This window comes from Corylus avellana, chromosome 10 (assembly GCF_965113065.1).
Source record: "Corylus avellana chromosome 10, dhCorAvel1.hap1.2, whole genome shotgun sequence".
Taxonomy (NCBI): domain Eukaryota; kingdom Viridiplantae; phylum Streptophyta; class Magnoliopsida; order Fagales; family Betulaceae; genus Corylus; species Corylus avellana.
The window spans coordinates 17,168,053-17,304,918 of NC_142499.1; the positions used below are offsets into that span (position 1 = coordinate 17,168,053).

Genomic DNA, 136,866 nt, shown 5'->3' on the forward strand with positions numbered 1-136,866 from the left:
TTCTTTTTTGTTGTACTCTTTTTAGGCGACAATGTTTCAATAATGTCAAACATGGAACCAAATACATGAAACACAGATTCATGGATCCCATCACTGGGTTTGCTTTTGAACTGGTAAATGTGCACAACTAACACGTTTATCCATGGTAATTACATAATTACCTCCTTTGGGAGCTTCACGTACACCGCTGTCTGTGGGAGAAGAAGGGGATTACTGATGTGAATTTTAAATGGGAGACAAATTGTTCCAATCAATGAATATATGGATCGCCAGATCTGATTCAACTAATTAATAACCTTCTCTCTCTCTCTCTCTCTCTCTCTCTCTCTCTCATATATATATATATATATATATATACCTCAATGGCCCCAGTTACAGCCATGAAATCTAGAAACCCAGCTATAGCAAAGATGTGGAATTTGTTTAAGTAGCTCCGAATGATACAAAATGAAACCCATTTAATTTGGTTTGAATCTAGCAAGCTAGTTTTAGTTGAAATTGGACCCGAAATACGTATTTTGTGTCCTATTATAAGATACACGTCAAAATCCCAATAAATTGAAACTGAACCCAAGTCAAACCCAAACAAAACACGTTACCTTAATTAGCCTTGTTATGCTAGTTAAACACATTAACCTTAAATCCATCAGGGATTCCTTGAATCCCCAAGGAAAACTCTGAAAAATAGACTTTGGTTTTACTGCATATATATATATATATATATATATATATATATATAGCACTCCAAAAGGCAATCTAAAAGTTTTAATAGACAATTTTTTAAAGGGTGTGTTTTACCTTTTGGTTGTAACGTGATATAAAGGTAAAAATAATTTTGAGCATTTTGCATGTTGAGTTGTTTTATTAATATTTTTGAGTTTTATCAAACGAGCCCAAAAAACATTTTATTGACTATTTTTTGTTTTTTTTTTGTTTATAATTAACGATATAATAAAGGTGAAAATAATTTAGAGTATTTTGAATTGTGTGTTATAGCTAGAGAGTGTTTTTCATTTTAGTTGTGATGTGACATAATATAATAATATTTTTTTTGTTTTTTTGCACACATGCAGGCTTGCAGCAGGGGCAAAGCTAAGAGAATAATGCAAATGTTGAATTTTTTTGGCCTTTCTTTTTTGTGGATGCATATATAATTAGGGGGTAGGGGACATTTACAGCATCGATTACTTACTACAAAGGTACAACAAAAGGCAAAGGCAGTAGTACCTTCAAAAGAAAAGAACACACTTTGCTTTTTCCATCTCTCTAAAAACCCAAATAAATACAATTTTGAAACATTTGCTTCCAACTCTGGCCAAACACAAAGAACATCTATTCCCAATTGCACCCACTTGACCTCATCCTCACGTGTGGTGTCTCTTTTTCCCTCTTTCTCCCATGTTAAACCGTACCCTAAGATTCTTCAGGAATTATTTATTTATTTATTTCCAAAAAGTAAAAAAGGTTGTTGATCTTGTCAAAAAAAAAAAATGTCTAGAGATTTGAGATTACTGTCAAACTTTTTATTTTTTATTTTTTTAATCTTTAAATTAAAAAAAAAAATGGTGGTAATTATAAAATAAAGATGGCCATGCATGGGTAACTTGGCTTGGAGCTGTCGGTGTACAGAAGAGTCCTGTTTGTGAATATAATTCTATGAAGACGACGAGGCATTTCTCGCATGTTGTGTTTTTAATAAAATTCTTTTTCGATTCTCTGTTCGGGTTTTCTTGTTTTTTTCTTGTTTTTTTGTGGAAAAGTATATGCTTTGATGATGTTTATTATTCATATAACACACTAAATTAAGGTTCACCAAATTTTGAAATATTATGTGTACGTGTCATGCATATATAATTCATAGCAAACACACAAAAGAACAGCAATAGAGAACAAGAAAAAAACATTAAAGAATCAAAAGTGTTGAAAATAAGATTATATATTGAATCACGCGTAATATTGTATAACAAATGTGGGACCATAATAGTGTACACATATAACCTAACAACCCTACTCAAACTCAAGGCGGTGTTCGGATATATAAGTAAGTGAGATGTTTGGACACAACTAGGGTTTTTAACCCTATATACCGCCTTTCATGTTTGGACATTTATATATTGGAAAACGAAAGAAAAACCACAATTTATATATAATTTTTCTTCTTTGTCATTTTTTTTGAATTTTTGAATTATGTTGTATTAAACAGTACTCTTATGCACTTAAAAGAAAGAAATATAAAGATATTTTGAAAAGAATAAATAATTTCTACTTAATTAGAAGTAAATTAACCAAACATGGGAATCCTATGAGATTTTTAATCATTCACAAAAGTGAGAATAGTTGCATGCATTCTTAAAAATTCAGATTTTTAGGATGATGCGGTTTTTAAAATTAGTATTGAGCTTGTGATTGATGGATTGAGATCCCCTAAAATTCCCTTTAAATTTGAGATTCTCAAATTCATAAATTTCAGTCATTTATTTCATCTAATTAAGCGTTTAAAATAAGTCATGTTTCAGCATTAAATGCTGAAACAAACATGCCTTATTTTAGACGCTTAGATGAAATGAATCTCAAATTTAAAGAAAATTTCAAGGGATCTTAATCCGTGATTGATCACTATTGAATTTTGATCAAATGGTGATTTTAAAAACCATCTCATTTAAAAAAAAAAAAAAAAAAAAAAAAAAAAACTTATAAAATTACTCAATTTTCGAACATCGCATTCTTAAAAATAAAAAAATGTTCAAATAGATATTAGATTTCGCAAATCAAACGCCAATATTTATTTATTTATTTTTGGTAGTATTGATGGGTTTGCAAAAAACCAAAAAAGATGAGTCCTCGGATTTGAAGTCGCTCCCTGTAGAAGACGAAGCAGGAACCTCGGTTTGAACAAAACTCATCTAATTTATAACTAGAATGTTTTTCTTTTTCTTGGAAATTAAAGAGGGTTGCATTAGTATATATATACAGTTCCACTTTGGTATGAGCGGCTTGTACTCTTCGATAACGTCTACCAACTCATTTTAATTCAAAATATAAATATATAAATATATGGATATTATTATTATTATTATTATTATTATTATGTCATTTTTTCAGCACCATGCATGGTATGAGTAAAGTATACAAAACCAAGGTACCAGCTGCGAGCGTTAATTTGAAAAGTAAAGAGATGTATGGGTGGAGAGTGGTCTCTAAAGACAAAGCATGATGACAAACAAGACATTCCAAGGAGTAAAAAACATGCAATGGAATCCTGGGTGATCAACTTGGCCTTATTATGTCCCCCCTCGCTTTCTTTCATGCATCATGCATGTTCTATTTCTTGGAGTTTTGCACCATATATATATACCAAATTTTATTTTGTGCAATATCGATCTTTGTTAGAACTGGTGGTTCATATTAATACCAGTAGAAGTCCAAGTAGACAGGAGCAGAGTGAATGTCACGATGATTTGAGGATTTCCTAATAAGTCCATACTAGTAGGGTTTAGGGTTTTTCTATATATATATATATATATATATATATATATATAATGTAACTCTGAATCATTAAAAGTAAAAATACAGCCGCTTCTCTGTGGACGTAGGCAAATTATCAAACTATGTTAAATCTGTGTTTTGACTCTCTTTCTTTTCGATTCTATATTGTTTATGTGCACGGTAACAACAATCTTTCATATATGATGTAATTAATTATTAATCCCTGGCTGCATCCTACATCTATAGTGGGCTATGCCTTGCGATTGATGTTAGTATTTGAAATTAATTCGAAGATGAATAGAAAATGAGTGTGACTTGATAGGGATCAGGAATTTTGGGAGTTATTTAGAAAATCTAGAGGATATTAATCTGATTTGATATGTTAAGCCCTTCAATTATAGCCATGCTCCTTAAGTAAAACTTTGAAACATGTTATACATTTTTTTTTTTTTTTTTTTTGCAGTTCTTCTCTCATTCTCCTAATTTTTAAAATTACTATTGGATCTATGGGGTTTATGTAGGTCCCACACATGAGCCCACAAATTCAAGTGTAATTTTGAAAATGGGAAGGATGAGAGAAGGATTAGAGGAAGAAAGCAATCCTTTTCCTAAAATTTTTGATAATATTGGAGGCTCGTGTTGGCTAGCTAGATCTTATCTTCGGTACAATCTTTAAAATGAAGAGTAACGCTACAAGTACATACTAGTTTTACGCATTAATCATGTGGCAATGCGACGTAGTATTTGCCTCATCAACCAATAAAATTTTTATTTACTTTTTTGCACGATTCCTCTCCCTCTATTAATGATCAGTGCCACCCTCAACCAACACTCAGGTGTGGTCATAAGTACCAAATCTAATATAGACCGAATTTAGTTTGGTCTATTCTATGTATACCAAATCAGAGATCGAAGTGGTCGTCGCAACCACCAGATCTCGCTCGTGGAAGATGGTCTTAACCGCCATGAATCCGAGAGTTTTCGCGACCACCCCCTTTACTCTAGAGCCGGGGGTAGTCAACAAACTAGAGCTGTAGTTAGCCACCCCTCAATAAAAATAAGAGGCCGAAAATCATGCCTTCAATTAATCCGTATGTCATTGTGACTTCAAAATGTCGTTCACTTTAGAGAAGAGCCAAAAAGAGTCCTGTGTAATGTGTATGCTTCTTCAAATGTTATGACTTACGAGCCTCTATGATCGAATGAACTTCCTGATCGACACAAATGGACATGACAGCATGATTAGTGCGAGCATCATATAATTTATGTACTCCCGAATGATATTTAGGGGGACAACCATTCAATTATGTGGCATATAATTAGAGAGCTTGTTTTGGATTAAAAGGTTATCCAATTGGATAAGTTCCCTCATATAATTGCAACAATATCGATGGCCAACCAATTTGAAAGACGTCCCAACCATTAAAGTAGCTAACTAATTTGATATCCTTTCGATAGGCTTAAGAGCGTGCTTAGGATTGTATTTAAGAAATATAGTTTTTAAGTTAAAAAGTGTTTTTTGACAAAATTTTTATTTTTAAGCTTTTGCTAAAAATGCGTTTTTTCTATTTTTATGCTTTTTGGACCCTTAAAAGCACTTTCAATTTTTTTTACTAAACGAGTTCTTTTTTTTTTCTTTTTTTTTTCAAACCGACTTTTTGAATGTTAAATGTACTTTTAACCTTTTAGGCCTCTCAAACGCACATCCAAACAAAAACAGGCTATAAACTACCATTTATCCTAAAAGCTTAAACTTTTTTTATAAGTGGTGGTTTCTGATCCTATCAGAACATAGGTCCTGAGGTTGAATTATATCTCCGTCATTTACTTCTCATTTCAATTAAATATTTTACGTGTTGTGCATTGCCTATTAAAAGAAAGTTTGAACTTGCGTGTGCTTCTTGTCAGTTTAAGTTTTTAGGATAAGTGGTGATTTAACACGTAAATGTCTATGAAATCCACCAAATTCAATGGCTAAAACTCTCTGATTACTAATTAATAACGTGATGGTCCAAGGATGCATATGCACCAAATCAGCTAACTTCTTGTTGAACTTTCTTAATCGGCACTATTAAAGAGAATATGAAGTCAAATGCACCATTTATAATCCCTAACTAAACTGGCAAAAAAAAAAAAAAACTAAACTGGCATTTGTAGCTTGTCTAATTAGCTTGTCCTTGAAGCAATGTATGGCTCCAAAAAGAATACGAAAGTGGAACAAAAGGGTTGCTTTCCCTTTTCTCTTTTATATATAATTTGTCCCTTTCTATATGAGACTATACATATATGCCATCTATATAAACTATGTACAGTACATGCTCCTAACTTGCAACCATTTTGATCGATAATACCAGAAACTTCATTGATTCCCTTAGGTTTCTCCATCTCCTTCATGGCGGAAAAACCTGAAAATTCAGACATTCAACTTCCTCCTGGATTTAGATTCAACCCATCTGATGAGGAGCTCATCGAACACTACTTGAGAAACAAAGTGATTTCAAAGCCGCTCCCTGCTTCTATCATCGCAGAAATAAACCTCTACAAGTTTAACCCATGGGAGCTTCCAAGTAATTAACAATTCTTTTATCGTTTTTTTCTTTTCTTTGATTGATTAATATAATTTATAAGCTAATCTTTTCTTTTTAACAGAGAAGGCTTTGTTTGGAGAGGATGAATGGTATTTCTTTACGCCAAGGGAAAGGAAGTATCCGAACGGGGTGAGGCCAAACAGAGCAGCAGGCTCAGGTTATTGGAAGGCCACAGGGACAGATAAACCTATTCTTACTCGGTGTGGGACGAGGAGTGTTGGAGTCGAGAAAGCCCTTGTCTTCTACAAAGGTCGCCCTCCCAAAGAAGTCAAGACGGACTGGATCATGCACGAGTATAGATTGCATGATACCATGATTTGGACTACAAAGCGAAAAGGGTCTATGCGAGTAAGTTGATTAAAAGACGTGTCAATATTGACTTTATATACACGGTTTGATGAATATGGTTAAACATTTTGTTTTTGTTGCAGTTGGACGATTGGGTGCTATGTCGGGTTCGAGAGAAAAGCAGGGTTCTGATCAGGAACACTAGGGAAGATCGAAATGGTCCTTGTTATGAGCCAGGTGTGCATGAGCCATGTTCTGTGAATATGAACCCTAATCTCTTTACGGCCGTCAGAAATTATTTATACAACGATTGTCCGATGCTGCCATACATCTTTGCCTCTCACGAAACTCCTTGCATCGATGCAAGTTCAAGCATAAGCTTCCAAAGTAGCTATAGTGAAAAATCATTATGTCCTCTGGTCTTTGAAGACAACACAATATTGAAAAGAAAACTGGTTGAAGGAAATCAACGGGAGATTTTTGTTCCACCAAGCAAGAAGGTGAGCAGCAGGGATAACGAAAATGAGAAAGTCCTAATATCTCTGAGTGATAGCACAGGAATGAAATTGTGTGGAAAAAACCAGCCTCTAGATAACAATTACTTCGATGCTGATCAATGGAATTCCCTTGTCCAATACCAAGAGTTTGATCACTTGGTATTTACAGAAAGTGACTAAGAGTTCAAGGGTTCTTTCGTTTATTGTGTAAGAAAAATATTACAGTTCCTTCTGGTGTTCTTCTAGTATTTTCCTGGTCCGACCTAGATATTATTTTTAAAAAAAACATAATAATAATAATAATATCTACATTGAACCAGAAAGACATCATAAAGAACCATAGCATTTCTCAGTGTAAAGATATGGTAGCCGTCAAATAAATTAGAAAGGTATTTGTGAGGTGTGTGATACATTTTACTTGGTATTTGTGATACATATTTATATACATATGTAAATATTCCAAGTCAAAAGATATCTATGGCTGTACAGCGGTTATATCTATGCTAATTTGTCTACACTTAGGATTGGGAGTGCAAATCCTATCAGTTTTAAACGCCAGCAATATTAATATATTTTCATGTGTTATGAGCAGCTGTTCCCTCTATTGGTTTTCGTGTTTTTTTTCTTTTTTTGGGGAGATTCATATATATAACCGACTTAAAAATGGCTATGCCACGCTACTGAGATATCAAAAACAATGGATATTTTTTTGGTTTGCTAATGAATTGTTATTCCTTTGTATACAAGCAAGGAGTTCGTGCTTCATTACCATACAACCGTCAATACAATTTCCTACGCGTCAGACTTTCTTCAGCTATTACAACATAACAGTAATAAACCTGAACCGGCCCAACCCAGCCACCCGCAAGGGTTCAAGCCCAATTTCCTCTAGAACTGTCAGGGCCACGATGATTTTGATGATAACCAGAAGAGAAATGCTGGTCTCTATTGCAAGGAAAATATAAGGTGGGAAACCAAAGATTGGCCGTAGAAAATAATCCAGATTCAGTGTGGAAAAATCATCTTGTATAAGGATATGATTCCATCTTCGGCCAAAAACAAAAGGCATAAAATGACTGCAACCGAGCTAAATATTATTAAAAGAGACACGATCAATGTACTCATAGTTGTTTACAAAGACACATATATACTCCAAGTGTGAGCATAGGTTCCCAAATCACAAGAGACCGCAAGGATTGATAATGCATGAGAGAAAGCAAAGATTCGTAACAATCAATCAAAATAATAATCAAGCACAAGATCAACTCCCTTCATATGCAAGAGAATACAAGAAAAACCACAAAGTGGATAGGTCAAATGGCCCTCGAGTTCATCTCACTTCTTCAGGACACTGCAAATGAAACACACTCCATCAAAATGACTTCATAATGGTAAAAAGCAAGAAATAAGAGGAAACACCAGCTGGCCCATCACAAAAGTTACAATCCATGCTTTGCTAGTTCAAAAGGGGAAAAAATCATTAAGAGGTGAAACTTCAGAGCAACAGTGAGGAAATATATAAATATGCTAATAATTGAAGTAGGTTAGTGGTGGACTCCAATATCTAATCTCATCTATGACCGCTCATACCATTAATGCATAATAATAGTGGCCTAGATGATAAAGGCCCAAGGATACGAACATCTGGATATGTGGACAGAATAATAATCAAGATAAAAATTAATGCATTTAAAAATTCGATTCAAATATAGGTAAAACCAACGTTTCGTAATTTATATACTCGTACAATTTGATCACATAGAAAATAATGTCTTAAGCATTGTGGTGATAACAAATTCTCTCTTCAACCATGGTCTACCTAGTACAATTTATTTCACAGTATATGGTGCTAAGACTAACTTCTCAGCAATTCATTCATCGTAAAATACTATTTCTTCTCGTTATGGCAAATTATATAGCTCTAGTCTCAACGTATACATACATTCCTTTCAATGGAAATGTTCTATGGCCATCATGATTGCAATAATGAATCCCCCCCCACCCACCAATAGCCATGTTAATGAGATTTGCACTTCAATGTCATAAGGCTCAAATTCAATCAGACAACACTTTGCATGAACCTCCACAATCTCTTATCCTTATGAATGACTGAAACTAAGTTGATTTCCATATAGAAGATTAGGGTACTATAATGGTAATTCCAATAGGTAACATATGGCCTCCACTATGCATGATAATTCAGATAGAAAGCAAAGAAAATTACTCAAATGTGCGTAACTGAGAAACTAAAGCAAAACCAAATCAGAAAGCTTCAATAACAAATCTGATTATTCCACAAACTATAAAAAATTGCCTAGTCATCTCAATCCTTGCTTTTTCATTCAGCCTCGGTTACCCTATTAAGGGCACACTTTCCAATTTATATACGTATTTCATGTCCCTTTTTCCTATCCCTACGAGTGTTGCAAACTGTATTGAGAAGCTCCAACATGATTTCTTATGGGGTGGGCTAGGCGACGAGTTCAAACATCACCTAGTTAGTTGATCCAAAGTTTGTTCACCGCTCTCTGAAGGAGGGTTGGGAATTCGGAACTTGTGGATACATGCTCTCTTAGGTAAATGGCTTTGACGCTATGTGCATTAACGAGAGGCTTGGTGGAGAATGGCGGTGGAAGCTAAATTTGATAGTTCGTGGGCTGGGTAGTGTTCTATTGAGCCTTCTGGTGCGTTTGAGGTGGGATTATGGAAGTATCTTAGGAGGAGTTGGAGAAATTTTGTGTGCCACGCCAAATTTGAGATCGGAGATGGCTCCAAGATTAGATTCTAACATGATTAGTGGTGTGGGGTTGTGGCCCTTAAGGAAGCCTTTCCAACTCTATTTGGTATTGTCTGTGCAAAGGATGCCTCAGTCGTAGCTCACTTGGAGTTTTAAGTGGCTTCGATCAGTGGAACGTGAGTTTGCTAGAGTGGCTCATGATTGAGAGGTAGATGACTTTGCCTCATTCTTTAGGGTGTTGTATTCAGGCAGAGTGAGTCGAGGAAGTGAAGATAAGCTGTGGTGGGTCCCCTCCAAAAGAGGGTTGTTTAAGATTAGATCCTTCTATTGTTCCTTGGTTTGTAATGAAGGATGTCGCTTCCCTTCAAATAGTGTTTGGTGGCAATGCCTCCTTGAGGTCGGCCTTTTTCACTTGGTCGACGGCTCTAGGTAAGATCCTTACCATGGATAACCTTAGGAAGTGGAATGTTACTGTGGTGGACAGATGTTGCATGTGTAAGAAGAATTGAGAGTTTGTGGACCATCTTCTTCTTCATTGTGACGTGGCTTACACCATTTGGATTGTCTTTTTCAGTCATTCTGGTTTGTCTTAGGTTATGCCTAGAAGTGTAGCTAACTTTTATGATTGTTGGTGGAGTACCGGTAGTACATGGAGTGTGGTTGTAGGGAAGATGATGCCTACATGCCTTTTATAGTGTTTATGGAGGTAAAGGAATAACATAAGTTTTGAGAACCATGAAAAAACTTTGGATGCGATCAAGTGCTTTTTCTTCAAAGATTTGTATTTTTAGTCAGCAACTTATATTTCTCCTTTGTCGCTTATTTATAGTGACTTCCTTGTCCTTTTTGCTCCTTCTAGCTAGATACATCCTTTTGTATACTTCCTATATACTTAAGGGCACCTTTACGCTTTTAATGATAATAATCGATTACTTATAAAAAAAATTAACTTGAATGTTTTTTTCATCATCTTTTATCATATGAATTTGGGTTCACCCAATTTCCTGGAATTCTTGACAGCTGGAATCAGAAGATTTTGAAGAGCTCACCCAAGTAGAATGAGACAACAACAAATATAAATATAATCAAGATAAATGAACAATGAGGGGTGTTGCATGTTTTAAACCACTAACAGAAAAGATAGGAGCTTACTTGTATAGATAGGCAGCAATTCCAAGAATTATACACAACAAAATAATATCAATACAGAAATTTCGACTGGACCTCAGCTGGAAGAAAATAAAACTAGTATTAGTTGCAGCCAAAAATCTAGAACCGGGTAAAGTAAACAGACACAAATCCAAACTCGAAGGAGTTGCTGCTCAATTACCTGATTCACTGTGTGTTTAAGTCTAACATTAGTATTCTTAAGGTCAGCTGCTGCCTTGTCGACCTATAAAAAAGTGAATGGTACAACTAAGTGATATATAACTTAAATTCCATCTGTGTAGCTTTGAAGTTACAAACAGAGATTGATGTTTCTCACCTTAGTGTCAATCTCATCCATCAAAGGAACTTGCCTATCTAATTCCTGCACTCATTAGATGATACAATAAATTTAACGTGTCAATATTGCAAAAGAGCACATACAAATATAAAAGACAGCAAACCTCATTCATATCATGAGCCATGCTTTTCAGTGTATCCAAACCTTCTGATATCATATCCAAACCTTGATCCTGTAGGAATGTGAAAACAGATAAGCTGCAGATACCATAACTGAAGAAACATATATGCCAAAATATTAAGTACAGATAAAAAATTTACAAGTCCCAAAAAAGTGACTTGCCTGCTTCACTTTGCGCATTTCAAACTCCTGCCTGAATTGACTCGACTCCTCGGTTTGTTGAAAGAATTCATCATTAACCTGCCCATCTACAATCAAAATGAAACACACAAGCAAACCTCAACAGTCAATTTAAAGTCTCCTTCACATAAATTAAAGTTAAATGGCAAACCAGAAATGGATCCATAAAGCTTTACATCTGAATAAAGTAAACAAACCACCTGAACCAAATTTGATCTGGGTACGAGAAGCCGAGGCAGTCCAACCTCCAGTTTGTTTGGGTGCAGGTGCAGTCCCATCAGGTACAGCTTGAATCCTATCTGGCAATGCAAGCACCAAATCATTCCGGGCAGCAAGCTCTTCCCCCGAAAGTCCTTTCACCTGTAGATGGATTTGTATCAATTGCGCAACAACCACGCTAAAGAAGCAGTCGTAATTTTAGTTCTACACGGTATAACAAAGACAGGAAGATGAAAATTCAACTACAGTGGCGTCACTAAGATAATTTCAACACCAATACATTACTTGAAACCACAATCCATAAAAAAAAAATATATAATAAATAAAACCCGATATTGAGATCGGCTAAAACAAGGCGACAGTCAAAAGGAATTACTTAATAACTTAGTAGAATTGATACGAGTGCTATGGATAGTCCGATACTGAATAAACAAGCATCTCCTCTAGATGAAAAAAAAAAAAATCTCTTTGAAAAGTACATTCCTTAGGATTTAGATTTAATTCAATTAAGAACTTTCGAAACCGAGCAATGACTAACAAAGACCGACTTTGGATCCCAAAATAGAAACAAGATCGAGTGAGAATGTAACACAGTAAGCTTTACGTGCATGAATTGAAGAAGCCTTCAACAATTGGTTCCAACTTAAAACGGTGAAAATCAGACTTCTCTAAAAAGAAATAATTAATGAAAGTACAAAGAAATGAAAATGGAAACCTTTTTTACAGCCAGTCTCTCCAACTTGGGGACCTCCTCTAGCAATCTAGCCTTGGTTCGACGAATCTCCGCATTCAACGCAACCGCCGATGCCTTATTCTTCTCCTTCGAAGCAGACTCCGCTTTCTGCAGACAAGATTACTCTCAATTTGATTCGAAAACTGAATAATAAAACCCTAATTCTTCCTATGGCACCAAAAATCTCTACTCAGCTAAGACTTAGTCAACTAGTTAGCTAAATTGATGCGAGTCTTCTACCGAACTACACTCTTGTCCTCAGTTTCCAAGCAACCAAACGGTCGTGAAAAGAAGAAGATCTAAGAGATGAAAGGCACCTGAAGAACAGCCTCGAGGTCGGTCTCAACGACGGCGTAGAGGCGAGCGAAGGCATCGTCGCCGAAGACATTGAGATCCTTCTGCCTTTCGACGTCGTATTTGTCGAACTTCTTGCAGATCGAATCTACTCTTGTTAAAATGTCGATCACGCTCATCTTCTGCTCTCTCTCTCTCTCTGATTTTCACCTTCAAATTTCGATCAGAGAATATGAAGAGCACTTAGAAAGAGGAACGGATGAAACCTAATTGCAGGCGGAGAATGATGATTTCTTGGTGACGATGTCAGATCTGAGAGGAACCAACACAGTAAGTGGTTTCAAAAGGAAACAGATAAAAATGAAAACCTTCTAACTACAACCTGTTTTGCATTTTCTTTTTCCTTTTTATTTTTAAGATTTATATGAGAGCTCACTTGACACGCATACATTTTTCGAAGATGACTTTTATTTTTCTACGCAAGAATGAAGACGACTTAACTGAGCTGTTTAGACTGGCCAAAAAAAAAAAAAAAAAAAAACTGAGCTGTTTATGAACTGTTCGAGTTCGGATCGTCTAAGACCGAGCTCACAAGCAAGTCAAGTTTCAATGATTGTTTTGTTGCTCGAATATTAAATTTTTTTGGTTTTTTACACCAGTGAGATATTTATAATATTTTTGCAATTACTTTATTAAAGAAAATAGCAGGCTTACCTCCTAGAAATAGAATAATTCTAATAGGAAATTGACAGAAATTTCTTTTAAATCGGTCTCGAGAAAATATCTTTCAATTCATGTAAAATAGTGTCAAGTATCTGTAAATATTTAAAAGACACATTAAATTAGTCTAAATTAATAAACTGCTATTAGTGTAGTTAAAAATTTAATGTATATTTTAAATGTTTATAGACATTTTACATGGATTTGATTATATTTGCTTCAGACCAGTTTTGAAGAAATTTTTGTCCATAGGAAATTTCTTGTAGTTTAAATAAAGAGTTCTGCTAAATAAATGTCTTTTCTATGTCCTTTTTTTATGGGACATGTTACGGCTTTTCTTTTCTTTTTTTAGTTTTTATAATCATAGGTGGATATTATTTTATAAAAACTCAAAAAAGAAACTGGCCCCACTGGTTTCTTATTTCTCTCATCCTTTTTAACAAAATAATATCTACCTATAACTAGGAAAACAAGGAAGTATTAGGTGCTCTCCTTGTGTTTTTCTAGTTCTACGTAGATATTATTTTTTGGAAAAGTGCTATGGAGCCAAACAAATGAACTTAGAAAAATTTTCAAACTTACGTGACAGACCGTGAGTGGCAGACAAGGGAGAAATAATTGCATTTTTTTAATTTAAAAACCATTGCCACGTCAGTTTGAAAATGTTTCTGGGTTCATTTGTTTGGCTCTCTAGCACTTATCTATTTTCTAAAAACTGAGTAAGAGAAATAAGGATCACTTTATTTTTTGTTTTTTTAGAAAATAATATCCAGAGCACCTAGCATTTGTGACTTTTTAAAATCATTATTTAATCAAAATTTAATAGTGATCTATCACAACCAATGATAATTTTAAAGTCATATCAATTTTAAAGGAACACAAGAGAGACATAAAAAAAACTTTTGGCGTACTCTTAACTAAATTGTCAGTCTCTTGCCCCAAATCTAGATTCCTTTCCCATTAATGCATGTTCACAATAGTGGTTAGAAATAGTATATTTGGACATCAATCTAGTCTAAAAGACTAAGCTAATGGGTCCTGGCCCACTACTTATGATATCCATATATTTGCTACCAATTGTCAGTGAGATAATTGCCTAGGAAATCCACCAATAGTACATTAATATACATATATAGATACTATTTTAACCCAAAAGTTTAAATTAATGTGCTTCAGTGCACTTTAATACATTAACTGTTATTTTCTTTATACTTTATCAATGTGAAACACAACATTTATACGTACACTCACAACAATAGTTTGCCTTTCTTCTCCATTTTCCCTCTCTTAAGCTGCTTTGGCTCTCTCTCATATAGACAATGGATAGAAAAAAAAAAACACACACACACAATTGGAGGAGTGAAGGCTGTTGAAGTATCTCATATTTTCATTTCTTTGTCCAACAATGTCCCTTTCTCTCTTTCTTCTTTTCTTGATTTTCTTAGTGTTTGTGATTGTTTGTGGTAATTAAGGCCGAGGATTTTTTTTTTTTTTTTTTTTTTTTTTTGTCTTTGTCTTTGTCTTAAGTTATTTGTTTCAAACACAAAGAATTGCTTTTAGTTTTAGTTATCCCTTTTTTTTTTGTTTTTTGCTTCTGCTTTGGAATGAAAATGTGGGTTTGTGATTTTGCTAGACGTCTTGAATGTTGAAAGCCTGTGTGTTTAAACGACTTTTGAAGAAGAGCTAAAGTTTGATTCTTTTTGTTTTTGTTTTCTTTTTTCTTGATTTTCTTAGTGTTTGTGATTGATTGTGGTAATGAAGGCCGAAGATCTTTTTTTTTTTTTTTTTTTTTTTTGTCTGAAGTTATTTGTTTAAGCACAAATAATTGCTTTTAGTTTTAGTTATCCTTTTATATATATTTTTTTCAATTTTTATTTTTGTTTTTGCTTCTGCTTTGGAATGAAAATGTGGATTTGTGGCTGATCACATCTTTTGCTTGCTAAGATGAAAACGGTAATTTTAGAACAAGTTTTTATCTAAAACTCTTTACATTTAATTTATTTGACAATATCTTCAGATAATGCCATAGAACCTTGTACAATGTTTGAAGAGTGAACTCCAGATTTTGAAGAAGGTACTTACAAGATCATATAAGGGCATTAATTATGCAAAATGTAAAGAGTAAAAATCATTGATGGCTAGAAATTACTACAAAGAAATTCAATCAATTTCTCTAATCACAAAAATAATTCATGTTCTCGGAATCTCGCCAAAGTATACACTTTTTAGTTTGACTACTAGGCTCTTTCAACACAAATCCAAACAAAAGAAACACTTTCTTTTTAACCAAAAGAACAACCCTAGAGACTAAAATGGCACTTGCATGACTAAGGCTGGCTTTGCAGACTGAGGACGACTATGGCATTCTTCTGTTGACGGCATGATGCGTGGAGGTGTCTATGTGATTAGGTGAAAGGTTTGCTCTATGACCAGTACTCATGGTTGACAACCCCAACTCGTACGCTCTCCAGTGTCAACGTTTTGACGAGTGTGGAGGAAGGGATGAGGGGTTAGTGGACTGAGGCAAACGCTAGTTGAAAAAAAGAGGAGGGTGGTCAATTACAGTGGACTCTAGAACAATTGAGGTACTGCTTTCCTTCAGCCGTCAAAGGAAGGGGCAGCATCAATCATGGGTGAGTGAGGTATTTATTGCCGCCAATAGCGCTTTTCTAGGGCCACGTGATTTAAACGACTCATTTTCTAACAAAGAAAAAGATTTTTGCAAGATGTTTGATTTTACTTGCTAACATGGTGCCTTTCATTGTTTTGACACTTGTCTTTCTTCTTAGCACTTATTGTTTTACTTCTTCTTTAGTTTGTGATTTCCACGCCTTAGTCACACTTACAAAATATTTGAATTCTCCGACTCCATTATAAATACTTGGAATTCTTCGAGTCTTAGCTCAGTTTGTTGTGGGGTTGGAATTCAATGCTCTAAGGGATATGTTGTTTTAGTGGACTCAATAAGGTTGAATCTCAACGGCTGAGTATCACCTAAAATTTCAAAACTTGTCCAGCTTACTAACATTTCTCTTGCAAGTAATCAATTCATAGGTACCATTGAGATTGTAAATTTGAGAAGTCTTCGATGGCTAAACATCTCATCCAACCTCTTCAATGACAACTTGGATTGGAACTACTCGAGCATTGCCAACTTAAGAGTGTTTAGTGCCTATGGCAACAACTTCACTACCTTTCTTCTAGTTGGGATTACGATCTTAAAGAAGCTCAAGTTCTTGGATCTTGGTTACAATCATTTTTTTGGTAGAATCCCAAAAATCTGTGCAAATCTAGTTGGCTTGGAGTATCTTTCACTTATGTTAAATGATTTGCACGGAAAAATCCACTGCGAGTTGGACAATCTCACTAACTTGAGAGACATTCACTTGGATTTTAACAATTTTGCAAGTGGGATCCCAAAGGAATTTGGAAACTTGGTGAATCAAGTTCGAATGAGTTTGTACTTCTGTGGATTAGATGGCCTACTTTCAAAGCAATTAGGCAACTTGACAAACCTGATGTACCTTGACCTTTCCGTAAATGCATTTACTGGTGAAATTCCATTTGAGTTCGGCAATCTCAAGCACCTCAAGCAGCTAGTATTGTCCTTGAACAGTCTGCACAAGTCTATTCCAGACTACCTTATAGACTTTCTAAATTTGAAAACTCTTCACCTACCTAAAACAACTTCACTAGCATGATTCCTGAGAATATAGGACAGAACATAAAGCTTCAGTTGCTTGATTTGTCCACAAATAAGCGCATTGGTACAATCCCTCAGAACTTGTATTTGTCAAATCAACTCATAGAGCTGACTCTTTAAAAACTTCCTCTCTGGGCCGATTCCTGAAGGACTACAAACATGAGAATTGGATGAATCTAGTTCGAATGAGTTTGTACTTCTGTAGATTTGATGGCCTAATTCCAAAGCAATTAGGCAACTTGACAAACCTGATGTACCTTGACCTTTCCGTAAATGCACTTACCGGTGAAATTCCATTTGAGTTCATCAATCTCAAGCACCTCAAGCAGCTGATATTGTCCTTGAACAGTCTGCACAAGTCCATTCCAGACTACCTTGTAGACTATCCAAATTTGAAAACTCTTTACCTACCCCAGAACAACTTCACTGGCATGATTCCTGAGAATATGAGACAGAACATAAAGCTTCAGTTGCTTGATTTTTCCACAAATAAGCGCATTGGCACAATCCCTCAGAGCTTGTGTTTGTCAAATCAACTTATAGAATTGACTCTTTAAAAACTTTCTCTTTTGGCCAATTCTTGAAGGATTAGAGACATGAGAATTGGTTTCCACCAAGTAAAAGGAATTCGATAGAAGAGAAATTTGAGAATGAATGAGGTAAAGGACCAGACGCACGATTGTTTGATAAGGCAAGCTATGTTAACTTTACTGGCTCCGGTGAACTATTGGCATTCTCTGGCAAGGTTCCTAATAGGTAATTGTTTTGCAACTCTAGTCAATTTAGTTGAAGCAAGTATAGGAATTCATTTGGGATGCTACCATTCAACCTCATTGTGGTGAGACTTGAACATATCCCTAGTCCTTTAAGAATCGGCCCCAGATAGGAAGTTTTTAAAGAGAATCAGTTCTATGAGTTGATTTGATAAACACAAGTTCTGAGGGATTGTACGAGTGAGCTTATTTGTGGACAAATCGAGTAAGTGAAACTTTCTGTTCTGTCCCATATTCCCAAGTATCATGCCAGTGAAGTTGTTCTGAGGTAGCTGAAGAGTTTTCAAATTTGGAAAGTCTGCGAGGCAGTATGGATTAGACATGTGTAGACTGTTCAAAGACAATACCAATTGCTTGAAGTGCTTAAGATTGCCGAACTCAAATGGAATTTCACTAGTAAGTGCATTTAAGGAATGCTCAAGGTACATCAAGTTTGTCAAGTTGCCTAATTGCTTTGGAATTAGGCCACCCATCCACAGAATTACAAACTCATTCAAACTAGATTCACTAAGTTCCCAAATTCCTTTGGGATCCCACCTTCAAAATTTTAAAAATCCAAATGAATGTCTCTCAAGTTAGTGAGATTGCCCAACTTGCAGTGGATTTTTTCATGCAAATCATTTAACATAAGCGAAAGGTACTCCAAGCCAACCAGATTTGCATAGATTCATGGGATTCTACAAAAGAAATGATTGTAAACAAGATCTAAGAGCTTGAGCTTCTTCAAGATCGTAATCCAAAGCGGAAGAAAGGCAGTGAAGTTGTTGCCATAGGCATTACACACTTTCAAGTTGGCAATGCTCGAGTAGTTCCAATCCAAGCTGCCATTGAAAAGGTTGGATGAGATGTTTAGCCATCAAAGACTACTAAAATTCGCAATCTAAAGGTACTTGTGAACCGATTACTTTCAAGAGAAAGGTTAGTAAGCCGATCAAATTATGAAATTTGAGGTGACACACAGCCGCTCATATTCAACCCTGCTGAAACAACGCATCCCCTAGAGCATTGAATTCCAACCCCGGAACAAACTAAGCTAGGACTCGAAGAATTCCAAGTATTTAGAATGGAGTCAGAGAATTCAAAACTTTTTTTAAGTGTGACTAAGGCATGGAAATCACCAACTAAAGAAGAAGTAAAACAAGAAGTACTAAGAAAAAAGACAAGTGTAAAAACAATGAAAGGCACTATGTTAGCAAGTGGAATCAAACATCTTGCGAAAATCTTTTTTTTTTATTTGAAAGGGAGTCGTTTAAATCACGTGGTCCTCACAAAGCGCTATTGGCGGCAATAAATACATTACTCACCCATGATTGATGTAGCCTCTTCATTTGATGGCTGAAGGAAAGGAGTGCCCTCAATTCTTTTGGAGTCCACCATAATTGACCACTCTCATCTTTTTTTTTTTCAACCAGCATTTGCCTCAGTCTATCAACCCTGCATCCCTTCCTTCACACTCGCTAGAACGTGGACATTGGAGAGCGTACGAGTTATGGGTTGTCAGCCATGAGTACTGGTTATATAGAAGAGCTTGCACCTAATCACCAAGACACCTCCATGCACCGTGCTATCAACAGAAGAGTGCCACAGCCGCCCTCAATCTATGACGTTAGCCTCAATCACGCAAGTGCCATTTCAGTCTCTAGGGTTGTTCTTGTGATTAAAAATAAAGCATTTCTTTTGTTTGGATTTGTGGTGAAAAAGCGTAGTAGTCAAACTAAAAAGTTTATACTCTGATGAGATTCCGAGAACATGAATTATTTTTGTGATCAGAGGGATTGATTGAATTTCTTGGTAGTAATTGATTTACAAGAGATACTTGTGTTCTCAATGTCTATTTGTAACATTCTTTTGAAGTTTTAGTAAATCTAGCCATCAATTATGTTTATTCTTTAAATATACTTAGAATCCATAAAATAGATCGAGTAACTAAGCAATATGTGGAGGTAATAGCCCGAGGCCGGGATAATAGCAGCAATATAAGCCTAGAATTCTATCACACATCATAATGATAGGTACGTTTGAAAATTCTAGCATGCACTTTTCCTTACAGTTCATAATATCACAAACAGTTTGAAGATCAAAGCAGCTTCTAGTTTTTCGTCTGATACAATTCCTATTATTCAGGAAAGAAAATATAAACTGTTGGAATATTTTCACTCAACCGGCCCATCAGATTTTGGGTTTTAAGGCCTATGTCAAGCCCACGAAGGAAGCACCATTGGAGTAGGAGTCTCAATCTAGGTCCAATTAAAATTCCTTGAAGAATCTAACACAATAGTCCTACTCCAAGACTAAGTAAAGTAGGACACTAGATCAAATTCAAACTCTTAGTACTCCCACATCAAGTTGAAGAAGGAGACATAGTCAAAGTCTAACTCCACTCCTTAGCCTATAAATAGGACTGCTGCACCAAGGTATAAAACGATCTCTCTCATCTATTCAATTAGGCTGAATAATTGAGCTTTGCTCATCAAATTGCTTTTCTCTAAGGAATTGACTTAGGCATCGAAATTTTCTAGGCATAGACGCCGGCGGATCCTTTGACGCTCTTACTATTTTGCAGTCATCATGGAGCATTACAAGCGTATTCCAAATCTCGCACGCGCATGCCTCGAAGAACATGTAGCTCACACCATACTGGAAGTCGTTAGACAAAAAACTGTTCTAATAGTTTGGCGCCGTCTGTGGGAACAATTATTTCGTTTTTCATAACAATAATTTAAAAAAATTGTCATGGTCGTGAACACATGTTCGTGCGATTGTCAACTTGCCAAGAGAGAGAAGATCTAAACTCGAAAATCAGTCAAATTCGAAATGAAAAAAAAAAAAAAAAAAGAAGATAGGGGTCGGGAGAATGGCCCTTGGGAAAGCATGAAAAGAGGAGATGATTGAAGACAGGAGAAGGATAGGAGTCAACAGCCCAAAGAAGTAAGGAACCAGGATGTGATAGCTGAAATACGGAGAAGGTAGCTACCGAGGACCCTGCAAGAGGGGGCAAGGCACTTATCACACTCGTGCAACATATAAAATACAAAACTGTGACTAGTGGTATCTTTGTGTATTTTCTTATTTTCTCTTAGGTTTATGTTTTATCAACTATGCTATTGCTTTCAGACTTTTTCATAAAGGCATGGTATGCCCTCGATTTTGGAGGCATAGATATTTTTAATAAAAGAATAAGGCTGACTTAAGCATCTAAAGATCGGCGGACCGACTGATGCCTCTTATTTTACAGGAAGTAGGATATAGGGAGCAAAACCTAAAGAAAAACAAGGAGGCATGAAGCCACCCCCGGAGGCAAAGAGAAAATCCTGAGGAAAAACAAGGAGGCATGAATCCACCTCTAGTGGCAAGGAGAAAACCTCGAGGAAAAACAAGGCTATAGGGAGAAAACCCTAAGGAAAAACCATGGAAAAAACCTTGAGGAAAAACAAGGCTATATGGAGAAACCCTAAGGAAAAACAAGGCTACAAACCCACAACTTTTACGCTCTCCAATGTCCATGTTCTGGCGAGTGTGGAGTAAGGGATGCGGGGTTGGTGGACTAAGGCAAATTCTGGCTAAAAAAAAGATAAGGGTGGTCAATTATGGTGGACTCCAGAACAATCGAGGGCACTCCTTTCCTTCAGCCTTCAAAGGAAGTGGATACATCAATCATGGGGGATTGAGGTATTTATTGCCACCAATAGCGCTTTGCCATGACCACATGATTTAAACGAATTCCTTTCAAACAAAGAAAAAGAGTTTTGCAAGATGTTTGATTCCACTTGCTAAAATGGTGTCTTTTATAGTTTTGACACTTGTCGCTCTTCTTAGTACTTCTTGTTTTACTTTTTCTGTAGTTGGTGACTTACATGCCTTAGTCACACATAAAAAAAGATTTGAATTCTCTGAATCCATTCTAAATACTTGGAATTCTTCGAGTCCTAGCTCAGTTTGTTCTAGGGGACGTGTTGTTTCAGTGGACTCAACAGGGTTGAATATGAATGGCTATGTGTCACCTCAAATTTCATGATCGGCTTACTAACCTTTCACTTGCAAGTAATCATTTCACATGTACCCTTTAGATTGCGAATTTGAGCGGTCTTTGATGGCTAAACATTTTATCCAACCTCTTCAATGGCAGCTTGGATTGGAACTACTCGAGCATTGCCAACATAAAAGTGTTTAGTGCCTATGGCAACAACTTCATTGCCTTTCTTCCTCCTGGAATTACGATCATGAAGAAGCTCAAGTTCTTGGATCTTGGTTACAATCATTTCTTTGGTAGAATCCCATAAATCTATGCAAATCTAGTTGGCTTGGAGTATCTTTCGCTTATGTTAAATGATCTGCAAAGAAAAAATCCACTACGAGTTAGGCAATGTCACTAACTTGAGAGACATTCACTTGGATTTTAACAATTTTGAACGTGGGATCCCAAATAAATTTGGGAACTTGGTGAATCTAGTTCGAATGAGTTTGTTCTTATGTGGATTGGGTGGCCTAATTCCAAAGCAATTAAGCAACCTGACAAACTTGATGTTCCTTGACCTTCCCTTAAATGCACTTACTGGTGGAATTCCATTTGAGTTTGGCAATCTCAAGCATCTCAAGTAGCTGGTATTGTCCTTGAATAGCCTGCCGGGGTCTATTCCAGACTGCCTCGCTGACTTTCCAAATTTGAAAACTCTTCACTGGCATGATTTTGAGAATATGGGACAAAACATAAAGCTTCAGTTGCTTGATTTGTCCACAAATAAGCGCACTGGTGCAATCCCTCAAAACTTTTGTTTGTCAAATCAACTCATACAATTGATTATTTAAAAACTTCCTCTCTGGGCTGATTCCTAAAGGACTAGAGCCATGAGAATTGGTTTCCACCAAGTGAAAGGAAATCGATAGAAGAGAAATTTGAAAATGGATGAAGTAAAGGATTGGACGCACGATTGTTTGATAAGGCAAGCTGGGCTAACTTTACTGGCTCCGATGAACTATTGGCATTCTCCGGCAAGGTTCCTAATATGTAGTTGATAAGTGCTAAAATATACATATTTTAGCACCTTAATTTACATATGTTAACCTATTAGTATTGTTATTTTGTTATGTTTTACTTCATTTTTGTGTTTTTTGTCCTTTTATAGGTTTTTGAAGAAAATGAAGCATTTATGGAAAATTACAAGCTAAAAGGGCAATTTGGGAAAAGCTAGAGCTGTAGGATCGATCGCAGGCCAACTTAAGCTCGAGTGCACACAGGCAAGGATCGAGCGTAGGCTTGTGCTCGAGTGCACCAAACCTGGGATCGAGCGCAGTCGTGCACTGGAGCATCAGAAAATGCGGCCAAAACTCATTTTCCAACCTAAACTAGGTTTTAAAAGTCCCACTTGTACTAGGACTTAAACCTACGTGTTTACTAGGGTTTCTAGGACTTCTATGTCTTTCTTAAGCTTAGAAATAGACCTTTTAGCCTCTAGAAAAACGTCTGGAGAAGTAGACACAAGCTTAGAACCGGATTGAAGGCTAGATATAGAAGAGTTTGGGTTTTTCTTCTTTCACCCTTTTATTTTTGTTATTTAGTTTATACTTTACGTAGGGCTAGATTAAGGCCATAATCATGTCTTTTTAGGATTTCAATTACGCCTTTGTTTCAAACATATTTTGGTATTTTAATTGATTAATTTCTGGTTTATTGAATCCTCATATGCATATAGTACGGATTTGTTAATTAAGTCCAATTTAGATGACCGAGTCTTGGGCTTAATAAAGTGACAAAAGAACCTCATCGTGGGTTTTTGGCTTAATCAACATGGAGAACTAGGAATAGATACGATGCCCTAGGACTCATGTGTTTGTCGATCTTCATATAATTATGTTTTCCTAAAGAACAACTTAGTAGATACCATGCTAAATCCTTTAGGGAAGAAAAGAATTATAGTAGATACCATGTCTAATTCGTTGCTTAGAGAGATCAATAGCTTAAGAAGTAGATACCATGACATTAAGTTGACAAGCATTAAATATACCGTATGATTGGAATATTGGTGTATTGTTATCTAAATTAGTTTGGTTAGCGATGGATTTCAAAACCCTAATCCTTTTTAGTTTTATTATTTATTTTATTTGTTTAGTTTAATTCAATCTCTGACAATTGATTTAAACTCGTTAATTAAATAAGAAATTACTTTTAAGCATAATTTACCAATCTTCGTGAGAACGATCTCGTATTTGTCTGCTATACTATCGTTTGATCTTGTGCACTTGTGAGTTAAAACGTGCTAAGTATTTGCCTATTAATTTAGGAAAGTATTTGGTACAACAGTAGTTGTTCTGTAACTCTAGTAAATTTAGTTGAAGCAAGTTTAGGAATCTATTTGGGATGCTACCATTCAACCTCACTGTGGTGAGACTTGAACATGATCCTAGTTCTTCAAGAATCAATCCAAACAGGAAGTTTTTAAAGAGAATCAGTTCTATAAGTTGATTCGATAAACACAAGTTCTATGGGATTGTATCAATGAGCTTATTTGTGGACAAATCAAGCAAGTGAAGCTTTCTGTTATGTTCCATATTCTCGGGAATCATGCCAATAAAGTTATTCTAAGGTAGCTAAAGAGTTTTCAAATTTAGAAGGTCCGCGAGGCCGTCTGGAATAGACCCGTGCAGACTGTTTAAGGATAATACCTGCTACTTGAGGTGCTTAAGATTGCCGAATTCAAATGAAATTTCACCAGTAAGTGCATTTAAGGAAAGCTCAAGGTACATCAGGTTTGTCAAGTTGCCTAATTGCTTTTGAATTAGGCCACCCAATCCACAAAAGTACAAACTCATTCGAACTAGATTCACTAAGTTCCCAAATTCTTTTGAGATCCCACCTTCAAAATTGTTAAAAATCCAAGTGAATGTCTCTCAAGTTAGTAAGATTGCCCAACTCGCAGTGGATTTTTCCATGCAAATCATTTAACATAAGCGAAAGATACTCCAAGCCAACTAGATTTGCATAGATATATGGAATTCTACCAAAGAAATGATTGTAACCAAGATCCAAGAACTTAAGTTTCTTCAAGATCGTAATCCCAAGTGGAAGAAAGGGAGTGAAGTTGTATTATAGGCACTAAACACTTTCAAGTTGGCAATACTCGAGTAGTTCCAATCCAAGTAGCCATTGAAAAGGTTAGATGAAATGTTTAGCCATCGAAGACTGCTCAAATTCACAATCTCAAGGGCATATGTGAACTGCTTACTTGCAAGACAAAGGTTAGTAAGCCGGTCAAGTTTTGAAATTTGAGGTGACACACAACTGTTCAGATTCAACCCTGTTGAGTCCACCGAAACAACACATCCACTAAAGCATTAAATTCCAGTCCTCGAACAAACTGAGTTAGGACTTGAAGAATTCCAAGTATTTAAAATGGAGTCAGAGAATTCAAATCATTTTTTAAGTGTGACTAATGCATGAAAATCACCAACTAAAGAAGAAGTAAAACAAGAAGTATTAAGAAGAGAGACAAGTGTCAAAACAATGAAAGGCACCATATTAGCAAGTGAAATCAAACATCTTGCAAATATCTTTTTCTTTATTTGAAACGAAGTTGTTTAAATCACGTGGCCCTGGCAAAGTGCTATTGGCGGCAAGAAATACCTCATTCACCCATGATTAATGCAGCCCTTCCTTTGAAGGCTAAAGGAAAGTAGTGCCCTCAATTGTTCTAGATTCCACCGTAATTGACCACCCTCCTCTTTCTTTCTTTTTTTTTTTTCAGTCAATGTTTGCCTCAGTCCACCAACCCCGCATCCCTTCCTCCACACTGGCCAAAACGTGGACATTGGAGAGCGTACGAGTTGTGGGTTGTCAGCTATGAGTACTGGTTGTATAGCAGACCTTTCACCTAATCACCTAGACACCTCCACGCACCATGCCGTTAACAGAAGAGCGCCACAGCCGCCCTTTGTCTGCACCACCAGCCTCAGTCACGCAAGTGTCGATTCAGTCTCTAGGTTTGTCTTGTGGTTAGAAAGAAAATGTTTCTTTTGTTTAGTTTTGTGGTGAAAGAGCGTAGTAGTCAAACTAAAAAGTTTATACTCTAACGAGATTCCGAGAATATGAATTATTTTTTTGATCAGACGGATTGATTGAATTTCTTGGTAGTAATTGATTTACAGGAGATACTTGTGTTCTCAATGTCTATTTGTAACATTCTTTTGAAGTTTTAGTAAATCTAGCCATCAATTATGTTTATTTGTTAAATCTACTTGGAATCCATAAAACAATCGAGTAGCTAAGCAATATGTAGAGGTAATAGCCCAAGGCAGAAAGAATAGCAACAACAAAAGCCTGGAAATCTATCACACATCATAATGATAGGTACGTCTAAAAATTCTAGCATGTACTTTTCCTTCCAGTTCATAATATCACAAACAGTTTGAAGATCAAAGCAGCCTTCTAGTTTTCCGCCTGGTACTCTTCCTGATACGATTCTTGTTATTCAGGAAAAAAAATATAAACTATTGGGAATATTTTCACCCAAATTAGATTGTGGGCTTCAAGGCCTATGTCATGCCCACAAAAGAAGCACCATTGGAGTAGGAGTCTCAATCTAGGTCTAATTAGAACTCCTTGAAGAATTTAACACAACAATTATACTCCAAGACTAAGTGAAGTAGGACCCTAGATCCAATTAAAACTCTCAGTACTCCCACATCAAGTTGAAGAAGGAGACATAGCCCAAGTCTAACTCCACTCTTATGCCTATAAATAGGCCCCACCAAGGTATAAAACGATATCTCTCATCTTTTCCAAGTAACTGACTTAAGCATCAGAGTTTTCCTGGCATAGACGCTGGCAAATCATTTGATGCTCTTACTATTTAACAGCCGCCAGGGAGCATACCAGAGGGGTCACCCAAAGGGCTCTGTAAAACCATCGCATTGCAACGTTTTGAAGTTTGAAGAAACAATGCAAATAAGGTGATAGGTCATAGACTAAGTATAGTTTTTCCTAGACTATAAACTTAATTTTTAGTGTTAATCCTTCAATTGGGAAAAAAGATGCTTTTTCTTTTTTTCTTTTTCTTTTTTTCTTTTTTAAATCCAGTAATGCACAGAGCAACATTAGCGAAGTTTGGCCTAGAAAACATTAAATATTAATTTTACAACAATGATCTTTAAAAAATGTTAATTATCCGTGATCATTATAGAAAAATGAATATTGTTTAGATATAATCCACGTCCACCCATTATATACTTGAGTGCTAATGGGTGAGAGCCCCACCATCTTCCTTTCCCTTTCCATCATGAAACACCAAATAAACTAAGACATCATCAAAGAAAAAGTCTAGATTCCTGTAAATCTAATTGACAGCTGAAATCTGAAAAGGTGGAGAAAGACGAAAAATAAGGCAATTTGATTAGCCAAATATTGTCCAAAATCTCACTATTAATTTGTTTTTAGCTATATAGTATACAGTAAAGAAGCCTATAATCTTGTCCAAATGCATGGTACCTAACCCTAGCTTCTCCACTCACAACAAACTTGACCCATTACATTCTCTGCAACCCTCAACTTTTGCAGCCGTTCTTGCCAAAAAAAAAACAAAAAGAAAAAAAAAATATATATATATATATATTTCCTAATTAATAAAAGCAAGTGGAGAAGATCACTTATAACTATTCTATATGGACATGACCATAGTAGTATTTGTCCGCTGAAAACTGCATAGGAGGGGCATAGACGGTAAGAACCGCAAGCATTTCTTCAAGTCCGACCACATGATCCATAGCCTACCCCAATCATATCAAGATATGGTAGCTCAATCGGCTGGAACCACGCTTTATAAAGTGGAGGTCATTAGTTCAAATCTCTCTCTCCCCTCTTATGCAAACATGTCAAAAATATATATATATATATATATATATATATATATATATATAATTAATAAAAGCAAGTGGAGAAGATCACTTATAACTATTCTATATGGACATGACCATAGTAGTATTTGTCCGCTGAAAACCGCATCGGAGGGGCATAGACGGTAAAAACCGCAAGCATTTCTTCAAGTCCGACCGCATGATCCATAGCCTATCCCAATCATATCAAGATATCAGTAAGGTCTCCAAGAGGTAGCTCAATCGGCTTGGACCACGCTTTATAAAGTGGAGGTCATTAGTTCGAATCTCTCTCCCCCCTCTTATGCAAACATGTCACAAAAAAAAATAAAATAAGAGACATCAGTAAGAATCAAGGCAACTAATACTAATATGTACTTTTTTGATTTGTTAAAGAAGTGACATGAACTCTTTTATCAATTTATTTTGGAGTGATTACATAAACAAACACAAAAGTTTGGGCTTAGTTTTAAAATTGTTCAATTTGGATTTTGGACCCTTAATAAGTTTTTATTAATTAAAAATAATGGAAATTACATAAACTATACGTAAAACATATCTCACCATAAAATATATCTTCGTGAGAATTGCAAATACTATTTGAACACAAAAATAAAATAAAAAAGGCTCACAAAACTATTTCTGATACATGAAACCCCTACAAATAAACATAATTTAATAAAAAGGGAAAATTACACTTTACCCCTAAAATTTGGGGCGTTTTTCAATTCGACTTCCAAAATTTTAATTTTGGCAATGCACCCCCCCAAAATTCCAAATTTTTGCAATTCGACCAATGTTAATCCAAAATTCTCATATTGCCCCTAATTTTTATTTTTTATAAAAGAAAATTTTGGAGTGCAAAAATGGCCAAATGACCGATTTTTTTTAAAAAAAATTTATAAAAAAAAAAAATTAGAAGCAATATGGAAAGTTTGAGATACAATTGATCAAATTACAAAAATTTGGAAGTTTGGAGGGTACATTACCAAAATTGAAATATTAGAGGTCAAATTGAAAATCGTCCCAAACTTTGAGTGGGTAAAATATACTTTTTCCTAATAAAAATGCAATCATTTTACAACTTTCTTCACATTCGAATATCACTTGGTGTTCATGGAATCATGCAAACAGTTGCACGTACGTACAGATAAATGCCACACACACAAAAAAATAAAAAAAAATAAAAAAAATAAAAAAATAACATAAGTCAATCAAAAAATTACAAGTCCACGAATTCAAGTAATTAATTTTTAAATTAATATGAGCACAAAATTCAAGCAAATGCACACAAAAATCAAATAAATAATCATATTTCCCTTTTGTTCTCTCAAGTTTCTTAGGAACCAATCAAAGAGGAGATAAAACTTAAGGAGATTTGAGTATTTGGATAGATGATTTGAGGAATGGTGGGGGATTGGTTTGCTTTTCCGATGATTGAGACGACTTCGTAGGAATCACTCAATCGCAATTACTGGATGCCTCGATTGAAAAAAAAAAAAAAAAATTAACATTCCCCCGTCATCACATCACCTCGTTGAAAAAAGCGACAGAGAAAGCGATTATTTTAGAGACTGACGAGGGGATCTATACTCCTCCTTTACCTCTTTTCCATTAAGCTGTTTTTTTGCAAAAAAGACTTCAGATTTTAGTATTAACTTTAAGATATACCGACTTTATTGGTAAATATATCTCTTAGCCTTTGTAGGAAAGAAACTCGTAATAAAATGTAAATTGTGTAAGAAAAGAAAAAATAACACAATGGATTTATGGATGATTTGCTGTTAGACACCTATATTTATATGTAAGAAAGAGACCATAAAGGCTTCATAGCCTTTTTTTTTTTTTTTTTTTACACAAAAGGCTTATATTTATAGAAAAATTGGGATAAATAAAGATAATACAAATATGAAAGGTGGAGATAATATTAACTCAAATTTAAATATAATCAAATACGATTACCTAAAATGTATGGAATTACGATAAATATTTATGGCACTCTCAAACTTTCATTATGGGCAGCTACAGTAGAACTGTTGGATTTGTCTTTGTTCTAATTTTTGTTAATTTTAGTTAGTATTAACTCACTAAAAATATAAATTGCCACAATTTCAAACATATAAAATAAGTACTAATAAAATAAAAATGGGAAAATACATTTTACCTTCCAAAGTTGGACACCATCTTTGATTCTACCTTCTATGTTTAAAAATTGACAATATACTCTCATGAAGTTTTTTTTTTTCTTTTTTTGGAATGTAGTCATTCCATTTGTAAATTCCGTCTTTTTGACGGTTTGGAGGTCACGTGCGTGTCACGTGGCTTTGAAGCACCAAAATTGCCAAAATTGCCCCTATGATATTTCAAAATTTTCCAAAATGTCCTCTTTTTTTTTCTTTCTTTTTTTTTTTTTTCATTTAAAAAAAAAAAAATCTAATGGGGTGGCCAGCAACCACCCCCATTAGGCCATGGGAGTGGCGAGCCACCCCCAAACCAATTTGACGTGGTTATGACTTTTTATTTTTATTTTTCAAAAAATCACGTGAAATGCATGTGTATGACAAGCCTCCAATATGACAAAAATTTTTAACTGAATGGCAACATTGCAAAAAAAAAAAAAGGATTGGAGGTACATTACCAATTTTTAAACATGAGGGGTAGAATCAACAGAGATGTACAACTTTCGGGGGGTAAAGTGTATTTTCCCAAATAAAAAAACTCAGTATTTAGTGTCAACTTTCAAACCACCCTATACTTGAGGATCCATGTAATTTGTGCATTTTTTCTTTTTCTTTTTTTTAGTTAAGAGACAACAATAATGTTGGAAATAATTTTGGATGGTACGTAAAATTCTTATTGAAAAAAAATAATAATAATAAGCAATAATAAATTAATGGTTGAAAAGTTATTGTTTGTAATACTTATTACAACAATCTCCCACATTTTACAAACAATAGAATGAGAGGAGATTTAAAGCATGCATCGATGTGGTACTCGAAGATATACAGTCTTAATAGATAAAAAGAGTATTGGAGGTAGCCACGTGTGTGATGGTTAAAACTTTTACCTATTCATGGGTAAAAAGAGTGCAGGAGCCACATCGGGTTTAACTGAACCTTTTTCAATCGTAAAAGAGTAACAAGACTGTAACTATAATAAGACTCTTTGCACCCACCTGTATGCGATTCTCGTAAGAAAACTATGTTCAAAAGCTTATATACACAAAATATGTAAAATATTTAGAATCGTAACATACCACCATACTTTCAAATTCGACATCCACGACGGCCCACATTATTTTATAGGTTGTCCCTTTTGTGACTCAAATCAATAATATAGAGCTTGGCTCTGATAGTTGATGCTGAAAAAAAAAAAAAAAAAAAAAAAAAAAAAGTACCCAAAAATTTATATAAGAGCATCTATAGCAGCATTAGGTATTTTACATAATGAAAAAGTACAACTTTTTTACTTTAACTATTGTTTTTTCATTACACACTCCAACAGATTATCTATTTCATTCTTTACTTGCTTTAAAATATTATTTCTCATACTTTTTTTATTATATTATTGCCAGCACTTAATTAAAGGGAAAAATAAACACATATATAGAAATCATTCATAAAAACAAAAATAAACACATATGAGGAACATTCATCTCACATGCAAGTATTAATTATTAAAATTAATAACATAAATAAATTTTTTTCATCAAACTACAATTGATTTGTTTCCATTTGTGTGTTTATATGAAATAAATTTTTTTCTGCTTTCAATTTTTTATCCAACTATGTGAATAAATTTTGTGAGTGAGAGATAAATTTTGTGTGAATAAATTGTGTTTGAGAGAGGGACGTAGCATATGTGAAGAAGTGTTCAGAAAAAATAAAAGATGTTGGATGAAAAGATGTGAAATAAAAAAATAATAAGCAAAAGAAAAATAAATAATATTTTAATCATCTAGTGTGCTATAGTGAATAGCTTCAAATTGTTATTCACTGTAGTAATATAGTTATTCTAACTAATGGTAAATTATTTTGTTGGAGTTAAAAAAAGAGTAATAGTTAAATATAACTAATATTAATCTTTTAATTAAGCTGTTGAAAATGCTCTAAGACATGTGATACTTTTATACAAATACTGTCTAAATTATTTGATGATCCTTATCCGTGTTCCCTCTCCCCAACGAGGAATCTTCAAAAATGTTTTTGATTGCAATTTGCCAATCTACATGGCTTTGCGTGTCGAATGGAAAAGAGCGTGAAGGCGATTAACTACACGTGGCGATCATCGGTTACGTTCTGGCTGAAACACGCACTGGCAATAACTTCTCAAATCTAAACTGAATCCTCTTAATTTTAGTTATTGATTAATCAAAGCATTGATTAATGATAATCACTTGCTTGATGTTTTTTTTTTTTTTCTTACTTTACAGGAATATTAGTATAACCAATAAGCAACAATAATAATAGTAATACGGACTGTATCGGTACCCGGTAACGGTGGGCAGTCCAACCCAATTTCTCTCCTCTTATTCCTACAAACGCACCCAACCGCTTTATTTCTGTCTCCTTCCCAGACCAAGAAGCCCCATCCCCTCTCTCTCTCTCTCTGGTTTTCATCTCCAACAGTTCTTGTACCGGCACCGACCTGTCGGGGGTTGATCAAGGTATGCTTTTCCGACGAAAGTTTCGCCCGTGTTAATTTTCTGTGTGTTGTTCTGGTTGATCGTTGTTTTAATAATTTTACTTCTATATGTATGTGTTTCTGTGTACGCACGCTTGTTTGGGTCCGATCGTACAAAGGAGTTGCCTAATTCTTTGTACTTTTTGGTGCGATTGTTGTTTACTTTGATCGGTTGTGTTTTTACTTGTTGATCTTCCGGTCGATGGTTTCTGATGCGCTCTTTCCAGCTTTTGATCGTCCAGTTTTGCTTGTTTGGTGATTAAGAAATTATTTGTGTATTGCTTGCTGGCTGCTTGAGAATTGCTGGTCTTGCTTTTATTTTGTAAGGGAAATACTGAATTTAATCGACCGAAATTTTAGTTTTGTTTATATCTCTGTTAATCTGCACTCTTTTTTGTTTTTTATAATATTAAATGTTATCTTGTGTGTATTGAATTCGGTCGCGTGGTCATTGTCATATTAATGTTGATGATCAGCATCGGAGACCTTTCGCGATGAAGAAATTATTGGCTTCACTTAAGGTTGGGGTTGTTTTGAATTGCATACTCCCTTACCACTAGCGGTCTTCTCACTAATATCATCCTAGTAACATACTCAAGTATCTATCAATTTGGTCTAGAGATCTATTTTGAGGAAATATCAACGCCCTCCTCGTCTTCTTTTTCTGACCTGGTCCTTTGTTATTGTGTCTTTGAGTTCTGTGTAGCACAAAAAAGGACTGGTAAATTGTTGACAATAAATGTCTTCTGTTTCTCAAACTTTTATTGTAAACTGAACCTGTTATGTCTCCATCTAATATTTAACTGAATTCAATCAATGTAGTTCCTCTGCAGACTCCCATGTTTCCATGCATGCCTCTTCTCTAATTACTTGAATATGTATAATTTTGCAGTTATTTGATAATGAATTTTCCCGTGAAGCACATGGATTCTGGTGGGTTAACTACCTGACTAGCATTTCTTATTTTTTTGTTCAGTAAACTCACCAAACTCACCAGAATTTGCATAGACTTCATGTTCAGTAACCAAGTTTTAATTGGTGAAAAGACACAGTCTAGATAATTGTCATTAAACTGTGGGGGTTGTTTATAAAATATTTATTGATTTTTAATCTGAAGCTGAATCATTTGTTATGGTTCCTTTTATGTCCAAGAGCTCTTCGTTGGAAAAGGGGACTTAGTAGATAGCCTTGGTCCTAGTTTTCCCATGGATTACCGTAGCATCAACTAGGTTTAGATGGTTTTTATTATGCAGGTTTGGGGCGTGGTGTATTGTTCTTGCTCACATCTATTAAGAATGAATTCGAGAAAGAATTTTAGTTAGTGTGGAAGTTTTGGACAGATGGCACATCGGCATTTCAGGTGAGAAGTTTTGATACTACAAGATCTCTCTCTCTCTCTCTCTCTCTCTCTCTCTCTCTGTGCCATTCCCCTATTCCAACCTTTCTTTTAGAAAGTTTTACAAGTATACGCTCGGTTCTTAGGTTGATTGGGTCATTTTCTCTTCAGAACATCCTTTACCTTCTTTTTTCTAGTTATATCTTATACTATCTTTGGTTATATTTCAAATGTTTATTTCTTGGATTTTACCAAATTCTAAGATCCAAGGTGCTTTTGATATAGTTAACCCTAAGATTTGCCATATATCAGATGTAGAAGTTGTTGGGTAGCTTAGTTTTTTTGGTTTCAGTTTTCATTCTCAACTGCGATTGGTTTGCAGGCACTTTGTTCAATTGGGCAACTGAAGAATGGATTTGAGCTGAGATCCTGTTTTCTCCTAAGAGTTTATTAGGATGATCTGCTCTGCTGTATTGGGGTGTTGTAAGCCAGCATTCATATAGGGAGAGCAAAGTATATGGTACTAAAGATTCCATCTTTAGCTTGGAAAACTGGTTAGACCTTGTTCAATTGTTATTTATTTTTAGAACAGGGTCATTCCACTTCAGGATTGAGGCTGTGTTCAAAGAAATGACCTAGTGATTTACATGGAGGGTTTCTCTTGTTACTTAGATCGATTATGTTAGAAAAAAAGAGCTGATGCAAGATGTTTGACACTGAGGTGTTGTGGGCTTTCTAGTCAGGGCCATAATTATGAAGGAATCAGGCCTAGTTTGGCTTTCTAGTTTTTGTTTGTGTTCTGCTGTATTGAGATTAAGGGATGGAATTGGGTCAACCTTATGGATTTTTGTTTACCTAATAATTATGGTGTATCTCAATGACTTTTTAAAGTTGTGACAGTCAATTCATGTTTTCTCCTTCTCCCAGTAACTGGAGCTTGATGACTTATCAAAAAAGTAACTGAAGCTTGATGAACAATTGCTGTTGTGCAGCGGTATTATGAATTGGGTGTAATGATGGAACTACTGGTATCTATTTGCTTAGGGGATGTCACTGCATGGGAGTGTACTGACTGGCTTTTGGCCCCTTATCACATGCCAGTTCTTGCTGGTGGTGCTGAGTGGATAATATATGGCTTCTTTTCTTGATCAAACTTAGTTTTTTGATCCTGGTAGTCAGCCTCTAGTTGGAATCACATACATTACCTGGATGATGTGGGTCAATGGCGGATGGATTTACTGACACTTGAGCTGTTTGGAAAGCATTAGGTGGTTATATCTTACTAACCGTACTAGATGCCTTTGAGTGAAGTACAATTGTTATTAACAGCATTGGGGTGCTTACTATATTATTGAATGCAAGGCTTTGTGCCTTCAGATTGATGTAGTTTTTCAGGATGGAGGGAAGAAAAGTGCTATCTTGAGACTGAGTGTGTTATAGTCTTCATTGCATAGAGGGAGGAAAGTTGATTCTCTTGACTGGAAGGCTTATTGCTCAATTCATGAAAAACGCTACTTGGTTGATGACAAGTTCTCTTTGCGGCTTGATTATGAATGACAACTGCCAGATTTGGGATTACCGAGACTCCCATTTTCCTCTTGGCATGTTTTCCCTTAAAATGAGCATCCCTCTCTCCAAGGGAGAGTTTGATCAGTATTTGTGTGAATTTGGAGGTCTCCATTTGTATCTTTAGGATTCTTGGTATGCCTATTGATGTGTATTATCATAGTTCTGATCTTGGCTGGTTTCAAGAATGTGTTTGATAAGAATCCAACATTTTTTGTGACTTGGTGTAGTCTAAAAAGGGTTGCACCAGGAATTAATGTAGATAATTTTTGTTTATGCTTACGTAATCCACTTTTGTTAATACTGAAGATTTCAAAATAAACCAAATATTCCATGGATGGTTTGGATGTTACAGCATGCTGCGTATGGTGGTGATCGTGTTGCTTAAGTTGTGAGGCTACAGTTTAGAGATAATATTTTGAATTTTTTGTAATTCTTAATTTTCTTCAAAATAGGTTTAATATATCACGATATAATTTAGAAAAATGCAAGAAGAATTTTTTTTTAGTGATATCCACTGAGATGACATAAAATCACACAAATGAAGAGTACACCAAGTTGGGAATTATTGATGGGCAAAAGATTGGGAGATTTTCTATATTTTTAAAGATATTCTCTAAATTTGCTTCATATTCTATTTTCCCAATTATAAAGTCAGAAAGGAAACCTAAGATGATTTTTGCAGCTCACAATTAAGTATAAGCCAATTACAGTGCCAGAGTGTAGTTATTTTGAAGAGAGTTGTTTACCTGCAGTAAGCTCCATGCCATGCCCATCCTGCTCCTTCAGCTAGGAGAAGTTTAGGTGTGGGTGTTAGAGCTTTTACTGTGTGGAAATGAATCCTAAGGTTAGGATATGGTTAATATGATATGTGATAAGAAGGTTTTGGTGTCACACATGCCCTTGTTTGCTGCCGCAAGTGTTCTGCCCATTTCTTCCCTGACGGTGGCATATATGAAAAATGAGGGCCTCTGTTCTAGATGGGTTCTTCATCTACTTGCTGCTCTCTCTCTCTCTCTAATAAATTTGATTTTATTCTTGAAAAAGAGGATTTTGAAAGAAGAATATCAAGACTATTTTTTTTACAGTTGGCTTACATGGGTGTTAGTTAGCATTAATTCCTCTTGTGGGGATTCCACTTGAAAATAGTTTTTATATTTACTGAGTTTTCCCTCCTGCACTTTTTCTCTTCTCTTTCTCCCATCTTCTCTTTGTTTGTTCTCTGTGTATTCATACATATATCAACCGCCAATTGGTTCGAACCTCTACCATTTTGATTTTTTTGACCTTGGCTTGCAGTCATCCTTTGCATGATTGTTATGCCTTGTTGACAACTTCATAGTAAATCAAAGTAGTTAACTGTAATGCCTCTGATGCCTCTGATTCCTCCTAGTTTGACCTCCCTCATTCGTGATCTTATCTTTTTGGGCTAAATATGAATTTGAAGTTGCTGGTGATTAATTTACTATGTTTGGGAAGGTTATCATCTAATTTTCCATTGCATTCTCACTGCTTGTTCCATTTTTTCATCCTAATCATCTTATGTTATATTTTCCTTGAAATTTTAGTTTACAAAAATTACGAAGCAGCTGTCTTTTTGAATTTGGTAGCTACTAGGAGGACGATGGATAGTGCTTTACTTTCTAGATTTACAGCTAATTTTGGGTTTCAGGGGAAGCTCCTCAGTCTTTATGGCACCTGTCATTGAGCTATTGAGTGGTCGATGAGGTTCTTCTCTCTTAGTTATGACGTCTGTCACTTGAACTTGTGTTTACAGTTGCTACTAATACACCTCTACTATATGTCCCTGTTAAGGTATATATCCATGTGCCTGATTGATGTTTGTTTCTTTGACCAATGTCAGATCTTCTTGTTTTGACGACTATCTAGGCCGGGTGTAGGTTGGTTACAAATCTTATTCGCCAATGCAATTGAAACTTCGGGGTTTAATTCTAAATAAAGGACAATTCTAGAGTTAATTATGTAATTACTCCTACTTATTGTTTTATTTTTATTTGCTGATTTGTTGACTGCTCTTCAGAAGGTGGATATGAGTGTAGAGGTGTGTTAGTCTTCCACTGATGTGCCTTTACCAACTTCTATACTCCCACATGGTTGATTAATTTCAGGTTCGGGAAAAAAGAAAGATTGTGCCAATTAATTCTAGGATAAAGAAAGTTCATACATGATGACTGTTACTCTCTTACACCTGCTAGGTGAATTTTCTCTGATCTATACCCAGGTAATGTCCTTCCTATGAGTGGTTGTGCTCCTAATCCTTCCTCTGCTTCCTACCATCAATTGTTCTGATAATTTCTATTCATGAGAGGGTAGAGTGAGTAATCAGCATCAATTTCATATCCATATTTAATTAATTAATCTTGTTTTCTTCTCATGCCTTCACTTTTATTGCCTCCTCTTTGTCTCTTTGCCTCAGAATGGGAAGCATGCCTCTCAGTTTTAGTGGGGAGAATAATCTTTTAGGAGATGAATGCAAGTGAGTGAATTAATGGGTGTTGTTGACTTACCGAGGTGAACGAGAATTTGGGTGCAAGTATATGTTAATTGTTGTCTATACCAGTTTTTATAGAAGGTTAAATGTCCAAAGCACCTTAGTCTTTGACTGATTTCCTGCAGCTTTAACCTTTATTTTTTCTTTGCTGGATTGACTTAAAGTGGAGATCTGATTGTCACCATGTGAGACTTATTATTAGCCTGGGCTGCAAATAGTTCCTGTCTGGGACAAGTTACAATCAGTAATTCTTCTTTTTCTCTTTTTGAAAAAAAAAAAAAAAATTAAGCACCAGATACCTGATCTACTTTATTGCATCTTGGGATTTTTCAGCTACTCATTGAAGCATAAAGCAGAATCTGGGCAGAAAACTCTGTTTCCATCAATGCATCTTCTTACCACTTTTTTGGTTATTTAAGCTACTATTTGACTTAGTTGCTTGCTTGTATTTTATGGAAGTGTGCCAGTGAAGACTGTATATTGAGCCTTGTCTTGTTTGGCATGGTTTTCTACTCAACTAATACCTCTCTCTCTCTCTCTCTCTCTCACGTGCGCGTGCACACATTATTTGTGACTATCTTCAATACCCACAGTTGTTTTCTTCTCAAAATCTTTGGTCTTATCGGTAGCCACCCAAAAAAAAAAAAGAAAAAAAAAAGCTTTATTCAAATATTTCTTCTGGCCTGGGTATTTAATTTTCATATGAGAGCTTACCTCCTATGTCCAAGATCTACAGGAGTGGGTGGAAAGGGTGACAGCTAACAATTCAATGCATGAAAAACCTTTGGAGTTTCCTAGGTGACAATGACATTGAGATATTAGTGTGGGTTGCATGTGCTTAAAGGACGAGGAAAGTTGAAACAGACTGTTATTAGCTATCTATTTTTCACTCTGGAAAGATATGTTACAGGTGAAACGTGTTGAGCAGGCTGCACTGCCAAATTGAAATTATTGATATAAGGTTCTGTGGATATGTAATGATAAAATATGGATCTTTTGAAAGTTTAGAAGTTCCATGTCAAATAGTTGCCATTCCTCGTTATCCAGGCAAGGCTTATTTAACTAAATACATCTGACCTGGTCTCTGTAGGTATTTTAATGTTATCTTATTATGCACATTTCTGGGTAAATGATTCTCTCAATAATGTTTTTTTTTTTTTTTTTGTTTACATGTCTCTTCCCATTTGTGAATATGTGGTTGGTGTCAGTTTTATGTTTAGAAGGCCGAAGGGCATGATTTATAGGACCAGTGAATATGTTAGTCTTAATTTTTTATGCCCCCCAATGATTAACTTATTGTATTATTTAATTCTAATCATAGATTTTTCATTGTTGTTTTACATGGCTTTGTATGCATGATCTAGCAGTTATCTGACCCTCATCCACAGAGAAAAATGGAAGAAGAGGTAAAATGGTTGAAAAATGAATATGTAGTTTCTCGGAAAACTATTTTTGCAAGCCTGTGGACTCAAAACTAAACTAACAATAAACAATTAAATAAATCTTCTAGTGTATGATGCTTTTCCTTTTCCTTTTCCCCCTCTGGAAAAGCTGAAGCATAACAAATGATCTGTTTCTAGAGTACTTGAGAAAAGAAGTTACTGAAAAAAAAAAGTGTTCGGGCAAAGATAATTACACCTATATATTGGCTTGGCATAGGTACATGCTTCAAATATAGTTTCAGTTTTATCAGCTGCATACACACTGGGGCCAGAGCACTGGTTCTTGTTTGAAGTTTCTTGCTGAGCTAAACATCTAAGCAATTGAATTAGTCTCATATCACCTTCTAAGGAACTATTTTCAGATTGAAGAGTAGCTAGAGTATCTGCAACTGAGTTGCACTGTCTTGTTATGATTAGGGCATGGATGCATACATTTTCTTTTCCCCTTATATCTCAAGTAGTTTTGCAGTTTGCTACTAATATCTGAGATACTTTTTCTTCTTGTGCAGGTTGTGGTTTTCTAGCAGATTCCAGCTCCAGGACATAATTTATCCTTATCAGGTGGCAGCTAATGGGGCACAGACATTTATTCAGCACATCCCAAATGTTTGAGAATGAGCATGATCAGAACTGGAATCATATGCATGCAACAGAGCAACATTTTATGCATCTTGGTATTATGACTTTGAATGCCTTTAACTATTATTTTTAGGGCTATGATCAGAACTCATGGTAATTAAATATGCAATAGGGTTGTTAAGACGTTTCCTTGGTTGCTTGGACACCACATTGTTGAAGATGGAAACTTTTTTATTCTTCCTGATTTTATTCTCTTATTTTATTTTATTGTAATCTCCTAGTATTTTTCTTTTGAATTTAAACCCATGTAAACATGTGGAATTCTATGATCGAATAAAGAATTTCTTCCTTTTTTTTTTTTTTTTTTGCGTTTTCTTTTCTATATTTCTGTTCTTCTTTTCTTTTTTTGATAAGTACTAATCTGTTTTATTAAAAGCGTAAAGGTGCCCTAAAGTACACTGGGAGTATACAACAAGATCACCTATCTAGAAGGGGAAAAGCGAACAAGAAAAGCATCAAAACTAATTGACACCGGAAAGACATGTGCAACGGTCCAGAGATACAAAGTATGAAAGCAAGAGGCTAAGATGTCTTCCAATGTCCCCTCCAAGTCCTCAAAACACCTATTATTTCTTTCCCTCCATAAACACAAAAAAAAAACAAGTAGGCACCATCTTCCAAACCGCGGCACTCCCCCGCTTCCCCACAGACCACCAACAGGCGAGTAAATCCGAGACCCTTCTCGGCATCACCCAAGACAACCCAAACCGACCAAAAAAGGCACTCCACAAAGCATAAGCAACCTCGCAATGAAAGAGAAGATGATCCACCGTCTCCTCACTCCTCTTGCACATACAACATCTGTTCGTCACAACCACCTGTTGCTTCTTGAGGTTATCTAGGGTTAGAATTTTGCCTAAAGCTGCCGACCATACAAAAAAACTCGCCCTCATAGGAGCTTGTGTGCGCCACACACTCTTCCAAGGGAATCCCCTCCATTCAGTACATGCCAAGGAAGCGTAGAAGAGCTTGACCTTGAAACGGCCTCTTTTGGAAGAGCTCCACTTCATCCTATCTTCACACCCTCGATTCACTCGAGCAGAATGTTATACCTGAAAAAAAGAGGCCAAAACATCCGCCTCCCAATCATGAGCCTCTCTAGAAAAATTAACATTCCACTAATTAGAGCCACCCAGTACCTCCAAATGAGCCACAACTGAGGCATCCTTTGCACAAGCAATATTGAATAAGCCTGGAAAAGCTATCTTGAGAGCCGTATCACCATACCACAAATCATGCCAGAAGCGAACCCTAGTCCCATACCCTACCTCAATCCGTGTAAAGCCTTTGAAAGTGTCCCACCCTTTCCTAATGTTCTTCCATAACCCCACCCCAAAGTTCCACCCGGCTCCAAAGAGCACCACCCTCCCCAAAAACTTCCAAACTTCGCATCCACCACAGCCCTCCACCAAGTATCTCGTTCTGATCCATAGCGCTACAACCATTTCCCTAACAGGGCGCGATTGAACACCATTAAGTTTTTGATACCCAAACCGCCCTCCTTAATCGGAGTGCACACCTTCGACCACTTCACCAGGTGGTACTTAAACTCTTTGCCTAGACCACCCCATAAAAAATCCTGTTGCAACTTCTCAATCTGCTTAGCAACACTAACAGGAATAGGGAAAAGAGAAATAGTAAGTAGGCAAATTGGCGAGAGTGCTCTTGATAAGCGTGACTCTTCCACCCTTCGACAAATACAACCTTTTCCAACCGGCCAACCGATGTTCTATCTTCTCGATAACTCCATCCCAAATATGCTTAGCCTTGTAAGAGGCTCCCAACAGCAGACCAAGGTACTTTACTGGCAAAGAATCAACCCCACACCTTAGAATACCGGCTAACCTGCCCACTTGCTCCACATTCCCCACTGTAATTAACACCGACTTGGCCAAGTTAACCTTCAAACCGGAAGTAGCTTCAAACAGTAAAAATAAACTCCGCAAATAACGTAGCGGGGCGGGCATAGCATTGCAAAAAATCAATGTATCATCTGCAAACAAAAGATGAGTGTAATATTATTGACCTGGAAACCTTCTATAGCCCCCCCATTAACCACCACCGAAATCATCCTACTGAAAGCTTCCATCACAAAAACAAACAGCAGAGGAGATTGGGAGTCCCCTTGTCTCAAACCCCTGGAACTGCTAAAAAAGCTATTAGGAGAACCATTGATCAGAATTGAGAACCGCACCGAAGAAATGCAATTTTCTATCCAAGAGCACCAAATCCCACCAAAACCACACCTCTTTAGCAAATATAACAAGAAATCCTAATTCACATGATCATAAGCTTTTTCCAGATCCATTTAGTAAATAACCCTTGGCTCCCCAGATCTCAACCGACTATCAAAGCATTCATTAGAAATCAAGATAGGACCTACTTTTCTACTTGGTATTAGAGTGGTTTCTTCTTCTGGGTTCTTTATTTTTTTCTTTGAATCGTGCGATTCCATCTGGGCTGGGTTCACATTCTCGCACCCATGTCTTTTTGGCTATGTGACTGGTGAGCCCTATGTAAATGTCGTGGTAGAGGGTTGCTCAGTGGAATCTAGGTCGCACCACTGGTGACCAATGAAGATTTGGTCGAATGATCGATCTTCAATCATTGGGTGGAGTATTTTTTTTGGATGAATCAATCATGAAGGGTTGTCAACTCTGGATTCTTGACAGTTTTTGGGGTGTTTTTTTTTTATTTTTATTTTTTTTTCTAGAGTTTCTGAGGCCTATTGGTGTATTTTGGTGGCGGGGCCTTGACCTCCAATGGCGGCAAAGGCGATTCTGTTCATGCAACACAAACGACAAGTCGTTTTTGGCTATTGAAAACTGACATGTCGTTCAGTCTTTTCCAGCAGATCTGTCGTTTAGCCCTTGGTAAAACAACTAGTCGTTCAACAGTTTGCTAGACGATAGATAAGTCCTAACTACAGGTTGTTTAGCAAAGAGAAAAAAAAAAACAATGCTGATTGCTAATTGATCAGTAATTTTTATGGTTGTATTTTAGCATCTCTTTTACTGTTTTTGTAATTTCACTTGAGCCCATGGGTTGTATGTTGGAGCTATTTGGTTGGATGTCTGAACAGACTGAACTCAAGATGGAGTCGAGTGAAACTCCAGACACTCACAAAAAGGGGATAGAAAGTCATGTGACCTCCCATAGTGAGAATCCAACTTTCCAAATCACAACCGTGAAGTTGGATGGGCTGAATTATCTTTCTTGGACTCAATCGGCCATGTTATATATTAAGAGTGGAGGAAAGATGGGATTCTTGAATGGGAAAGTGTCTGAACGTAAGGCAGGTGATCCATCTTATGATAAGTGAGAGGCCGAGGTGTCCATGATTATGTCCTGGTTATTACACTCTATGCTACCGGAGATTAGTCAGGGATATTTATTTCTCCACACGGCAAAAGAAATTTGGGATGCAGCTGCTTAGAAATATTCAAAAAATGAAGAATGCAGCACAAATTTTTGAATTGAAGTGACTGATACATGAAACAACCCAAGGGGACTGGTTAGAACTTACTTATTTTTACAACCTTCGTGGTTTGTGGCAGGAGTTGGATTATCAAAATTTGCAGACTGTGTGCAGTAGATGCTACCAAGATTAACAAGATCTTAGAGGGACATATTTATAAGTTCTTAGCTGGTTTGAACTCAAGAGTAGGATCCTGTGCGAGTTTAGATTTTGGGAAAGGAACCTTTTTCGTCACTGCGGGAGGTATTTTCATATGCCCAAAGTGAGTAGTCGTCATAGCACAATGCTTCATCACTGTTCACAAAATGAATCTGCTCTATTAAGTACATCTCAACGCAATTCGAAATGTGGTTTTAGAAGTTGAGATGGTGGCAGAGTAGCAAATGCGACCTCAGATGGCATACTCTGGAAACTTGTTGGCGACTTAATAGTCGTCCTACCCAAGGTTGCGGGGGTCACACAGGTGGAGGAACCAGGCCTCTGACCAATCATACTTCCATGGTAGAGACGATTGTTTCCACGCCAAATGCTAATCCTCCTCCTGCTAATATAGGGGCCTTAGCAAAGAAGAGTTAGAAAGACTTTGTCAAATTATGTTTCGACTAGACATGCCTACTACTGCATCCTCATCCTTTGCTCATTGAAGTAATTAAGCCACCGCTCTAAATGCATCCGCTACTCACTTGAATGATTCTTGGGTCATTGACTCTGGTGCCTCTGATCATATGAACTGGTATGTCTCATTCATTTTTCTTTATATAATCCTCGTTCTAGAAGAAAAAAAAGTTAGAATAGCTTATAGTCATTTGTCGCTAGTGTCAGGTAAAGGATCTATTTATGTCACACCCCCTATGATCTCGTCTTCTGTCCTTCATGTCCCTGATTTTGTCGCTAATTTATTATCCATTGCACGTATTACCCTTTAGTTGAATTGTCGAGTCATTTTTTACTCATTATTGTTTCTTTCAGGACCTAGTCATTAGTCATTGGGAGGATGATGGGCAAAGGTAGCTTGAGGGATGGATTGTACTACCTGGATTCTCAGCCCAGGACACAAGGTTGGCTCACATAGGCTTATCATATTGTGCGGGAGGATGACTTTGTAGCAAAAATCTGGCTTTGACATCAGCGATTAGGGCATCGCTCTTTATTGTTGAAACTAGTGAACTTTCCAAACACCATAGTGTTTTTCTCCTCGTATCAATAAAAGTGCTAAGCCTTTTGTTCTTATTCATACTGATGTGTGGGGGCCCTTCACGAGTGGTTTCTTTATTTGGTTATCGGTGGTTCGTTTCTTGTATTGACAGTTTTTCTTGGACCACGTGGGTGTACTTGTTAATGGATAAAAGTGATGTGCTCTTTGTGTTTCAGATGTTCCACAAGATGATTCAGATCCAATTTAATACCAATTTAATACCAATTTTGATATTGTTTGTTATGACAATGGAGGTGAGTATATCTAAAGTGATCTCAGGATGTACTTTTGCGAACATGGCATTATACATCAAACCATCTGTGTTGATACTCTTCGGCAGAATAGGATTGTTGTCGCCTGGTTGTCTGGGAATTATCATAGCAGCTCCTTATTTTGCAGAAAAATTGACATCTTTTAGAGGTACCTCGATCCTTAATGCTTGGTATGCATGTTCCCAAATCTTATTGGAGGGACACCTTACCGTTGCATATCTCATAAATAGGATGCCTTCTTGAGTCTTAAATTTTAAAACACCATTTGAAGTATTGTCCCCAACTTTCTCTACTTCAAAAGGTGTCTTTCCAGAGGTGTTTAAATGTGTTTGTTTTGTCCTTGTTCATAGTCCTATTCGGGTTAAATTAGATTCTCGGGCCCTCAAACTTGTCTTTGTAGACATTGCACTATGGCCGGCCTTTTGCTTTTAGTTAAGCATGTGAATAATCAATCTTGAGATACGAGTCTTTTAGTATACTTGCAAGGAGGAGACCCCAAAAGGGGTATAAAATGTTATCATCCCCCATCAAGAAAACAATTTGTCTTAATGGATGTTACTTTCTTTGAAACACAATCCTATTTCTCCTCTTCTAGGGGAGAGTTTGAGTGAAGAGGAGTCTTTTAATCTGTTACATGTTCCCACCCTTATACCTAAGCATGAGAAACATCAATTTACTATTGAGTCTCCTATTGAACCTACTGATAAGTCACATGCGCCGCTTGGGGAAGAGGTGAAAGTTTACTTCAAACGCCATAAAAGTAAGACTATCCCTGATGCTACATGCCAAACATTTGATCTTGACTCAGGTAATACTACTTTTATCTCTGATGCGAATCATGTAATACGTGTGGTTGATAATATGAATCTCCCTCTTGCATAATGCAAAGGAGTAGGTCATGTATTCGCTATCCCATGTATGATTTTTTCCTATGAGCACCTTTCACCATCATATCGTTCCTTTGTGTCCAAATTGTCATTTGTGTCTATTCCTAGAAATCTACAAGAGGCATTTAGTGATCCAAAGAGATGAAAGCCCTTCACAAAAAATAGACTTGGGATCTTGTTAAATTGCCTAATGGGAAGAAGGTTGTTGGATGCACGTGGGTGTTCACTATCAAGTATAAAGCTGATGGTTTTGTTGATCGATACAAGGCCAGACTAGTTTCGAAAGGTTTTACTCAAACTTATGGGATTGACTATGAGGAAACATTTGCTTCAATAGCAAAGATGAACTCAATTAGAGTTCTACTTTTTATTGCAGCAAACTTGGAATTGGCCTCCCCACCAACTTGATGTGAAAAATGAATATCTTCATGGAGATCTAGAAGAAGTATGTATGGAAGTTCCTCCTAGACTTGAAGATTTGTCCTCTATGGGAAAAGTGTGCAAACTAAAGAAGGCTTTGTATGGCCTAACACAATATCCAAGAGCATGGTTCGAGTGGTTTTCTCGTGCTATGCAGAGATTCAGTTACAAGCAAAGTTAAGCTAATCATACATTTTTTTATCAAGCATTCCACTCAAGGAAAGATAACAGCTTTGATTGTATATGTTGATGATATTATAGTAACGGGAAATGATGATGAAGAGATGAAACTTGAAACAATCTCTTGTCAACAAGTTTGAAATAAAAGACTTGGGCAGTTTGAAGTATTTTCTTGGCATTGAGGTAGCAAGGTCTAAGCATGGTATATTTATCTCCCAATGAAAATATATCCTTGATCTCCTCAAGGAAACAGGGTTGCTAAAGTGTAAAGCCATTGATAATCCAGTGGAGGTGAATGTTAAACTAGAGAAACTGGTGACAGTCCTTTCGTGGATAAAGGTAGATATCAGCGTTTGGTTGGCCGGTTGGTTTATTTATCTCACATCTGCCTAGTCATTGCATATGTTGTGAGTGTGGTGAGTCAATTTATGCATTCTCCACGAGAGCTTCATATGGAAGCAATTTACCGAATTATTTGCTACTTAAAACCCTCACCAGGTAAGGGACTGTTATTTAGAAATAGAAGCCTATATAGATACAGACTAGGCTAACTCAATTATGGATCGACGGTCAACGTCAGGATATTGTACATTTGTGGGAGGTAATTTGGTTACATGGTGCAGGAAGAAACAATAAGTGGTTGTTAGATCCAGTGCAGAAGCTGAATATGGAGTGTGAAATATTATAGTTGAAGATACTCTTGAAAGAGCTTGGGTTTGATTCCAAGGATTCTATGAGAATGTATTGTGACAATAAAGCAGCAACAACCTAGTCCAACATGATCAAACTAAGCATGTTTAAATTGATCGACACTTTATTAAAGAGCAACTTTGAGCAGGTATCATATGCACATCATATGTGAAGACAGGAGAACAACTTGCGGATATCTTGACAACGAGAGTATCTAGTAGTGTTCTTCACTCGGTCTTATACAAGCTGACCATGCGAAACATCTATATGCCTTAGCTTGAGGGGGAGTGCTGAAGATGGAAACTATTTTATTTTCCCTAATTTTATTCTCTAATTTTATCTTATTGTAATCTCCTAGAATTTTGCTTTCCATAGCTTGAGGGGGAGTTTTGAAGATGGAAACTATTTTATTCTCCCTGATTTTATTCTCTAATTTTATTTTATTGTAATCTCCTCGTATTTTGCTTTCCATAGTAAGTCCGTATTCTCTCCTATTTAAACCCATGTAATCGAATAAAGAATTTATCTTCCTCTCTTCTTCTATATTTTTGCTCTTCTTTTCTACTCACATGTCCCTGACCTGTACTTGCATATTTATTGTGTTATTTTGTCTCTGGCTTACCCAGGGTGTAGTCCCTTATCAATTTTGGCAGGATATGAATTACACCTGCCTCATCATGGCAGTTGAAACACAAAAAAGTTTTATTAAACAGCAGTTGAAGAAAAAATAAATGCTACCAGAAAATGAAAGTTATTTTTATTCTTTTATGTGGTGCTGACTGACAAACTTGGCAGACATTTAATGGTCCATGCATGGGTGGAGCCAGATGTTTTTCTATGCGTGTGTATAATATAGATCATCTGGTCTGTGGAATAACCCTTGATCTTGTGCCTTTACTGATTTTAAACCTCCATTGCAGCTAGGGCTGGCACTTCAGAAAATGGTTCTTTCTTTTATCCTGTGGAAAATATGTCTGTAGATGGAGCGCATTACACTTCTCACTGGAGCCCTGCACCAAGGTCAATCGGGTATCCTTCCTCGAGTCACAATGTGGAAGTACCACCTTATCAACCCGATCCTCCTGGCCCATCGCATGAGCCTTTTGCTCATCTGTCACCTGCTGGAACATTCTCTACTGCTCCAGATACTTATGCACAACACGCATCTTCTTCTAATTATGACAGGCAGCCATTCCATTGTGGTGAGGGCAGTTTTATTGATCTTACAGTGGGCAGCGGAAGGGGGCCTCACAAGCGAAAAGGTCCTGGAAACCCTTCAGTCTGTGAGAGAGGCAGTACAAGCAGATACTACAATGCCGGAAGTTCCTCTGATCTTCCAATATCTTCTGAAATGCGGCTGGAGAAACCTAATATAGATGCTCAGCATCTGCCTTGGGACCACTTTAACGTGAATCCTGTTTATAGAGGCAATGGCCTTTCAATTAGGGTTGAGGATTCTTTGAGGAATGTGAGAAGCCGATCTGCACTGGATTTGGAATCAAACCTTGCTAGGACCCATTTGTCAAGCAATCCTCCGCACCCTTCTTATTCTGCTAGCCACCCCATTGAACATTCTAGCACTGTGGATCCTCTGGTTCAGGGTTCTAATTCTATGACACGGGATTGGAGTCATATTAGCGTGTCTCCTGCTCCTGGAAGAGTTCTAGTTTCAGGCAAGTTTTATATACGTGTATCTCTCTGTGTATATCATATCCAATTATTTCTAATCAATACCTAGCTGTTATTGCAGATACAAGCAGCTTCAATCATGAGACAAATCAGCTCCTTATAGGAAGCGGTGCCAGCAACTCTTCTGCTGAGATTGGGGGATACCATCATGATTTTGTTGCAAGCAGAAATCCAGTTGCTCCTCAAAGTTTTCATGCTAACTCAACCCAATCTGTGAGAGGAGTTCGTAGTAGCTTTACTCAAAGATCTGGCCCAACTTTCAGGGCTTCTTCAAGCAGCTTACGCCTGGGACACGTGGCACCTTCAGATGAAGGACTACAGTTGGTAGCTGAAAGTCACTCCTCTAGACATCCACGGCCATTATCTACCATAGGGTGGCGTAATGGTGATAGGAATGGGAGGTCAAGGATATCTACTGAAAGATATCGATCCTTACCTGACGAGGCAGGTCTCCATGATCGATTTTCTTCTGAGGTATCTACTCTTATCTGATAGTGTTACACTACTTTGGAAGAAGGGTACAGCTACTCTGCAAATATTGGAACAGTTATACAATTTCATTGTAAATAGGCTGTTGTGTCATTTTAGCAGATAATGAGGTATTTAAGGCGATAAAGCCTTTCGGTAAAATGAGACTGACCGCCTCTGTTTGTATTGTAGGCATAATAGTTTTTTTTCCCCCCATTTTGAACTGTCAGTACTTGCTGAATGCTATAAATCATGATCGCTTTGCAGGGTTTTATGATTGTGGATCGCTCAGCCATGTATGGGTCCAGAAATATGTTTGATCAGCATAGAGACATGAGGCTAGACATAGACAACATGGGCTATGAGGTTATTAATATAGTTCCTGCTGCTTCTTTTTTCTTCCTGTTATTGTCAGGTCTTAAAGTTCTTTGAAATTTATCATTGCACAGGAACTTCTTGCACTAGGGGAAAGAATAGGGAATGTGAACACAGGTGTGTCTGAAGATTTAATATCAAAGTGTTTGAGAGAGACAATTTATTGTTCCTCGGATCAAACCCAAGAGGAACCAACTTGTGTGATTTGCCTGGTAAGAATTTTTACCTTATTTGAAACAGGAAAATATGAATTGGGGTTCCAAGTGCAGTTTTGGGGGTTGTGGTTATCAACTTGGGATTGTAGAGATTATTAGATCAGTGGATGCCAAATACGACACCTTTTATTGGTTTAGGTCATTTTCAAGAGACATTTTAGTTATGAGTAATGCTACTTTTCACACCTATTTCATGCTTGTTATTGCGATGTGTTTTAACTAGCTTTTCTTTTGTGAAATGGGTGTGAAAAGTAGCATTACTTTTAGTTATTGCACCCAAATAAGTCTATGGATATGTTTTTGGCCCTTCTATTTAATCTTATGACTCTGCAAGCTTTATCAAATTAGAAAGTGACCAACTTGAATCCTCAACTATTTGCAATTGACAGGAAGAGTACAAGGATATGGTTGGTGTTGGGACTCTGAAAACTTGTGGCCATGACTACCATGTTAGCTGCATCAAGAAATGGTTGTCTATGAAGAACCTGTGTCCAGTCTGCAAAGCTCCTGCTCTGGCTGATAATACCAAGGACAAATAACTTATCAATGTTGTATGTTGTTCACTATAATTCTCATTCTTGTATATAAATATATATATTTGGAGATGATCCTCGAATAGAGGGAACAAATTTCTTTTGCTAGCATATGCCAATCCATTGTTTCTGGCTTCCATCTTAATTATGTGAAGCCTCTAATGTCCATGTTGTTTTTTAACTGTTTTTATTCATTCAAAAATTATGATCACTCTCCTGATGTTCTCCCTAGACTAGGTCTTGATATGTTTTTAGAGTAAATGATAAAACGAATCTTGGTATTTAGTGTCAGCTTATTGGAAAATTCTATGCTATCTTGTAGCAGTTGGTTGGACACTTGAATTAAATTTCTAATGAAGTTTGCATTTTATTTATTTATTTTTAAATAAAATTTTAAAAAAATAATAATAAATCGAAGGTAGTAAGCATATATTTGTCTATAGTTTTCGGTATTCTAGGAAGAGTCAAATTGTACTTTTATCTAAAATGGCTAATCAGATTTGTAAAAAACTTTCCACATTGGATTAGCCAAAAATAATGCAAAATGGATATTTTATTAGATTAGCACAAAAAAAGAAGCTACATGTAGCGGTACTTTTTCAGGAACTATTTTATTTTTTTATTGTCTCTCACCTATTTTTTCTTTTTCCAAAATTTTCTCTTGCTATTTCTCTCTGTGCATCTCTCTTTTTTTTTTTTTTTTCTTCTTCTCAAAAGTTGAAAAATAGGATATTTAGGAAAAATGCAATTCTTATTAATAATAATAATAATAATAATAATAATAATAATATTTAAAAGATATAAATAAATATATAATTAATCAAATGTAGGAGGTATTTAAAAATTTATTATCTAAACTAGATAAAGTGAGTTTTGAAGAGTTAAAAATAAAAGGGAATGAAAGGAATCGTCATTTTAATGCTTTTGTGTCTCACTAGTAATTGGTGGAAAAGAATAACATGACATGAGTTCAATACTTTCCTTCATTATTTGAGTAATTGAAAACTCGAAGGTAGGTAATGTATGGAGTATTATATTTTTTAGTACAAAATTGTTTACAATTGACGTGTTAGTCAGTAATTTAGTGAAACAATTAAGGGAAATTGATATGTTAGATTTTTTAAAAAAAATTATTTTATCAATTATAAACTATCATGTAAGTTTATAAATGATTTTGTAATAAAAATAATAGTACGCTTAGCACCACTCTAAAACTAAAAAGTGAGATTTACGTCACTAATGTAAATAGAATTTAGATATTCAGTTCAGGATTCGTATCTCATACAATTTATGAATAATAACAATTAGATTGAGATTTTTTTTTTTTTTTAATAATTTAGACAAATAATGTGAAAAACTTTATATAAAATTTACTCCTAAATAGGTGATTGAACAATTTAAAATTTGTTTAAACAATTACATTATTCGCTCGAATTACTAATAATTTGAATAAATAATTAGCAAGAATCGTTATCCATAATCAATGAGAGGCTAGTACCGATCCGACCACCACGCGTTGGTGCGTAGATCTCATTCACCGGCAGGCCAGTGATTGCCCACTCCGTTTCCTGGCCGTTGCTACTGTTTTCTGATTTTTTTGTTGCTTTCTTGTTGTATTTTCACAGTTTTATTTGTATTTTTTGTGTTTTTGTGTTTTGTGGGTTATTGTCTCATGATGTATATTGGTTTTGAACATTTAGTGGAGACTTTTGTATCTGATTTGGTATTGGTGCCTCTCTCTTCCACAGTCCTGAATTCGGACTTGAACAGTGTTTCTATCGCTTTAGCCTCTTCCAACCACTGTTTTCAAGTGGAGGTTCAGATAGGCTTGCCTTAATCTGTTTCCCTTTTGCTTCTGTAACCGCTTTGCGCGGCCTCTTGAGAGGACCGAATCACTTGTTTGACCCATTCTCTACCATTTGTAATTATTTTCGCACTGTTTTAATTTATTTTGGGTCTATTGTTGGGAGTCCACCCTTTTTTCATTTTTAGAATCACCAACTTATCCTTCTTTTCGGATCACGATAATATTTCTTGTAACCCTTTTTTTTATTCAATTAAAAAAAATAAAAATAATGAGGGGCCAGTGCCAAGTATAGCATTGGGATACTTGGCCACGTCGCTACCAAGAAACTTCTGGAACGCCCTCGAGAGGACGTGGATTCGCTTTCTCCACCGGTCTTTTCCTCGTAATTTCTGAATTTATCCCAAACGCACGCATACGATAACATCATTGAGTCGGATAAGGTCTTCTATATAAGGACGTCCTCTCACGCTTCTCTTCCTTCATCAGTCTCTGGTTGAAAGTAGCTCTAGATTCCAATTGATTTCAGCTTTTCTCTCCAAAATCTCTTTTTCTCTCTTTAGTTTTGGAAGATGCAGATCTTCGTGAAAACCCTAACCGGCAAGACCATCACCCTAGAGGTGGAGAGCTCCGACACCATCGATAATGTAAAGGCCAAGATCCAAGACAAGGAAGGGATCCCTCCGGATCAGCAGCGACTCATCTTCGCCGGAAAGCAGTTGGAGGACGGCCGTACCCTTGCCGACTACAACATCCAGAAGGAGTCGACTCTCCACCTGGTGCTCCGTCTCCGCGGTGGGATGCAGATCTTTGTCAAAACCCTAACTGGGAAGACCATCACCCTAGAGGTGGAGAGCTCCGACACCATCGATAATGTAAAGGCCAAGATCCAAGACAAGGAAGGGATCCCTCCGGATCAGCAGCGACTCATCTTCGCCGGAAAGCAGTTGGAGGACGGCCGTACCCTCGCCGACTACAACATCCAGAAGGAGTCGACTCTCCACCTGGTGCTCCGTCTCCGCGGTGGGATGCAGATCTTTGTCAAAACCCTAACTGGAAAGACCATCACCCTCGAGGTCGAGAGCTCCGACACCATCGATAATGTAAAGGCCAAGATCCAAGACAAGGAAGGGATCCCTCCGGATCAGCAGCGACTCATCTTCGCCGGAAAGCAGTTGGAGGACGGTCGCACCCTCGCCGACTACAACATCCAGAAGGAGTCGACTCTCCACCTTGTGCTCCGTCTCCGCGGCGGTATGCAGATCTTCGTCAAAACCCTAACCGGGAAGACCATCACCCTTGAGGTCGAGAGCTCCGACACCATCGACAACGTGAAGGCCAAGATCCAAGACAAGGAAGGGATCCCTCCGGATCAGCAGCGATTGATCTTCGCCGGCAAGCAATTGGAGGACGGCCGCACCCTCGCCGATTATAACATTCAGAAGGAGTCGACCTTGCATCTGGTGTTGAGATTGAGGGGAGGGATGCAGATCTTTGTGAAGACTCTGACAGGGAAGACCATCACGCTGGAGGTTGAGAGCTCGGACACAATAGACAACGTGAAGGCCAAGATTCAGGATAAGGAAGGGATTCCTCCGGACCAGCAGAGGCTCATCTTTGCCGGAAAGCAATTGGAGGATGGGCGTACTCTCGCTGATTACAACATTCAGAAGGAGTCCACCCTCCACCTTGTCCTCCGCCTTCGCGGTGGTAACCTGTAATTGCTTTTCCTTTCTTGTGTCTGGGTTTGTGGCGGTTCAGTTGTTGATCATTGGCCGCCTTGGTTTTAGCATAATCCTCCTTGAATAAATTGAATAGTTAATCTTGTTTTTCGTCAAATGTGATTACTACTACTATTTCTTAATCAAATTGTGCTACTTAGTTCAAATTTCTGTGTTTTTCTTGATTCGTGATCCATTAATTTTGGGTGAATTATATCTCAACCAGGAGCCTTCAAATTTTTGAGATTTGATTTGATTACATCACAAAGTATAATAAATTACTTGAACAAGGAAAATAAACCAAAATTAATATGAAAAAGCCATAACAGAGATGGGCCATATCTCAGCTCCTCCTGTGGAGGTTTTGTGGTTGGTGACAATCATCTGGTTCTAAATCACTAATCTTTCAGTCTCATCTCTTCGCCTTTTAGCTCGTTTACTCATCAGCAGTCTTTCAGTTTATCCATCTTTTCTCGAATGAGAAATCTGTTGAGTGAATGTCAATTTCCCGAGCACGTGTGGGGCGTAACTCATGAGCATCCCTCTCTTCTTGTCCCTGCTTTCCATGATCATGGTTCCGAGAGGGAGAATGAGAACGACCCATCTCGCAATCTTCAATGTTCAAACCGGACATCCTCGGCGACGTAGGAAAGCTGTCAAGATCACCTTTGTAGTGGCGCAGGAGATAGACAGGAGACGCCGAATGCAGCGGAGTGCCCGGCGTACTTGCCGATTGCCGGCTCTGTTTTATGTGCTTCTTTGCTGTTTGGTGCCATTTTCGTATTGCATTTACCACCCTCTCGTTGAAGATTGTGGGCTTCATGGTAGAACCCATCTGTTCCATTGATCATTTTTTTTTTTCGTTTCTTTAAACCCATGAATTATAAGAAAAAGACACGTTTTCTCTGGGAAAATTTCGTGTTTACCTGGGTTACCAAGGCATATAAAGGAAGAGTGACATAGCTGCATAAAAACTGTATGAGGACCCTGCATGAGATTAATTGAATAATTAGTTTCATTAATCAGTAATATTATTTACATAGCTGTAGTGTAGGAAGAAACTCACCCCATGGATATTCTGATGATTACATCTTCCAACTTCTCATGGAAGCAAGACTTTAAGCCAAATTCATACTGATACATGTACAGCAGGGAAGATTAACAAAATTAAAAATCAGTTTGTTGGGATTTTGTGAGGAGAGCTAGTAAAATTAATCTTTAAAAATTGCTGAGATTGCTGAATGTTTTACCCAAGTCCACGCATAGAAGGCCAGCTGAAAGGCATTCTACAAGAGCCAAAAAAAAAAAGAAATTTAAAAAATGATATCAGATGATGATAGTAGTTATGGCAACTCGCTTAATTCATGAGTAACAACATAAGCCGTATAAATTAAATTGGATTTTTTTTTTTTTTTTTTTTTTTTAAAAAAAAATTCTTAAAAAGGCTAAAATTCATAGTCATATAAATTAAAATTAATTTTTTTTTAATTTTTTTGGACAATTTCACATTGATCGTGCTTGAGTCAACCCAACTTGATGTGTTTATTAAATGGGTTATGCTGATTAGGTCGTATCAACCTAGCACAACTTATTTATTAAATGAGTTAGCGGTCGTATTGTATCATCTATTAATTTGAATAAGTTATTAAATGAGTTAACGGTCGTATTGTATCATCTATTAATTTGAATGTGTCATATTAGAGTTGAAAATTTTGATGTAATTAATTAAACAGATGAAATTCAAGTTGACCCGTAGTCAGCACGACATAAATTAGGGACAAGTTGATACGAATTGCTAATATTAATTTAGTGGGTACCTGAAAGAGAACAAAATGAATAAGATAAAGAAGGAGGTGAGGGCGATTGAACCAGAAAAGGTCATCTCTGGGCTGGACCAGCGGGGTTCCTTTGACCACCTCGCCTCTCTCTTGAAACCTAAGGCCCATCTTAGTTATAATGACCTGTAGCTTTGTCCCCACCAATAAGATTATCTGCAACCCATGTCCATCACCATTTTAGATGGATGCATTAATTAATTTGCTGCACCTCCATCAAATTAATTAATCGAACAAATCAAATGGACCAAGATGATGCTTACAATCAGTGGGATGAAGGGCAGCCATAGATAGGAATACAACCCTACATGCACAAAGAGAACAACACCATAGGGGTAATGCTTTTCCATCCAAACGAGCTCTGCCACTTTCCAATGAGAAAGTTGCACTTGAAAAAGAGAAAAAAAAAATAACAAAAGGAAAAAACTTACCATGAGTATTAGAGAGTAGAAACAATACGGCCAAAAACCAGATCGTTGGGCTGCAAGTGTGGAAAGGAAACTCTCAAGTAGTCTATATTTTACTCGAGTTATGAAAAGTTTTGCATGAAAAATTAAATTTAGTCCTTAGGTTTCATGCAATTTTAATTAACTCCGGGTTTTCAATTTCGATAATTTTTTTATTTTAAATAGGTCATTTTGTTAACATACAATGCAATTAATCAGTGCCATATCATACCAATTAATTAATGTCTTGTGACTTTTGTTTGACGCATTATGTACTAATTATACGTTTCACGTGACACAATTGGCATCCCAGTGCTAATGTTCCTTTTTATTTTATTTTTTAATTTAAAATTTATTTATAACTTAAAGTAGTTGTGTTATTCAGCATATATAGTTGATATAGGACGTATTAAACGAGAGTCATGTAACATTAATTGATTCTTACACGACACACTATTAATTAAATAAGTGTAAGTTGATGAAGTGATCTAATTGAAACTAAATAAAAGTCTAACGCCTAATTGCCGAAATTGAAAATTTAAGAACTAGATTAAAATCATATGAAAACCTAAAGAGTACTAGGGACTAAATTTATTATTATTATTTTTTTTCAAAAATTAGTTTCTGCATATATGTAAATAAATTAAAATATTAAACTCATTATTTCTTTTCAACTTAAAGTTTTGAATAAATAATGAGGGAGAGTATGATTTAACAAAGTAATCTTTTTTTTTAAAAAAAAAAAATGAAGGTGGGATATTGTGAAGCAATAAGAGCGCGCGTGCACCTGATCCCAACAACAACTTTAAAATCCTCTTCAAGAGACCTCTTGATGTACTGCTGGAAGTTAAACATTGTTTGACTCTGAGGTGCCAGATGTGCCTGCCCATGCAAATCATATATCAATTATATATATCACCTTTAATTAATTATATATAATTAAACTCTCTCTCTCTATATATATATGTATAGAGTGAGAGAGAGAGAGAGAGAGAGAGAGAAGACTCACAATAATGAATCCATGGCGCAGGGTCAAGTAATCGACCTTCGGGACCGACCTAACAAACTGTCTGAAGAAACAAACCTGCAAATAAAACAACCCCTCCCCCCTCAATTTTTTTTTTTTTTTTTTTTTTTTAAATAAAAATATAAAAGAGGAGAAAAAGGAGAAAAGAGGAAAATATGTGAATACTCACAATCCATAGGAGAACAGATGAGCGACTCCAAAAGCTCAAGTGCCTTCGTCCAAACGATGTCTCCCTGGCAAATCTAAATCTCTCTGGGTCTGCAACAAAAAAAAACCCCATTAGCCATTAGTAATAACTAATAACTAATAACAAAGAACAACGTCTATGCCTGCTAAGAGAAAATTGCTACTCCTTTCGATTCAGAACAAGTGTCTTATTAATTAGTTCTAAGTTTCATGGGTGTTAAATAATCTATTCATTTCCTAAAGTGTCCTTCCTCCTTGTGATGGTTCGGCAGATTTTTGATAATATATAATGTTGTTTGTTTTTTTGAGAAAGATTAAGGTACTTTCGAAAATGTCAAAATATATATATTTTTTATTTTAGGATGTCTAAAAAAAATTAAGGTACATCTATTTTTGGTTGGTGTAGATTAAAGAAAATGAGTGGAACAAAAAGGATAGCTAGTGTGTGTGGGACTAAACCTCTCACCTTTGTTTGCTATAGATGAAGGGGTGGTTCGGCCATCCACAAAAACTACGAAAATATACTTTATTTATTTTTTATTGCTAGTTTATAAGAAAAATCTATTGCACCCCATGCAATATGATGGTATTGCATAGGATCAGAATTCAGAATCCATCATATTGACATGTTACTGAAAATTTGTGAAAAGGAAGGGAAATTATTATTGTTAAGAGTTATAATTGTGATTGACATATATATAAGATTTTTAAATTAGAGAAATCATTCCAAAACCCTTTTAAATTTGGTCAATTTATACCTGAGTTTAAAAATATTTTAATATAAGACCTTTAGCCATTTTTATCTCCCAAAAAAAAAAAAAATGAAAAGACTATTATACCCTCTAAGTGAGAGGGTACGTATCTCACAAGCTAGCCAACCCCCCGGCCAATTGAGGGGTGCATGGCTCATAATCATGTCCCTCCGTCAGCGAAAACATTTGGGACGATCGAACAACAAAATTAATTAGGAGTATAGGAAGGGAGGGAGCTATAGTATATATGTAGTAGCTTCCATGGTACGTTCAGTGAAGCCTACCATGTGAGAACTGGTAGTCAGCTGTCCTGGTTTCCCTCTCCCACGCCTTCCACTTTCTCATCTGCAAACGAAACGACACAGTTCGATCAGCATAACGTTTATTGAGAGAGAGAGAGAGAGAGAGAGAGAGAGAAAAGATTTCATGAGTTCGATCACCTTTGCTCTGCAGAAAGCCAGAGTTGTTATACAATAAAGCACGTGGACGACTGCAAGCACGAAGATGAAGATATGGAGTCGGTTGATGCCATCGGCTGAAACCAACGCAACTTTTCCCTGCAAATATATATATATTAACCCAAAAAAACTTACTTCAAATTTCCTACATACCACGAAGCGTCAAAGAAACGCCACGTACGCGACGTCCAATAATATATGAAGAAAAAATAAAACGTTAATTTGTTTAATAAGTTATTCATCAATAATATATTTCAACATGCCTTGTCCGCACATTTGTCGTAGTATCCGGCACCGGCTAAAACACGTCGACTACTACCGCCGCCGCGGCCGCCTAAATCCGAGATTGTTAGAAGCCTTCGGTGGCCGTTGTCGCAGGAAGTAGTAGTGTTCTCTTCGTTTTTGTTCAATTTGGTCTCATGCTTTTTGGTACATGGATGCCATGTTGCCCCGAGCGCCTTTGATATACATATGTTTGAAATGAGTCCTTGTCCGGCTGCTAGGAGCAAGGATATGAACCCCAATAGCATCAGCTCTGACACACAAATTAATTATGTGTTAATTAATTTCTTCATCATATATAAACCCCCCCAAAAAAACAAAAAAAAAAATCAGCTTTATTAATTAAAACCAAGTACCTGATTTAATCTTTTCAAGCGCTTCATAAAGAGCTGTTTTACGTCTCTTTGTTAACCACTGCAGGGTACGTACGTGCAGATCGGCCTCATTGAGATAATTAATTAATTAATTAAACAGTACGTACTTAAAAGAAGTAATCTTAAATAATGCAAAATTTACCTGAGCAATTAAGTGAATAATATGTTCAATGATGATAGAAACGACAACCAACACAAAACACACAAGTGCTACTGCCCAAGTCGGCGTTTCCTCCAGAGATCGGCCCCCCTTTGCCCCCGCCATATACTTCCAATTTCTTTGATTTTTCTGACGGAATTATGAAGCAAGTGATCGATCATCACTATAAGTAAAAGCACATTGAAAGATTCAATGGAAAATGATTTCTGAAGTGTATAATAGAAGAAGGGAAATAACGACGAAGCTGGGGAGGCGACTACTTCAGCTTTGCCGTCCAATAGAAGTGGAGTCTTACGTAGAGGAATTAAGCGATGGTGGAGGGGAGTTGTAGACTTTGACTTTGGACGTGGTTCGGGGATCGGAGGGGAGAGAAGACTGTGGGTGGATGGAAGCTTTGTGCATCCTGAGAATGAGAATGAGACAAAACATCATCTGTGTTGGACCATAGTTACTCTATGATATGATAGACAGAACACGGGCGTGATGCCACGCCCGTGTTTTTTAATATTTTTTAATATTAAAATAATATATTTTAATATTATAATTAAAAAAATATATATATTAAAAAATATTAAAAAACACGGGCGTGCATCACGCCCGTGTTCTCTCTATCGTCACTCGTTGGACCATTGATGCACGCCCGTGTTCTCTCTATCGTCACTCGTTGGACCATTAGCAGATCGAGTGTCTTTGACCGTGCGCATGCAAGATGCCCGGCCATTACGCCTTTTTCGATCTATATATATATATATATATGGATACATAAAAATTTCTTGTGAAAATATATATTTTATATATATATATATATATATATATATATATATATGTGTGTGTGTGTGTGTGTGTTATTTAGTAGATTTATATTGACATGACAATAAAATAAAATAAAAATAGCAGATCTCATAAATGATTTTGACAGTCACACCATCCATCTCTTGTCAATTGTATAAAAATTAAAGAAAAATTGTATGTTTTTCATCTCTTGTCCATCCTTCTATAAGAGAGTGGCAAATATTTGTCGTTAAATTTGTAGGACTTATAGTGGATCTTACATATTCAATCATGAATTTACCAAAAAGATAGACAAGATATGGGAAAGAAATAAATGTATAACAACTCTCAAAATTAAAATATGCGATATTATATGGCATAAAAGTCATATATATATCAATTTAAAATAAAATTCTAAGTTTTTTTTTTTATATAAGAGCAATGCTATATACATTATATTTTCATCCTACAATATTGACGTGACAGCCTTAATAAAAAAACAAAAAACAAAAAATAAAATTCTAAATGTTGGTTGAGACTGCTCCATCAACAGCATTATAAGATAAAAATATTGTATATAGTATTTCTCTATTGAGAAAGATTATGGAGAAAAAGGACTAAGAGAAATAATACACTCATTGAACGTATATAAAGTTGCCCGAAAATTACTGATATATATATATTTTTTGTGTGCGTGGCTCTTATATATATTGAATTAGTCTATCAGCTAGGTAGCCCGAATTAAGGAGAGAAATTAGGAGCATATATAGTTAATGTTTGTTAGGGGAAATCCAATTAAGTGAAGAAGCCAAGTTAAGAGATATTTGAAATTAGGAGTGTAAGGCGGTTACGGTTAGCTGTTATTGATTAATGTTTGTTAGGAGAAATCCAAGTAAAGAAGCCAAGTTAAGAGATATTTGAAATTAGGAGTGTCAAGGCGGTTACGGTTAGCGGTTATTGGCAATAACCGCTAACCGTAACCGCCTTAGCGGTTAGTGAAATAGATAACCGTCCGCTAACCGCTTTTTCAAAATTTGGCTTCTTTTTTTTTTAGCTTTTTGGGCTTTCTTTAGGCCTTTTCGGGCCTTTTTAGCTTCTTTTTTTTGGGCTTTTTGGCCTTTTTATTTTTTATTTTTAGTGTCTTCTTGGGCCCCAATTGCTATAAAAAGAGCCTATATTGAAAAATCAAAAATATTTGACCGAAAATTTACATTTACTTGTACTTTAAAAAAATTTCCTTAAATATTAAATCATAACCGGTTAACTTTTTTTTTTTTTTTTTTTTCTTAAAAAAGAACAACATATATATATATATATATATATATATATATATATATATATATATAAATTCAACACAATATATAAAAAAAAGTTCAGAATTCAGACAACTGTCACAACATATAATGATAATACATTAATACTTAAATTGTGTTTATAAGTAAGACATTAATTGGTCATTGTTTAATCCAATGTCAATTACTTAATTTGATATTATACAAATCATATCATCATTTTATATTAATAAGACGATTCACTTGAAGTCTTGAATAAAGTATTTGAATTGTCATTGAATCATATGATTAAGTATTCATATTATACATTTATATTATTCATATGCATATGTAGACTTATATAGACTTATAACATATATAGACTTATAAGTTTATAACATACATTGTAAATAAGTCTTTAGATATTTAATTGTTGTATTAGTATGAATTGGTATACTTATGAGTTATGTCATACTATATATGTATAATTTGTTATTATATAATCAAATGATTTAATGATCAATTGATCATGTGATATAATCATATAAATTATAATGATAATATATTAATACTCAAATTGTGATTTAATGATCAAGTAATTATATGATATAATCATATAAATTATAGTGATAATATATTAATACTCAAATTGTGATTTAATTATTTTTTAAAAAAATTGTGATTTAATGATCAAGTGATTATATTATATGTATAAATATTTTTATAATTATAATTATAAAAATATATTATATAAAAAGGTGGTTAGCGGTTAGTAAACCCAATAACCGCTAATCGCTAGGTGGTTATAGCGGTTAGGCGGTTAGTGGTTTAACATGGTATAAGAGCCAAAGATCTTGGGAACCTTGACTCCGTCATTTCACCCCCCATTTCAATTAAAAATTTCACGTGTTGGGCCTCACCTATTAAAAGAGAGTTTGAGCTCACACGTGAGGGGTTTGTTAAACTAATGGTTAAGTGATTAAATTTACCTCTTCTTATCACATTAAACTGGAGTCAAAGGTCATAAATTCAAACATTGACTTCGTCAAATGACCCCTTATTTAAATTAAATATTCCACGTGTTGAGTCTCACCTATTAAAAAAGAGTTTGAGTCCACACGTGAGGAGGAGTATTAAAGTGTTGATTAAGTGATTAAATTTACCTCTTTTTATAAGCTTAAACTTATGAAAAAAGTTGTGATTTAACAAAATATATGCGGATCAACCAAGTCTTACTTTAGTTTTTATATGCCGCTCTTCACCTCACCTGTAACCTTCACTAATGAAACTATACTTCTTTCAAAAGAACATGCCAACTCTAGATGATACAAATTTTACATCCTTTCTTTCTGTTTCAATGTGACTATATATGTTTAACATCTTTATAAGATAGATAAAAGTTGAACCAAGTGTTAGGAGTTTCATTGCCCTTTTATCAAACCTACTATCAAGCTCATACAAAATTGAAATTTTATGGTATAGCATTGAATATGTTAAAATCATAATGATGTTTCAATGTGATGTGATCTCGTCAATGATGACCTCGACCTTCGACATAAGGAGCATTTAAATCTGGAATGTTAATTTCAAGTTACTTGTAGGAAAAAATTAAAAAAAAAACTAATTTCTCAACCAAATTATCCCAATCTTCATCTCTCAACTTTTGGATGATGCTTATGTATTAAAAACTAATTGAATAATATTCAAGATGTCTTGCAATTTTTGTTGCAAATGTTGACATAGAGAGCATCGGTATTACCCATAATTTTCTTCATCAAATGCAAAATGATTATGAATGATGTAATCATTTTATAAGCATTATCAGCATCCCCACTATTTTCTTCATCAATCTCATAGCTCGATGACCGTTTTCAAGCTAAATATTTTCCCAATACTAACTAGAACAAACTATCTTTTCATTCGTTGCATTTCTTGTCGGTTCATTCACAATTTTAATTTATACCAAGACAAAATGCATCTTGATGCTTCAAATACTTTTATTTATTTATTTTTTATTTTTTTAAAGCAAAAAACGCAAAATGGGGTGACTAATGACTATAGTGGCTATTTGCACCTAAACAATGGGAAATCATAGGCGTCCCGTCAAGTTGGTTGAGCTATAGTTTAATCTAGTCCTATCAAATACACTAACAATACCTAAGCTGATGGTATAGAAATAATCCCAAACCCTTCTCACTTTTAAATTCAACTCTAGAACACAATTTATAGCTCGAATGCCACTAGACTTGCACCCATGGTGGTGATGCAAAATGATAGATACACCGAGAAGTCCAAAATGATACATTGAAGAAATAGATATATTCTGACTTGTTTGTTTGTTTGTTTTTTTTTTTTTTGTTTTAACCATGTTAGGTCGAGTAGCATTGGCCGATGTTTCCAAGAATTTTCCGTTTTGTTTGAACACTACTTGAGACTGCAACATTTTGTGAGTAATTAAAAGTAATACTTGTTTTTTATTTTTTATTTTTATTTTTTAAAAATAGATATTTTAATAATTTTGGTTCAATTTCAATGAGATTGCTATTATGAATTGAAATCCCTATAATTCCCAAGATCGGGAACTCAACTAACAAGCGATTGGCGGTCATGGTCCTAACTTATAAAATCCGTTATTGGAACTCAACTAACAAGTGATTGGCTGTTATGGTCCCAAGTTATAAAAGGACTCAACTAACAAATGATTGGCAGTTATGTTTCAAGTTTTGTAGATTTACTTTTATTTATTTATTGTTTTTGTCGGTATGTTTCTTAGGTTCAGCCCATTCCCCATTATGGCTCTGAGCTTACGGATTGCCAAAAGCCCATTTTGTCCAATCAACATACGCCCGAGAGTGAGAGAGAGAATCTCGGAAAAGAAAAACAGAGGGGGCATTCCGAGAATTGAACTCGGGACCTCTCGCACCCTAAGCGAGAATCATACCACTAGACCAAATGCCCTGTTTGATGTTATATCTTAGTCCCTTTTTTATTCTAAAGGTATAACCAAAATGAAACTATATATGTGCTCTAATGTTCGCTTGTGGCCTTACAAAAAAAAAAAAAAAAAAAAACCTTTTAATGTCACTCGGATAACAAAAATAATAATACTATTTAATAAATTATTATTCAACTGTCATAAAATTAGAATGATTTGACACTAAAAATTAATTTTTTATTAATAATAACTTGTAAAAAATTAAATTTAATACATATTTTTACTAACACGTCGTTCCAACGCTAAATAACATTTGTAATGGAGACGGAAATAAGTGGCCGGGTCTTTTTTCCAAACGTTGAAATTTCAGGCCGCCGGTAAAGAATGGCAACCATGGTAACCCAAAAAGAAACTCAAGAAATCTAGACCAAGAACCCCTTCAATCATTTGCCCAGAAAAAAAAAAAAAAAAAAATTCAGATGCAGAAGCCCTGGGGTTACGTCTACACCTAATATCTACACGTCACCATGTGAATTTAATTCAAAGTTCTATATTGTCTGGAAGCATCCGAGTCATCTGACCATCACTTTATTTTCCATCTTTGACTGGAGTTTTCGGCATGCATACCGTACATCTGTACGGTACAAGAAGACCCAAACAGTGTTTAATTATTATTTAATTACTTCATCTGTATAATTTAATAAAAATATATCATATTTTAAACGGTCACGTTAAGGCATGTCGCACCTGTAACATATATGTCAGAACGGCAAGCAAATTAGTCGCATATTTCAATTATTTTCTTGTATTTTTCTTCGAATACATGACAAAACCAAACAATTTTCATATAAAATAACATTATCTTCGAAGTTAATGTACGTAATTCAAGCAAGCTTAAAGCTTAAACTCAAATCCTTGGAGCTCTAATAATGCCGTAAAGCATGGAGTAATTCAATTTATTACCCTTTATGCCACTTTCATTCTTTTAAAACTTACGTGCCGTGATACTTTATAATATTTTTTGCAAGAAAATTTTGATTTTTTATTGAAAGTGCACGTTACGTAAGCTTGAAAATGGGAATTGATTAGGGTAGTTACAATTATTTATGCATGATAGGAAAGATATATTGGGCAATGGTTTATGACTTCCTAGAGCTCTTATTCTAAGAGTAGATTTCATCAAATGTCAACCATTGGTTTGGAATCCAATGGTTAACAATTTATTGTATAAGTGGTCATCATGTTCAAAATATGAATAGATAATTGTAACTAGCTACTAAGATAATTATTTAGTTATCAATGGTTGTTAAGCGCTGACATGACAAATTCTCACGTACTCATCGACAAAATCTTGGATCTGGCGTGAGTTTAGCCATATATGCATCTTTGTAAGCTTCTTTGTGCGGGAACGGTCACGTAAAAACTTGATCTCCATATGGCACTCACAAGACAAAGAGTTCAAATTTTTTTATAAAATTTTCAAGCTTCCTGATATTGACTTAACTTAATTTTGCTAGACTTTATTCAATAGTAAAAAATCTGATTTATATAATATATTCCAATATATATATATATATATATATATATATATATATATATATATAATCCAAGTATGAAAACAGAAACAAGTGTGAAAATAAGAAATTGGTTTAAGGACCATTTGGCTAAATATTTATCTTTGTTTGACCGTGTATTTTGACTCTACACCCCAAAAAACTTGTGCCTATAAAAAGTCTTGGTCCCTCTTGTCACCTTCTCAGCCATATATATGGGTGGAATATATATTCAACTGAAGAAAAAAAATTCCAACAGAGGAATCAGAAACAGGGGTTATGGCGGCTGGAGACTCAACCGGCATCTCCCTAGAACACACTCCGACATGGGCGGTTGCCGTCGTTTGCCTCTTCTTCATCTCCATCTCCATTATCCTAGAGCACTTCATCCATCTCCTCTCCAAAGTACGTTTTTCTTTTCTGTTTTTTTTTTTTTTTTCTTTTCCGGCGGGTTTGTTCTTTTCCAGATATAAAATTCCAAGCTAATGTGAGAAAATGGTGTACGTAGTGGCTAAAGAGAAATCGGAAAACAGCGTTGAACGGTGCATTGGAGAAGCTTAAATCAGGTGCAACCAAAATTTTAATTTGTTGTATAATTAATTTTCTGCTGCTTCAAAATTTGTGCTTTGAATTGATCATTTCTTGTGGGATTTTTTACAGAGTTGATGCTTCTGGGGTTTATGTCGCTGATATTGGCGGTAACTCAAGAACGCATTTCGAAAATCTGCATATCTGCAAAAGCTGCGTACACCATGCTTCCATGCCGGAAACAGGAGACTTCCCATGCCATCCAATCAATTATCCGGAGTTTGAAATCGATTGACACTCTTTTGTGGGAACCTCGTCGGCGGCTGGACGACGATGTAGAGGGTACTACGACAACAGAGGGTGCAGGTGCAGATTCTTGTGCTGCAGAGGTATGTTTCTTAGTAAAACTCAATTGAGAAAGAACAAATTAAGTGGGATATTGTGTTAGTGTTAATATATAACTAATTAAGAAGGAATTTGCAGGGAAAGGTTGGGTTAGTGTCGCAAGATGGGATCCATCAGCTTCACATATTCATTTTCGCGCTTGCTGTTATGCAAATCGTGTATTATGTTCTCACTGTGGCTTTGGGCAGAGCCAAGGTAATTAAAAACAGGCTTTCTTTTGGTTATTTTTTCAGTCAAAGCTAATCTTTCATCTAATTTTTTTTTTTTTGTGCTTTGATAGATGAGACGTTGGGAAGCTTGGGAGAAAGAAACTCAAACAACCGAGTACCAAGTTGCAAATGGTATGTTTAGAGACATGCACTCTCATGATTAATAATTCTTAGTGTTGAAATAATGATGATGCTTTGATGACGACGTGTTGGAGTTTGTGGGGGAAATATAGAACATGAAAATAATAGTGGAAGCAATAAAAACAAAATATCACAAAGAATTATGAGTGTTTTGATGTTAACTCGTTAATAGATAATATTTCAATATCAACTAAATATGTAAGTGTTAGAATATATGAAAAATATATTTATATTTTTCATATATTCTAACACTTAACATACTGTCGGTTTAATTAGTGTGCCATTTTCGATAAAATAGAATGAGATAGATGCAAATTTGATAACATTTGACCATAATGAATATATTTGAGTTTATTACGTAAAATATTTAATTAAAATAAGAATAAATTATTAAATTAGAATTAGAACTCGTAATCTCAAGCTTTAAAAAAAAAAAAAAAAACTAAGATAAACTATTTATAAACCCTAGAATGTGCAAAACTCTCTCTCTCTCTCTCTCTCTCTCTCTATATATATATATATATATATATATATATATATTGTTTAACATGTTAATTTTATGGATCAAATTGGTAGGTGATGAAAGACGCCATAGAATCCAAGTCTTAAATTGAGTGCTTATTTTCCTTGCATGTATCAAAATTCCAAGTTGAGCTCTAGTCTTTAGAACCACACGTTTTCATGATTTCTTTTTCCCTCGTGGGTATGAATGCCGTCATTCCTGTCCTAATTGGCAATCATCTTTGACATGATCAACTGTTTCATTGACATTACGTAGACTACACGCTATGAAATTTTTTAGAACGTTCAAGAAAAACACAACTATTTTTCTACGAACATATATAAAATTATAAATACCATCGGTGTCACTATCAGCACAAGAAAAAAAATTCCCATCTATGTATATAATAATAATATAGTAGATATTTTTGTAAGGATTAGGTGACGGTATTTGAATGAAAAATGAATCTTTGGATTTTTTTTTTTTTAGATCTTAAAACGATTTGTTTTTAATTGTTAATCAAAATATTATTTAAGAATGATTTAATTTTTATTAAGAAATCTCTTATTCTAGATAAAATAGGAGGAAATGAGATCAGAGAATAATGACATATCTAGAGCCTCATATTAAATATTAAATATTTAGTTTTCTATTAATAGTTTAAAATAAGATAATTGTCGTGTTAGTAAACTAATATGAAAAATTAAGTTAATTAATATTAAGATGGACTTTACACCATTTTAATGAACATGTAGCGTACGTCTTGGGTAGCATCTAGTCACATTTTATAAGATATTGTTTTTACTATATTCTTAACGTACATTCAAATGGTAACATTTTTTTGCTCATAATAAAAGAAGAATGTCAACTCTTTTAAGTTTTGACATTTTGAATCACTTGGCATCAATCGTATAATCCCGATTCCCAAGTGACATTACATATTAATAAAGATTAAATGGGAATTCCCTGTTAAATAACTTATCACGTTTGTTTGTGTTTTTGTCCTTTTTTTTTTTTTTTGTTTGGTTAGAATTTTCTTGTAAACTAAAATAAATGTAAACTAATGTAAATTTGTGGTCAAATATTTTAGATTTTTCAATATGGGCCGATCATTTTATACTAATTTAGCCCAATTTGAGGGAATAGCAAATTTTGATGGAAAAAAAAAGGGGAGAAAAACCGATTAAAGTGAGCCAAAAAAAAGCCAAACTCTCAAAATTGGCCCAAAAGGCCCAACTTCTAAAAAGCGGTTAGTGGAGGCGGTTAATCGCCTAGCGGTTAGTAAAATTTACTAACTATTTAGGCGGTTACAGTTAATAGTTTTAGCTACTAACCGCTAACTGTAACCGCCTTTTCACCCCTAAACTCAACAATATGATGTAGGACGGAAGAAGAACAATAGAAAATACATCAAAAATAACCAAAGATAAGATAAACTACGTTGATCAGAGTCTCACCGATTAACAATAGGATTTTTGTAGAGTCTCACTACCAAGAAGAAGAAAATATTCATGCCTCCAAAAAAACATCTTTTTCATTAATCATAATCTAATCTTTATAGGGTACAAAAGAACATACACTTAAATAGACTCTGAGAAACATTAACCTTAAATTGATTGACTTTTGGGTCAAGCCCATTATTAAATTATAAAATAACTCTAACCTTATTTTTTGTAACTATGAGCCAAACCCATTATCAAATTGCAAAATACATTATCTCTTTCAAATATAAAACCTAAAGACTAATTTATTATTTTTTCATCCTGCATCACAATAAGTCATGATCACTAAATATTTTCCATGATTATTAGATCCTAATCGATTCAGATTTACGAGGCAAACAACATTTGGAAGACGACACTTGAGTTCCTTTACAGAAACAACGTTTCATCTGTGGATTGTGAGTTGCCCTTCTATGCCTCTTTATGTAATCTCAATAGACCCACAAAAAAAAAAACACAAAAAACACCAGCAACGTAATATATATACTTCTTAACATATAATACGTACGTTCGATGATTGTGTGAATGTGGCATGCAGAAATGTTTCTTCAGACAGTTCTTTCATTCTGTAGCAAAAGTTGATTATCTCACTCTGAGACATGGCTTTATCTCGGTAATTCATTAGCTTTCAAGTTCCATTTTCCTAATTAATTTTTACAACAATTTCCCATAAAAATATATATAGGACCAACCATTAACATATGATCTGGCATATATTTCTTGTTCAAAAATTTGCAGGCTCACATGTCAGCAAATAACGTAAACTTCAATTTCCAAAAATACATACAGCGATCTTTGGAGGAAGATTTCAAGGCCGTGGTTGGCATCAGGTTGTTCATCATTATCTACACATTGTTGTTAAAAATATATTTATATTTATATTTTTTATATGTTTTGATTATGGTATTCCCTGATTTCTCTCCACTGATCATGTGTTCTTCCTCGTTTTGACAGCCCTATAATGTGGTTTCTGGTCTTTATCCTCTTGCTGCTGGATGTGTACGGTAAGTTTGCTTCCCTTTTTATTCAACTAGTCTAATCTTTCTTCTCCTTAATCAATTAAACTAAAACTGTCATTTTTGAAATTTGTTTCAGGTTGGCATATATTTCTCTGGGTATCCTACATTCCTCTCCTGGTAAGCATATATATTAATTGCAGCATAGTAATTAGTATATGGGGATGGCAATTACTGTTTGCATGTTTATACGTTGGTTCAGGTTATGTTATGGCATTTATATAAGATGGGAGAGGCTTACATGCGGTAGACAAAACTACCACATATCTGCGGTAGTTTTGCTCTACGGCTGTGATTTATCTTTTAAGGGGTTTTTAACCCTTAAAGTGCAAGGTAAAAACATTAAAAAAAAAAAAACACCGTCAACTCCCGTTAATTCTTTGTTTTTTTTTTTCAACCAAACCCCAAGCCGTCTTCTCTCTTTTCTCACCATACCCAAAACCGACACCCACGAGAGTCGAGAGTCATGGATACTCTCCTGCAAGCCTTCCAACATCAACCTTTGCACATGGTGGCCTTCATCATTCCCTTCCTGTTCCTATTGGGCATAGTTTTTATTGTTCGCCGGAGGTTGCCTTATCCACCGGGGCTCAGAGCGTTACCGACGAGTGCGTTGGATGATGTAAGAAGAAAGGGGTGAATGAAGATGAAATTCAAAATATATTTTCCAGCAAAATTGCTTTGAACTTTTTTGCCTCATTCCCATTCTTACACCGTCCCATTCCCCTTCCTCTTGTTTGTGCAAAAACTCCCTTTCAGTTTCAGATCTTGGTTTAAATTTTTTGTTTTGCTTTTGGCTCTGGATGTGTTGTGGGTGATCTTCTCTAGGGTGGAAATTGGTGCTGCAATTGAGGGTTTTAATCCAGTAGATGTCATGATTTTCGTATTCAACTCTTCTAGAAAGAGCTTGTGAGGCTTTGTTGCATAAGAGAATTGGGGTTTCTACTCCCCCAAGGAAGAAAATTTGCATTGTAAATGATGTTTCATCCTCAAGAAGCTTCAAAACACTTTCATAGTCTTCTTACTGAAGATAAACTTTAGAAGAATGCTGCAGAGGTGCAGACGATGAGCAGTGCAATATTTGATTTTGGGTATGGTGAGAAAAGAGAGAAGATGGCTTGTGGTTTGGGTAGAAAAAAACAAAAGAAATTGACGGGAGTTAAACATGAGATTGACGGTGTTTTTTTCTTTTTACTTACATTATTAGAAAAGAAATCTCAGCGGTAGAGCAAACTACCGTAGATATGCGGTAGTTTGCTCTACCGCAGGTAAGCCAAGTCCTATAAGATTATATAGGTCAATTTTAATCCGACCCATTTAACTAAAAGTGTCAAACCCTTCAACCGTAACTCACTAATTTAGTGTTGGGTTCATATATCAGGTTCGTGAGTCGTCAAAAATCAACAGCCCTTATATTATATGTTGAGTTCGGGTCATGTCGTGTCAAGACATGTGTATAAGGTTATATACGTTAACTTTAATCCTACCAATTTAATTAAACAGGTCAGATCTGTCAACTCTAACTTACTAATTTTGTGTCGAGTTTATAAGTGACTAATTCTAGAAGACACTCTTGTATCACTCTAAAAATGAGATAACTTTTAAAATTACAATTTGATCAAAATTCAATAATGATTAATCATAAGCCCAATTATGAATTTAGAAGCCATATTATTCTTGAAGTGAGACAAGATTGACTTATAGCATTACTTTTTTATGAGTAATATTATAAGTTACTATTGTCTCACTCTTGTGTCCCTCTAAAAATAATGACTTCTAGAATTACTTCTAGTTTATAGATGGTATTAAAAATTGTCCGCCCGAATAACTGCCTTCATTTCTCTTTTAAATTTGTATCTGATTCGTTATCTCCTGCCCATTCTAACTGCTTTTTGTAGGTAGTTCTGGTTCTAGGAGCGAAACTTGAAGTGATTGTGGCAAGAATGGCTCTTCAAATCAAAGATGAGAGCAATGTAATCAGAGGAACTCCTCTTGTTACACCAAGCGATAGTCTCTTCTGGTTCCGGCACCCAGGATTTGTCTTAACTCTTCTGCATTATACTCTATTTGTGGTAATTCCTCCAACGCATGAAAGCAAAATTAAAGACATTTTCTTTCTTCTTAAAAGAATATTGGAATATTGCATTAATATACACTAACTTTCTGGACCTTAATCTCAGAATGCATTCGAGCTGGCCTTCTTTTTCTGGGTCACTGTAAGTTTTCTTTCTTTTTCTTTTCCCTTTTCAAATTGTTTGAAGGTCTGGTGCTCGAAAATTTACTTGGGTTGATGTAATTTTTCTTTCTTTTGATTTCAATTCTCTTTTCCTTCTCGCTCAGGTACAGTTTGGTTTCAATTCTTGTTACCACGAGAACACTTGGACTATTGTCACCAGGATTGTGCTAGCGTAAGAACGCCCACCACTTGTTTGGTTATTGATCTGTTCCAAAATATTTAGTCCTACATAATAGTGATTCTAATTTCCTGCTATTCTCTCAGGGTGGTAGTTCAAGTACTCTGCAGCTACATCACCCTTCCTCTCTATGCACTTGTAACACAGGTGAAGATTTTGGAATTTGTGTTGTTTTTTTCTTGCTGGGATATACATGGAGCATCAATGTCTGATTTACTGTTTGTTCACAGATGGGATCAAATTTGAAGGGTAAGGTATTGGACGACCAAATGGCGAATATTATAAAGCAATGGCACTCCGACGTAAGGGAGAGAAGGAAGAAGCAAGAACAGTTTTTCCTATCTCCTCGCACTTCTTTGTCTGCGGAATGGAGCCCCAGGAGGAGTAGCGCCAATGAAGTTTCTTCTTTCCTAAGACGCACATCTCTGCTAAGCGATAGCACACACAACAACGAAATCGTGGAAGAAGAAGAAGAAGAAAAAGTAGTGAAAGAAGACGCAGCTGGCTCGTCTATACATCCGTTCCGGGCCGCCATGCTAGAACTGCCGACAGTACGAAGACAGTAGAGATGAACAATTTCACGGTTAGAATTTAATGTTGTTGTATCAAACGGTAAAAATGATACTATATGATAAATATGTTGACACGCCATTCAAAATCTTTAAATGATTTAGTATCATTTTCACCGTTAGATGCAATAACATCGACCATAAAATAGTTGAGGGAATTGTAAATTGGAATATGCATACATCTGGGTATGTCACATTCTATAGTTTCCAAATAATTATTCTGTAATTTACATTGATTATATGAAAATGATTTGTAAAGGAGCTGGACGACAAGAAGGAATTATTCTAAATGTTTGGTGCATACATGAGATGTGACAATTGTTTCATGAAAGAACATGAGCTCTGTATTGTTATTATTACAAGACAGCACTGGCTTTCACTCAATTTGAGTTGTCCACTTGTCCCCTAGATAATAGAGCGTGTACTGTTTATAAGTGAAGGAAAGCAAAACTATCAATTTCATATCCTTCTGAATGTAAATCTACCATAAAATTTGTAGGACAAAACTTTTAAAGGTCGATATGCTCCACATTATTAGTGGAGATTCAAATTCCTTGATTAATGTAGCGTTTGGGTGTGAAACAACCCAAGTGCTTGGAATTTACCCTGCGTTAATATAATATAATCTTCTTGTCAGCTTTGCATACCAAGTTTCTTCTTTTTATCTACCGCATAAAAAAATTTGAATTATGTAAACTAACACGTTTTAGGTGCGGCTTTCACACACGCAAAATGTCATGTTGCTGTATTTCTTGATTTGTAGAACGACCTTCTTTTAACCCGTGATTGTTCTTGTTAGAAGAAAACGCCCATGTTAGGTTGTGCAAATTGTTCTTGCACAAAAAGCGGGATGTCTTCATATAAGTTTTTAACTTTTGAAAAATGCTAGAGGTACTACATCTTTATTACAAGTTTCCTTACAAACTGACGTTTGCATTTCATAATTGATAAAGTTATTAAGAGTGTATGATTAACAAGTCAATCACTAACTAATTAAATTAACAAGTCAAATTTTTTGCTTATGGCACGTTTGAGAGTGCGATTTTAATAAATGGGATTTTAAAAATTACGTTTTTTAAATCGCTACTTTTTAAAATCGCATAGGCGTTTGGTAAAACATGTTAAGAAGTGTTTTTTTTTTTTTGTCAAATGAGTGTTTGGATAACATTAGTATATAATTGCGATTTCATGGCCAAATAGGTAAATAGTGCGCCAAATATTGTTTTAAGTAGGCCTGGGTATCGGTCAAAACGGTCCGGTTAAGGACCTTATCGGTTATTAACCAATAATTTTCGGTTAAACGGTTTATTAACCGAACCAATAAGAATTTTAACCGATAATTTCGGTTAAAACGGTACACGGTTAAACGGTCCGGTTAAACCGGTTAACCGATTTAACCGAGAGCTTTATATTGATTTATTTTGTTGGGCCAAAAACAAAAAATGAGTTTTTTTGACTTTTGAGAACCCAAATACTTTTTGTTGGGCTAAAATAATTTATTAAAAATGAGTTGTTTTATGGACCAAATACTTTTTGTTGGGACCCAAATATTTGTTTTTTGGGCTAAAAATTGAAGCTTTTTTATATTGATCCACTTCAACTTTTTTTTTTTTTTTTTTTAATATTATAAAATATATTTTTCCAAAGCAAATGGACTAATTAACATAATGAATGCTAATTAGACTAGCAAAACTAGTTAATGAAAAATGCTTTTACCAAAGGCAAAGAAATCTCATCAAATGCCATCACTTAAAAAAAAAACATCAAACCTACCCAAACCCAAATTAAAATAAAATTCATTAATGAATAATAAACAAAGTATTAACTAATTAAAGTCACTTAGCAAAAGGAAAATAAGTCATGGGCAACACCATTACACAAATTCGAAGACCTGTGTCACTTGTGGGAATTTGGAAACCTCTCTAAAAGACTAAACGGCGCCGTTTTGGGACTAGGACTTAAAAATAAAAAATAAAAAATAAAAATAAAATAAATCTGGTTTCTTATCGGTTAACCGGTTAACCGATAAGAACCGCTTAACCGGACAGGACCGGACCGGACCGAATTCCGGTATACTTTTTTTAACCGATAAGGATATCGGCATATCGGCTACGGTTTATATCGGTTCGGTCGAAGCCGGTAGACGGCCGGTTAAACGGTAACGGTTAATTTGCCCACCCCTAGTTTTAAGTAAAATCGTGATTTTGGTTTAAATTCGCACCTTTTCAAATAAGCATCTCACAGTCAGCTTATAAAAATCGCAAATTTTTCCACGAATTTAAAATTTGTGTTTTTAAAATCATAATCCCAAACACTCCAAATTGTGATTTGGTTTAAAAATGCAGATTATTTTTTTAAAGACGCACTTCCAAACGGACCCTTAATCATTTTACTAATTATGAACTATCACGGCATTTTATAATAAAACTTGTAGAAAAACTTTAGTACCCTTACTAGCATTCTTACCCTTTAATTTTCTCTCCACCTACTCTCTTGACAACCAATTAGATAGTGAAAGCCGAGTAGATTCTACTCTTGAGATGTTGGGGAAAAACAAGCTACTTGCCATTTAAAATGTGTTTCTCCATAATCATCTACATGAATTGCTTGATTTAATTAAAAGCCACCAGTCACTAAAGAAGAACTTATCCATCCAAGTCGCCCTATGTCTATCCTTTCCTAGTCAAAAGAATATATTTGACACTTGTGTTTAATTTCCAAGTAATTAGTTTTGGAAGACTGCACTTAATTCCAATAATATGATTGGATATAACATTTGGACATGATTGTTCTCAATGGCCATTCACCCAATCAATGCCTTTTTCGTCCCACCAAAAGTCAGATCATAATGATTCCTGCATCATAATTGGTCATCTGTTCTTGTCTTGTGTGCTGTAAAATTGATCAAATTTAACCAGCTACCTATTCATGTCGCTGTATAAGGATAGACTCCAAAGAAAAGACAAAAGGATAGCCGGATAGGGTGCTAAGTGATAACTCAAGCAGCCCTGCTGGTAAGAGGGGCAAAATTGTCATTTAACATGTGAAATATGTGAATTTTGGTGAGTCAATGAGTCCTGACCACATCTTCTATTGTCCAAGGTTTGTCCCATATTACTCTATTCACATTCATTTATTTCAATTATTCTATCTGCTTTCTGTCTTTTCTTTTCTTTTTTTTCTTTTTTTGTTCTCTGGGAACTATTCTCTATGCTTTCACTACAACCACATCTCCCCTGCTATGTTTGATTAAATAGATTTGGCCTCCCACTCAGCCCCCACTCTTTCTCTCTTTCTCTCTCTCTCTCTGTGTGACCATGGCCAATCACTACTCTTTATGCCTTATAGGAGCCATGGATCGCCTTTGGTTCCACCAAATTATTCTTTTCTCAGAACCCATCTCACTACTTCAAAGTACTGCTAAGCCCATCTCCGAGTCTCCTGGATACCCATCATCCAGCCTCTCTTCACCACCTTTCCCAGATGACGAAATTTCATCTGCCATGTCACTTCTTCCAGATGAAGAAATCTCCTTGGCCTCATCTCCAAGCTCCCCAATGGTAATCAAAAGAGACACCATACTTTTTCAATTAATATTATTGATGTTTATGTTTACAATTAAACCTTTTTTTTTTTTTCCCTCTTCTTGGTGCTGTGACAAAAGGATGAATATTCCAACAACGAAGATGAAGGGATGATCATCAGCCAGAAGGGAAGATCGACAAGATTGCATCATATCAGGAACAGAAACAGAAACAGAAACAGAAACAGATCAGATTCATCATCATCACCATCACCATCAACTCAATCACTCACGTCAAAAAATCTTAGAAAGACAGGTGGAGTGAGGAGATTACAAAAATCCATGAGCTGCAAGAGCTTGGGGGAGCTGGAGCTTGAAGAAGTTCAAGGGTTCATGGATCTGGGCTTCATATTCAAGAAAGAAAACTTAAGCCCACGAATGATGAGTTTAGTCCCAGGCTTGCAGAGGCTTGGAGTATGCAAGCACAAAGAAAGCACCAAACTCAATGATATTGACGAAGCAGTGAAAGATGACGAAACTGAAACTGAACAAGAAGAGAAACAGAAGGGAGCTGTACGGAGGCCATATTTATCGGAGGCATGGTTTATAAGAAGATCCGATTCGCCACTCTTGAATCTAAGGATGTCAACAAGGACATCTACTGATGATGATGATATGAAGAAACATATAAGGTTTTGGGCAAGAACTGTTGCATCAGTGGTTTGCCAGGAATCTTAGTTGAAAAAACAATTGGTTTTATGTTGTACATATAAAACGAGGTTGCCAATGTTCTTTTTCCGCTTCTTAAAACTTTCCTTAATTACCAAGAGAGAGGAGGGTGTTAAGCGAGCGTAGCCTTCACGGGCGAGCTCGCGCTCGGTTCGTATAAGTTTGACTTGTTTATTAAATGAGGCATTTTGTAAATATAAATATTGGTTCGGATATTAAGCGAAACAAGCTCAGCTTGACTTGATCAGGCTCGTAAGCAGTTCGTATAAAGCTCGAATTAGTATATGTTCAAATAGTTGCTCATATTAATATTAAAAATTGATAATTTTTTTTAAAAAATTTTTTTTTATTAAGCTCGATTTTTTTTTGCTTATCTTTGAGCTCGGCTCGAGTTTGAGTTTGAGTAAAATTTAAATGAGCAGAGCCCAAACAAAAGAAGCTCGTTTAGGCTCGGCTCGTTTACACCCCTAACTGAGGAGGAAAGATGGGGCTAGCTTGTTTGACAGTTGGGCCTAGCTGACAGGACCTGGTTAGCCCAGCAGGCTCATGATGTTGAAAATGCTTTTGTCATCGTTGACCTCAATATAGATCGGGTTTGGGCTTGACGATGAGGACACCGCTAGGCCAGTAGACACTCATCCCTTTTGCCGAAGCTAGTGGCCGGGAGGCTTCCATATTACAGATTTACAGGACTTGGCCAATAATTCTAGGGTAAAGGTTTTTTTTTTTTTTTCTTTGAGTAGGTAAAAGGGTTAAGTTTTTCAAAGTAACGTGATTTTTTTGATACTGGAGTTTTGCAAAAAATAAAAAATAAAGGGTAAAGTCCACTTAATACACTCAAACTACAACCACAATGACAATCTACTCCCCAAACTACCAATTGTGACAATCTACCCCTCAAACTATCAATTGCGACAATTTACCCCCAAAACTACCAAAAGCAATGACAATGTACCTCTAATTTTTTAAAAATGACAAAATTATCCTTACTAAAATAAAAACAAAAATACTAAAATTTAATTTTTTTTTTCAAATTTTTATGGGCATTTTTGTCTTATTGAAAATTTTATAAGGATAATTTCATCATTTTGCTAGCATTGGGGGGTATATTGTCATCGTTTTAGTAATTTGGGGGGTAAATTGTTGTAATTAATAGTTTGAGGAGTAGATTGTCATTGGGGTGATAGTTTGATGGGGTTAAGTGGATTTTACCCAAAAATAAAAAAGTCCAGTTTAGTGATTCATTAGGGAAAAAAAAAAAAAAGAAGGTAAATGATAAATTGATTCTTATGGTTTGGAGTTTTGATAAATAGTTTCATGGGTTTTAAGAAGTGACTAAACACTCCAAAGGATAAGCAAACAAAAACAAATAGGGCATAGTGGATAGAAAAGTTGATATACTCTGTTAATGCATGTATCGTATTAATATCAATCATATTTTAAACGTCTCAATAAAAAATTATTAAAAACTATATATATATATAAAAGAAAAAAAAAATCATTCGAGAGTGTTTGAGCCACTCATCTCGGCCAAATAAAAGGTGACTAAATCACCCAAAACCATTATGGACTAGTACGGTCATCTCCCTCTAACTGGTCTAGGTTTGGTTGAACCATCCCATTTTGACTAAATTGGGAGCGACCGAAACACCCTTTTTAGCCGAATGAAGTAGCCCCTCAAATTTTTTTTCTTGGGCCAAAGGTGAATGCTTTACCGGCCCCTCCTCCATTTTGTTTTATATATATTGTAAATGACACATGTGTAACACTATGGGTTCGTTTGATAAACAATTTTGTTTTGATTTTGGTTTGATACTGTAGCAAAACATGATTGATGTGAAAAAAGTAAGAATTTTTTTTATAAAAAAAAGAAAAAAAAAAAAGTGAAAGGTAAGAATGTTTGGTAAGAAAAAATGAAAAAAAAAAAAAATTTGTCTTGTAATATAAAAGAAAAAAAAAAAATCATTTGAGAGTGTTTGAGCCACTCATCTCGGCCAAATGAAAGGTGACTAAATCACCCAAGACCATTATGGAGTAGTACGGTCATCTCCCTCTAACTGGTCTAGGTTTCGTTGAACCATCCCATTTTGACTAAATTGGGAGTGACCGAAACACCCTTTTTAGCCGAACGAAGTAGCCCCTCAAATTTTTTTTCTTGGGCCAAAGGAGAATGCTTTACCGGCCCCTCCATTTTGTTTTATATATATTGTAAATGACACGCGTGTAATACTATAGGTTCATTTGATAAACGATTTTGTTTTGGTTTTGGTTTAATACTATAGCAAAACGTGATTGATGTGAAAAAAAAGTAAGAATGTTTTTTTTTTTAAAAAAAAAAAAAAGGTGAAAAAGTAAGAATGTTTGGTATGAAAAAATAATTAAAAAAAAAAAAAAAAAATTGTTTGTAGTGATTTTTTTATTTGAATAGTAATAAAAAATAATTGATGTGATGTAAAAAATAAGAGTATTAAAAAAATGAAAAAGTAAGATGAATAGTATAATGCCAAAATCATGGCAAAACTGTTTATCAAACGGAGCCAATGATTTGTGTTAATGTTGTACAATAATAGATTTGGTCAACTTTTCTAACAGCTAGAATTATTTGTGTTTGATCACTTTCTAAACTTCCTGAATTGTTTGTCACTACTCTAAACCATACCGACCAATTAAAAATTTTCTCAAAAAATTAACAAAATCTTTTTATGTCACGATGCCATGTTAGTAAACTAAATACGTCATATTCGTGTCAGGAAATTTTCCATATTAGAGTATCAACCAATGTCAGTATTGAGACATTGAAGACAACATACAGTAGTTGTTTTGAATTAAATTAATGTATTATTTACTCTCCTAATTATCATATGTTACATATTTATTATGTAATTCTCATAATTCTCATATGTTACATATTTATTATGTAACTCTCTTGATTCTCATAAGTTATATATTGATTGTATAACTCTCCTAATTCTCATATGTTAAATATTGATTATGCACTTAATGTATTCTTAGTCTCATTCAACTATAAATAGGCCATTTTATTGTACAATTTCTATCAAGTGAAAGAAAGATGCAGCCAAGAAAAGGCTTGACGTGTGGATGTACGCCATAAGACAAACCACCTTAATCTGTATCTTTCTTCCTTGTTTTTTCTTTTTATATTTTTTTATACACTTTAACATGGTATCAGAGCCTTGGGCAACGATTTTTCTAAACTCAATTTTTCCTCAACCATTTTTATTCATTTGCTAATTTTGCAATGACTGAAACATCATCTAAAGCGATTTCTTTCATTTAAGAGCAATGATCTTCATTATGTTCATCACTCGGATAGTCCAATAATGGTGCTTGTTGCAACTCTTATGTCTGGAGATAATTATAGCACTTGGATTCGTGCTATCACTATGGCTTTATGTGCCAAAAACAAATTGGGTTTTGTGGATATCATTTTGATGAAGCCAATTTCACCTAATGATCTTCCTCAATGATAAAGATGCAATGATCTTGTCTGTTCATGGATTCTCAATTATGTTACAAATGACATTTGTAACAGTATTTTATATGCCGGCCAAACAACCACTGATGTTCAAGTCTCGACCATAATCGTCGTTGTTTGCCAAAGAAGCCGATATTCATGTTCTGGCCATAGTAGCCAATGCTGGTCAGAGTTGTCGAAGTTCAAGTTTTGGTCAGAGTAGTTGATGTTCTAATATAGGCCATAGTAGCAATTTTTTTTCAGCCCATTTTATGTTCAAGACCAAATCTCGACGTACGTGATCTACCGTTGGGTTTGTGGGGGCGTATTGAGACATTTGAAGGTAACGTACAATAGTTATTTTGAATTAAATTAATGTATTATTTACTCTCCTAATTCTCATATGTTACATATTTATTATGTAACTCTCATAATTCTCATATGTTATATATTTATTATGTAACTCTCTTGATTCTCATAAGTTACATATTGATTATGTACTTATTGTATTCTTAGCCTCATTCAACTATAAATAAGTCATTTTATTGTACAATTCTATCAAGGGAAAGAAATATGTAGCTAAGAAAATGTTTTGACGTATGGATGTAGGCCATAGGCCGAACCACCTTAATCTGTATCTTTCTTCCTTACTTTTTCTCTTTCATATTTTTTTATATACTTTAACAATCAGTTACCCATAAGCCGAGGAAAAAAAAAACCAAAAATTACGTTTGTTTTCTATTTTTTGTTATAAGAAATTGACAAATTTACCATTAAATTTATAATAGATTTGCAAAATAAATGAACAAGAGTTAACCTCTTAAAAAAAACAAGGCATACAAATCGTCGTCCTTCCCCACCCCTCTTTCAACAGTTGCTTTCTGCAGAGCCCCAACCCGCTGCCGTGAGGAAGAGGAGCTTTGAGTATTTCGGACGCAGAGCATGAAGCTCGGTGCTCGCTAGCAGCTGCTCTTCCCCTCCCAACGCAGCAAAATGAGTGTGCGTCCTCTGATAATGTAGACAGTCTTATTTAAAATGTTTTTATACAAGTCACAACAAGGACCGAGAGACGTAACCATTGAAAAGTACACCACGAAATCCTATAGAAAGGACCAGAAGGCAAAAGTCCAAAGTTCGAGGAAGATGGGGGCAATTTTTGACACAATTTGTAAATATGATCGATGAGTTTGACCCATTTAATTAAATGAGTCGAGTTATTATTAATTGATTGATATCGCTTTAAGTGTGAGCTTAAAGTTCTGCTAAAAAAAATCAGGTGATCTTAGAAAAACCTTTCTTTTGAAATGAACCAATTCTTTTCGGTTCAAATAAATTAACCAGAAAGATGTGACCCTTGACGAGGCAAAGGCGACCAAGCTTGTGCTCCCAACTTGGACTTGCCTTGATTTTATTAAGGGAAAACTTCACTTTGGCCCCTTTAACTTCTACTATATTTTACAAACTCTCCTTAACTTTCAAATCTTTCATTTTGGATTCCTGAACTTTCAATTACTTTCAATGTGGACTCCTCCGTCAGATTTTAAACGTTACATGACATTTATATCCCTGACTTTTGTATAAAATTTCAAATTTCAAAACCTTTTTTATTTTTTAAAAAATGAAAATTAAGGACATTTTGGTCCTTTTTTGTATTTTTAACTACTAAAATTAACTTAAGGGTTCTAATTGACAGTAATTGAAAGTTCAGGGTCCAAAATGAGAGATTTGGAAGGTCAAGAAAAATTTATAAAATTGGATAAAAATTCAGAAGATCAAAGTGAAATTTTCCCTTTTATTAATATCGAAGGCTTGCGTGTACGGATATTGTAAAGGGTGCAGTCAAATAGTGTACAGACACCCATTCTTCCCCTGCCTTTTCAAATCCTTTTTGTGTAGGTTGGGAGCAAGAGGCTTGAGGCAGCCCATGTGGTCTTCAACCAACCAGATTTGACTCGTAATTTGGGAGATCTAATGAAAGACCAACTGAAAAATGCAGAGACATCACATGAAGCTCACAGCCACCCACCTAAGCAAGAAAAATGAAATTGGAGAGTAGAGGAAGAGAAAAATTAAATAAATAAATAAAAATTAAAGAGAAAATTGGAATGAAAAAAAAAAAAAAAAAAAAAAGTGAGGGGAACCAGAGAAGTAAGAGAGATCTAGATAGAGAAATGAGGTAAGAACAAACACAAAAACCAAATTTTCATACGAAATATCCAAATTATCCTTCAATATATATATAAAGAAAAAAGAAAATTGAGGGGTGCCCAAACTATCCTAAGATAGCAGAAGTGGTTCAATCAGCCCCAAAATCTTTTTTTGAGGATAGTCAAACCATCACCTTAACTTGAGAGGAGTGCTTCGACCACCACCGAAATTCCGTCGGGGTGAATAAAAAATGTTATTTTAAGTAAAGTATAAAATAATTTGGAAAAATCAAGCTAAGCAAAACTTTGAACAGAAAAAAAAATGCAATTGACCTTTAAAAATGTAAAAGAAATCTATATATCTGCTCTTGAATCTAAGAAAGGTTGGAGAAATTTATAATAAATAAGTAAATGGTAGAACTGTGCAATGGGGAAGCATGCACTTAGCTAGATAATCAGATCTAATCTTGACCGATCCAAGGGAATATTATTTTGTGATTTTTAATAGCTTTTGATGCCCTATATATATATATTATATGATATGAGAATCAAATCAAACAATTGTATATAACTTGAGAGTGAGGAAAAGTGGCAAGTCTATAATAGCAATTGCTCATATGATTAGTCAAAATAAAATAAAATATATCTACATCTACAATTAATGGATAATGCAATTTATATATATATGAACAACCATAGAGCTGTTTAATTAGAAAAATAACAATAGAGTTGCTTGAGTTTGACTTTGATTTTCTTTTTATTTTTTGCTAAACAAATGGAGAATCAAGCTCAAATTTTTTTTTTTTTTTAAAAAAAAAAAGCTTGAGTAAAGTTGTACAACACGCAAGCTAGAGCTGCCACAAAACTTATAGACCATATATATATATATATATATATATATATAATGTTATTAAATCGTCACTCCAGAAGTGGTTTGTACGGATCTACTTTCCAAATTATATAAAATAAGGCACAATAACTTATGGCCAAACAAGAAGAAAGTTATGATATTTTGGATTGACTAGCAATTTTTTTCTTTTTTCTTTTTTGTTCGAATGTGTACATTACAACTCAGAACTTGATATGATTGGCTTAAGACACTCCCAACCTGTACCTTTGTTTGGAATATTGATTATATTAATTGATAACCCACTTAATAGTTACTGCATTCACATAACGCTCAACAAATATTTAGTTAAAGTGGGCCTTGAGCTGGGAAATGGGCCTAACAAGCCGACGACTAGGAAAAGCTTGGAAGGAACTGACTGCGAAAATAACACCCTCCCCCTCTTCTATGTTGTCATCTTGTGAAGGTCCCGGGGAAGAAGATCCTTCCTCTCCAGCTCACACAGAAGTACGGACAACACTTATAACAGCTCAGGACTCCAGCGTCTCTAACGTCCAAGAGAGAGGGATGCCTCGTGATCGGGTCGTGATTCACAGCACACCGGCATGCTAAGCATGCCAGACATTTTTTGTTTTTTGTTTTTTAATTTTTTAATATTAAAAAATAAAAAATGGCCGGCGTGCGTTCTGTTTAGCTTTACCTCCCGTGATCAGCGCCACAACTTTCAAAAGAATCTCATGCATAGTATAAAGAGGAGAAAGAGTAAAGTGAAAGGAATGTTATATATTTTACAGACTCTCTACTCTCCCTCTTCTCTAGCATAAATAATTGACTAGGACATCATACCATATCACTCATTGGTGCTAGTCAATCGGACAACCAGTGAATCTCTCTAAACCCTCTTATCATATTTGTGCTAGTTTTTCCTTGACAGGCAGTCGTGAGGCCATTGTTAACTTGTCGGCACCAATCGGCACTACAATATTGAAATTTATTCATATAAATTATAGATTGATAAATTATAGTAAATTTGATGAGCACCCAGTTTGTTGAGTTTGATATGGAACATTTTTAAGTATTTTTTTTTTTTTTTAGCTACAGGACTAAAATGGGACTATGTGAGTGCTCTAGTGATTAGCTAGAATTTGGCCCATTGTGCCTTTGTGGGAGAACTAATGGTTTCCGTTGCAATATAATTACTTCCACTGAGGTTTCTATCATTTTGGAATGGCATGGCTCTCCAATTTCAAAGGCTCCCTTCTCTTCGATCGTACGTTTTCTTATTCTCCTCTTCCTTTCGCAACCAAAAGGTTTCCATTTAAATTTCATTCAACAACAGTTGTATCATTGAGCAGTATGAATTACTCAACCCCTATATTATTTAATGAGTGAATTTAACTTAAAAGAAAATGAGAGATTCAAACTAATTAATGGCTTTTCTTCATGAGATAGATAAGATGACAAATAGATTGTTCTTATCCTTAATTTGGACTCACTAAAAATTATTGATATTGAATAAAATACCAAAAATAATAAAATTCTAAATCCAACCTAACATTATTTGTTCAACAAGAATATTATTTTTTTATTTAATGCAGATAACCTTTCAAATTCAATGGCTTAATTACCTTATATATATATAAAAATACCCACAACACATATAATGCTAAAAATATATATTATTAATATATTAGTTTGGAAATAAAGAATGTTAATTATTTTCTATTAAATTTTCTCGGAAAAGAAGAAATTTAGGTGGGGCGGCCACGCGCGTGAGGGCTAGAGCCGAAAGGTCAGACAAAGTGGCGTAGTGGAGAGGCTGAATCTCATATTGCACTTGTAGAGATCTCCTATATAAAAGGCTTAATGCCTATGATAATTGCTCACACAAATCTGTATCTAACAAAGAGCCGGTCGAGGAGGCTTAGGAGCTAAGAGAGATGGCCACCACCAATTGTAGCCCACCCTTCCTATTTCTTCTCTTCTTACCGCTACTCTTCCAGTTCAATCTTGGTACCATTTTCCTATATTTTTTCATTTCACCATTTAAATCTTCATTGGTTTTTCACCTACTTTTGATATCTTTATTTTACTTTATATTTTTATCTTATTAGCTAAAAGGCGGTTATTGGATTTTAATAACCGCAACCCCCCGCTTAGCAGTTATTCAAACCAATGACCGGCGGTTTTATAACTTTTTTTTTTTTTTTTTTTAATATGGGTTTTTGGGTTTTTTGAGATGTTTTGGGTATTTATTCAGCCTATTTTTTGGGTTTATTTAAATAATTTTGGGTCAAAGTATTTCAAAAAATAATGAATATGATAAATCTCTATTCCTAACTCGTATTTAAAACGACATTGTTTTGGTGTTAAATGGCATCGTTTAATTGATGTTATATTTTTAATATAAAATATAAAATATATATTTATATTATTATATATATAAGGGTAGGCAATTAGCGGGTATTAACCACTTTTTCATAATCTTAAAACCGCTCGGTTAACGGTTTTTATAACCGCCTACCAAAGTAGTTATAAGCTGTTAGCACTTGCGAGGCGGTTTTTGTACACTGTACCCCTACTATTTTCAAGTCATATATATATATAATATGTCACATGATAATTTGAAAAGAAATTGTGACTTAAATTAATTAGCATGCTACATTTTTATTTTTTTGAAACAGGAAAAGGCGATGATCTGCAGCTAAATTACTACTCCCAGAGTTGCCCGAACGCAGAAGAGATCATCAAACAGGAAGTCACCAAGCTGTACGACAAACATGGAAACACAGCCGTTTCATGGATTAGAAATCTCTTCCATGATTGCATGGTTAAGGTATAATTTGTCTGCCATATTCCTTTACATATGATGAGATTTGTTCGTCATGAGTTGTTAATTAATTATAACAAGCTAATTGTTGTTGGTGCATGTAGTCATGCGATGCATCTGTGCTGCTGGAGACGGTGAAAGGTGCCATTGAATCAGAGAAGGAATCTCCGAGAAGCTTTGGGATGAGGAATTTCAAGTACGTTAATACAATCAAAGATGCAGTTGAGAAGGAGTGCCCTTTGACTGTTTCTTGTGCTGATATTGTCTCTCTTTCCGCCAGAGATGGAATTGTCATGGTACGTACGTCTCTCTCTCTCTCTCTTTCTCTCTCTCTGTTCCTCTCTCTCACGGTATTATTATTGTCGATCGGTTAATTACAGTTGGGAGGCCCAAGAATTGAAATGAAAACAGGGAGGAGGGATAGCATTGAGAGTTATGCGACGGTGGTTGAAGACTACATCCCTGATCACAATGATAACATTTCACTCGTGCTTTCCCGCTTTCAATCCATTGGAATCGATGTTGAGGGAACGGTTGCTCTTTTAGGTACCCCTCATGCTTTCTTTTCTTTTTGGGAAAAATACATTTTATTCTCCAAAAGTTTGAAACGACTTTTAATTCGACCTCCAATGTTTCAATTTTTATAATGCATCCCTCTAAACTTTCAATTTTTTGCAATTCGACCAATTTTATCCCAAAATTACTACATTGTCCCTATTTTTTTTTTAAAAAAAGAAATTTATAAAAAATTTTAAAAAATTCTGGCCACCCCTTTGGCCATTTGGTTATTTTTGCACCTCCAATGTGTTTTTTTCTTTTTATAAAAAAAATTAAAAAATTAAAAATTAGGGGCAATATGGGAATTTTGGGATCAAATTGGTCGAATTGTAAAAACTTAAAAGTTTGGGAGAGTACATTACAAAAATTGAAATATTAGAGATCGAATTGAAAATTGTCTCAAACTTTGGAGGGTAAAATGTAATTTTCTATTTCTTTTAATTTGCTACATCTTTATATATATCTTCCCTCAATCTATTAAATATAATAACAATATATATATATATATTTTAAAACCCGGGAAAATCACCAGGGTTCGAACCCTTTGGCCTTTGCCAAGTACTTGGATACGGTTTGTCCAAGCACTTGAGTCCTTCCTTCGTCTACTGCGCTACCGCATAGGCGAAACCTCCAAACTAGTCGATCAAGTTTTGGGCTTAATTAAAGGACCGCATAGGTGTTATAATTTGATTGGTATTGATGTGACATTTAGTGATTTTTGTAAAAAGAAAATTAAATAGAAATTGATTAAAGTGACATATTTATTATTTTTGCATACCACAATGAGCTATTATCAAATTTTTATTGCAAATGGATGTAATCACATGAACTAAATTATATGTATATATATATAAGAATTACATACTTTACTAAAAATGCACGTGAAAATTGTATGCGGCTCTAATAGTAAGTTTGAGAAAATTCTTCTAATTCAATTTGAAGAAAAATTTTGTTATGTCCTTTTTTTTTTTTTTTTTTTAGGTAAATGCATGTGATATATCTCATGTATAAAAAATTCTAACAACTAGTTATGAAGATGTCGTCGTTCTGTGGACTTCTTCCTGTAGTAAAATTCTAATTAACACTTATCTTAAAGGGATTTTTCAGTGTCTAGATAGATCTCACTGCAATATTTTACATTATTTTACTTCAATTTAATTAGTTAACAGAAACTCAGCGTATCCAGATTGAAATTAATAACCAATTTAGAATTTGGGATCCAATTTTAAATCAAGGTCAAACACTAGGGTGAATAGCAATTTTTTACTTTTTTTTTTTTCTTACTTTCTTCAAATTACGAGCTTTAATTTGGTTTACCGTGCAGGAGCTCACTCAGTAGGTCGAGTTCACTGCATTAATCTCGTAGACAGACTCTACCCGACAGTCGACCCGACTTTGGATCCGAACTACGCCGACTACCTAAAAGGTCGATGCCCAACGCCAAATCCTGACCCGCAGGGAGTGTTTTATGCAAGGAACGACCGTGAAACACCCATGATACTTGATAACATGTACTACAAGAACCTGTTAGGCCACAAGGGCTTACTCACAGTGGATCAACAATTGGTTTCCGACCCAACAACAAATCCTTACGTAGAAAACTTTGCTACTGATAATGGCTACTTCCACGACCAGTTCGCTAGGGCTGTGCTTTTGTTGTCGGAAAATAACCCACTCACCGGAGATCAAGGAGAAATAAGAAAGGATTGCCGCTATGTGAATAGGAATTAAGGGTATATTTTGTACTCGAAATGACTATTTCATTAAAAAAAAATTAAATGAATAGTTTTTATTAATAATAAATGATAAACTCGTGTGGAGTTTTCGGCCTATCAACAGCTTAAATGCCTGTCTATTTCCTTATTCACGACATTCAACAATATTAATATCATTTTAAAAAAGGAGTAGGGGAATTAAGTGGAACTCAACAATATCATTTAGAATAATGAAAACAAAATGGCATGTTGTCTTTTTAGTTTTGGTTGGCAGGTAGAGGCCATATAAGTTAAAATTATAATGTAAAATATAAAAGAAGGAAAGCAAAGAAAGAGAGAAAGACAAGGGTTTGAGGTGGTCCAATCTTAGAGACTTACGTCCACTTCTGCTCAATAAGACTAATTAACATCTTGATCTCATTATTTTGTATATCATTATATTGCTAAATCATATGCAGTAGGTGATTAGGTAAACCATACAAGGCAAATATTAAAAATATGGTTAGAAATCCTATGGATCCTGTCAACTACATTAATGAAAACGATTGGCGCTTCATAATCAATATACAAAAGTAGAACAAATAGAGGCTGAAAAGCCAAAATGTCTTTTAAAATAAACAACTAACGGATTGAGCTTTGTAAAGTTGTTAATCTATAAATTCTAGCATCCGCCTCAATTTATAGGCAGAAGCATGAGTTTTGAAAAAAAAAACAAGCAACTGTATGGCGATGTCCCAATAATGCCACGGCGGGGTCTCAGTAGGCCAGGGTCTGAGTGAGGTCTCGATGGTTTCTTGATGACGGGGTGTTAACAAGTCTAAAAGTGCTTTATCAATGGTCCGACAATTTGAAAATGAAAAATTTAAATTTGAAAAATTATTTACGATTTTAAAAACTTGCATGAGATGTGATTTTAACATTTGTTTCTATATATGTACAAAGAGTGGGCGCAATTGACCCACAAATTTGTGTATGTCATTTTAAAAACATTTGTGTTGTAAAACTTGCATTATTACAAATTATATATTTATCATCATCATCATCTTGGACCGTGAATCAAGATGCACATGCTTTGCATGTGCCATCAAACTAGTATAACATATATTAGACCAACTTCTGACATATGTTGCCATGTCGTTAATTACACTATGAACGTTTCTCATATTAGCATGTCTGCTTTGGACCCCTTGGAAGAATTTCACTTACTTTGCTCCCACCTTTGGAGCATAAGTGATTATTAAATAATAAAAAATGCTATATATACCTGCATTTATTGGTTTCACACAGAAATCCTACTCATATGATAGAATTTACAATAAATCCGATAGCCTAGCTAAGCAGGAATCGAATTCTCTCCTGTTCATTTATAGTTTTTTAATTTGTACAGATAAAATTGTCTTTCTATTTTTTCTTGAATAATTTTATCCTTAAATATTAAGAACTGATTCTTCTTTAGTTAATTTGAAAAAACAAACTTAAACTGTCAATTGCATGCTCTTTAAATGCACGCGCGTAACTATTCTTTAGCTTCTACCCCATTTTAATACAATCACATGCTCCCCTCATGTTATTTTGTTTCCCCTCATGATTCAATTACTTAATTATTTGCATGCAACACACTTGAATTGAAGTCATTTTTATTATTACTTAAAAAAAAAAAAAAAAATGCATGTTATCAAAGATATAAGCATTTCTCTTCCAATGCAAGCTGGTTCTGAGAGAATTTTATTGTTTAATATATCCTAAAATTATAATAAAATACGATCAATGCCATTCGTATGTGAAAATGACAGAACCCCTTCTCACATGTGACATGCCATTGTTCCAATTTTTTTTTTTTCTTTAAAAAAAAAAAAAAAAAAATCTGAAGCGTTTTACCAACTTGACCATCGATCTCATAATGCATGGTACGTAGTCTACAAGAGCAAGTTGCCCACTCCAACCCCACCCATGTCTCACTGGCTTTATGTGCATTATGACTAGACCGGATGATCCACACAAATTAATTATTGGATATTGCACATCTCTTGTACGGAGCTGAGGGCAATAAAACCAAAACATTTCTCAATGTAAATAAGTTTATATGAGATTCAACCTATCTGAATAAGTGACTAGACAGTTTAAAATTTATTTGAGTAAGTAAATCAATATAAGCTATCTCACATTAACATAATAGGATCCTCTTCATCTTCATCTCAAACGAAATTGATAGTATCTATTTCATTGTCATGATTTAAAGTTAGTGTATTTAACGGTCTATATGAAGTTAAAATTAACATCTTTGTTTAAAAATTTAAAATTGGACACAAATTTTAAGAAATTTGCTACAACATACTCTAATAAGTGACAAATATCATTGAGCATCTTTGAGTTTCTCAAAAATTAATGTTTGAGATCCTAAATTAGTAGAATATCACTAAATGACTCTTAATAATATTTTAAAAAATGAAGAAAAAAAAACATGTAAGAGATGACACTTATTAGTTATTAAAGTAGGTTGAAGGAAATTTCTGTCCTTTAAAATTATGTATCCATTAGATATACAAACCTTAAATTATGATCATGAAATGAATACTTAAAAGGAAGAAAATATTATTTTTTTGAAAATTTAAATAATATAAAATTAAATACATGAACTTTAAATTACGAAAATGAACGAAGACCATGAGGAAGAAAATTCTTCTTCCCCCCTATTAACATTACTAACACGTAATTGGTGTGGAGCACATGTAGCTATCCAATAAAAGATTCGTCACGTACTGTGAAATGCACTCAAAGTGCCAAACATCAGTGTTCTCCACCACTCACATCAGCCCACCTGGGCCGTCCGATGGGAAACCGGACATTTTCTACGATCAGAGATTCTGCATGTCCACCAACAACCCATGGGTCCGGGCAAGGACCACACCATTATGTACCGTCTCTGCTGTCGACTGCAGCAATCATCATGAATATACAGACAGACCAAACTAACTCGTAACTCGTAAGTTGGAAAACCCTCAAACCCACGCAAAATTCTAAAGCGTGCGTGCTTATGATTCAAAGTGCTTACGTGGATGAAAGAAAGGGTAAGCTGACGTGGACGGTATGCGTGTGGTTCACTCTGCGTACTGTGCAATAGAAGCAGCTAGACGATTATTACTGGCTCACTAATTAGCTTCTGTTGACTAGTAGTCGAGTGTAATGATACTGTTTAACTGAAATCACTTGTCATTGTTGTCATGCCTTGCCTTCGCCTGTCTACCAAGGTAAAACATACCTTCACGCACCCTTCAAGCCCGTGTGACACGCGCCCTGTCAGCAAAGTAAAAGACAAAAATTTCTTACAATTTTACAACTCAATTTTTAAAGGGAAATACTAAAACCCCAACACTTTTTCCTAAAAATCTCTTTATCAGATGATCTGATCTCATGTTTATCTATTTATTTTTTAAATGGATGAGATCATTTGAATTTTTTTTTTTTTTTTTTTTTTAAAGTGTTGGGTTGTTTAGCCTTTCTTATTTTTAAACAGACAAATATTTTTTTTTTTCAAACTTGATTGAAATTTTTTTCTTAAGCTTAATTTATAAAAATGACTTATATCCTTTGAACATGTGAGATGCATATTTTTTTATTAGGAAGGACAAAGTTAAAATAAATTTTACTAAAAACTCATGTATATATCACATGTTATTAAACACATGTCATTTTTATAAATTAAATTAGAAGAAGTTTCTAAAAACTCTGTCATTTTTTAAAATAACAGGTATTCATAATATTATTAAAAAAAATATTTGATTTGATTTTCTTATATATATATTTCGTATAAAAAATGTAGAAATTCATTATTAATATATGTAAGATTTACATGGATTAAATAATAATTTTTTTTTAAAAAAAAATGAACGAAAAAATGTCAGAAAATGACTCCATGAACATTTCTTAGAAAAAAATAATATAAAAACACATGTTATTAAAAAATAAATTACAGCTCATATTCTGAGGAAGAAATATATGTCACTTTTAAAATGAATTTGAAAAAGTTTTTTCCTAAAATTCAGTTTGTCCAAAACTTAATGGATGCCCTTAAATACACGCGATATGGCAACCACGCGCAGCAAGATGTCCCGTAAAGTGTGTGAATAGCAGGAGAGGAAAAAAAGTCTTTCTTTTTCAGCGAAAAAATAACCGTTGTGAGTGTATACGTGTCGCCCAAACCCATCCACCTGTCTCCTTCAACTCTCCTTTGGATTCTCTGCCTTGTCATATTGTATTCCTTGTTTGTTTGCTTGGGTTGTTCTGTTTTAAGGCAAAGAACCCATTCCCATCCCCTCTCTTACAAACCTCGTGAATCAATCTTGTTCTTCTTCTAGACTCGCGCGATCACCACGAATTCAGTCTGGCTTTTAGTTCTCTGATGGGCGCTCAATAAAACAAAGCAATGTTGAAATTTGCTGGTATTAATGTCTTTGTTCCCGTTACTCTGTTGCTGTGCTTTTTCAACAGTGCCATTACCATCGCAATCACTGAATTCGACTTGGGGACCTTAACTCTCAGCAGCCTCAAGCTCCTCGGAGACGCCCACATGAGCAATGGGAGCATAAGGCTCACCCCTGACCTCCCCGTCCCCAACTCCGGCGCCGGTCGGGTTCTCTACAGCAAACCGGTGAAGTTCCGGCAGCCGGGGACCCACTTTCCAGTGAGCTTCTCAACATTCTTCTCCTTCTCCGTCAACAACCTAAATCCCTCTTCGATCGGCGGCGGGCTCGCTTTCGTAATCTCCCCGGATGACGAGACCATCGGAGATGCCGGTGGGTTCCTCGGGCTCGTCACCGAGACGGGCTCGCCCTTGGGCTTCGTGGCGGTCGAGTTCGACACCCTGATGGACGTGGCGTTCAAGGACGTTAACGGAAACCACGTGGGCTTGGATCTGAACAGCATGGTTTCGTCACAGGTCGGCGATTTGGATGGCATTGAGATCGATCTTAAGAGCGGCAACTTGGTTAACGCGTGGATCGAGTACGACGGCTCCACCCAGGTGTTCAACATATCGGTTTCCTACTCGAATCTGAAACCCAAGGAACCACTCTTGTCGTTCAGTTTGGATTTAGATCAGTACGTGAGCGATTTTATGTACGTTGGATTCTCCGGGTCGACTCAGGGGAGCACAGAGATCCACAGTGTTGAATGGTGGAGCTTTAGTTCTTCGTTCGACACGAATTCGGGTTCTGGGACAGGGTCTTCACCGGCCACCCCTCCTCCAACGGCTACTTTGACGAATCCAACTGCTAACTCTGTAAAGTCACCGCCGCCTTCGGTGGCTCCCTCTGGGTCCGATTCAGCTTCGAGTACCTCGCAGAAAACAAGTAAGCCTTCGTCTTGTCATAACCAACTCTGTAAGGAAGGTCCGGGAGCTGTCGCCGGGGTGGTCACTGCCGGGGCTTTCGTTTTAGCTCTGTTCGCCGGCGCTCTAATCTGGGTGTACTCTAAGAGGATCAAACACGTAAAGAAACCCGATTCGCTTGCATCCGAAATTATCAAAATGCCGAAGGAATTCAGTTATAGGCAGCTCAAGTCGGCAACGAAGTGCTTCAATGCAAATAGAATCATCGGTCACGGCGCATTTGGGACCGTTTATAAGGGTATATTGCCGGAGACCGGCGACATTATGGCGGTGAAGAGATGCAGTCATAGCAGTCAGGGGAAGAATGAATTTCTATCTGAATTGTCCATAATTGGAACTCTTAGGCATCGAAATCTTGTTCGGCTTCAAGGCTGGTGCCACGAGAAGGGTGAAATCTTATTAGTCTACGACTTGATGCCCAACGGCAGCCTTGATAAAGCTCTGTTCGAAGCGAGAACGCCTTTGCCATGGCCTCACAGGCGGAAAGTTTTATTCGGGGTCGCCTCTGCTCTGGCTTATTTGCATCAAGAATGCGAAAACCAGGTGATTCACAGAGATGTAAAGAGCAGTAACATAATGTTGGACGAGGGATTCAATGCCCGGCTAGGAGATTTCGGTTTGGCGAGGCAAATTGAGCACGACAAATCCCCGGATGCAACGGTGGCAGCCGGAACAATGGGGTATTTGGCGCCGGAGTATCTCCTAACCGGTAGAGCAACAGAAAAAACTGATGTGTTTAGCTATGGAGCTGTGGTTCTTGAAGTGGCTAGCGGAAGAAGACCAATTGAGAAAGAAACTGTAGCCGCTGCCGGGAAAGCTGGGGTTTGCAGCAATTTGGTGGAATGGGTTTGGAGTTTACACAGAGAAGAGAGGCTGTTGGCGGCGGCGGATGCGCGGCTCGCCGGTGAGTTTGATGAGGGGGAGATGAGGAAGATTCTTTTAGTTGGGCTGGCTTGCTCTCATCCTGACCCATTGGCTAGACCGACAATGAGGGGCGTCGTCCAGATGCTTGTGGGTGAGGCTGAAGTCCCCATTGTTCCAACAACAAAGCCCTCCATGAGTTTCAGCACTTCCCACCTCTTGCTCAGCCTGCAGGATAGTGTTTCTGATTGCAATGCTCTCATCAATATGTCCATCTCCTCATCGGAGGCCGGCGGCGCCGCCGATATGGTTTGATCAAGACCAGAGATTGAATTTGCTCTTTTTGATTGGCTTAATTATTAGTGTATGTATTCATTTGTTTATGTATAAATTATAATAACGCGGTAATTAACCTGCAGTTTTTTTAGCACAAGTTTTAGGACCCTTGGGGGGTGAGGTGCAATTTTGGTTGTAATCCACAGTAGAGTGGCTGAGAATGGTGGTTGGTGCGTGGAGGGGGAAAATAAATTGGTTATGGTGGTGGAGTGGGAGGTCCTTTTCTTCGACTTCCATTGATTGGATAGGTGGGTTTGTGGAGGGGTGGGGGTGGTTGCTTTCACAAGCAATCCCCCCATAAGTCAAAAGTTGAGATTAGGGTTTGAGTAGAGGCTTGGTAAAGTATAGTGACAAAAAGGAGTGCATATTTATTATTGTTCCCTTTTTTTTTTTTAAGATGTCTTTTTATTGTTTCTGGTGCGGAAAACGGCACAATAATATGAATATTGAGTGGACATTTTCTTCTTCCTTCCTACCATGCCATGATTTCTTGTTTTGGTCCATCTTTTGGGTTGCTTTTCTTTTCTACTGTTTGTGATTTATTGAATGGCTGGGTCATGGGTGTTTGTGTTGAAAAAAAAAAATCATTGCTTGAAAGGAAAAACTAGGCAATTCGGTGGTCGTCTTTTGTTGAAAAAGTCTTGGCTCAAAAGTTTGAGCAAAAGCAGATTAATTAGCTACTTTCACCATTAAACATTTTCACACCCATTTATTATTATTATTTGGGATGAATATTTTCAGGACCATTTAAGCTCATTTGGATTTTTTCATGCATGTTATGATTCCTGCTCTTATGGCCCCAGATCCAGCACACCATGTCGGAATTGAATCTGCTACGTTTTTAATTCATTGACTAGACCTAACTCTGTCCATGTCTCTTGCATTTAAATGCACGAAACGGCGCAGAAAATTCCCGCTTTGAATTGGCTTAATCTTTGTAGTATTAACTGTAACAGCGGTCCTTATACATCTCAAAGACGGTCGATAAAACAAAATCGAAAAGAGAATATTTGGGCTCTCGCAATAACTAAAATGTGTATCATGCTTGAATCTAATTGGGACACAGAAATTGATTTTGCTTTAGAACTCAGGAAGAGATTCCTTGCTGTTGTGATGCATGGCTTGTTGATGCTGTGACTTGTGGTGCCAAATATTCGTGGTCACGTGGTATGGTATGATTGGGCTAAACAGTTGGATTATTTTATCCATATAAAATCACAAAGGGCTCGAAATCTTAGATACTGTGAAAAGTACCCATTACCGACATTGATGATATATGCGACGCATTAAGCATATCGTTTTAGCCAACAGTCTTGTCTGCTTTACAAATTTAAAAATAACGTAAGAAAGAAGAGATTAGGTTAGGAAAATATGGAAAACTACTAAACTAGTGTCGGATCCTTGAAGTGCCAGGTGGATTTGGATGGTTCCAATCAAATGGGTACCCACAGGATCTGCTAAAACTAGGCTTTTCGGCAACCAAATGCTGTGGGTAAAACAACTTTCCTGGTTTTGGATTACGTTGGGCTTTTTGGGAAGATCTATGCTGAGCTCAGTGTTTTTGGGTGCACGTGGTCATAGCTTGGGCTTTAAAGTTCATAGTAATTAGTAAGGCCTGTATATGGGTGCATCGGAAGTAAGGCTAGCAATTTTAACGTAATTTTAAGATTAAGATTTTGGTTAACTGGATCTGGGTACCTGTTTAATAAACGGTTCATATAGTGTCAGCTCGCGGCTTCACGGGTTGACCCATTTATTATTATTATTTTTTTTTTTACTTAAATTTTTAACCCCAAAAAAATAAAAAATAAATTGTCATTCATTTGTTTTGTATTGCATGCTATAGATGTCCATTGGAATTTGACAAGTATCTCAAAATTGAGCTAAATAGATTGTCCATATGTTTGTTGCATTTATGCAAGTTATTTTCAGATATGTTGAGATGTAGCTTTTGTTGTTTTGGAGGCTTTCTATCAATTCTTCCGACCACCATTGTTTTTTCAATTAAAAACTGAAACATTGCTGCTTGGTTGCTTGGATTTTGTCATAAAAATTAAAATGACTTTACTGTCGAGTCGAGTCGGGTCGAAACCTATTGATAGTTAAATTAAACGTGTTCATGAGTCGAGTCATGCCAACCCAAAATGACACGTTTATCTAAACGAGTTACACGTGTCATATTACCCGTTAAAAAAAGTGTCATGTTCGGATTTGAGTGTTCAACACGTTCATATAAACGTGTCAGGTTCGGGTTGGCATAAACAGGTTCGTAGGTCAACCGGATTGACAAGAACCCGACACGCCAACCTATTTTGCCGGCCCAATTTGGAAGTAGTTAATCTAAAATTGCAATATGTATTCATTTCCCAGGCCCATTAACAAATCTATAAAGACCCAAATTCCAAGCACAAACCTTTTATATATATTCGAGATTGAATTATGTAACATTAATTCAAATGATAAAATTTTATTAATAATTAATTAAATAATAATTAGTATAGATTTATAAAAAAATAAAAAAATAAATAAGGGTAAAATCCACATACCCCCTCAAACTATCACCTAATTGACAATATTCCCGCTAAATTTTCAATTATGACAATGTCCTATCCAAACTATCAAAATTGGTCAATGCCCCCAATGATTAAAATACCCTTAAAATTAAAAAAAAAATTAAAAATTAAAAAAGAAATAAAAATTCAAAAAGTAGGGTATGGTGTTTAAAAATTTTAATTTTTTTTCTTAAATAACAAAATTATTTTATTTTATTTTATTTTTTCTTTTTTCAAATGTATTGGAGTATTTTGTTGTCTTATTGAAAAAAAAAAAATTATGGTCATTGTTTGTCTTTTTGCTGGCCTTGGGATGACCTTGTCAATATTTTAGTAGTTTATGAGAGTCATTGTTACAATTGAAAGTTTGAGAAAACATTGTCAATTGGGTAGTAATTTGAAGAGAGTACGTGAATTTTTTCCAAAAAATAAATAATTATAATATTTACTTTATATAAAAAATAAATATGTTAATTAAATCACTCGTGAACAGGCTTGAGTCTGTTGAGAAAAATAAATGAACCACAAAGAAATCATTTAGCTTGAACTCGAAAATATTCGAAATAAAATTAACAAAAACCGAATTTCAACATTTATTACACTTGATTAGAGCCATACTTAAAAAAGGGTTGTATTGTGTCGCTCTTTATACTTTGTTAGCCTTGCTTGTTGCCATAGGGACGACCCTTTAGGAGGAATAGGATCCTCTCCATTTCAAAATTCTTCAATTTCTTCTATTTAGTGCATTTTGAAGGGTATTGCATTTAATACACTACCCTTATTAAAACTTTTGGACAACACTACCTTTCAAAATGCACTAAATAAAAAAAATTGAAGAATTTTAAAATGGAGAGGATTATTTTCCCCTTTAGGGACTTTGAACTCAAGACCTGATAATAACTAACAGTCTAAAACTTATGAAAGTCTCCTAAAGCCACTGGAGCCATCATTTTTTATTATTTTTATTTTTTTAATCATTATATTAAAAAAATTATATATTATGAGGTTGATGAACAGTTTTATGAAATAAAAATATAATTTTTAATATTATTCTTAAAAATAATAAGACTACTTATTTTTTTTTAAAAAAATGAATGCTATTATTTTTCTTAATCCTAGCCTCCTAGGTAGATATTATTTTCTAAGAAGGCAAAAAAAAAAAACTTATTACTGATCCCTTTTTATTTTTATTTTTTATTTTTAAGAAAACAATATACATATAAGATTAAGAGAACATTAGCAAGAATCGTAGTATTTTTTTTATTTTTTAAATTAATAATAATAATATTATATATATATATATATGTGTGTGATAGTTGTAACATATATAAACCAGAAACGATATAATTCATTTATTTTTCATCTATTTTTTAACAATCTTTATAGTGAATTGATGAATCAACTTTACAAATTTAATGGTTAATTTATTAAATTTTTTAGAAAAGATAAAAAAAAATTAAGAAAAAAAATATTGACGTGAATCATTTCAATATATAAACTGTAAATTTATAAACTATATATCAATATGAAGGGGTGCTAAAATATATATATATATATATATATATATATATATATGAAGAGATAAAATTATAGTTTAAAGCATTATGACCTTTTAAGGCAGGTAAAGGAAATAGTGTCAAAAAAAAAAAAGGCAGGTAAAGTAAATAAGCGAAACGCTGGGGGCAAAATTAAATTAGTTGCCCAGGCTGCCATAAAGTCATGTGTCAATTTCTGTTCAGACTTTGGCTCTGTTTTCCATCCGGTCAGATCTCACCCTCCTTTTGTTTTCTCCAAGCTTTTATTTGGTTCAATCCGTACGGTTAGCTTGCCCAGGAGCTCCTTCCCGAGCTGATCTATTTGGCTGATCTGAGTCGCAGCCATGGACGAGGAGTTCGAGTTCGCTGACAAGGTCCCTCCCGCCTTCGATCGCATGGTACGCTTTCACACAAAACCCTAAATCTACATCATTTTTCTACATTACTTTGCGAGATCTGTATTAATAGGATTAAGGTTTAGGTTTCCAATTCGTAGATCAATTCTTGACTATAATTCAGATGATTTGTATTGATCGATCGAGTCTTTGTTATTACGTTTTGTGCTATCCGTTTTGATTGTTTCGGCAGAAAATTTTCCGGAAAACCTTCTCTAGGAAAGTTGCCTTTTCTTAGGAGGAAAATTTATCATGCATGTTCGGGAAGGTTCTGGAAATTGTAAATCGATAAACCTTATAGTTTCGTTTACTTACCGGGTAAATCTTTTCATGCATAAACAAACAGAGTTGAGAAGGAATTAGTTCAGTCGACGAATATTTTAGATATATTCTGCTGTATTTTCTCAGATATATTGAACGTGGAACTTATCTGAAATTTTAAATCATTGATTCATTTTGTTTATGTAATTCAACGAAAATTTAATGAATTTTTGGTCTTAATTTCTTGCAAAGTTCTATTTCACTTCAATATGAGGAGGTCATCATCCACATTCTGTTCAGATTCAACGAATTGCATTTGGTCTTCGTCCCATACTGTTTAATGGAGGAATTAGTTTTCAGTCAACCAAAATTTTGGATTGATCCGAACCCTCAGGATGCCTAATAATATTCATGTTAATTTCTCTTTATTTTTTGCTTTCTACGATCAATCTTATATAAATGATTTGTTGAGAAATGACAATATGCATGAAGATGCTCACCTTCCTTGTCGACCATCTTTTAAGTTCTAAGCATTATGTTAAAACTGTTCACTCTCCATAAATGTCTGTCTACTCTATGAAGGTATTGGTACGCTTGAATAGACCTTCGTTGATAAATCAAAAAATGATTTGATTCTCAATCATAGAAGCTTCTATAAAACAGCACATGGAGGCAATTTAGGATAAATAAGATCTGTGGCATCCTTCTTACTACCAATTCCATAGATTTTGACCAAAAAGTTGATCAATTTGATCAAAAATCATTCTAAACAGAGATGTGTTATTTCTTACACGTGATCAATAAGTTTGCAGGAAATCGACATCAATTTCAATCTTAAACAGCTCTATTTATTTCTGAAGACAACCAAGTAAGAATTGATTCAGATGATTGAATAAAAAATTTTCTAGTTTTGTCCAATGCAGTTCGAGCTGATCCTAACGGATAATGCCAAGTGGATCTTTTGGGTATATGTGATTGTTTCCATTAGCCCCACACCGACTATGGGGTAGGTTATGCCCCAGAATCTCATATCAAGAGTAATGATAGAGCTTCATTAGACTGGAATCAATGAATCTCATATCAAGAGTAATGATAGAGCTTCGTTAGACTGGAATTAATCTTAAAGTTCAGCGATTTGTGTATGTTTTAGAGCCAACTTTATAATAGGTCCACAACATTTCCTCACAGAATAAAACACTAATGTTAATGTTGTTAGGCCATAAGCTGGATTGATTGTGTAAATGTCCCATGGTGGGTTAAGTCACCCTTTCTCGATTTCTTAATTGTAGTTGTTTGCTGACTGACGTGTCCTTGCAATGACATTATTTGCTTTTGCTTTGCAATGATTAGGAAAATGTGATCAAGGATGCCGGAGCCAAAGGGTTTAACCCAGGATTGATTGTGCTGCTTGTTGTTGTTGGGCTATTGTCGATATTCCTTATTGGAAATTATGTACTTTACCTGTATGCACAAAAAACCATTCCTCCAAGGAAAAAGAAGCCTGTCTCCAAGAAGAAGATGAAGAGGGAGAGACTGAAGCAAGGTGTCTCTGCACCTGGAGAGTAGAAACTTAAGATGTGCTTTCTCTTGTTCTTCTCAATGTTGAACTCTTGTTATGAGAAATTTTCCTACCTCTGGTGTTGAGAGAGAGAGAGAATGTTATGATACTTTCTTTAATTTCCCTTGGTACTGGATCGAATTTTAACTTTATAATTAGAAGTTTACCTTACGTTTGGGTAGACCAAGAATTAAGAATGCTTTCTTTGTTTTCCAGATGGAGTTTGCCATGTTGTTCGTCCCTGTTGTTTACTTGTCTTTTCTGTTTTATTCTAGGGGTGTGTGGAAGGGTTGGTCATTCTTTAACCAAATTTTAGCTTTAAAAAATGGGAAATACTAGGGGTACTAACTCTTTTACTATCAGATGAATATTAACGAGTATTAACATCATGTGGAGTTTATTTATTGGTATTCGTAACATTTTTCTTTATTAATTGTTTTGATCATCTCTAATGAATAAGTTTCACATCATCATGTTAGTGCGCATATGTTAGTAAAATAGTTGGTACCATTAGCATTTGTCTTAAAAAAATTACATTATTTTTTTTAATTTTAGCTATTCACTTTTTCTAAAATACTTATATTTCACGTTTTCTTTTAGCTATCTACTTTATTTCTCAATTTAAATATTTTTTTCTTTATTATTACTTTCCAAATTTTAGCTATTGAGCTCATGACTCAACAACAAAAAAATATTGCCTATTGCAGGAACAACGGGTATGCAAAAATGATGAATTGTTTTTACTCTGTAGAGTATATTTAAAAACTCAAGCATATGAGAAGCATATATTTTCTTACTAGTGCATGTTATGCTTTTCACATGTATTAAGAATATGTTACTTTATTAGACTGATTTTAATAAATTAATTACAAATCAATTAGTTTGTAATTAATTAATGTCCATTTATCCATCAGGCCGTATTGGTATTGTGGTAGTGAAATTATTTTTTGTTCTAATATGCTCTGGTTACCGGATACGACATAGAGAGTGCCAACTTTACAATTTTTTTTATTTTTTTTTCTTTTAACATTAATGAATGTATTATATTCGGGGTGTTCAGTATTTTCATTTGAAATCTTGAACCTAGAACTAGTTGGGGTGGAGTAGATACTGAAAGGGTAAATTACATTTTTGTCCTCTTAAGCACTATAATTCCGACCTATAAATTACAAAAATATTTAGTTATTCCTAGGTAAGATTTGGTCGTTAGTTTGATGAAAAATGTTACACATGATTATCTTGTCAGATGGCTTGTTTGGCAATGCTTTTAGTAGATAATAATAATAATAATAAATTAACAAAAAATTTAAAATATGAAACACTCAAAACTACTTTCATCTTTATGTCACATCACAATTGAATGACAAAAAAACACTCTAAAAAGTTCTAACATATAAACTCGGAGTTATTTTAAAGTGACTAATATTGTATTGTTTTCCATAAAGACGGTGTACCAGTAATGTGATTAAAAAAACAACAAAACCTAAAGCAAAGGGGTGGCCAAATGTGATTAAGGTTCGTTTGACCATTCCTTTACCAGCTGCCTTCTCATGTATTGAAACATTTTAATCTCTCAATGTGCTTCAACCATTGCCAAGAAAAAAGGTAAGAGGAAAATGAAGCAGAAACAACGCAACGTCGTCTCAAGACCCCAAATACTCCTGCTTGTTTCTAATGCCAATTTTCCTTTTGGCTTGCAAAGATCTCAAAGGATAATAAATTGTAAACAGTTCCAATATTCCTCTTACCACTTGGAACATCTTCAACAACCCTTGGTTATTTTAGCTAACGAGAAAGTATAATTTTTTATTTTTTTTATTTTACCTAATACTTTTTCAATACTTCAACACACACACACACACACACACATATATATATATATATATATATATATATTTCATTCATTATTTTTTAAAAATATTATTTTTCAGCATTTTTTATTTTTATTTTCTTAAGCCACAGTCAACCATCACTGCAAATAGCTTCAAAAACTATTGAAAATTAAGAACAAAAACCACAAAATTTAGAGTGATGATAAACAACATGAGAGCTGCAAACCAAATTTGAAGCATTGTTGAGTAGCCATTGAAGCTTACAAGCAGATGGAACCAGATCTGAAGCACACGATCATTAACTTCTCAACTTCGAACCCAACCGGCGACGACTACTGTACCTCCATGGATGGCAAACTTGAATCTGAGCGGCTCTAACTCAGGTCATGGATCAGAACCCGAGTCAACTGCCCGAGTTGAAATACGACGCTATAGAGGACAAACACGAATGCATCACAATACAACCCTGTTCATGAAAGAAGACGACGACATGTACGACATTGAATGGCAAGCTGCTCCTTGGGGGGATGAGGCCGTAGCTCTGAATCATTGAGTTCGTGATTTGCACGAAGAAACACAAGCAATACAAGATGAGAGAGAGAGAGAGAGAGAGAGAGAAAATGAGCTACTGAAATAGATAAAAAAAAAAAAAAAAAAAAAAAGAGACACGAGCAATGAAGAAGATGAAAAAGAAAATATTAAAAAATTAGAACATTTTGCTTACCAAACCAAAAAATTATAAAGACAATAGACATCCACAAACATCACGTATGATAAACAGGATATATAGTTGAAGTTTACATTATTTATGTGTTTACCCAAACGAAGCAAGATCAGATAATCCCAATACAGTTTATGCAATATCATATCACACTGGTACCATATATAGACAGTACAAGTTTTCACGCCATGGGAAGAAGCTCTTAGGCTCCGCGGCCCATGCTCTGCTCCACCGGAGGCATCATAACCAGGATTGGTAGAGCATTGAACCCGGGATGCAGCAATCTACGACGGAGCTCACGGCCTTCCTGACAAAGAGAGCACGAGTGGCAGCAAAAGTGAGTTGCAAAGTCACATGCAGTCTCACATTGTTCACGCTGCGCCTCATCCTCCAGAAAGCTTCCGCAGCACCCACATGACCTATGAAATGCCTCACAGCTGCCCTGTTTGTCATAATAATATCATATAAGAAGATTCAAGAGCTCTCATTCAATATTATTATTAAAAATTCTATTGAAAGAGTTACCATAATATTACATTATTCAAAAACGTTGTTTAACTGCATGGAACAGCAGGACTGAAAGGGATTTTTAAGTATTCTTTTACCAACTAATAAGTTATGTTAGCACTTGGATCCTACAGAACATTTAAGAGTACCTGTGGTTTCACAAGCCCATGATCACCAAAAAAAAAAAAAATCTACTAATAAAGTCATCCGCCCGTGTTATAATATGCTCATAACAATGGCGTCAATGCCAAAATATATGGTCACTAAAAACCATGATTGGAATTGAAATACTTCATTTTTCTAACCAACACAATGACACCAGCTTAAAGAAAAGAAGGTGCTATTTATCAAAACTAAAGAAATATAGGAAAGAGCAAAAACAAGCGATGATGACTGATGCATAAATAAGATTTCAAAAAATGCATCTCTCTTATAAAAAGCAAAGTCAATACAACTTAGCCACGCATGTCCCACTTCCAAGGCCAGTAATCTCACAAGATACCATGCTAATAGTTACTACACAAAGCTTTGTTGATAGATAGAGAATGTGGAAGTACTTTGCAATAAGAAAGAAATGCCACAGAATACAAAATGAATAATTGACAAATCCCAGAAGTTGCAGACAAACAAACATAACCACACAAAAGACAACATATGCAATGATGCAAAATAAAAATCTAGCAAGTTGGGGGGGGGGAGGGGGAGGGGGGGAGGGGGGGGGGGGGGGGTTGTGTTGTTAGAGAGAGAAACTTGCCTCTAGGTTGAACTTCCGACGAATGGCAGTTCGGCTAGCAGATGAAAACCATGGTGCAAGGCAGTTCCAACCAAAGACGGAATTCCCAAGCAAACATAGACCAGTGTAACTCAAGCAGTGACATGCAAAACTCCCAGGAGTAGATGCAAGTCTCTCTGCATTGCTTCCATACAGCACACAAGGAGCCACACTTCCAAGAAGGCCTAGCCAAACGCCATAACATTAAGAAAAAAGATTGAAAATGGCAGTTGAAAAATATATCAATTTACAAAGAAAATCTCATAATTCAGTAGTGTCGCATTCCAAATGCGGAAAAGATAAATGGAAACATGGTTTTGTATCCAATTATTTCTAAATGGGTTCAAAAAATTTTGTCGTACAACAATCAAATTCACCTCATGTGAAGGGGAGATCTTAATTCTTAATTCTTGACATCTTTTTCCGAGCTTCATGTAATGTATCACAAGATTACAAGTTCTCATTCATCACAATTTTCCTTACAAATTTCATGAATAAAATTAATCAAAGAATTTCAACTCCTCCTGTGCTTCTTAAAAAATATAAAAACCGATCCTTCATCAAAGTTCATATAGAAACAACATTATGCAACTGACGGACCGAAGTCAGAACTTTATTCGATGCCCTAAAACATATAAATAAGAAGACAAAAACTCCCTAATCAAACATTCCACACCAGTAAATACACGAACATAGATCCAGATTCGATCTCATTTTGAAATGAAACAACAGATTTGATATCGCAAGCTTAGTTTTATCTTTGATCCTATCAAAAAAAAAGTTTTATCTTTGATCCAATGTTTTAGCACCAAAATTCAACACAAACAAAAAATCCCAAATCCAAATCCAAGGCAAAAAAAAAAAAAAGAAAAGGAAAATATAGCAGAGCTAACCCGGGCACAAATAACCCAAATACCCAAAAATCACAGAATGCCAAAATCCCAATCATAGCTAATAAAAAAATAAAAAAATAAAATAAAACCGAAATGACTCACAAACTTCAAGATCGCTGCTACAGAACTCGTCGCTGCGTCCGAAACAAGCGAAGAGGCTCGAGTCCCAGTGGGTCCGGCCCATCGGCTCGCCCACCACGCTCCCGTGCCCCAACGGCAATCCGTCGGCGGTCCACCCGTACCCGCCTAAATTCATGGGTACCGGAGCCGGAGCTTTCTTGGCATCCTCTTCTCCCAGCTGGTTGCCCAAGAGCGGGCTCGATTCCTCGTGTTTGTCATTCTTGTCGTCGTGATTAGCCATTGGATTGTGAGTGAATTGAAACGGTAGAAGAAGAATGGGTGTGGAAACGAAGCCAAGGGTCAGTCTCTCGTAGTTGTAACTTGTAAGGTCCGCCACAAACCGTGTCCGCGTTCTCTCTACCCTTCACACGACACCTGTCCCCTCAAAAAGTCAATAATAGATCAAATTTTTTAATAATAATTTCAAATTAATTATGATTTTTTTTTTTAACAAAAATTAAATTATGATTTTAAACGTTACATTTGCCTTCTAACTTTACTTTATATTATAATCAAATAAGCGTAAATGTAGTATGAGTATTCACAGCATTTTTCTTCTCATTTTTTTTTTAAAAAATTTAGGGAATAAAACGATTTTTTACTTCCTTATTCAAATACACTTCACAATAACTTCCCTTTATATTTCCCTAAAACATTAAAATATTATTTTGTTTACATTTTTTTTGTTTTTATATTCATTTATTTTGCATAGTAAAGTATGAGAGGAGAGAGAATGTCATTTTTTATGATTATAATAAACTATGTGGATTGCTACAGTTGAAAATATAGAGAAGCTGTTGTAGGTTGTGATTTTTTTTTAATTTTTCCCTATGTAGAAGGAAGGGAAACAGCTTTAAGGTAGCTGCTAGGAATGCTCTTAGGGCTTTATTTCTATACGTAGGTCATAAACTGAACCACGTAAAATCTTTTGTGTCTATTTTATTATTCCGCAATTTATTTCTTTTTCAATTTCATTATGAATTTCTTCACGTGTGTCAATAGTCATTTAGGTGCTTTTTAGCGGCGCGTGGTTAGCCGACGGTGGCACATGAAACACGTGAAGGTGTGTTGAGCTTTTATTATTGTATTTTTGTTGTTTTTAAATAAAAATGTATTATCTCTAGATCTGCTTTTATTAGCGATCTATGAGGTAAAGTTTTATTCATTTTCTTAGGTTTTGTGTTCATGAATCCTAAGGGGGTTTACTTACCTTATATCAGGCGCTTAGCTTCCTTCTCAAGGTTCTGATCCATTCATTTCTGCAAGCAGGGGGGACGAAGGCGTTGGTCCATCGGTGCCTTAGGCGTTGGTCAGTGTTTTGTTTTCTTATGGTTTATTTTATGGGAGCAAACCATAGGCTGTGGACGAAAAAGTTATCAAGCATAAAGAAGAATTGTCACTATGGTAAAAGCAGCGAAGGAGATAGCGATTGATGAAGCACTAGTAGCGGAAATAAAAAAGCTAATGAATTAAGGACCTAGCAGCAAATAGAGACACGATTTGCTGGAATTTGCTATAAATTTGGAACTGATTGAAACAGTGATTTTTCATAGATATTGTCTTATAATAATAGATCGAGAATCTATTGTATATGTCATAGATCATGTTTGAGTTGTGAAAATTCTAAATTATATTTTTGGCATTGTAGAGCATTTTACTTTATTTGATTGTTATATCAATGAAGAGATAATTCATTAAAAAAAATTTAAAATAAAATAAAAAACTTTACTTTATACTATAACCAGATTTTTCATGAAAATCTGGTTATAATATAAAGTAAAATCTGGTTTTATTTTATTTTATTTATTCAATTAAGGGAAAATGGAATGAATAATACTATTATTACTTTCATTTCTTTACCCCTATTTTTTTCACACTCGTAGGTAGCTTTTAAATCCATTTGAGATTGATCTTTATTATTATTATTATTATTATTATTATTATTTTATACTTTCACTTGCCTTATTAAAGTAGCTTCTTAATTTCTTTTATTTTTTATAAGAAAAAAATTTATTTTATGGTCCAAATTAAATTTTATAAATCTAATAATATATATATTATCACAAATATATTGACATGTCATTTAAAATTTCTAAATAACATATAATTAGATGCAACAAAATAATATGTAAATAAAATTATTTTCCCAATTAAGGGAAGGAAGCACTATTCTCTCTCTCCCACAACCAGTAGAGAACCCTCCCTCCCCACCTTTGCATCTTCGGCAACCTAGGGTCCCCTACTTCCCCCTCTCCTCTTTGTTGTCTCTTTAGAGGTCCTATCTACCTATTCGAAGGTCCTCTCTCTATCCAAAAGCACTATCAGCCCCTTCTCCACTGCTAGTTGCCCGGTTTCAACATCATACCATTGTCCTCCGCCTGGGATCTGCAACCTTTCTGAAGATTTTGGATTTTAGGAAGCTTTTTTGTAAATTTCAGGAAGCCACACCCATACACGCACCACTCCACCGGGATCCTGTGTCTCTTATCTTCCAATCACCATGCACCGATGAGTGGTGTGCCCTGTGCAGCACATGCAACCTTCCTCCGCTCCTCCACACTGCCGCAAGCCCTTTCTGGTGTTCCCCGACATCACCCCAGCAACAAGCGCCAGGGCGTGTCCCTCACTCGCCGACACAAGCTCCTCTGCCTCCCCTTCTGATGTTGCTGTTTTTTGGGCTTAGATAATTTTTCTTGTTTTTTGTCATGTATTTCCATTATGTCATGTTATTGTGTTGCTTTTTGTTCAACTCGAACTGATTGGGCTTCAAACTCTCTATCTGTGTAGGGTATCTTTTTTCCACCTGTTTGATCTCCATCCAATTCACTGGATTGGGTTTTTAATAACAACACGAACCGATTGGGCCTCAAACTCTATGTCTGTGAAGGAAATCATTTTTCCACTGTTCCTTTTCTACTTAATCTTCTCAATTTCTTTGACAACTTGTCAAGGTTTAAATTTTTAGGAATTTTTTTACTCCAGATGGTTTTTCCATCATAGAGTTTTGAGGCTTTAATCGGCTAGTGCTTTTCTCTTTTCTGGTCTCCTTTCATATCATTGAGGTGCTAGGAGTCTGTATGGATTGGATTTTTCAAATTAGCTTGTACTTGTTCTCTTTTGATTTAATGGATGTTTTTTTTTTTAAAAAAAAAAAAAATTCCATTTGATAATTGCTTGTAGAATTTGAAAGTCGGTTTGTCTTCTAGTAAGGTACTATGTTTTGGTCAAGCTAAACAGCTAAACTAGTGGGGTTTTTTGGTTGTTTCGTTTTGTTATCTTACTTTTCCCTTCCTTAGCCACAAAGTAAAGTATTGGGTATTTTGTCTAAATTTATCATTTATGTCGACCAAATAAAGCAGTGTGTGACCAAGTTCAATTGATTTTTTTTATTATTATTATTTATTAAAATTGATTACTAAGTGACACGTATAGTCATTTAAAATTTTGGCAGGTGTTGTGGTATTATTGGTGCCCTTTACAAGCCCAGGAGTTGGGAGAGCCACGCTTCAAACAAGGAAAGACAACTCAAAATCTAACCTCCTTAATCTTATATAACTTGATAGGGTCTTCCGACAATTTTTGTTTTTTTAATGCAAGAAGGTTAAGCAATTAAGATAGTAGGCATTCTCAAGAAAATTAGTTTTTTTTTTTTTTTTTTTTCTTTATTAAAAAAAAAATCCAAAGGCCCCATAAGAAGACAAAACCCCTTAAAATAGTGTTTTTAATCAATAATGATAAAAAAAAAAATTAATTAATTAATTAATTAATTAATTATCTTATATATATATATTGGAAATGAAAATAACGGAAGAGTGTCAACTATTATTTATATATTGGAAATGAAAATAAAGGAAGAGTGTCAACTATTATTTGGGTAAGGCTTTATGGTTTTGTTTTAGATTATGTTATGATGTTAAATCCAAGAGACAAGTTGAGTGACCAGTAGTCATGCACTACAAAAACCAAGCCTAATTAGTGACGTTTTTGGAATAGTAACATATTGTTCACGCGTGAGTCAATAGTGACGTGTGAACAATAACAATATTCATACGTCACCCTTTCACATGTGAATAGCGACGCGTTAACAGTATGTTACTATTCAAATGTCTCTAATTTTAAAAATATTGGCGCTTAAAGTTTGCGTTTATAACAACCACTCATACCAAAAAAACTTCAAAATTTATCATCTTTCACCCACACACATAAAAACTATATATATATATATATATATATATATATATATATATATATATATATATATATATATTGTCCTCAAGGGGTAGTTCAACCAGCTGGAGACCACGCCTCATGAAGCGGAGGTCACTAGATCGAATCCATCTTCCCATCTTGTGCGGACATGTCAAAAAATTAAAAAAAAAAAATTTTTAAAAACCTAGGTAGCTGTCATTTTGCTGCCAAACTGATAGCCTCAATATTTTTTTAAAAAATTATTTGAATTTTTTTATTTAAAAAAATTAATTTGATTTTGTTTTATTTTGTAATATATATATATATTATCATAAATATTTTTTTGGTAAAAATTATTAATTTTTTATTTTTTAAATAGTAGCGACATTTAAACAGTGCAAAGTGTCACCTTTCAAAAAGTGCAAACTTATGGTATGAGTCAATACTCGTTCCATGTTTTTTGCATGCTTCGTGTTATTCGCATTCATTGCGTTTTTAAAGAACTTGTGGTTGATTTTCAAAAGGATCTTGATGGACAATTTCATCTTCTTGGATTTCTCCAAGAACTTCAAGATTCTCCAAAAATTGAGGATTCAATTCTTCCATCAGATCTTCTCTTTGATGACTGAATATGACCATGAGTGTGGGCTCACATTGTTTTCTCAAGAGACTAGAGAAAACTAGAAGCGAAGACCTAGAGAGTAATTATCTCCCTTAGTCGTATATTACTTTTAGAAGAGAGAAAACAGTTTTTCAATTATTCTGTAAGTTTGATGTGTTTTCACACTCAATTTATAGTGTCATTTTGCTTCTCCTTGGCACCTCTATTTATACTACTGAGATCTCAAGAGAAAATTGATTCTTACCCTAGTCATTGTGGAATTCGGCCAAGGGAGAAAAAGACTTCCCTTGCCCTTCCACATACACGGCCATAGGGAAGAGATTACTCTCTCCCCATGTGCCTAGGGCTAAGGTTTAAAACCCTAGCCCACTCCACTTGGTTTAGCATTTGGGCTTAGGTTTTATCCTCAAGCCCAATGCTCCTTAGACTTAACTTTAGCCTTTTCGATTTTAATTCCCATGTGCCCAAAGTTTACTTATTAGCTACAAGAATTAAAACCAAAAAGTCTAAAGCTTATTTTAATTCTTTAGCCTATAGGAATTAAATCATGAGCCAAATTGCTCTATTTAATTCCCTAAGTCTAATTTCTCCAACTTGGCCCTTTAGATTAATAAATCTCCTATGTTTTATAAAATAAAACATCCCAACTAAATACACATAAACATAACTGAGGCCCAAAATATATACTAGTCAATTTACGTCAGCTCAATGAGAGACCCAAAGAAAAAAATATCATTTGCTTAATAGGTCCGCGACTATGTCTACATTGATCATATCACATTACTTTATTTAATCACAATTAATACAACTACATAATTGTGACTGCACTCTAATAAATATTTTTGATTTAATCAATTAATACTCATGACGTACTTATTATGTATGTTACCCCTCTATGGAATCATTCTGTGGTTGAACCAAAGTCTATGTATTGTCACTTTGTTCACTACATCTTTCCTTGAGTCACCGATTTAACTTCATAATTATCCTTATGTACCTTGTGAGAAATACTCTCACCTTGTACATAAATAAATTTCAATCATACCTACTGAAACACTCAGGCCCGAGCTTCAGGATAATCTTTCCCATTAAATCTAAAACAAGGAGAATGTTCCTTGTCGCTTTGTCTTAGACAAAGGATTTAGATTCCTTCATGAAATCAGTGTTTCCACAATACTACATGCAATCACCCATTGAACCGAGGTTAGATCGACCGCTAATTGGTCTCTCTCTTTTAATATATCAAAGTAATCTACACTTCACATTTGAGTTCAAAGAACTTCTCAGGATTTAGAATAAATACTATAAGCCACCGTTCACGTACATCATTGTTAAGACAGTATTAGTAAACGAATGATGACTCATGTGGTCCTGTTTAGTGTATGGCCCAAACCTACCAATACCCCAATATATCAACCCGAAGCCTACCTGCTTCTCCTAACCAAGACAAGTTGTTGAAGTTCGATATGTTATAGTCTAGATGGGGTTTCCAATTCCATTTACGACTACAAACAATTAGTTTATAAGTTGCAAGGACCTTTGAGTATGATCCTTTATGAAACACATACTATCACTCAAATACAATGCATATTAGGGATCTTACATACATATATTCGGACAATACACAATCATACATATATGTCATGCAAGAATATAACAGTATATGTCTATTGTTCTTTATCATAATATTTAAAACATTATCCAATCAATTGGAGTTTTGGACATCATTTCCAATAGAAATCATCGACGAAAGAGGGAGATTGGGGTCCTACTAGAGGCGTTGAATTCTAGTGAGGTGGAAACAACCTCAGTGTGGGCGCTTCAAGGCTAACTGGGACGTGTCGCTAAATGTGGAGCAAAAAAGACTAGGTATAGGGGTAATCCATGGGAGAGGTTTGAGTCACACCAGAGAGGTTTATTCCGAGCCAGTGTCAGCGGAATCCACGTGAGCTCTATGTGCATTTAAATTCTATAGAGACTTAGAGATCCAGGATATTATATTTGAAGGGGATGCTGAGATTGTGGTCAAGGCAATAAACACTAATAATTCTAAGTGGAGCCGATATCGACAAATCATTAAGGATATTAGAGAAGTAGTGTTGACTGGGTTTAAAAAATGAGAGCTGGTGCACGTCAAGCGGGGAGCTAGCAAATGAGGACACCCATGCTCTTGCAAAAATTGCAGCACGAGAAAAAACTGAGAAAGTATCGATGGAGGAGATCTCTAGTATCATTTATTCTATTGTAACCTTAGAACAATTTGCTCTTTCTATTTGGAGTCTTGTACTCTAGATTTTCTTATGAATGAAGTCAAAGATTTCTCCAACGACACTCCCCCCCCCCCCCTCCCCCCCCCAAAAAAAAAAAAAAAAAAAAAAACCTTTGTTATAATATTTGGGTTCCATTAACTTTAAGCGATATTTGATTATATTTTGCAAAGGATTTATGTTTAACTGTACATACATGCGTAGTAATTTATGTACATGGCCATTAATTATTATGAGTGTGGTGATGTGTCAAGATAGAAATGATGAGAAATGCTAAGGGTCAATAAATTTATAATATTTGGCCTATATTTCTTTACAATCAACTATTGGATTTATAAACTTATGTAGATCCTACATAAGTCAATGGTGGACCCCACAAATCTAATAGTTGATTGTAAGGGAATATGAGCCAAATATGAAAAACTTATTGACTTCTAATATTTCTCAGAAATTATAGGTCGTGATTATAAATTGTGGTTGCAAATTTTTGTTATATTCATTTATTGAATAAAAACAATTGGGAATTATAATTATGAAAACTGTATTTCCGCCTGCCCCAAAAAATAACATCCTTTAGTTTGTAAATGAACGTGCATATATTGTTTAAACTCGATTTTAGGTAAGGAACATGATTCGTGTCTCATAACAAGATTTAAAATAAAATAAATAAATAAAAATAAAAAAAGTGTTCAGATTTTAGCAGTTACAGTTCTAACATAAACTAAACTCAAGTCAAACTTCACTTAAACAAAAATTCTAGTCAAACTCGCTTGTTTTTTTCCTTCAAAAATCCCATTAATAACAAAAGAGATATAGATGGACATGTATTTTCAAATAATGTTATAAAGGAAAGACATTTAATTTAGTATATTTGTTATGATGAATAAGAAAAGTAGGATGATTGAGTCAAGTAGGGTTTGCATTGGGGATTTTAACGAAATCACTCACCAAGGAGAGAAAACGGGAGATGTTAGACGTAGGGAGGGTCATATGGCTGCTTTCCTATCAGTTTTGGAGGAATGTCATCTAGGAGACCTTGGTTTCATTGGCCCAAGGTATACATGGTCAAATAAGCGGGCAGGTGGCGTCACTACCCAAGTGCGATTGGATAGAGCATTGGCTAACTGCACCTGGTGTGAACAGCATGGAGGGGCAAAGGTGTTTGTTCTCGCAGCCCGACCGTCAAATCATAACCCTTTATTGCTTCAAATTGAGAAAGAACCACTACGGGGTGGTCATGGAGCACGGGAGTTCAAGTTTGAAGATCGGTGGTGGTTGGACCCGGATTGTGGGAATATTATACAAGATGCATGGGAAGGGCTGGAGACGCAAGGGGGAGGCATGCAGGACGTGAGACGATGTCTAGAGCAGTGCCAAATTCGGCTTAGAGGATGGAGCCAACAAAAACACAGAAATATAGGAAAAAAAGGTGAAAAAAAAAGACCAAGTACCTAGCTGTCCTACAACAAAGAGGAAGGAGTGGGGACCAAGAGAAGATTAAAAAGCTCCAAGTAGAAATAGACCAGTTATTAGAGCAAGAAGATGTTAAGTGGAAACAGCGAGCTAAACAACACTGGTACTAAAAAGGATACAGAAATACGAATTTTTTCCATGCCTGGGCAAGTCATCGGAAACGAATCAATCACATCAAGCGGATGCGAGATGACGATGGTAGAGAGTGGACCCAACCGGAGGACATTGCCAAAGTCTTTGTGAACTTTTATCAATAGCTCTTCCACACTGAAGGCCCAAGGGGTATTGACGAATGCTTGGAGGGTCTAGAGGCACGAGTTACCCCTGAGATGAATGGGTGGCTTTTGAGGCGTTTTGTGGCAGAAGAGGTAGATGAGGCGCTCTCTCAAATGGGTTCCTTGAAGTCCCCTGGTCTAGATGGGTTTACAGCTTGTTTCAATCAAAAATCTTGGGACACAGTTCGTCAAAAGGTATGTGAAGCTGTGCTTGATTTTCTTAATGAGGGTGTTTTTACTGCTGAGATAAATGAAACTTACATTGCTTTGATTCCTAAAATTAAGAATCCCTCCCTCATTACGGATTTTTGTCCCATTAGTCTTTGCAATGTCCTTTATAAGCTTATTGCTAAAGTATTAGCGAATCGTATGAAGAATGTGTTGAGGGAAATTATATCTCCCAACCAAAGTGCTTTTATCCCAGGGAATTTGATCACGGACAATGTGATTATTGCTTTTAAGGCTTTACACACCATGGACACATGTCTAAAAGGGAAGGAGGGATGTATGGCTTTGAAATAGGACATGAGTAAGGCATATGACAGAGTTGAGCGAAAATTTTTAGAGACAGTCATGAGCAGGATTGGTTTTGCACCTAGGTGGGTCCAAATGTTAATGACTTGCGTCCAAATGGTGAGTTACTCAGTTTTGATAAATGGAAGGCCATATGGTAAAATTACCCCTTCACGAGGATTAAGGCAAGGAGACCCGCTTTTACCATATTTCTTCATTTTTTGTGTGAAAGGTTTGAGCACTGGGATCAATAAGATGGAAAGAGCTGGTGAGATTTTGGGGCTACCATTGACCAGAAGGGGAACGAGATCAAACCATTTATTCTTTGTAGATGATAGTTTCCTTTTTTGTAGGGCAGATTTGGTGGAATGATATTGCATCCAAAAGGTGTTCGATGATTATGAGAAAGCATCGGGGCAAAAATTAAATAGGGGGAAGACATCTCTGTTTTTTAGTCGTAACACTACGATGGATATCAGGGCTCAAATCCTCTCGGTGGCGGGGATAAATTCCACGCAAAGGTATGAGAAGTATTTGGGGTTGCCGGCGATTATAGGTCGATCCAAAGTGACCTCTCTCTTAGGCATAAAAGGGCGTAAATGGGATAAGATGCAAGGGTGGAAAGAAAAATTTCTATCGCATGCAGGGAAAGAGATTTTGTTGAAGGCGGTAGTGCAGGCTATTCTGACTTACACTATGAGTGTCTTCCTGCTCCCAAAAACCTCATGCAATGAAATTAATTCAATGATGACAAAGTTTTGGTGGGGATATAAAGACAATGATAAAAAGGTGGCTTGGATGAGCTGGGATAAAATGGGGAAAGCAAAGGAGAAGGGAGGGATGGGTTTTCATGATTTAGAATGCTTTAACGTAGCTTTGCTTGCCAAATAAGGGTGGCGGTTAATTCAAAATCCAGACTCATTAGTGGCTAGAATTTTAAAAGAGAAATATTACCCGAATGGTACATTTCTGGATGCTCCATTAAGCAAAAGGTCATCGTATGTGTGGAGGAGCATTTGGAATGCTCAGTCCTTACTTAATGAAGGTTTGGTATGGCAAGTGGGGAATGGGAGGAGTATTAAAATATGGGGTGATAGATGGTTGTTTTCTCCGACGACTTATTCCGTCCAATTTCTAGTGCATATCTTAGATGTTAATGCCAGAGTATGTGATTTAATTGACCAAGATACACAATGGTGAAACATCCCTCTCATTAGAGAGATTTGGATGGAAGAGGAGATAGACTGGATCTGCAACATCCCAATTTGCCCACATACTCAGCAAGACCGAATTGTCTAAGCTGGAAACAAGCATGGCCACTTCTCGGTACGGAGTGCCTACCACTTGGCAAAAGATTTAAGTACTAGAAAGGACAGTAGCTCTTCTTCGGTTGATTGTCTAACACCTCTTTGGAAGCGTATATGGCGGATCTCAAGGCTGCGAGTGATCTCCCTATTTACTTGGCAAGCTTGTAACAATATTCTGCTGACCAATGAGAACCTCTTCAAACAAAAAATAATAGATGATCCTTTATGTCCGGTATGCCGGTTAGAGGTGGAAACAGTGGGCCACGCGTTGTGGAGTTGTCCGGCAGCGAGAGATGTCTGGCTGGAAGGAAATGTTAGAATCCAAAAGAGCTGTAGTGATGAGGACGTGTTCAATAGCATTCTCCAAAAGCTGAGTGATAGACTAACGGTGGAGGATTTTGATCTGGCTGCATGCGTGGCCAGACAAATTTGGTTAAGAAGAAACAAATTGGTTTATGAGGACATGTTCTCTCACCCGAGGATGGTGTTTAAAATTGCTAGAGATCAGATGGAGCTTCATCGGCAGGTTACGAACGGTGTGCGTGTTGGGACTCGGAATAAGCCAGTGGTGGAAAAGTGGCAACCACCGCCTAAGGGCATTCTGAAGCTCAACTGGGATGTGGCAATAGACACCAGGACAAAGATGACGGGCGTCGGCGTGGTGGTTAGAGACTATTTAGGTGGAGTATTGGCAACGCAGTGCATGACGAAACCTTTTGTGTGTGACCTAGGGGTGGCAGAAGCTTTGGCATTGAGAGCAGCAATGATGTTAATGGGTCAGCTGGGAATCACGGAGTCCATCTTGGAAGGAGATTCTCTTGTAATGGTGCAAGCAATAAAGAGAGACGATTGCAGCTGAGCCAGATACGGTGTTGTGTTGGAAGAAACCAAGGAGCTGCTTCAGGGATGTTACTCGTGGGATATCTGTCATGTTCGACGTACAGCCAATGAAGTGGTGCATTGGCTTGCCAACTTGGCAGTTTCTCAAAGTGTAAACCATCTATGGTTAACAATGTCCCCTTCTTGTATTAGGGACATTGTATTGGCGGAAGCAGTGTTATCAGTTTAATGAAATCATTCATTTTCCCCTAAAAAAGAAAAAAAGAAAAAAAATGTAAGGTTTGCATTGAATCCTCTAGAAGTCCTTTTAAATTTGAAATTCTCAAATTTATAAATCTCAGTCGTTTATTTTATTTAAGTGTCTGTTGTAACGTTTGGGATTTCTTCCTTATACCAATTATGAAAACCCTAGTAATAGCTTCGTAGAGTTGTCTATTAATCAATGACGAGATGAGTGGGCCGAGACTGTTAGAGCCTCTATGAATTCCTACAGTGGCTTTCATGATCGTTCTCCTTATATTCTTGTTTTTATACCAAGCTTCTAAACCAACTGGAATGGCAGGAAAAACATGGCTTCTCAATGCTCAATCTGTAAGCATATTTTGGAACCTTCCTTCTGGGTGTTGAATGATAGATTTTTTTATATTTTGATTATTATTATTATTCTTTCTTATTTTAACATCTTTATTTATTGTAAATCTGTGATTGTGAGTGTGCTTGTGCATTTGGATTTGTAGGTATACATTATGATGTATATTTTGTGCCAAATAGAAATAATTAGTTGGGGAATTACAAATCAACTCGTCACCGAAGCTAAGAGAAATGCAACTCATTTAATGCTATTGTGGTCAAATAGTCATTTGCCAGGAATTCATGGTTGAAATAGAGAGAAACCTGTTAGTGAAAAAAAGAGGGCAAAATGGTTTTAAATTTTTTTTTTTATAAAAAAAAAAAAAAATTATGAGAGCGAAAAAAAAAAAAAAAGAGGTGAAAGAAAAAAATAGAATAAAGAAGAGAAAAAGTAATTAAAAACTTATTCATGCAACTACAATGCTTCCTTATATTTTCTATAAGCACTATAAATAATTGTAGATGAAATGTAAAATATATTTAGTTTAAAGAACCAGATGAAAATATTTAAAATTTTACTTAACGATTTTATATAAAAATACCAAATATATAAAGGCATTGGGATACTCATAGTGTGAATACTTTGTACGTATATTCATGGTTGTAAGCACATGAAATTGTACTTGGTATGAGTGTGCCTTGTGTACTTTGATTATGGGTACGTAATCTTGTATTGATTTTCTAAATTATTATTGTAATTTTGAATTAAATAATTAATAAATTTGTTCGCTAGGCCACTGATTTTATTAATAATGTTTTGATATGACTAAAAATAAAAGATATGGAGGAAAATAAAAAGGCGGGAATTCAAAAAAGAGAAAAACACAACAAAATGAAGAATCTGACATTTCTCAGCTTTGAGGACCGAGAAATATGTATTATGGTACAAAAATGTTGTCAGATTTCAGATTTTAGCTTTCAGCTCTCAAAGCTATCCTCCCTCTTTTAAGGGTTTAAATGATTTTAATTTTTTTTTTTTTTTTTTTAAGGGTAACTTCACTTATCTCTGAAATGTTACGTCTTTTGCAAATACTTTTTCAAAATTTTAAAAATCTCACTTTAGTGTATCGATCTCATTTTCTATTAAAAAATAATTTGCTTAAAAAAAAACTCCTAACGCATGAGTTCACTGATGGATCTAACTCACCCACCTTATGACCCACAAGTCATATTATTATTATTAATAATAAAAAAAAAAAAACCGATCGTGGGTTAACTTGATGACCCACGGCGGGTGACCTTGGTGACCCACAAGTCACATGGCCGGTGACCCATTGTGGGTCATCACCAAGTTACTCACCATGGGTCACCACGATGGGTCATTTTTTTTATTTTCTAAATAATGATAATAATAATAATTTTTTATTTGTAAATAAGGTTAAATTTAGAATTTGTAAAAAGTTTAGGGGTATAAATGTCTTTTTACCATTTATACCGTCTGATTTAACCCTAATTTCTAACAGAATTGGGGTAATTGAAAAAAATCGAAAGATCGATACACTAAAGTGAGAGTTTTTAAACTTTGGAGAGATGTTTGCAAAAGACGTGACATTTTAGAGAGTAAGTGAAGCTACCAAAAAAACAAATAAAAAGAGTTTTGGGGGGGGAGGGGGAGGGGGAAAGAATCTCGGTTGAGAAAAAAAATATTCAAAAGAGGCCAAGTTGCCCATCCTTTGACTCATAGTTGGCCTATCTCTTCTGGGCTTTTGTGGTATTGTTTAAAACTCAGGCCATTTCAGCCCACAGTTGGTTCTCACTTCAGCCCAAAGTTCGCTATTTTTTTGGCCTATAGTTGGCTCATTTTTTGTTTGACCTTTGTGTTATTGTTTAAAACCTAGGCATGGCCTGTACATGTGGTATTATTTAAAACTCAAGCCCACTTCAGCACACTGTTGGCTCTCATTTTTTGCCCATAGATGCACATCTACCATCCCCGAGAAAAAAAAAAAATATATATATATATATATATATATCATCAAAATCAAGATTTCAAGATCTTCCACCTTGAATTTGAGGAGGGGATGTTTGGTAATATTAGGAGATTTGATTTCATTGTAATTGATTGTAATATCCTATATAATCAAATTTGATTGTAATTAGATTTGATGGTAATCAAATTATTTTAATTTGATTATCAAACTTATCTACCCAAATTCTCCTATAAATAGGGGTATCATGCATTGTAAAAGATATTAAGAAATAAGAATATAATGTAGTCATTTGGGCTTTATCATGTAGATGTAGGTCATTGACCGAATCACATAAAATCTCTTGTCTATTTTATTATTCCGGATTTAATATTCATAGCATTATAAATTTCTTCAATAGGGTAGGGCAGTCCAGGCTAGTTTGAGATTTGCAAATCCTTCCTCCCTGAGAAGGAGCCTGAAAATTACCTCAATGCTGACAATGCATGCCAAAGATAAAAGGGAAGGGAGAGAGGAGATCATCTTGTCTAAGGCCTCTGACAATGGTGAACATTCCATCTAGGCTTCCATTAATTAAAATGGAGAAGGAAGAGAGGAGCCTAGGGTATATACAAATGAAGATCCAATGAACCCACATGGGGTGAAACCCTAATTTCTCCAAAATAGCAAGAAGAAAGCTTCACTCCATTTTGTGGACATTGAAGGGACCAGTTTGTATGGAGAGGCATAGCTGGACTTGCTGAGAAAAGTAATTGGCCAATGGAATCTTGGGAAGAGGAACGAGATTTACACCCTGGCCAGAGGCCAGCTGTCACAAGTACAAGAACTTAAGTTGAGGCCCCCAGAGATGCATGTCCATTGATTTCCAGTACCCAGATGGGATGCATGCAGAGAGGTTCAGACTAAACAAAGATTCACATTTTTTATGACACATGGAAATAAATATTACCATAACTTTTTATGCTCAGAATATTATAAAAACATTTCCACGTTCCTCCTTCAAACAATCAAACTCCTCCTAAATTAAAGAACAACAAAGTAGACATCTTGTGTGTCCAACAAATTGCATATGATTCATGTAAACGAAGTTTAGAGAATTCTAACTATATATATATATATATATATATATATATATATATATTGCAACTTGATTACATTGTCATACAAATTATGGCTACTAAGCTAATTCTTCTTAAAGCCAGAACTATTAAATAAATAATAGTTACAATTATCAATCTCCGAACAAAGATCACACAACCACAACCCTCAAAGTCTAAGCGTCATTTTCTTATTCTTCTCCCAACCTTCTCGTTCTAAAACTAGTTATTGAATTTGTAAAACCCACTTCAATTTCACACCTTTGTTCATGTGAGTCCCAAATCTAATAATTAATTTTTTTAAGAAGAAAGATGGAAGAAGTAAAAGAAAATGACAAATAGCACTTGTCTTAAACAAATTACTACATATATAGAGGTAAATTAAGCACAATAGAACAGTGCCCTATATTACATTCTCCCTTCTTAATGTACTCTTAATATCTATAAGATCATGAGCTGAACTTTTTCCATCTTCATAAATACTAAAACCAATCACTTCAAAAAGTTCTTATCCATGAATTTTCTTGGCCTGTAACACAAAAACAATAACATATATAAGAAGTGGTGAATGAATTTAAAGGCGATCCCCTAATTTCCACCTCCAAGATCCAATCAAACCCAGTTTTTCATTGAAAAACACTTAATTAAATATTTCACTATATATATAGTGCATTAATGGAATATATATATTCTCATTTTGAGTAAATAATGGGAAGCAAATAAGGAAAGACTTACTTTTTCTCCCATATTACCAGTACCCCTCGAGCCCTTGAATTTGTTTTTCCGATGAAGCATAGGCTTTCCTCGAGAGTGACCTGGTGGAGGAGTTGATGAGTGGGTCTCCGGGCCTCTGTAATCAATCTGATACACCTCCACCTCCATCTCCGATCCCCCTATCATCATCATAACAAAACATCTTCAGAGAGAGAGAGAGCGAGAGAGAGAGAGAGAGAGAGAGAGAGAGAGAAGTGCATGCAAACCTCTTGAAAAGGAAGGAACGGTGAGGAGAATTAGGAAGAGAAGAAAGATGGTGGTGATTGAAGACTTGATCTCCATCATGGCACTCCAAGCTGAATTTGTGGGGAGGTTAAATCTTGGATTCTTGGTCATGTTATATATATATAGAGAGAGAGAGAGAGAGAGAGTTTAGGATCACAGAAGAATTGAGGGGGAAAAGGGTGATGTGAAGAGGGTGTTTTTGAGCTTTTTGGCAAGTGAAACGGTCGCCATCGACACAGCATGACAGCATGCAATAAGTAGCGAGGAAGTGATGTGCAAGTGTTGGGTTGGAACATTTATGTTAGGGCAAGAATAGGGTAGACCTAATTAAACTTTTTAGATTTAAGATTATTTTAAAATATTTATTTAATTATAAAAATGTGTTATTGTTGGTCCAGACAGCCCCATGTGTATATAATTTATATGAACTTTAGAGGGACATATCCCATTTAATTAGCTCACTGGACATCACATTTACTCACACCTACTCATCTTCATGATTTTGTTTCTTTTTGTCATCAACCTCGATCTAGATTCATTTTGCAAAATTCCAAACATTTATTTTGGAATTGATGTCTAAAATTAATCACACCATAAGATCATGGGGGAGGTTATGCCTCTTATTTATCTTTGAATTGAAGGAAAAAAAAAATAACAAATTACTTATGAAAGTGTTTAAGGTATAATAATAATAATAATAATAATAATAATAATTTAACATAACAGTTTACATGCATGAGTGCCAAGTCATGACACAATATGAATGAAAAAAAAAAAACAAGTGAAAAAATGAATTTTTTTCTAAATAAATTTAATTGTCTAATTGCTATCAAAAGCACTCAGTTACCTAAAAGATTCACAAATTTTGATGGTTAGTGATTCAAAACGTACGAATTAAACTAGGCTTTAGATAGACTTCAAAGCCTTGAGATGAAAGGGAAAAAAGGTGAAGAAAGTAGGTCGTCGAACGTACCTAATTGGAAATTTCCTATTTGTTTAAACGTCAGTAACATCTATCTAGCTAGTCTTCTCACTTAACAAGAGAGATAAAAGGGAGGTAACATTAATTATAGCTCAAGAGACGTCCATTTCTATAAACAGGACGAGCTAGAAATTGATTTTTTGTGAAGTCAGAACTTATATAAATAAATAAATAGATAGATGTACATGTGTGCATGTTTATGTAAAATAAAAGAAGGCAAGTTTAAAACTTAAATTTTCTCAGCAAATTCTACATACTCGATCACCAGAAAGCAAATCATGCGGCAAATGGTTTAGTAAAGACCGCAATTAAACAAGTTATAGATGATATTTGGTTAGAAGAAATTCCATTATGTATTTGTGATATTGTTTTATTAGAACAATTTGCTTTTTTTTCTTAACCAATTAATGAATGAAAGAGGATCATTTAATTTCAACAAAAAAGAAAAAAAGTTTTAAACTTATTTTCATACTAAGTTATTAGTATGGTTTTCTTAAAATACATGTAAGTCATAATGTAATATTATGTACACCATAGATACATATAGAGTTTGATTATGACATATTTACTTAAAATATCATACATTATATTTATATTACATTAGCATAACTTTTGCCTTGTCATTTAACAAGAAATCTATTGCATATTACTGTATGTGATTTATCAATCGTTTATGAAATAAATGAATTCACTATATAATGACATGTTCTCTTTGTGTATCTTACTCACTAAGTCGTAAACTTATAACTGTACATTTTTCACTTGTAAAACATGTGTTGTTTTATAGTTAGGTTATCATGTGATGTGGTACGAGGAGGAGGGAGCCTTTATACCCAAAGGCTCTAGAGGATTTGTTAAGAATGCTTTTTGAAGAGTTAGACCCCGGTCGGATAGATTTCAAAATGACAGGAAGGATGGGATCGAAAAGTAGATTATTTCATAGAGTTCATGTTGTTGGTATACCTTCTCCAGTGTAACGGATAGCATTGCAAATATTAAGGCATCCACAAATAGAGTTATCTAATCTGACTTATGATGACATTTATTGGCTTTCATATTAGGTCCTCGTGTTGTTGGAACACTAGGGTTTTTTCAACTTATCCTATGTGGCTTCGCAAATATCATTCGAATGGATACTTTATATCTTCTGAACGGTAAGGTTTCCCTTTCATCCCACGTTGCTTTCCATCATACCGTTTAAACAAAAATCATATATCAACCAAACGGTAGGGTTTTCTTTACCCTACATGACATACCGTTCAAACGGTTTCTTTCCATCATTATAATTGTATCAAAGAGGTTTCACCAAGTATTTTCCAAGTTCATTTTCCTAATTTTTACCTTAACTGTTTATTTCTCATTTATCTCTTAAGCCTTTGTTAAGTCGTTCTTAATCCTAGCATAAAACGAGGCATTACACATTCGGTTGGAAGGCCAATCACTATCCGAGCTCATTTGGACAAGAGTATTCATAGTAATGTCATCGCGATTCTCACCTAAACGAGTTTGTTGTCTCATTTGAACGAGATTGCAACCGGATGTTTTATTCTTTTTTTTTCTAAGGGCTACGACTCTATTTTCTATAGAAGTGTGTAGTAAAGATGACTTGGGCCATAGTTTTATGTCATGTTTTCTTTATTTTTCAAGAAGACATACTTCAAGGTTGAGTTTTATCCTATTTGTTTCAATTCCTTGATTTTGTTATTGGTGTTGGGAAGAGATGTTAATCTTGCGTTGTTTTGTTTTACAGTTCACCACACTTGCACGCTACATTAGTTGGTATCAAAGCTTAATTTTTTCTTTCCTACCATGGTAAGAGGAGGAAACAGGCATGCACGTATGGGTGAAGTGTACAAGTGTAAAGAGGCAACACATGATGATCAATTGACAACATGTTTGCACGATATTTAAGTTTTTTTTTAAAAAAAAAAAAAAAAAAAAAAAAAAATTCAAATAAAGCTTATGAAACCACATCTAAAATTAGATGTGAAATGGCATTGTGCAACCAGGAATGGCACCATGAGCTGATCAACCTCAGAAGGCATCTTAAGTAGCAGATAAATTGTGTGCATGGGAGAAGTATATACGTACTTCCCCCCATTAATATAAAGAGTGCTCAAACGCAGCTCTTGTCATTTTCACGGGAATTATTAGTGGGCCTAATATGCATGTTCAACATGTAATATCAACATTAATTGAGTGGATATGTTTGAGGGATGGGTTGCTTTAGCAGTAAATTTCCAAAGATATGGCAAGATTTCTGTGTAGCTACTTTGAGGTGGGGTTTAGTGACTTCAAATTTATACAAATTTTAGCAGCCAAGATAGCCACAAAAATTCTACGGGGTCCACCCAAAACTTAGAAAAATCATATTAAATGATCACTTTATTTTTAAAATTTTAAATTGATAATAAAAGATGAATTTATTGTTTTAATTTATATTATGTAACAGGACAATGACCAAACATTGACATTCAATGTGATATATACAATGTGTTGAGGTGCAATAATAACGTCGTTCTACTCACTTGGATGAGTCTTATATAACATACTTTAAAGTGTGCAATTTCGAATGACATAAAAAGTTTTAACTTTTTTTATTAGACATCGATTGATTTTTAAATGAGATGGTTGGTCAAAGGCCCGATCTAACAAATAGTATCAGAGCCATGGCTCATATTAAGGTGCAAAAATGCCGCTCTCCTAACTTGTGCGGCTCTTGAAATATGCTTTGCGGGTGGTGCGATTTCGAATGTCATAAAAATGTTATATATTTTATTTTATATTTTATATATTATATATTATATAAAGTAATTTCTTGAGGAGAATGTAGTATTAATAGGCGATGTTGCCATGTTGGTGATGTGTGAAAACCACATGCAAATATGGTTAGAGGTAATCTTTCGTGGGTCTGCAGTTGGGTCCAACATCAACAGCTGCGTCGTGGCTGTACTGGCCGGGACTGGGACACTCTCTTTTACAACCCTTCAAAATCCTTTCGAATCCCCCGGCAGCACCACAGCAGCTTCAACTGCCCATCTGATCAGCTGTCCTGACAGTTGTTTTTTTTTTTTTTTTAATTTTTATAATTTCTTTTCATTCACTTGGCCCGACAATACATGAATTTACACATCTTATCAGGACCACATGTCTGATCAAAATTAACACAAAAGAATTTTACATGATAAATATATATAATTGATGCCGTAGGGATGACACAATATCGTTCAATAATATTTCGACAAAAATAAATAATATGAAGTAAAAATAAATATAAAATAAAAAAAAATAAAAAATTTGATGAGACAGTATACTCAGAGCATTTATATTCCACTAGGAAATTTATTTTCCAAATTTTACCCAAAAAAAAAAAATCACTTTTTTTCTACTTTACACTCTACATCTCACTTTCTATTTTTTTACTATTCTATTTAAATTTTTTTTTTCTTTACTGATTTAAAGAAGATTATGAAAAAAAAAAAAAAAAAAAGGTTTTTTGAGCTTTTGTTGAGTCCTACAACATACATTAATAGGGGTGGGTATTCGGTCAATAGTAGAAGCATTTTTGCCTACCAATTTGTGAAAGTTAGTTAAGTCAATTAATTAACCGACTCCATACCAACAATGAATAGTTTCGACTTTTTTGGTTAATTGGTTTGTCAATTAATGGGTGGTCGGTTAAGTCGGTTACAAGTTGCTATGTTAAGATTTATCTAACTTTATTGTAACTATAAAATAGTAAAGAATATGCTTTATAAAAGAAAAAAAAAAGAAAAAAAAAAGAGTAAATTCATGGAACACAGACCAAAATGATAACTATAAATTAACTGGACAAACACAATAAGGAAACCTACCATATAAAATTTAAAATTCACTTAAAAAATCGGCTCGGTTAATTGTTAATAAACCGACAAAAAACACATGTCTACCGCCTACTGACAATTGGAAGTCAGTTATCAGTCAATGGTGCTCAATAAACAGTAAGTAGGCAGTAAACGATTAATCTATTTACCCCCTAACAATAGAATATTTGCGTGTAGGGAGCTTTTTCATTATTATTTATTATTATTGATTGAGAAGTGAAAACCATGGGTGGGTTGTGGCCTTTGCTCACAAAATTCAATGTTTGGTGTGCCGTTGACGGACTTAGGGAGTGAGACAATGGGCTTCAGCTAGCCTGTGAGCAAATTAAGCCCGTCTGTTCATTCGTGGCTTTCAGACCAAATTCGGAATCTTGAACTTTCCAACTCCAGCCCCAATGGTCTCCAAGGCCGAGCGGATGAGGCTTATTATTCATCTTCTTGAAGGACAAGAAGTACAAATTTTTTAATTTTATTATATTTGTTCTTTTTTATCATGAATAATTCGTGAAGAAGAGAAGGCAAGGATGAGGCTTTTTTAGGTGGAGAGTCCGACGGGCTACAAGGCAGGGCCTATTTGAGATTGCATTAAAGAATTTAAAAAACATTTTTAATATTTAAAAAGTTATGCCAAACAAAAGGTGGCATGTTTGGTTAAAAATTTTAAAAGTACTTTTTGACTTTTTTACTATAAAAATTATTAAAACGCACTTTTGTCAAAACTTAAAATTGAAGCTTTTTAACTTAAAAGCTTAATTTTTTAAACGCAATTTCAAACATGTTCTAAGGATTTGACGGCTTAATAGCCTGACTCCCCACAAGCCTCGCCAACTTCTAGGATTTTAGTTCACATTTTTCAAAAAAAATGTCACCAAGTAGCTAATTCCTTGCTAATTAAGGCTTTGTTTGGCAAAAGCCATAGCCCAGATCCTATTTACTTTTGACCATCAAACTTTGACTATATTGCCCTTATCTTTCTCTGGCCACTTTTTGAGTTTTTTTCCTGAACGACGAAAAACCTTTCATCTTCTTCAACTTCTTCACTGACCCAGACTCCACCGCTGAACCAGACTTCATCTTCTTCAGTGAATCCCGAATGACCATCCTCGCTTGCTTCTCCATCGCCGTTCTCACCTCCTCACCACCGTTCCCCGGATCATAGCACTCCGCCACCAGGAACAAATCCAGGTGGCTCAAAAGCATCGATGTCAATCGAGCAGGTTTCGCGGTAGAATCGATCTTTGAACGCACTACATCCGCAGAAGAGCGCCCAGACTGTTAGGTTATGTTTTGGCTCATTCGGTTTGCATGTAAAGTTGGTGAAAATGAAGCATCTTAACATGTCCAGAAAACAGATTCTAGAAGGCAGGTCCGGACCCTCAGAAGCCAGGTCCGGACCCAATTTCCAGAGAATACCTGTTGAAGGGCATGTCCGGACCGCCAGAAGCCGGGTCTGGACACAAAAACCAGCAAGCCTGTTTTGATGGGCAGGTCCGAACCTGATTTCCAGAAGCTGCTTTTTACAGAGCAGGTCCGAACCTCTAGAAGCTGGGTCCAGACTTGATTTCCAGAAACTGGATTTTGAAGGAGAGGTCTGGACCGCCAGAAGCTGGGTCCAGACCTCATTTCCAGAAAGCGTTATTTTTCTGAGATGTCCGGACACAAGATTTGGAGGTCCGGACATCACTAGGTTATGCATATGTAACGCTAGCCATGTCCGGACCCCAGATTAGCCATGTCCGGACATGACAGCTTTGTTATGTTTTATTTTCTATTTAAGCAAACTAATTTGCCATTTATTTGTACGTATTTTTTGGAGAGCAAAATTAGATAGCCTAGAGAGAGAGATTTTGTTCTAGGTTTGTTTGAAAAAAGGTTAAATACGTGAAGCCAATCGGAGTTCCGGTGAAAGGAAATCTTATAGAAGAATTGTGCCAGATGTTCTAGAAAGGACTACTGCGGTAGAAGTCAAGTGGGTCGCTTGTCGTGTACAAGGAAGAGTAAATTGCAAAGGTTTTGTAATTCTTCTTGTATTCCTTATTTTTCTCATAGTGGATTGATTTCCTGGGTTTGGCTGCCCCGGAGAGGTTTTACATTTAGAGAGTTCTCTAAATGGTTTCCTCTTCGTAACCAAATATCTGTGTTCTTGATTTTCATTACATATCTGTATTTGGTTGACTATTGATTGTTAGGTCAAATCTTATTCCGCTTAATATTTGTGAATCACCTAGACAATTGAATAGGTGTCGTTTGGAGTCGTTTTAGATTTTTCAATTGGTATCAAAGCGGGTTCACTCTATGAAGGAATTATTTCCTGAGTGTGATCCGAGACTCCATATCAAATGTCTTATACTGTTGCTCCTAATTTCCTTCCCGTCTTTGACGGAACTAATTATACGCTTTGGAAAATACGTATGAGAGCATACTTTAAATCCATTAGCGTTTGGCATATTATTGAATCTGGATGGACTCGTCCAGACAAAGCAATAGCTGAATGGACAACGGAGGAAAAGAATAATGCTACTGCTAATGACAAAGCTATAAATGCTATTTACATATCTGTTTCAACTGAGGAATTTTCTAGAATTTCTAGATGTGAAATAGTTAAGGAAGCCTGGGAAACTTTAGAAATCACACATGAAGGAACTAAGGTTGTTAGAACTTCAAAAATTCAAATGTTGGTTTCTCAGTTCGAGGAGATTAGAATGCAGGAAGATGAAACTTTTGATGAATTTTATTCAAAGCTTAGTGCCATTAGAAACTCTACCATTAATTTGGGAAAGAAAATGGATGATGCTAAAGTGGTGAAAAAAATCTTAAGATCTTTGTCTGAGAGGTTTATTCCCCAAATAGCTGCTATACAACAGAGCAAGGATTTAGATACTATGAGAGTAGAAGAACTTGTAGGTTTCCTTCAGACCTTTAAGCTAATTCTTCCTAAACACAAGAACACCAAGAATATTGCTCTTAAGGCAAAAAATGTTAAGGTTGACTCTTGTGGTTTATCTAATGAGGATTCTGGAAATGAGGAAGAAATTGCTATGTTTGCTAAGAAGTTTAGGAAATTCTTTAAAGCCAAGAAGGAAAATTTTAGAAATAGCAATTCACAATTTTCTGAGAAATCTAGAAATGAGAATGTTGAGAAAGGAAAGTCACCTAGAGGTATCAAGTGTCACGAATGTGGAGGACATGGGCACATTCGTGTTGACTGTGCTAACTTGAGAAAGTCAAATGGCAAGGCATTTAATGTGACTCAAAGTGATGAGTCAGACAAGGACGACGCTGAACAGGGAGTTAATTACTTAGCATTTGGAGTTAGTTATAAGAGTGAGCATGAGAATAGTGAGTGTAATTCTCAAGACAAACAAGGTGTGTCCAATAATGATTCGGAAGAAGAAGATGATTTGCAAAATGCTTATAATAATCTCTTTGTGGAATACACTAAACTGAAAAAGCTGAATAAGCAGCAATTGAAGAAACTCAATGAGGTTAATCTTGAAAATGATCAACTTTCTGTCACCTTAACTGATTCTCTTGCTACTCATAATACTCTGATGTCTGAAAATCAAATGCTAATTGCCAAAGTGAAATCCTTAGAGAATGAACTGAATGAATCAAAGAATCATTTAACAAAATTCTCTAGTGAAAAGCTAAATCAAATGCTACATAATTAGAAACATTCGTTTGATAGAACTGGATTGGGTTTTGATAAATCTGCTATTTTATCTACTAATGTTGCTTCTTCTTCAAAGATGATTTTTGTGAAACTAGTGAACAAAGAAGCTAGCTTGGCTGAAAAGAAGGTAATTTCTCCTCAAATTTCCAAAGGTGGAAAAGGTAAGGGAACTCTAACTGATTCCTATATGTCTAGTTCTAAGTCGAAAAGTATGCACATGTTAAGGAACCAACCTTCTCAAAGGTTTATTCCTACGTGTCATAACTGTGGTAAGTTTGGACATATTCATCCTAAGTGTTTTCAGCTTAACAGTCATGAGCCTAAAAGAGAATATTTCCATTCTAGAAATAGTTATGAGAAATTATTCAACATGATGAGAGATGTAGTAACACGGTTGGATGTCTTGGATAAGAGTCACACAGTTGTCCCTGATGTGAAGAAAGTTTGGGTCAAGAAGATTAATACCATTCACCCATTGAGGGGGAGTGGTAATGAACTCACCTAGATTAGGTGGGCACTTGACATGCCTAGAAATTAAGCATATTGATAATTTTTCGTTGCTGTTCTAGGGCATTTTGGTTATTTTTTTTTCTTTTCTTTGGTTCTGTTATTTTTGTGATATTTTTTTTTCTTTTCTCTCTTTCTTGTTTGGTGGTCAGTTTCTCATGTATTGTTCCGAAATGCATATTGTACATATGAGTGGGGTCAACAATTCTGCGATTTACATCTAATGATTCATATGTTTTATGATCTGCCTTGTTTTTCTGAATACTGTTGAGGAAGTAAGAGTCAGTTTTTCTCATGTTCGAAGTTGTGCACTCTTTGCCCCCATTAAGTTTGTATTTTTGATATGTGTTTGGAAATTCGGATCAAACATTTTTTTTGGAAGATAGGTAATGTCCTTTCTATTCACTTGACCAACTCGTTAGTTGAACTTAGCTCCTAAAAATTCCGACATTTTCTTCAATAAATAATTAAAAAAAAAAAAAAGAGAGAAAAAAGAGGTGTGCATAAAATATGCTCAAATGACTTATGCTTGCTTCTATATGTCCCTATAGAAAGAATCAGTGATCAAATCATTGCGGAAATAGATGGTTACTAAAGGACATGATGAAAAGCGAATGATTAGTCTCTGGGAAAGTGTATCGGATGAGGGACTCTAGGTTCTAACATTATAAGGTTTGACTGTGGCTTGAATCAGACTGGTTGTCTTTCATTTACTAAATGTTTGTCTAGATTTACTTTCCACTATGAAATCTTATTTAATGGGAGTTTTCACACACTACACCTTCGCATGAGTTTTCTGAGTTATTGCTTCCTTGGCTGAATTCACAGAAAAATAATGCATCATGCATATGGTACATTTATAGTGTGTGTGTAGTATGTTGATCACTCCGGATTGTTACGATATTCATAAGAACGAGCATGAGGTGTTGGACATCAATACAAGTTTTTATTTATGGTCAAATTTTTTTTTTGTTTGTGGTTTCTGTTTAAGGGGGAGAAATTTTTTTTATGATCTTGCATTTCACTCATTATGCATTCATAACTCATTTCACTCATTATGAACAGATTTGGTTTGGTCATTGTTTATTCTTGTTCCACATATGCTTTGATGAATTTTGTGAGTGTTTCAGGAACCATGAAGACCTTTTGTCATTTTGTGACAAAAAGGGGGAGTTGATTTTGATGTGTCATTTTCATTTATTTTTGTCCCCGAATGGCCAAAAGGGGGAGTTTGTTAGGTTATGTTTTGGCTCATTCGGTTTGCGTGTAAAGTTGGTGAAAATGAAGCATCTTAACATGTCCAGAAAACAGATTCTAGAAGGCAGGTCTGGACCCCCAGAAGCCAGGTCTGGACCCAATTTCCAGAGAATACCTGTTGAAGGGCATGTCCGGACCGCCAGAAGCCGGGTCCGGACACAAAAACCAGCAAGCCTGTTTTGATGGGCAGGTCCGGACCTGATTTCCAGAAGCTGCTTTTTACAAAGCAGGTCCGGACCTCCAGAAGCTGGGTCCGAACCTGATTTCTAGAAACTGGATTTTGAAGGAGTGATCCGGACCGCCAGAAGCTGGGTCCAAACCTCATTTCCAGAAAGCGTTATTTTTCTGAGATGTCCGGACACAAGATTTGGAGGTCCGGACATCACTAGGTTACGCATATGTTACCCTAGCCATGTCCGGACCCCAGATTAGCCATGTCCGGACACGGCAGCTTTGTTATGTTTTATTTTCTATTTAAGTAAACTAATTTGCCATTTATTTGTACGTATTTTTTGGAGAGCAAAATTAGAGAGCCTAGAGAGAGAGATTTTGTTCTAGGTTTGTTTGAGAAAAGGTTAAATACATGAAACCAATCGGAGTTCCGGTGAAAGGAAATCTTATAGAAGAATTGTGCCAGATGTTCTGGAAAGGGCTACTGCGGTAGAAGTCAAGTGGGTCGCTTGTCGTGTACAAGGAAGAGTAAATTTCAAAGGTTTTGTAATTCTTCTTGTATTCCTTATTCTTCTCATAGTGGATTGATTTCCTGGGTTTGGCTGCCTCGGAGAGGTTTTACATTTAGAGAGTTCTCTAAATGGTTTCCTCTTCGTAACCAAATATCTGTGTTCTTGATTTTCATTACATATCTGTATTTGGTTGACTATTGATTGTTAGGTCAGATCTTATTCCGCTTAATATTTGTGAATCACCTAGACAATTGAATAGGTGTCGTTTGGAGTCGTTTTAGATTTTTCACAGACGAAGACGCCTTCAGGTCTAACCCTTCTGCTTCCCCGTCGGCGAGGACTCATCAGAGACCAACGACCCAGACTTGGCTTCGAGAGACCCCAACATCTATCGCAGTTCACCCACAAATCGACACCGGCCCCGGCCTTCACGACTCCTCAGGGAAAATTTCAACTGGTATAATCTGAATTCTACCAAACAATTTCAAATTTCAACAATTCGCAAGTCGCGATTTTGATGGACAGATTTTAGCTGAGAAATTGTCGAAACTCAACAATTCGCAACAAAGCATTGAATGTATCCTGCAACGAAATCCCCATACTTATATCTGATTCATGGCATGTTGTGTGGCATTCGGTTATAGATTCACCATATACATGGAGTTCATATGTGGTTCCAAAATTATTTGAGGAAGGGTGACCTATTTCTTTGTGGCAGAGTTAGCATTTGAACATATATAACTATTTTCTCTCATGTTTTCAATCTACTTTATTGTACCAGCCAGAATTACTTGTCTCCCTGATATTTTGGTTGTGACATCAGAGTTGCATCTATGGTTTCCCTAATTGCTGTTTCACCACCGCCGAGGATGCCGCTCACGCCTATGACCGCACCGCCATGGTGAAACGGGAACGAGAGGCTATATTTTCGGAAGGGGTGGGGGGTGAAACGGGAGCCGGTATTTTCGCAAGGGGTGAGTGCTTCAGTCGTTCATGAGAAGCCACGGAGATGGAGAGTGGGTTGGAGGAAAAGAGAAGCTAGGGGAAAACAGACGCTGCGCAATCCGGTTTTGGGAGAAATATAAGCAAGGGTAAAAGTGTAAAGACATATAAGGAAAAAGACAAACACAGTGTTTAGGCTAGGGTCAAGGCTGTTGCCAAATACCACCTAAGCTAACTAAACACCCATGTCATGTTGCCCCTCCTAAAAGATTGGAGGAGGGAATCTCCATGTCAGGCAACAACTTCTTGACGGGAGTCTCTCAAATATTAAAAGGACTTTGGCCTATATAAGAAGCTTAAGTAAACCTTTCAAGTATTCAATTCGACTCTTAGCAAAACTCTACCAAATTGCATTTTCAATGTTCTTTTGTTAACTTGAGCCTCAAAGTGGCATAATTAGATTCCACCGGTGACCCTTCTAACCTTTTTCTTTATTGCCGAGCTCCTCCCTAAAAAGTAGTCTTGAAGTCACTAGAGGTTTTTCTACCACCATTAAGTATTATTAAATCAGGTTGTTATCGTGCATAAGAATGATAAGTAATATGGAATCGAAAAGAAAGAGATTAAGAGAGAGTCGAGACACAGATTTACGTGGTTCGACAATATACCTATGTCCACAGAAGAAAGTGCGGCTATATATATATATATGAAAAATCATAAACCTTAATTGTACGAACGTATTTTAAAAATCTCCAAAATACCCCGTATATCCGCTCTCGTCTATTTGACCTTCCACTGGTGTTCTAATTAATATGAGCTACTAGTTCCAACATATCGAATATTTGATTACCTCTTATGAAAATTCAGTAAGATAAGTCACAACCTTTTATAATGTTTAAAAGAGCACCTGCAAAACATATTCTAAAAGCCATCCACTTCATCAAAAGAACAATCTTGCATCTCAACAAGTATAAATCTCAAAGTCAAACTTTGTACCCCACTTTCTAACGTACGAGAAGAGCTTTAGCCACAAGAAAATGGTGGTGGCCAACGCGGCCGCCCATGAGTTGAAAGATCACGTGCCATACCCATTGGACAAACTTCATCATCTGGTCTAGAAAAAAGCAAACAAAAAGCTGCGCACCTCTTTTTCTTCATGCTTTTGGTGCATCAACTCCATATGTTTTCAATGTCAATGGTTGCACGATCTGTCTCCTGCTAACACTGAACACTAAGAAACTGCTTTCAGCTTTTTAATGTAATGCTAAAAAGCCCGAGGGAAAAAAAAAAAATATATATATATATATATATATATATATATATATATGAACATATATATATATATATATATGAACTAATTCTTTTTCTTTTCTTTTGGGTGGAGAAGAGGGATTTTGTGGTGTTGCTGCTATTTCTAGTGGATCCTACTATTCTGAAAACCTTAGTGCCTTATCATTAGTATAAAAAGGGTTGAGCTATAATGGGGTCTAGTCTCGAATTGATCATTGAATGTCTAAGTTGTGTTTATTTAATTTTATTTCAAATATGAGCCACACTTGAATTTATCACTAAGTTAGATAATTCTTTCAAGTTTGACAAATTTATTTTTCTAGCGAATTCGAGCTTGTTTATGAGCTACTTAATTAACTTATTTATTCCTTATATATATAATGTAAACATCAAGATTTTTTTTTTCATAAATTCATACTAATTATTAGTTAATTAAACAAATTAACTTGAATCTTAAATAATTCAAACTTGAGTTTATATATATGCTTTATAGTATTTATATATAAATTTATTATGCACACACACATATATCTATATCAATACTCACAATAACAATAATTCAAGCTATATATATATATATATATATATATATATATATATATATATATATATATATATATATTACATTTGGAAGATAATTCCTCTTTACTTAAGATGTTCTAATTACCAAATTAAAATAATACTACAAAAAGTCAATAAAAATAAAGTTATACAAGTCAAGTCAAGCCAAGTTTATATATAACTCATTTAGTAATCAAGCCTAATTTTATATTAATGATTGGCTCAATTTTTTTAAACAAATCGAATTCGAGTCGAGTTTATACGAGTAA

At 35.4% G+C, this 136,866-nt stretch overlaps 12 protein-coding genes, 1 non-coding gene and 4 pseudogenes across 20 annotated transcripts; 10 read left to right on the forward strand and 7 right to left on the reverse strand.

Moving 5' to 3' along the window:
• The first annotated feature begins 5,855 nt into the window (after window positions 1-5,855).
• On the forward strand, window positions 5,856-7,039 carry LOC132162386 (NAC domain-containing protein 2-like). Its single transcript, XM_059572621.2, has 3 exons — window positions 5,856-6,053; window positions 6,136-6,422; window positions 6,506-7,039. The coding sequence occupies exons 1-3, from the start codon at window positions 5,879-5,881 to the stop codon at window positions 7,037-7,039; spliced, it is 996 nt and encodes a 331-aa protein (XP_059428604.2). The 5' UTR covers window positions 5,856-5,878.
• Window positions 7,040-7,932: 893 nt separating this feature from the next.
• On the reverse strand, window positions 7,933-13,055 carry LOC132192297 (syntaxin-71). Of its 2 annotated transcripts, XM_059607584.2 has the most exons (9): window positions 12,673-13,053; window positions 12,338-12,463; window positions 11,604-11,763; window positions 11,386-11,471; window positions 11,207-11,275; window positions 11,083-11,127; window positions 10,927-10,989; window positions 10,749-10,825; window positions 7,933-8,210 (listed from the first exon to the last, which is right to left on the reverse strand). In XM_059607584.2, exons 1-9 carry the CDS (start codon window positions 12,826-12,828, stop codon window positions 8,195-8,197), a joined length of 798 nt encoding a protein of 265 aa, XP_059463567.1. In that variant the 5' UTR covers window positions 12,829-13,053; the 3' UTR covers window positions 7,933-8,194. The 2 variants fall into 2 exon arrangements, with proteins under 2 accessions (XP_059463567.1, XP_088367010.1); XM_088510884.1 differs by lacking the exon at window positions 7,933-8,210 and having other exon boundaries at window positions 10,745-10,825; window positions 12,673-13,055.
• Window positions 13,056-15,807: 2,752 nt separating this feature from the next.
• Window positions 15,808-17,629, forward strand: LOC148583425 (uncharacterized; annotated as a pseudogene).
• A 676-nt stretch (window positions 17,630-18,305) lies between these two features.
• On the reverse strand, window positions 18,306-19,173 carry LOC148583426 (uncharacterized; annotated as a pseudogene).
• Window positions 19,174-21,620: 2,447 nt separating this feature from the next.
• On the forward strand, window positions 21,621-22,444 carry LOC148583427 (uncharacterized; annotated as a pseudogene).
• Window positions 22,445-24,508: 2,064 nt separating this feature from the next.
• LOC148583428 (leucine-rich repeat receptor-like serine/threonine-protein kinase BAM3) lies at window positions 24,509-26,750 on the reverse strand (annotated as a pseudogene).
• Window positions 26,751-32,280: 5,530 nt separating this feature from the next.
• LOC132191542 (RING/U-box superfamily protein) lies at window positions 32,281-50,497 on the forward strand. Of its 7 annotated transcripts, none has more exons than XM_059606626.2 (8): window positions 32,282-32,372; window positions 33,282-33,322; window positions 39,755-39,919; window positions 47,927-48,679; window positions 48,757-49,169; window positions 49,431-49,529; window positions 49,613-49,750; window positions 50,143-50,497. In XM_059606626.2, the coding sequence occupies exons 3-8, from the start codon at window positions 39,817-39,819 to the stop codon at window positions 50,290-50,292; spliced, it is 1,656 nt and encodes a 551-aa protein (XP_059462609.2). In that variant the 5' UTR covers window positions 32,282-32,372; window positions 33,282-33,322; window positions 39,755-39,816; the 3' UTR covers window positions 50,293-50,497. The 7 variants fall into 7 exon arrangements, with proteins under 7 accessions (XP_059462607.2, XP_059462609.2, XP_088367125.1 ...); XM_088510999.1 differs by lacking the exon at window positions 33,282-33,322 and adding an exon at window positions 37,421-37,533; XM_088511001.1 differs by lacking the exons at window positions 32,282-32,372; window positions 33,282-33,322 and adding exons at window positions 37,421-37,533; window positions 45,487-45,637.
• A 2,025-nt stretch (window positions 50,498-52,522) lies between these two features.
• Window positions 52,523-53,978, forward strand: LOC132161667 (polyubiquitin). The gene has a single exon (XM_059571838.2). It carries the CDS (start codon window positions 52,663-52,665, stop codon window positions 53,809-53,811), a length of 1,149 nt encoding a protein of 382 aa, XP_059427821.1. The 5' UTR covers window positions 52,523-52,662; the 3' UTR covers window positions 53,812-53,978.
• Window positions 53,979-54,265: 287 nt separating this feature from the next.
• Window positions 54,266-59,436, reverse strand: LOC132162388 (MLO-like protein 6). Its single transcript, XM_059572622.2, has 15 exons — window positions 59,314-59,436; window positions 59,154-59,211; window positions 58,779-59,050; window positions 58,498-58,614; window positions 58,342-58,402; window positions 57,289-57,377; window positions 57,102-57,176; window positions 56,880-56,974; window positions 56,078-56,127; window positions 55,910-55,950; window positions 55,629-55,802; window positions 55,062-55,097; window positions 54,878-54,945; window positions 54,738-54,798; window positions 54,266-54,646 (listed from the first exon to the last, which is right to left on the reverse strand). Exons 1-15 carry the CDS (start codon window positions 59,434-59,436, stop codon window positions 54,266-54,268), a joined length of 1,701 nt encoding a protein of 566 aa, XP_059428605.2.
• Window positions 59,437-64,259: 4,823 nt separating this feature from the next.
• On the reverse strand, window positions 64,260-64,331 carry TRNAP-AGG (transfer RNA proline (anticodon AGG)). The gene has a single exon. It is a non-coding gene; the product is annotated as a tRNA-Pro (tRNA).
• A 1,796-nt stretch (window positions 64,332-66,127) lies between these two features.
• LOC132161684 (MLO-like protein 3) lies at window positions 66,128-73,437 on the forward strand. Its single transcript, XM_059571859.2, has 15 exons — window positions 66,128-66,266; window positions 66,370-66,427; window positions 66,522-66,778; window positions 66,873-66,989; window positions 67,075-67,135; window positions 69,458-69,546; window positions 69,687-69,761; window positions 69,887-69,978; window positions 70,103-70,152; window positions 70,244-70,284; window positions 72,063-72,236; window positions 72,345-72,380; window positions 72,505-72,572; window positions 72,665-72,725; window positions 72,809-73,437. Exons 1-15 carry the CDS (start codon window positions 66,141-66,143, stop codon window positions 73,142-73,144), a joined length of 1,641 nt encoding a protein of 546 aa, XP_059427842.2. The 5' UTR covers window positions 66,128-66,140; the 3' UTR covers window positions 73,145-73,437.
• Window positions 73,438-76,324: 2,887 nt separating this feature from the next.
• LOC132161685 (uncharacterized) lies at window positions 76,325-77,618 on the forward strand. The gene is made up of 2 exons (XM_059571860.2): window positions 76,325-76,707; window positions 76,812-77,618. Exons 1-2 carry the CDS (start codon window positions 76,465-76,467, stop codon window positions 77,406-77,408), a joined length of 840 nt encoding a protein of 279 aa, XP_059427843.1. The 5' UTR covers window positions 76,325-76,464; the 3' UTR covers window positions 77,409-77,618.
• Window positions 77,619-85,771: 8,153 nt separating this feature from the next.
• LOC132162389 (Peroxidase superfamily protein) lies at window positions 85,772-88,987 on the forward strand. The gene is made up of 5 exons (XM_088511002.1): window positions 85,772-85,881; window positions 86,553-86,704; window positions 86,803-86,994; window positions 87,079-87,244; window positions 88,581-88,987. The coding sequence occupies exons 1-5, from the start codon at window positions 85,809-85,811 to the stop codon at window positions 88,985-88,987; spliced, it is 990 nt and encodes a 329-aa protein (XP_088367128.1). The 5' UTR covers window positions 85,772-85,808.
• Window positions 88,988-93,251: 4,264 nt separating this feature from the next.
• Window positions 93,252-95,645, forward strand: LOC132161636 (Concanavalin A-like lectin protein kinase family protein). The gene has a single exon (XM_059571796.2). It carries the CDS (start codon window positions 93,395-93,397, stop codon window positions 95,531-95,533), a length of 2,139 nt encoding a protein of 712 aa, XP_059427779.2. The 5' UTR covers window positions 93,252-93,394; the 3' UTR covers window positions 95,534-95,645.
• A 4,193-nt stretch (window positions 95,646-99,838) lies between these two features.
• Window positions 99,839-102,070, forward strand: LOC132191957 (DNA-binding protein S1FA). The gene is made up of 2 exons (XM_059607106.2): window positions 99,839-100,039; window positions 101,648-102,070. The coding sequence occupies exons 1-2, from the start codon at window positions 99,986-99,988 to the stop codon at window positions 101,861-101,863; spliced, it is 270 nt and encodes an 89-aa protein (XP_059463089.1). The 5' UTR covers window positions 99,839-99,985; the 3' UTR covers window positions 101,864-102,070.
• Window positions 102,071-104,441: 2,371 nt separating this feature from the next.
• On the reverse strand, window positions 104,442-107,042 carry LOC132191823 (PLAC8 family protein). Its single transcript, XM_059606933.2, has 3 exons — window positions 106,683-107,042; window positions 105,670-105,872; window positions 104,442-104,850 (listed from the first exon to the last, which is right to left on the reverse strand). Exons 1-3 carry the CDS (start codon window positions 106,939-106,941, stop codon window positions 104,611-104,613), a joined length of 702 nt encoding a protein of 233 aa, XP_059462916.2. The 5' UTR covers window positions 106,942-107,042; the 3' UTR covers window positions 104,442-104,610.
• Window positions 107,043-121,926: 14,884 nt separating this feature from the next.
• Window positions 121,927-122,987, reverse strand: LOC132162531 (uncharacterized). The gene is made up of 3 exons (XM_059572765.2): window positions 122,821-122,987; window positions 122,576-122,733; window positions 121,927-122,369 (listed from the first exon to the last, which is right to left on the reverse strand). The coding sequence occupies exons 1-3, from the start codon at window positions 122,948-122,950 to the stop codon at window positions 122,349-122,351; spliced, it is 309 nt and encodes a 102-aa protein (XP_059428748.1). The 5' UTR covers window positions 122,951-122,987; the 3' UTR covers window positions 121,927-122,348.
• Window positions 122,988-136,866: the final 13,879 nt, after the last annotated feature.

Coding starts and splice junctions, on each gene's coding strand:
- LOC132161667 (XM_059571838.2), top strand. CDS start 52,663: ATGCAGATCTTCGTGAAAACCCTAACCGGCAAGACCATCACCCTAGAG.
- LOC132192297 (XM_059607584.2), bottom strand. CDS start 12,828: ATGAGCGTGATCGACATTTTAACAAGAGTAGATTCGATCTGCAAGAAG. Junction 11,764..12,337: donor AGAGACTGGCTGTAAAAAAG/GTTTCCATTTTC, acceptor ATCCATCTACAG/GTGAAAGGACTTTCGGGGGA. Junction 11,472..11,603: donor CCAGATCAAATTTGGTTCAG/GTGGTTTGTTTA, acceptor TTTTGATTGTAG/ATGGGCAGGTTAATGATGAA.
- LOC132191957 (XM_059607106.2), top strand. CDS start 99,986: ATGGACGAGGAGTTCGAGTTCGCTGACAAGGTCCCTCCCGCCTTCGAT. Junction 100,040..101,647: donor CTCCCGCCTTCGATCGCATG/GTACGCTTTCAC, acceptor TGCAATGATTAG/GAAAATGTGATCAAGGATGC.
- LOC132161684 (XM_059571859.2), top strand. CDS start 66,141: ATGGCGGCTGGAGACTCAACCGGCATCTCCCTAGAACACACTCCGACA. Junction 66,428..66,521: donor ATTGGAGAAGCTTAAATCAG/GTGCAACCAAAA, acceptor GATTTTTTACAG/AGTTGATGCTTCTGGGGTTT. Junction 72,573..72,664: donor GTCACCAGGATTGTGCTAGC/GTAAGAACGCCC, acceptor CTATTCTCTCAG/GGTGGTAGTTCAAGTACTCT.
- LOC132191823 (XM_059606933.2), bottom strand. CDS start 106,941: ATGGCTAATCACGACGACAAGAATGACAAACACGAGGAATCGAGCCCG. Junction 105,873..106,682: donor TAGCAGCGATCTTGAAGTTT/GTGAGTCATTTC, acceptor GCGTTTGGCTAG/GCCTTCTTGGAAGTGTGGCT. Junction 104,851..105,669: donor GTCGGAAGTTCAACCTAGAG/GCAAGTTTCTCT, acceptor TATGACAAACAG/GGCAGCTGTGAGGCATTTCA.
- LOC132161685 (XM_059571860.2), top strand. CDS start 76,465: ATGGCCAATCACTACTCTTTATGCCTTATAGGAGCCATGGATCGCCTT. Junction 76,708..76,811: donor CATCTCCAAGCTCCCCAATG/GTAATCAAAAGA, acceptor CTGTGACAAAAG/GATGAATATTCCAACAACGA.
- LOC132161636 (XM_059571796.2), top strand. CDS start 93,395: ATGTTGAAATTTGCTGGTATTAATGTCTTTGTTCCCGTTACTCTGTTG.
- LOC132162386 (XM_059572621.2), top strand. CDS start 5,879: ATGGCGGAAAAACCTGAAAATTCAGACATTCAACTTCCTCCTGGATTT. Junction 6,054..6,135: donor TAACCCATGGGAGCTTCCAA/GTAATTAACAAT, acceptor TCTTTTTAACAG/AGAAGGCTTTGTTTGGAGAG. Junction 6,423..6,505: donor AGCGAAAAGGGTCTATGCGA/GTAAGTTGATTA, acceptor TTTTTGTTGCAG/TTGGACGATTGGGTGCTATG.
- LOC132162388 (XM_059572622.2), bottom strand. CDS start 59,436: ATGGCGGGGGCAAAGGGGGGCCGATCTCTGGAGGAAACGCCGACTTGG. Junction 58,615..58,778: donor ACGACAAATGTGCGGACAAG/GCATGTTGAAAT, acceptor ATATATTTGCAG/GGAAAAGTTGCGTTGGTTTC. Junction 54,647..54,737: donor TATATGCCTTGGTAACCCAG/GTAAACACGAAA, acceptor TCAATGGAACAG/ATGGGTTCTACCATGAAGCC.
- LOC132162389 (XM_088511002.1), top strand. CDS start 85,809: ATGGCCACCACCAATTGTAGCCCACCCTTCCTATTTCTTCTCTTCTTA. Junction 86,705..86,802: donor TCCATGATTGCATGGTTAAG/GTATAATTTGTC, acceptor TGGTGCATGTAG/TCATGCGATGCATCTGTGCT. Junction 87,245..88,580: donor GGGAACGGTTGCTCTTTTAG/GTACCCCTCATG, acceptor TTTACCGTGCAG/GAGCTCACTCAGTAGGTCGA.
- LOC132162531 (XM_059572765.2), bottom strand. CDS start 122,950: ATGACCAAGAATCCAAGATTTAACCTCCCCACAAATTCAGCTTGGAGT. Junction 122,734..122,820: donor CGTTCCTTCCTTTTCAAGAG/GTTTGCATGCAC, acceptor TGATGATGATAG/GGGGATCGGAGATGGAGGTG. Junction 122,370..122,575: donor CTGGTAATATGGGAGAAAAA/GTAAGTCTTTCC, acceptor TTTGTGTTACAG/GCCAAGAAAATTCATGGATA.
- LOC132191542 (XM_059606623.2), top strand. CDS start 45,382: ATGTTACTTTCTTTGAAACACAATCCTATTTCTCCTCTTCTAGGGGAG. Junction 45,638..47,926: donor AACATTTGATCTTGACTCAG/GTAATACTACTT, acceptor CCTCCATTGCAG/CTAGGGCTGGCACTTCAGAA. Junction 49,170..49,430: donor ATGATCGATTTTCTTCTGAG/GTATCTACTCTT, acceptor ATCGCTTTGCAG/GGTTTTATGATTGTGGATCG.